The 139,682-nt window shown below is 45.5% G+C and overlaps 1 long non-coding RNA gene across 1 annotated transcript; it reads right to left on the reverse strand.

The window, feature by feature from the left end:
* Positions 1-23,733: 23,733 nt before the first annotated feature.
* LOC142496394 (uncharacterized) lies at positions 23,734-76,223 on the reverse strand. The gene is made up of 3 exons (XR_012801968.1): positions 76,029-76,223; positions 25,689-25,765; positions 23,734-24,318 (listed from the first exon to the last, which is right to left on the reverse strand). It is a non-coding gene; the product is annotated as an uncharacterized LOC142496394 (long non-coding RNA).
* Positions 76,224-139,682: the final 63,459 nt, after the last annotated feature.

Below are 139,682 nucleotides of genomic sequence, written 5' to 3' on the forward strand. Positions count from 1 at the left end.
CACATACACACACTCCCCCCCACATACACACACTCCCCCCCCACATACACACACTCCCCCCCCCACATACACATACTCCCCCCCCACATACACACACTCTCCCACTCCCCACATACACACACTCCCCCACCCCTCACATACACACACTCCCTCACCCCCCACATACACACACTCCCCCACCCCCCACATACACACACTCCCCCCCTACATACACACACTCCCCCCCACATACACACACTCCCCCCCACATACACTCCCCCCCCACATACACTCCCCCCCACATACACACACTCCCCCACCCCCCACATACACACACTCCCCCACCCCCCACATACACACACTCCCCCCACATACACCCCCCCACATACACACACTCCACCCCCACATACACACACTCCCCCACCCCCCACATACACACACTCCCCCCCCCACATACACACACTCCCCCCCCACATACACACACTCTCCCACTCCCCACATACACACACTCCACCACCCCTCACATACACACACTCCCCCACCCCCCACATACACACACTCCCCCCCCACATACACACACTCCCCCCCACATACACACACTCCCCCCCCACATACACACACTCCCCCACCCCAACATACACACACTTCCCCCCCACATACACACACTCCCCCCCCACATACACACACTCCCCCCCCACATACACACACTCCCCCCCCACATACACACACTCCCCCCCACATACACACACTCCCCCCCCCCACATACACACACTCCCCCCCCCCACATACACACACTCCCCCCCCACATACACACACTCCCCCCCCGACATACACACACTCCCCCCCACATACACACACTCCCCCCCCCCACATACACACACTCCCCCCCACATACACACACTCCCCCCCACATACACACACTCCCCCCCCACATACACACACTCCCCCCCCCACATACACACACTCCCCACCCACATACACACACTCTCCCACCCCCCACATACACATAGTCCCCCACCCCCGACATACACACACTCCCCCACCCCCCACATACACACACTCCCCCTCACATACACACACTCCCCCCCCCACATACACACACACCCCCCCACATACACACACTCCCCCACCCCCCACATACACACACTCAACCCCACATACACACACTCCCCCCCCCACATACACACACTCCCCCCCCACATACACACACTCCCCCCCCACAAACACACCCTCCCCCCCCACATACACACTCTTCCCCCCCACATACACACACTCCCCCCCCCACATACACACACTCCTACCCCCACACACACACTCCCCCCCCACATACACACACTCCCCCCCCACATACACACACTCCCCCCCCCACACACACACTCCCCCCCACACCCCACACAAAGTGGAGAACAGCGACGGACGGACAGATGGATGGGGGGGGCGGGGGACAGAAGGAAGGCCTGCTTTTTGAGCCTCGCGATCACGCACCACCACTCCTTCCCCCCCACATACACACATTCCCCCCCCCACATACACACACTCCCCCCCCACATACACACACTCCCCCACCCCCACATACACACACTCCCCCACCCCCCACATACACACACTCCCCCCCCACATACACCCCCCCCCCCACATACACACACTCCCCCACCCCCCACATACACACACTCCCCCACCCCCCACATACACACACTCCCCCCCCACATACACACACTCCCCCCCCACATACATACACTCTCCCCCACATACACACACTCCCCCCCACATACACACACTCCCCCCACATACACATACTCCCCCCCCACATACACACACTCCCCCCCACATACACACACTCCCCCCCCACATACACACACTCCCCCCCCACGTACACACACTCCCCCACCCCCACATACACACACTCCCCCACCCCCACATACACACACTCCCCCCCCACATACACACACTCCCCCCCCACACACACACTCCCCCCCCACACATACTCCCCCCCCACATACACACACTCCCCCCCCCCACATACACCCCCCCACACACACACACTCCCCCCACACCCCACACAAAGTGGAGAACAGCGACAGACGGACGGATGGATGGGGGGGGGGGGACAGAAGAAAGGCCTGCTTTTTGAGCCTCGCGATCGCGCACCACCACTCCCCCCCACATACACACACTCCCCCCCACATACACACACTCTCCCACTCCCCACATACACACACTCCCCCACCCCTCACATACACACACTCCCCCACCCCCCACATACACACACTCCCCCCCCACATACACACCCCCCCCCCACATACACACACTCCCCCCCCACATACACACACTCCCCCACCCCAACATACACACCCCCCCCCCACATACACACACTCCCCCCCCACATACACACACTCCCCCACCCCAACATACACACACTTCCCCCCCACATACACACTCCCCCCCACATACACACACTCCCCCCCACATACACACACTCCCCCCCACATACACACACTCCCCCCCCACATACACACACTCCCCCCCCCACATACACACACTCCCCCCCCACATACACACACTCCCCCCCCACATACACACACTCCTCCCCCACATACACACTCCCCCACCCCCCACATACACTCCCCCACCCCCCACATACACACACTCCCCCCCCACATACACACACTCCCCACCCACATACACACACTCTCCCACCCCCCACATACACACAGTCCCCCACCCCCCACATACACACACTCCCCCCCCACATACACACACACACCCCCACATACACACTCCCCCACCCCCCACATACACACACTCCACCCCACATACACACACTCCCCCCCCACAAACACACACTCCCCCCCCGACAAACAGACCCTCCCCCCCACATACACACTCTTCCCCCCCACATACACACACTCCCCCCCCCACATACACACACTCCCACCCCCCCACACACACTCCCCCCCACATACACACACTCCCCCCCCACATACACACACTCCCCCCCCCCACACACACACTCCCCCCCACACCCCACACAAAGTGGAGAACAGCGACGGACGGACAGATGGATGGGGGGGGGGCGGGGGACAGAAGGAAGGCCTGCTTTTTGAGCCTCGCGATCACGCACCACCACTTCTTCCCCTCACATACACACATTCCCCTCCCCACATACACACACTCCCCCCCCACATACACACACTCCCCCACCCCCACATACACACACTCCCCCAGCCCCCACATACACACACTCCCCCCCCCACATACACACACTCCCCCACCCCCCATATACACACTCCCCCCCCCACATACACACACTCCCCCCCCCACATACACACACTCCCCCCCCACATACACACACTCCCCCACCCCCCACATACACACACTCCCCCACCCCCCACATACACACACTCCCCCCCCACATACACACACTCCCCCCCACATACATACACTCTCCCCCACATACACACACTCCCCCCCACATACACACACTCCCCCCACATACACACACTCCCCCCCCACATACACACACTCCCCCCCACATACACACACTCCCCCCCCACATACACACACTCCCCCCCCCCACGTACACACACTCCCCACCCCCACATACACACTCTCCCACCCCCACATACACACACTCCCCCCCCACATACACACACTCCCCACCACACACACACTCCCCCCCACACATACTCCCCCCCACATACACACACTCCCCCCCCCCACATACACACACACCCCCCCACACACACACACTCCCCCCCACACCCCACACAAAGTGGAGAACTGCGTCGGACGGACGGATGGATGGGGGGGGGGACAGAAGAAAGGCCTGCTTTTTGAGACTCGCGATCGCGCACCACCACTCCCCCCCACATACACACACTCCCCCCCACATACACACACTCCCCCCCCACATACACACACTCCCCCACCCCCCACATACACACACTCCCCCCCCACATACACACACTCCCACCCCCCACAAACACACACTCCCCCCCACATACACACACTCCCCCCCCAAATACACACACTCCCCCCCCACATACACACACTCCCCCCCCACATACACACACCCCCCCCACATACACACACTCCCCCACCCCCCACATACACACACTCCCCCACCCACCACATACACACACTCCCCCACCCCAACATACACACACTCCCCCCCACATACACTCACTCCCCCCCCACATACACACACTCCCCCCCACATACACACACTCCCCCCCACATACACACACTCCCCCCCCACATACACACACTCCCCCCCCCACATACACACACTCCCCCCCCACATACACACACTCCCCCCTGACATACACACACTCCCCCCCCCACATACACACACTCCCCCCCCCACATATACACACTCCCCCCCCACATACACACACTCCCCCCCCCACATACACACACTCCCCCCCCCCCACATACACACATTCCCCCACCCCCCACATACACTCCCCCACCCCCCACATACACACACTCCCCCCCCACATACACACACTCCCCCCCACATACACACACTCTCCCACCCCCCACATACACACACTCCCCCACCCCCCACATACACACACTCCCCCACCCCACACATACACACACACCCCCTCACATACACACACTCCCCCCCTCCACATACACACCCCCCCCACATACACACACTCCCCCACCCCCCACATACACACACTCCCCCACCCCCCACATACACACACTCCCCCACCCCAACATACACACACTCCCCCCCACATACACACACTCCCCCCCCACATACACACACTCCCCCCCCACATACACACACTCCCCCCCACATACACACACTCCCCCCCACATACACACATTCCCCCCCCACATACACACACTCCCCCCCCCACATACACACACTCCCCCCTGACATACACACACTCCCCCCCCAACATACACACACTCCCCCCCCCCACATACACACACTCCCCCCCCACATACACACACTCCCCCCCACATACACACACTCCCCCACCCACATACACACACTCCCCCACCCCCCACATACACACACTCCCCCCCACATACACACACTCCCCCCCACATACACACACTCCCCCCCACATACACACACTCCCCCCCACATACAAACACTCCCCCACCCCCCACATACACTCCCCCACCCCCCACATACACACACTCCCCCCCCACATACACCCACTCCCCCCCACATACACACACTCTCCCACCCCCCACATACACACACTCCCCCACCCCCCACATACACACACTCCCCCACCCCCCACATACACACACACCCCCTCACATACACACACTCCCCCCCCCACATACACACACTCCCCCACCCCCCACATACACACACTCCCCCCCACATACACACACTCCCCCCCACATACACACACTCCCCCCCACATACACACACTCCCCCCCACATACACACACTCCCCCCCCACATACACACACTCCCCCACCCCCCACATACACACACTCCCCCCCCACATACACACACTCCCCCCCCACATACACTCCCCCACCCCCCACATACACTCCCCCACCCCCCACATACACACACTCCCCCCCACATACACACACTCTCCCACCCCCCACATACACACACTCCCCCACCCCCCACATACACACACTCCCCCACCCCCCACATACACACACACCCCCTCACATACACACACTCCCCCCCCACATACACACACTCCCCCACCCCCCACATACACACACTCCCCCCCACATACACACACTCCCCCCCACATACACACACTCCCCCCCACATACACACACTCCCCCCCACATACACACACTCCCCCCCACATACACACACTCCCCCCCCCACATACACACACTCCCCCCCCCACATACACACTCTTCCCCCCCCACATACACACACTCCCCCCCCACATACACACACTCCCACCCCCACACACACACTCCCCCCCCACATACACACACTCCCCCCCCACATACACACACTCCCCCCCCACACACTCCCCCCCACACCCCACACAAAGTGGAGAACAGCGACGGATGGACAGATGGATGGGGGGGGGGCGGGGGACAGAAGGATGGCCTGCTTTTTGAGCCTCGCGATCACGCACCACTACTCCTTCCCCCCCACATACACACATTCCCCCCCCACATACACACACTCCCCCACCCCCACATATACACACTCCCCCACCCCCCACATACACACACTCCCCCAGCCCCCACATACACACACTCCCCCCCCCACATACACACACTCCCCCACCCCCATATACACACTCCCCCCCCCCACATACACACACTCCCCCCCAACATACACACACTCCCCCACCCCCCACATACACACACTCCCCCACCCCCCACATACACACACTCCCCCCCCACATACACACACTCCCCCCCCACATACATACACTCCCCCCCACATACACACACTCCCCCCCACATACACACACTCCCCCCCACATACACACACTCCCCCCCCCACATACACACACTCCCCCCCCACATACACACTCTTCCCCCCCCACATACACACACTCCCCCCCCACATACACACACTCCCACCCCCACACACACACTCCCCCCCCACATACACACACTCCCCCCCCACATACACACACTCCCCCCCCACATACACACACTCCCCCCCCCACACACTCCCCCCCACACCCCACACAAAGTGGAGAACAGCGACGGATGGACAGATGGATGGGGGGGGGGGGCGGGGGACAGAAGGATGGCCTGCTTTTTGAGCCTCGCGATCACGCACCACTACTCCTTCCCCCCCACATACACACATTCCCCCCCCACATACACACACTCCCCCACCCCCACATATACACACTCCCCCACCCCCCACATACACACACTCCCCCAGCCCCCACATACACACACTCCCCCCCCCACATACACACACTCCCCCACCCCCATATACACACTCCCCCCCCCACATACACACACTCCCCCCCAACATACACACACTCCCCCACCCCCCACATACACACACTCCCCCACCCCCCACATACACACACTCCCCCCCCCCACATACACACACTCCCCCCCCACATACATACACTCCCCCCCACATACACACACTCCCCCCCACATACACACACTCCCCCCACATACACACACTCCCCCCCCCACATACACACACTCCCCCCCCACATACACACACTCCCCCCCCCACGTACACACACTCCCCCACCCCCACATACACACACTCCCCCACCCCCACATACACACACTCCCCACCCCCACATACACACACTCCCCCCCCACACACATACTCCCCCCCCACACACAATCCCCCCCCACATACACACACTCCCCCCCCACATACACACACCCCCCCCACACACACACACTCCCCCCCACACCCCCCACAAAGTGGAGAACAGCGACGGACGGACGGATGGATGGGGGGGGGACAGAAGAAAGGCCTGCTTTTTGAGCCTCGCGATCGCGCACCACCACTCCCCCCCCACATACACACACTCCCCCCCCACATACACACACTCCCCCCCCACATACACACACTCCCCCCCCACATACACACACTCCCCCCCCCACATACACACACTCCCCCCCCACATACACACACTCCCCCCCACATACACACACTCCCCCCCACATACACACACTCCCCCCCACATACACACACTCCCCCCCCACATACACACACCCCCCCACATACACACACTCCCCCACCCCCCACATACACACACTCCCCCACCCCCACATACACACACTCCACCACCCCCCACATACACACACTCCCCCACCCCCACATACACACACTCCCCCCCACATACACACACTCCCCCCACACATACACACACTCCCCCCCCACATACACACACTCCCCCACCCCCCACATACACCCCCCCCACATACACACACTCCCCCCCACATACACACACTCCCCCCCACATACACACACTCCCCCCCCACATACACACACTCCCCCCCCCACATACACACACTCCCCCCCACATACACACACTCCCCCCCCACATACACACACTCCCCCCCACATACACACACTCCCCCACCCCCACATACACACACTCCCCCACCCCCACATACACACACTCCCCCACCCCCACATACACACACTCCCCCACCCCACATACACCCCCCCACATACACACATTCCCCCCCACATACACACACTCCCCCCCACATACACACACTCCCCCCCCCACATACACACTCCCCCACCTCCCACATACACACACTCCCCCCCACATACACACACTCCCCCCCACATACACACACTCCCCCCCACATACACACACTCACCCACCCCCCACATACACACCCCCCTCCACATACACACACTCCCCCCCACATACAGACACTCCCCCCCACATACACACACTCCCCCCCCACATACACACACTCCCCCCCCCACATACACACACTCCCCCCCCACATACACACACTCCCCCACCCCCACATACACACACTCCCCCACCCCCACATACACACACTCCCCCACCCCCACATACACACACTCCCCCACCCCCACATACACACACTCCCCCACCCCCACATACACACACTCCCCCACCCCACATACACACACTCCCCCCCCACATACACACACTCCCCCCCCACATACACACACTCCCCCCCACATACACACAGTCCCCCACCCCCACATACACACACTCCCCCCCACATACACACACTCCCCCCCACATACACACACTCACCCACCCCCCACATACACACCCCCCTCCACATACACACACTCCCCCCCACATACACACACTCCCCCCCACATACACACACTCCCCCCCCCACATACACACACTCCCCCCCCCACATACACACACTCCCCCCCCACATACACACACTCCCCCCCCACATACACACACTACCCCACCCCCACATACACACACTCCCCCACCCCCACATACACACACTCCCCCCCCCACATACACACACTCCCCCCCACACACACTCCGCCCCCCCACACACACTCCCCCCCCACACACACTCCCCCCCCACACACACTCCCCCCCCCACACACACACTCCCCCCCACACCCCACACAAAGTGGAGAACAGCGACGGACGGACGGATGGATGGATGGGGGGGGGGGGCGGGGGACAGAAGAAAGGCCTGCTTTTTGAGCCTCGCGATCGCGCACCACCACTGCCCGCCCCCACGCCCATCTTCCGCAACATGCGGACCGGGGGCAAAGGGAGCACCAAGGGTGCAAGGGGGAGGCGCAGAAAGGGGGTGAGCGGCAAGGGGGGTGAGCGCCAAAGGGGGTGAGTGGCAAGGGGGGTCAGCGCCAAAGGGGGTCAGTGGCAAGGGGGGTCAGCGGCAAGGGGGTTCAGAGCCAAAGGGGGTCAGCGGCAAGGGGGGTCAGCGGCAAGGGGGGTCAGCGCCAAAGGGGGGTTCCGGCAAGGAGGGTCAGCAGCAAGGGGGGTCAGCAGCAAGGGGGGTGAGCACCTCTACCCCGGGTCCTTGTGGCTGCCCGCCCGGCAGGGGGACATCGCGCAGCAGGCAGAGGAGCGGGAAGGCAGAGACACCCTCACCGTGTGCTCTGCACAAAGCGGAAGCCCCACCCCCAGCTTCCTCTGACCTGCCTGCGACCAATCCCCTGCATCCCGGCCGGCATTCTAAGTCCCGCCTCCTTCATTCAAACCCATGCGGCCCTTCATCCAATCACCTGGCAGCATTCACTCACACAGAGAATACTTACCAGCTGCCGGATCCTCTTCAGCGCCGCCGTAACTGGGACACATTGGGTGGGCCGCACAGATACTCGGTGTGGGCCGCATGTGGCCCGCGGGCCGCGAGTTTGACATGCCTGCATTTCACTAATACTTTTATTTTTCTTCCTCAGAATAGAAACTTTGTCATTAGGCTGAGAACGGCAAATGTGAGAAACAAGGTGATTCTGGCGCAACAGCCAAAAGTGGGTCCCAAACAAGTAATGTTAAAAATATTCCTTTATTGATCCATCTAAAAAAAGTGGAGGCACTCACCCTCCTACGCGTTTCGTGTTACAAAAACACTTTATCAAGGAGTCCTTGATAAAGTGTTTTTGTAACACGAAACGCGTAGGAGGGTGAGTGCCTCCACTTTTTTAGATGGATCAATAAAGGAATATTTTTAACACTACTTGTTTGGGACCCACTTTTGGCTGTTGCGCCAGTATCACCTTGTTTCTCAGATTTACCTCTCTACTCCAGGCTGCACGCTTTCCTGGACTTCAGGATTAAGAGATTTCTGTGAGTACTTTCTTATTCATGATTGTTCAATGTGAGTCCAGGGACCATCCCAATGAGGGTTTGATGTTTTTTTTTAGCCTTACACCTTACCCTTTAGGCTAATATTGGCCCACCTGAGGACCTTACTACTTTCAAGCAGTTTATCCATATCCCTATCCAGTCCTGTTTTATGCATACATATTGAAGGGATTCAGTGCTGAAGCGCCTTTGTCACTTTGAAATGAGAATGGCAAATGGAGGGATTTCGATGGATAATATTGCTTTTTGTAACGATGCTTGCACACTGCTGAATCTGAATCGGTGCCATTTTTATTGATTAGGATAGAATAACTGAGCTTTTTTACATACTTTTTTACATACTGTAATGTATAATGAACCCCAAAAATAATAAGTATGCATTTATTCTGTACATGTATTACAGTACAGTATGTGTGTTCTACTGTAATAATAAAACAAATACCGATAATGCGTTTTAATACTGTTTTGATGTACTGTAATGCGCATGCCTACAGTATACTGTACAGTACTGTACGATATGCCTCATGGAACTGTATACAGTAGTACACAACATTTTTACAGGTGGGTGCAGTAAGTAAAAAAACATTAATGGTGTCCAGTAAGTACAAACATACAGGTATATTTAAAAAAAGCAGCAATTTTTTTTATTGGTGGGTGCAGTAAGTAAAAAAACATTAATGGTGTCCAAGTACAGTAAAAACATTGACAGTATCAATACAATGTAGAACAATCAACATTATTTTTGTTGGTGGAGTACTGTAAGTAAAAAAACATTTCCGTGTACTGTAATTAAAAACATATTAGAATACAATTTAAAACAATGAACAAGTCAGAAATAAATCAACATTTTAACAGACGACCAATCACGAAGCGAATTCGATCCCCAGCAGATTGTCCTTCCAGGGCCGATACCTTGTATGCTGCGAAATGCCATTAATGGAGTCTCGCACGATTTTCATTAAAGGATCGGTAATTGTAAAATAGCGCCACAATTCCTCCACAATAGTCTTTCTTAAATTTTCAGGAAGAGCCTTTTTGTCGCGATTCCCTTCGTAGTTTACATTGTGGGCCCACCCGCACTACACCGGGTAGGACACGTGGTGCTTCAAAGGTTTTCTTTATTAGCCTTAGCCTTTTGCTTTGGCCTTGGCTTGGAAACGGCTGCCGCCTTTCGCTTTTTCTGCATGACAGGCAGGGCAGAGGCGAGTGTGTTCCTGCGTCCGTAGAATCCATGGAAGCTGATGGCACAATGCAGTATCTGGACAAGGGCAAGTTCAGATACAGATCATCGAGTGGGAGGCTATGCAATGTGTGTCACCTTTTATGCATGGCGACGAGGTGCAGGTGTTAAAAGTGGGCGTACTCTAATATGAGTCATTAAAGTATAAATACACCATCCATTTTGTGGATTCACTGCACATTGAATACACATCGACTAAACATCGAATATATTCTTGTGCTTGTATTTCTTTCTAAACGCAGCGATGTCTGTTAAAAAGATTTCTAAGGATCTCAGCATGAGAATAAAGGAGATGTACTCGAGATGACAACGAATTGCGGCTATTCAACGCTGGCTAAGTACTTCTGGCCTCGTTGTACCAGCAGCAATCGTGAGCTATCATGCCCACGGTAAGACCAAAAAAGTCAAGAAGACACCAATGGTAACTACCGCGTAAGTACTGTACTACTAAAGTAATTGTCACTCACTTCATTATTACTCATTATAGGCTAAAGCAGTAAAATTCAGAGCATTATTGAAAACCCTGCTCTCTGATTGGTTAAAATTCCGGGCATTATCCAATCAGTAATGCCCGGAATTTAAGCAGCAGAATATGTAGTTTTCAATGTGTTTATTTCCAGCCAATGAGCTTTCAGAACAGCTGAGACAGGGCAGGGGATTCATCTGATCGAAGTAACAGCCCTGAGACAGGGCAGGGGATTGGTCAGGACGTATCAGCCACGGGTTGACTCCTCCCCCTCCCGAGCTGACTGAGATTTTCTGAGCAGATTCAGTTGATTTTTGGGGGGGGGGGGGGGAGTGGATATCTGTAAAGCAAATAAGTAAGTGGCTGTCTGCAGTTTCTTTGTGGCTGCAGTTTGTGTGTCAGTAGATGTGTGTGTGTGCTGTGCTGTTGTATATCTGTGTATAGGTGCTGTGTGTGTGTGTGTGTGTGTCAGTGTCAGCAGCAGTGTTTATGTGTGTAGCAGCAGTGTGTGTGTGTGTGTGTGTGTGTGTGTGTGTGTGTAGAGGTGCTGTGTTGTGTGTAGAGGTGCAGTGTTGTGTGTATGTTGTGTGTGTATGTTGTGTGTGTATGTTGTGTGTGTGTGTATGTTGTGTGTGTAGAGGTGCAGTGTTGTGTGTGTGGGGTGTGTGAAGAGGTGCTGTGTTGTGCTGTGTTGTGTGTAGAGGTGGGGGAGGGGGAGTGCAAAGCTTAGTAAGTGGCTGCATTTTTTATTGTGGCTGCAGTGTGGGTTTGTGTGTGTGTGTGCTGTGCTGTTGTATGTGTAGCAGCAGTTTGTGTGTGTGTAGAGCTGATGTGTGTGTGTATAGAGCTCCAGTGTGTGTGTGTGTGTGTGTGTGTGTGTGTGTGTGTGTGTGTGTGTGTGTCAGCAGCAGTGTTTATGGGTGTAGCATGTGTGTAGCAGCAGTTTGTGTGTGAAGAGCTGCTTTGTTGTTTGTGTGTGTGTGTGTGTGTGTGTGTGTGTGTGTGTGTGTGTGTGTGTGTGTGTGTGTGTAGAGCTGCTGTGTTGTGTGTGTGTAGAGCTGCTGTGTTGTGTGTGTGTGTAGAGCTGCTGTGTTGTGTGTGTGTAGAGCTGCTGTGTTGTGTGTGTAGAGCTGCTGTGTTGTGTGTGTAGAGGTGCTGTGTTGTGTGTGTATATGTGCTGTGTTGTGAGTGTAGAGGAGGTGCTGTGTTGTGTGTCTAGAGCTCCAGTGTGTGTGTGTGTGTAGAGGTGCTGTGTTGTGTGTGGTGTGCTGTTGTGGGTGTGTGTGTAGCAGCAGTTTGTGTGTGTGATTGTGTGTGTGTGTGTGTGTACACACAGAGGGGGCGGCAGTGTTTGATATAGATATCTGCAGTATATAGAGATGGTTTCATGTATTCACCATTTTATTTTAATAAAAAAATCTATTTAACTATACAAGTTTCTATTATTTATGAAAAAAGTCTACATTTAGCCTATAATAGTAATAACCCCTCAGAACAGGGCATTACTGGCCAATAATGCCCTGGCTGGGTTAAAGTATTGTATTGTATGTCTTTATTTATACTGTATAGCGCCATTAATGTACATAGCTCTTCACAGTAGTAATACATGTGGTAATCAAATAAATAACAGATAATATAAATAACAGATCATGGGAATAAGTGCTTTAGACATAAAAGTAACATTAAAGCTGCAGTTCAGTCTTTTTTTTTTTTACTTCAATAGTTTTATGTGGGCAATCTCTAATTACCTAAAGAACTGTATAGCTGCCAGTCAATTCGTTCTCCATGTATTGATAGGCGAAATTTGGTGACATAATTAGTGAAGGGATCTGTTTATATTCTGCTTGTCTATCAGTGGAAGCTCATGAATATTCATGAGCAATCCTGCACTGACATGTGCTAGAGGGAGGGCAGGGCTGACAAAGGGGTGTGCCAGGGCTTGTGACAGGACATGAAGGGGCAGTGCCTTAGCAAATGGCTGTTAAAATACATAACAAGAAAGTTGGTCTTTAAAAGTTTTTTTAAAAACAGAAAATGCTAAAAGTATTTTTTCTTACTACAGAACTGATTTATTAAAAAAAAAACACACATGCAGGATATTGACTGAACTGCAGCTTTAAGGAGGGGGAGTCCCTGCCCCGAGGAGCTTACAGTCTAATTGGTAGGTAGGTAGAACGTACAGAGACAGTAGGAGGGAGTTCTAGTAAGTGCGTCTGCAGGGGGCCAAACTTATGTATCATGTGTTCAGAATATCCACAGTGCTATTCATATGCTTCTTTAAACAAGTTTGTCTTAAGGTGGGTCTTAAAGGTGGATAGAGAGGGTGCTAGTCGGGTACTGAGGGGAAGGGCATTCCAGAGGTGTGGGGCAGTCAGTGAAAAAGGTTTAAGGTGGGAGAGGGCTTTAGATACAAAGGGGGTAGAAAGAAGACATCCTTGAGAAGAACGCAAGAGTCTGGATGGTACATAACGAGAAATTAGGGCTGAGATGTAAGGAGGGGCAGAAGAGTGTAAAGCTTTAAAATTGAGGAGAAGAATGGAGTGTGAGATGAGGGATTTGATCAGAAGCCAGGAGAGGGATTTCATGAGGGGAGATGCGGAGACAGATCTAGGAAAGAGTAGAGTGATTCTGGCAGCAGCATTTAGGATAGATTGTAGGGGAGACAGGTGAGAGGCAGGAAGGCCGGACAGCAGGAGGTTACAGTAATCAAGACGGGAGAGAATGAGGGCCTGAGTCAGAGTTTTAGCAGTCGAGCAACAGAGGAAAGGGCGTATCTTTGTTATATTGCGGAGGAAAAAGCGACAAGTTTTAGAAATGTTTTGAATGTGAGGGGCGAATGTGAGAGAGGAGTCGAGTGTGACCCCTAGGCAGCGTGCTTGGGCTACTGGGTGAATGATTGTCGTTCCAACAGTAATGTGGAAGGAGGTAGTAGGGCCAGGTTTGGGAGGAAGTATGAGGAGCTCTGTTTTAGCCATGTTGAGTTTAAGGCGTCGGAGGGCCATCCAGGATGATATAGCAGAGAGACATTCAGAAACTTTGGTTTGTATAGCAGGTGTAAGGTCAGGTGTTGAAAAGTATATTTGTGTGTCGTCGGCATAAAGGTGATAATTAAACCCAAAAGATGTTATTAGGTCACCTAGAGAGAGTGTGTACAGAGAAAAGAGAAGAGGTCCCAGGACAGAGCCCTGGGGTACCCCCACAGAGAGATCAATAGAGGAGGAGGTGTTAGCAGAAGTGACACTGAAAGTATGATGGGAGAGGTAAGAAGAGATCCAGGATAGAGCTTTGTTCCGAATTCCAAGAGTATGAAGAATGTGGAGGAGAAGAGGGTGGTCCACGGTGTCAAATGCTGTAGAGAGGTCGAGTAATATGAGCAGAGTGTGATGACCTCTGTCTTTGGCAGCATGGAGTTCGTCAGTTATTTTAGTGAGGGCTGTTTCCGTGGAGTGAGCAGTGCGGAAGCCAGATTGTAGAGGGTCTAGGAGAGAATAGGTGTTGAGAAAATGGAGCAAGCGAGAGAATACAAGACGTTCAAGGAGTTTTGAGGCAAAAGGCAGGAGGGAGACAGGTCGATAGTTAGAAAGACAGGTAAGGTCAAGCTTGCTGTTTTTGAGTAATGGTATGACTGTTGCATGTTTGAAGGAGGATGGAAAGGTTTCAGAGCAGAGGGAGGAGTTGAAAATGTGTGTGAGCATAGGGATTATAGTAGGAGCAAGAGGTTTTAGGAGATGGGAGGGAATGAGGGCAAGTGGTAGAGGGAGAAGAGGCGATCAACAGCGACACATCCCCCTCTGAGACAGTGGAAAAAGAGTCAAGGAAGGCAGGAGGAGAGTTAGGAAGAGGTGTAGGATGGGAGGAAGAAACAGAGGGGATGTTCTGCCGTATGGATTCCACATTTTCCTTAAAATAGTCAGCAAAGTCCTGAGCGGAGATGGAGGAAGGAGAGGCAGCTGAGGGTGGTTTGAGTAGAGTATCAAAGACAGAGAACAGTTGGCGTGGGTTAGACTTGTGCATGTTGATTAGTGAAGAAAAGTAGGCTTGTTTAGCTTGCGAGAGGGCAGAGTTGAAACAGGATAGCATACATTTGTAGTGAAGGAAGTCTGCGAGAGTGTGAGACTTCCTCCAGAGGCGTTCAGAGGAACGAGTGGAGGAACGCAGCATGCGCGTGTGGGAATTTAGCCAGGGTCTAGGGTTAGAAGGGCGAGTGCGGCAGAGAGAAAGCGGGGCATGTAGATCAAGAGACGAGGACAAGACAGAGTTGTAGTTCCTGACCAGGTTGTCAGGGTCTGTAGCAGAGCTGAGAGAGGAGAGGGAGGAGTGTAAAGTGGACTCAAAGTCAGGTAAGTGAATAGAGCGCAGGTTTCTGCAGAACCGGGGGGTAGATGGAGGTGGAGAAGCGAGATAGGGAGAATGAGATGATATGATGGTCAGAGAGAGGGAAATGGAGAAATTGGAGAGAGAGAAGTTTTTAGTGAAAACCAGGTCTAAGTAGTGGCCATCCTTGTGGGTGCTGGCTGCAGTCCACTGTTGAAGGCCAAAAGAAGACGTTAGAGAAAGAAAGCGGGAAGCCCAGGGGAGAGAGGGGTCATCAATGTGGCAATTGAAGTCCCCAAGGAGAAGAACAGGGGAGTCTGAGGAGAGAAAGAAAGAGAGCCAGGATTCAAAGTGAGAGAGAAAGGCAGAAGGTGGATGAGTAGAGGTAGGTGGGCGATAGATGACCGCCACATGGACAGGGAGAGAAGATCTGGACAGTGTGAGCCTCAAAGGAGGGAAAAGCAAGAGAAGGAGGAATAGGAAGGGTGCGGTAACGGCAGAGGGGGGAGAGCAGGAGCCCCACGCCTCCACCCCTGCCATCAGTGCGCGGAGTGTGGGAGAAGGAAAGGCCACCATAGGAGAGGGCAGCTTCCAGAGCAGTGTCAGACTGGTGAGCCAGGTCTCAGTTATAGCAAATAGGAGTAGAGAGAGAAAAAAGTAATGTACAGAGAGGAACTTGTTAGAAAGGGAGCGAGCATTCCAAAGGGCACAGGAGAAAGGGAGAGAGGAGGGAGGGTGGAAGGGGATGGGTATGAGGTTGGAGGGGTTGACACCAGAAGGAGTAGAGGTTGCAATTGCAGGCGAGGACGAGCGCATGTAGGAATAAGGCAGGGACCAGGATTGGGAGAGATATCCCCAGAAGCAAGGAGGAGGAGCATGGATAGAAAGAGGATGTGTGAGGATGATTTGTAGGGGTGTTTTTTAGTGCAGGGGAAATAGCTGTGTGGTGTGAGAGGACGCAGGTAAGAAAGGAGTTCATGTGAACTTAGAAGTGGGGAAGGAAGGAGAGATGGAGATATATGAATAGAGTTAGAGACATAATGAGGCTGGTAAAAAGAAGTGCATAATTTGAGAAGAAGTGAAGTCACAGCAAATATAAATGGTAAAGGCAGCATCATAGCAGTAATGATGCAGTCTGGTATAGATGATTTCCTCCTTTCCAGTGTAGTTCAAATGCAGGAATCAGGGCCAGTTGGGGTGTTCACTTCTTTTGAACTTCCTTTTAAACTTCAGTTGTTCAGTAGAGTTGTTCAGTAGTCCTCCCACTTATAATGTGCCACTTGGATATATGCTGCAGGCAGACTAGCTGTTCTGACACAGTTTATATGGGCCTAAAAATTCACCTGACAGTATGGTTCTGTCTGCTTAATTAGCACATCTGAGGCACATTCAAACAGATGGTTTTCTACACAGGGTGTTCCCTGCCTAGGTGTCAAATCTTAATTCAATTAACAGTTGATGCAGACATGATTCAGATATGGGAGATTACCTAAGATTGTTTCAGTTTGCTTCGCCTTGGGCCTTCAACTCTTCCAGCCAGGGCATTATTGGCTTAATTATGACTCATGCACTCACAACCCCCCATTTCAGTACACAGTTTACACACACACACACACACACACACACACACACACACACACACACACACACACACACACACACACACACACACACACACACACACACACACACACACACACACACACACACACACACACACACACACACACACACACACTACCGTTAATATTATATATGTTATATATATATGTTATATACTGTATATATCTGTTATCCTGTATATATATACCTGTATATAGTACAATATTGTTATCACTGTATATTTATATAACTCTATTCTATACAGTATCTATTATTATTGTAATCGCTGTATATTTATACAGGCCATACTGTAGGCCTGAGCATAAATGATGTACTGTACCTGTACTTGTGGCCTACTGTAACGTATTGTTGTTTTTCCTTTAAACTGTAGGGAGACAACTGTTCTGGTTGACCGAATAAGTGAGGAGAATGATGAGAAGAGTGCCTTAAGGGTCAAAGACACTCTGCAGAAAAATCACAATCTAACCATATCAGAGACCAGCATTAAGAAGATGAGACGCTGGAAATATGGACGTGTGAGGTTAGTACTGGCCAGTACAGAAGGTGAAAAGTATGGTTTAATAAACTGTACTGTACCTAAAAAAGTATTCCTTGTCATTACAGTATAGAGCGTACCCTATGATAAGGGACGTCAACAAGATAAAGAGAGTGGTCCAGACACAGGCATGGATCGACAGTGGCGAAACATTTCAGGATTGCATCTTTACTGAAGAGTCTACTGTAACTCTGGAGAGATTTGCCACCTTTGCATTCCACAAAAAAGGACATATATCTATGAAGCCGCGTCCAAAACAGCCAGTGAAGATGCATGTGTGGGGTGCCATCTCTAGACGTGGACCAAGATGCATCGTTATCTTTGATGGTACAGTATAATAATGCACACAGTCACATGCTGTAGCCTTAAGCACTGTACTGTACTACTGTAGTGTGCATTATTTTGAGCACTTTTCTTTTCTTGTTACAGGAATCATGAATAAAGCTTTTTTCCATATAGTGCCTGAGATTGTGGAATACATCACACGTAAAATCCCAGATGGTCACCGTTTCTACCAGGACAACGATCTGAAGCACACCGCGTCAACTGCGCATATCCTTGCCTGCAGTATCAACTGGGTGAAGACGCAAGCGGAGTAAGTACGGTTACTGTGTCTCATTTTTTCCCACTGTTTACTGTGTATCTCTTTAACTAATTCTCCTTTTTTCCCCCTCCAATGACAGATCGCCAGACTTCAATCCTATCGAAATGGTCTGGCATCAGCTGAAGGACCATATCCGAAAAGTGGTGAAACCCTCAAAAAAGGATGAGTTGGCGAATGGCATAATGAGTTTTTGGAACGATGTGCTCACCGTGGAACGATGTAATAAATATATCAACCATATTGCGACTGTGTTGCCCATTGTGATAGAGCGTAATGGGCAAGCATCAGGAAGGTAGCATGGTACAGTACTGTACTGTAGTATGGTAAGTACAGGCACACCAAGTACAGCATTATACAGGTAAGTACAGTATGGCACAGATTGTTTTACAGTATACAGCATGCACTTTACTGCACTAATTTTTAATTTTCAGAGAGAGCTGCACTACCAATCTTGTTACAAAGTATTTTACAGTACAGTAGTTCCAGTATACAGTAGTTTGACAGTAGTAACTGCATACCGTTGTCCAATATGGAGTAGTTATACAGTACACAATGCAATTATATGCACTTAACTGCACTAATTTTAAATTTTTAGAGAGAGCAGCACTACCAATCTTGTTACAAAGTATTTTACAATATAGTAGTTCCAGTATACAGTAGTTTGACAGTAGTAACTGCATACAGTAGTCCAATATGGAGTAGTTATACAGTACACAATGCAATTATATGCACTTAACTGCACTAATTTTTTCTTTCCTTTTCAGAGACAGCTGGCTGCACTACAAAAGGACGGGTGGGGGGAGGGGGGTATCATGTGTAAATTGTGTGAACTGTGTGTATAGTGTATCTACAGTCATGATTTACACAAAAAAAACCCTCTCCCAATGAACTACAGAATGCAATGTGGCCATGACGAACAAGAGAAAGACTAAAAATTTGTATTACTGTTTTCATTATTATAAATGTACATTATTCATGATTATTTGTATTTTTCATTCTTCCATGATTATGCACCGGCCCTAAAATTTCAACTGACAGAAGAACTACAGTACACTACTGCACACTACTGTACGTGTACAAAGAAGATAAACACTGAAAATGATTATTTGTATTTTTTATTCCTGATAAAATAAAATAAATATTTAATTACATTCATGATAATCATAATCATTGAAACAGCCACCCCCCCCCAAGAATATTTTTGAAATCTCATTTTTTTTCTTTGAACTTTAAATTCACTGTGAATGTGTGTGTGTGTGTGTGTGGGGGGGGGGGGGGGGGGATTCTTCAAGAAGGCTTACATTTTTATTCATTGGTTACATTTTTATTCATTGGCTAATCAGATTAACATATTAAATTCGAGAAGGGTTTATCAGAAGTGCGCATGCGTTACCGTAAACAAAGCCTCAAAGGGTTGGGGGGGTGGAGGGGGTGGATGGATGAGTCATCATAATGGATTAGCATAATGGATTAGCCAAGCATTTGAAAATAAATGTGAAGTTATACACGCATGCGCATTAATAATCACCTAGGTCCCTTCCCAAAGAGGATTACACGCAGGCGCAGAGATGTGACACCAGGCTAGACTCGGGACGATTAAAAGCACAAAGCCAAGCATTTGCAAATGAATGGTTTGCGAGAGGTGTCGATAAGAAGTTGAAATCCTTGAGCCTTGTGTATGTCTGCGGGGGGGGGGGGGGAGGGGGTAAAGCTGCATGAAGGATTAGCTGTACTGTAGTTCAAAGACATATTTTGAACAGGTCATCATAATTTTTTGATCCCCACACCCTCAAATCAATAAAAATCACATAAAGCATGTGAATTACCAGTGTCGCATTAAAAAGCTACAGTACCGATAGAATATCAGAATAACAAGAATTTTTATGCAGGCACACGTCTGGAAACTAAACAAAAACAACAAAAGAAATATTTTTTTTTCTAGACTTGAATGTGAAGTTATACACGCATGCGCATTAATCATCAACTAGGTCCCTTCCCAAAGAGGATTACACGCAGGCGCTGAAATGTGACACCAGGCTCTGTGCGTTATACACGCAGGAATGTGATGACAGGTTCGGGATGATTGAAGCCAGAAAGCCATCTCGCTGGGAGAGGTGTCCAGTACTGTAGATAAGAAGTTGAAATAGTACTTTAGCCTTGTGTGTGTGCGGGGGTGAGAGGGAGAGCGTTGTATGCGCCGAAATGTGATTCTGTAACACCCCTATGCGTTTCAACAATGTTCAAATAAGACATACAGTACTGAACGGTTCACGCATAATATAAAGAGTATGAAAACAAGTAAAAGTACTTATTACAAAATACTGTAATACAGTACATACAGTACTGTATAGAAATGTGATAATTTTATATTCGAAGAAGACGCGACGCTATATTTTTGTAATACTGTATACTGTAAATATTCCATTTTACAAATACTGCGCGCACACACACACACAGACATAATGCATTAGACATCCATTAGACTTATTAGACTTTTAAGACAACAGCTCGCGAACGCCCACCTGTGTTTTTAGACGGTATTGCAGTATAGCAGACAGCGCTAAAAATCCGAGTGCTAACATACCGGAAAGCGCTCCGGAAAAAAAGAAAATATACTGCATCTGGCCGCGATTATCAGAGCGCCGCGGATCCGGCCACATTAGGATAAAGGCGGCCGCAGCTGTATCTTGCTTAACAAACTCCTGTGCTTTGGAATATGGAAGCATGCTTTAAACTTGTTTAATTCCTACCTGTCAGGTAGATCCCAACATGTGTCCATCTAAGGCTCTAACTCCAACCCCTTTTATATCACCTGTGTTGTCCTGCCAGGCTCTGTTCTGGGGCCCCTACTCTTCTCAGTGTTCATCAATGATCTTCCTACACCTTGTAAGGGAGCTTCAATACACATGTGTGCAGATGACACAATCTTAGTTGCACACAGCCCTAGCCTCTCCGACCTTGAACACATCCTTCAATCTGACTATTTGAGAATTGAAAATTGGATTTCCCAAAACAAACTGTTTTTAAACACTGACAAGACTGTAACCATGGTATTTGGGATCAATGCTAAATTTCTAAAGCTTCCAATGACTGAGCTCCAGATCAGAACCAACGCTAAAACCACCCTAACTCCTGTTACTAGTTTTAAATACTTGGGCATATGGTTTGACTCCCATTTAATATTCGGGATGCACATTGATACCCTGACATCCAAAACATATACCAAACTAGGTGTACTTGACAGGAACAAATCATCCCTATGTCTGCTTGTCAGAAAGCGTATCGCACAGAAGATGCTAATGCCAATTAGCAACAATGGGGAAATAGTATATGGCTCAGCACCCCAAACCCACCTTAGCAAACTTGACACATTCTACAATTCAATATGCCGTTTTGTTCTCCAATGCAACTACAGTACAACACACACCACTGCGAAATGTTCAACGAACTAGACTGGTCATCACTTGAGTCTAGGTGCAAAGTTCATCTTTCCCGTCTTACCTTCAAATACTTTCTGGGCAAGCTACTCATCTATCTGAAAAATCTCCTCACTCCTACCACATGCAGCACTTATCATCTGAGATCTGACTGCAAAAGACTGTTCATCGTCCCAAGGTTCAGCAAAGCATCCGGTCGCTCCTCTTCTCACTGTGCACCCCACAACTGGAACAACTAAAGCGGTCTCACATTTTAATCTGGTCTGTAACTGTTACATACACCTATAATATATAATCTCTAACTGTGCATGCAATGTCTTCTATATAATGTATACCCTGTTCACTTATGTCAACAAGAAAGATAAACACAAAAGCGCACCAAGATGAGAGATGTATAATGTATTACCAATAAATGAAAATAGTAAACACATGAATAAAATCTTTAATAATCCCCGATCGTAACGATGACTGCAGTGGTGGGGCGTCACATAAGGTATGCAGGGGCAATCACAGTCCTGGGAGATCTGTCCCGCGCGCTGGGGCCTGAAGAAGTTTACTTTGGTAGACGAAACGCGTCGCGACTATTGTGGCTGGCTGTTATGTAAGCTACTGCTAGTACTTACTCAAGTGTATCGTTTGTGATCGTTTCCGATCGTTTTCTAACGTGACCAAAACGGACAGGCATCCTAAGGACACCAGCAGAGGGCTTCGATTCCTGCGCATGCGCGCTACGCTTCTCACCACGCTCACACACGTGGATGATAGGAAGCACAACGGAGACAGCCCCAGCGCGCGGGACAGATCTCCTAGGACTGTGATTGCCCCTGCATACCTTATGTGACGCCCCACCACTGCAGTCATCGTTACGATCGGGGATTATTAAAGATTTTATTCATGTAAGTGTTTACTATTTTCATTTATTGGTAATACATTATACATCTCTCATCTTGGTGCGCTTTTGTGTTTATCTTTCTTGTTGACATTTGGTATCGCAGTCGGAGCCTTCTGGTGGAATCCACTTTTGGAGGTGGGGGAAGACACCTCAAAACACGAGAGCAGCAAAAGAACAGAGAGGAATCAACATTCCAGGTTTAAAGAGCCAGAGCGCGGACTGAACTTTTTCACTCCTGTTCACTTATGTAACTGTATTTGTAACGATGTATTATTTATCATCTTAACTCTATGCCCAGGACATATGTGAAAACGAGAGAACTCTCAATGTATTACTTCCTGGTAAAACATTTTATAAATAAATAAAATAACATATTTTACCCCCTAAGGCTCTTAATATTACCACTCTTTTACATTATAATTTACCTGATTTCCAATGGCCATTGTCAAAGGTTGGGGTTTATTGTTTTTTCTGTCACTTACTTTTTTTCTTTTTTTAAATGTATGTTTGCTTGTTCCCTTGCTATGTATTGTACACAAATTATTGTTGATAGCGTAAATTTAGAGTTATAAAGGTGTTGGACTCACATAGTGGCAACATTTTTGTTATCAGTCTAATTGGTTTTCTTAAAAAGGTTAAAACCCCTTAGCATAGGATGTTCACCTATGTGTTTTCTGTGTATAGATGTGCACAGAAGAGGTTTCTATTTTCTTCGGGTCTGTGTAATTTCAATTGTATGTGTAATCGTTCTATTCCTTTATCTCTTTGGCTATTAATCGCAGCATACAGATTTAGTAAGCCATACTGTCTTTGGTGCTGCCAAAGCCGCGATGATGCGGCCACACATGTCACTGTACCAAAGAATTAACGCTGCAGGGGGTCCCATTCAGAAGCAGGGATCCACCACAGCTCCATCGCCGCAGACTTTTGCTTGTTTTTCCATGGCGCCAGGGACAATAAGTATTGCTACATCTGTAGTTAGATTACAGAAAACAAAAGAAAAAATGTCTGGATCAACAACTTTATCTGTGGAGCCAAAAGCAGTCTTATCACTAAAGAGATTAGGTAAGGAACGTAAAAACTTGTCAAAACATTTGTTCTTATGGAAACATTAAAAAAGGTTGAAACAATTATTTAAAAAATGGTTATAATTGTCTGACTATTTTTTTTTAAGTAAAACTTCATTCGGGGCAGAGCCATCACAAAAAATCCAATAGGGAAAAAACCTGAAAATTGTCACCAAAAAAATAACGGAAGTGACTGACTGCACATGTGCAGAATTGTATTCTGCGCATGTGCAGCAGCAGTAGCATCACACACACACACGCACGCACGCACGCACGCACACACACACACACACACACACACACACGATATGTGCAAACTTCACTGTATTTTATCAATCAAATTGTACTTTCATGTTTATGATATTTATGGCATGAAACACTTTTGAGTGTGTCAAAACACACAGAAGTTTCACTTAGAACGCGTGTGCTTGGCACAAGCCTCCTTTTTTTAAAAGTGTTTCAATCACTTGTATTTAACTTATTAAACATGTCACAACCCCTTTAAAACATATTTACACAAGAGAAACCTTTGCACTACATGCTATAAGGTAAAATGTAAGAGCTACCCTAATAATTTCATGCTCGGCTCCCCAATATCTCAATTGTTTGCATGTTTGTGGAAATTTGCTGTTAGCAACCTTGTTGAATGTGCTCGTGTTGATGAACAGGAAGTGGCTTTACGCAGGTATAACACAGGTACCAAAACTCTGACAGCAGAGAACAAACCACATCTGAGTCAGGCAAAATATAACACGAGCACAATACCATGTTAATTAACAGATGAAATACATTATATTGAGGGCATACAGTGCAGTGAAAACATAGCAAAAGTAGAGTTTTGTGGGATATAGCCTCCCCTCAACATGTATCAGAGCACGATAACAAAGACACAAACATGGCAACAGCTATAAAAGTGACTGCTGGCATATTTTAAGGTACTGCAACAGTGTGTGTATTGATGCACAACACTTTGTAAATTAACTGTCTACATTAAAGCAACATAAACAGCTGTATGGTGCTCTATCTATAGATAAGAAGGCTTGTATAAGAAAGTTGATTTGGTACTATGACAAGTATCCAAAGTATTATCCATGGGTATCAGCAATGTACAACCAATAACTCAATGAAACACCACTAGTCCACTATATTTCGAATAGCTGGTAGAGATTCCACATGCACTGTATTAAGAATCCTCACATATTTGTGTCCAGACATATATGCATCGAAGTGGGCCAGAAATACATGGTGTAAAATGGAAGAGAGTAATGAACTCACATGTATATGGTCTTCTGACTGATTATGCTCCAAAAGGGTGTGCCTCCGTTTTCCACAGCATACACTTCAATCGGTTTCTGGAAAATAGAGCACTACTTACAGTACATCAGGTTACAAAAATCAATTGCAAGAGAGTGTGTCCTATAAAAATAAGAATTTAATGGATCATCAGCAGCAATTTACATAGCTGGTCCCAGCCCCCTGCTACTGGATCCGGGTCATTTCCGAGTTGCTTGAAAAGGACCAGGTACATTGTAATTTCCGGGTACCCGGAATCATTATCTAAAATAAAAACAAGAGCAGCAAAATCGTTGCTTTTAGGATGGATTGAGTGTATAATACACAGATGGTTACCACACAGCAAGACCAGGATACTGGGACGGAAACCAATCCTTCAGGTAAGTAGTTCCAGATGGTGTCAGGACGTCATCCCTCCGCATCAAGCAGATGGCACAGTGCACTATCAATCCAGCTTGGGGTACACGTCTCATCAGGGGGAACACTTCTCCAGGATGAAGGGTATTCGGTATCCCAATTGCAGGGCAAACGTGCCTCACAGAGGTACAACCGTCCCGCCCACACGTAGTGAAAAGTCTATTGCGCGTGCGTGATGTGTAGTTTCAATCTCAAGGCTAAGAAACTCAGCAGGGAGCAAATTGTACTGCCACATAGAGCACCATGCGCAGAGTCTCAGCTGATTGTAATCGCGCCTCCGCAATACAGAGCTGAGCAGATTCGCTGACAGATGACACACAACAGCAGTGTGTAAGTACAATGGAACAGATAAATCGGACTAATAGTAATAAAATACTAATCCTACGCGTTTCGTAGCGAACAGGCTACTTCTTCAGGGATAATTCAGCACTGGTCAACAGATGCACTATATACCTACCCCGCTCCCCGTATTGGCTGGCTAATTAAGCACACACAACCAATCGGGTTAGAAGTGGCGGCAATCATGTCAGCTGTAGACTAATGCTGATGGCAAACACATTTAAACACAATCGGTTAAAATACAATTTATTAAAACACAAATATGAGACCTAAAATAGTCCTACAATAAAAGAAACAGAAATTAGTACAGATATCAACTCATATTGAATCTATCTGGTAATGAGAAGTTCATATTTTTAAACAGCAAACAGAGAGATTGAGGGGAGTGACAAACAGACTGGATTAGTATAGAGTCCACACATCTATATCTTCATTTAACCCTTTTGGAGACATAGTGTCCAATTTATGAATCCAAAATGTCTCCTGTGTTGAAAGGGTCTTAACTCTATCGCCCCCCTCCTATTACATGGGACATGTTGGATACCTTTAAATGAAGATGGATCCTTGTTATGGTACATCAAGAAGTGACGAGATACACTATGCTTTTCAAAACCACTCCTGATGTTCCTGATGTGTTCCTGAATGCGTATCTTCAGAGTACGCTTGGTTCTGCCAATGCAACCCGCAAGCACATTCGTGTAGGTATACAATAAAGACAGATGTACATAATATGAAGTCTTCAATGATGAAGATTTACTTAGATGTTTTAGAAATTACTTTTTTTTTTATCTGGATGAAGGAATTTGCAAACAGAACATTTGCCACAGGCATGATTACCTGAAGACTTAACACATAACCAACCTTTATTTCCTATATTACACTGTTCTTTACCAATATCACTAGGGACCCGCATATTTTTAAGATTTTTGGCTCTCCTATAGATAAACCTAGGTGTTTTAACAAGGTGAGTAAACAGAACAGAATCATTACACAGGATGTTCCAATGCTTAATAATGATATTCTCAATACTTTTTTTGAACTTTTTGTAATTGCTAATAAAAGCAATTTTATCATCAGTTTCAATTACTTCTTTCTTATTTTTTTGAATAAACATGTTGTCCCTATCCATAAGTCTCACTCTTGCAAGCTCCTTTTTAAGACCATCCATAGGATAGCCTCTTTCGATGAATCTAAGCAGAAGCTTGTTGGCCTATTGGTCAAAAACCTCAATATTACTACAGTTTCTCCTTAGTCTAGTAAATTGGCCACCTGGGATATTACGAATCCAGGAGTTCTTATGATTACTTATAGCCATCAGGAGATTGTTCATGTCTACTCCTTTGAAAAATGTCTCAGTATTCACAGCACCATCTTTTAAGATAATCAGTTTGAGATCTAGAAATTCCACTGACAATGGATCGGTGGTATGTGTGAAATTCAGATTGTAATTATTTTGATTAAAAAAAGACATGAATTGGTTAATGGACTCAAGGTCACCATCCCACACACACAAGATATCATCTATGTAGCGCCGCCAAACTATAATATTCTTACTGAATGGATTATTGGCCCAAATATACTGGCTTTCCCAATCTCCCACATACAGTACAGGTTTGCGAAACTGGGGGCAAAACTTGTCCCCATCGCTGTTACGTTCTGTTCTTGTTCTGTTCTTTTATTCTGTTCTTGATGTACCATAACAAGGATCCATCCTCATTAACATTTAAAGGTTTCCAACATGTCCCATGTAATAGGAGGAGGGGTGATAGAGTTAAGACCCTTTCAACACAGGAGACACTTTGGATTCATAAATTGGACACTATTCGGGGTATGCACTAAGCGGTGAGCTTTTGCACTGGCGTGAAAAAAATTATCATGTCCGCTAAAAAGTTAAGCCGGAGGCATGATTCACTAAGGAGTTCAGCGCATTCGGGATCGGACGTGCTCCAATCTGCCAGATCGTGCGTGCTTTCCCCCCCCCCCCCTGCTATCGTGCTTAAAGTTCAAGTACGATAGCTGATAGAAAAAAAAGCCTCCTGTAACATTTGCATGGAGATTCTGCATCTCCATGCACGGCTGGTACAGGCGATCGTGCATTAACAATTTACATTTTAATAATAGTGTACATGAGCAGGGGGTCTCCGGAGCTGAACCGCATTGGTTTCAGGTCTGGGAACCCCCTACTTCATGAGATACAGGCTCCGTTACGGGGCGCCGGTATCTCCTGCACATTTAAAGCTTCCGCGTCACGTGACCGGGACATTTCAATTCTGCAGGGGATACCGGTACCCCATAACGGGGTCTGTATCTCCTGAAGTAGGGGGTCCCCGAGGCTGAAACCAATGCAGTTCATCTCTGGAAACCCCCTGCTCATCTACACTACTGTCAAAACACACACAACAATAAACAATAATTAATTACCGTAGCGGATAGCCGCTATGGTAATGAAGCTGCATTAATGTACATTTTAAAATAGTGTGTGGGAGCAGGGGGTCCCCCGAGCTGAACCGCATTGATTTCTGGCTCAGAGACCCCCTGCTTCCAGAGCTACAGTGATTGAAGAGTAGAGCAAAGGAGCACAGCTGCCAGAAATAATCCTGAAGAAACAAATATCACGGGCAAACTTCAAAGATAAAACTGAAGGTGTTTAATGAATAAGCTCACAGGGAAATGAATATAGCCAACGCACCAACGCGTTTCATCCCGTGGGACTTTATCAAACACCTTGATAAAGTCCCACGGGATGAAACGCGTTGGTGCGTTGGCTATGTTCATTTCCCTGTTAGCTTATTCATTAAACACCTTCAGTTTTATCTTTGGAGTTTGCCCGTGATATTTGTTTCTTCAGGATTATTTCTGGCAGCTGTGCTCCTTTGCTCTACTCTTCAATCATTGTTCCTACACATCAGGACTGCACGCAGTGGAACTACTACTCATCATTGGATTACTGGACTTCAAGATACCCCCAAGGGCAGGTAATGGGCAATAGCCCTGATATTACTACCTCTGACCCTGTATTGGGGAAGCTTATATTTTGAGAGGGGTGTGCATTTTGACCATATCTGCAGTAGTCTGGCAGACTGACCGCTAGGTCTTTGTTTTGCCCCCCCTTAAATGCATAATACCTATATGACCTTATTGATGTCATAGTGTTCCGATCTCCAGTTATTTCTTCTACATCATGACGATTCATCAACAGTGTACACACATTTATTGAGCATCATTCTACACACAACTTTCCCGAGTTACAGGCCCTGGTATGGGGCATCAGATGCCAGTGTCGCTGCCAACTTTATAGCGTCCAAGACGCGACGTGGACGCTGTAAAGATGGCGGCGACACTGGTACCAATGCCCCATACCGGGGCCTGTAACTCAGGAAGCAGGGGGTCTCTGAGCCAAAAATCAATGCGGTTCAGCTCAGGAGACCCCCTGTTCCCCCACACTATTAATAAAAATACATTAAAACAGCTTCATTACCTTAGCGGATAGCCGCTAAGGAAATGAAGGGGTTAAGGCATGTCATGTTTATTGGGGACAATTGCCCCCAATAATCATTGCAATATACAACACACATCACCCCCCCCTCCCGCCCCCTAACACCTACAATACAGTAATGGGCAAAATTACTATTATCCACATATGGATAATAATTTATTTGCCCATTTACAAGACATGAATCACAATAAATACAGTAAATACATACTGTATTACACTTACCTTTTCCATGCACCCATGATGAAGGCCGTTTTCATCCTCATCCTGCCCATGTCCCCTCCGGGGCTGCAAAATATACACAAGAATAAAAATAGCCAATATAATGTCCCCTAACCCCTTAATTACCTTAGCGGTTAATAACCGCAATAGTAATTAAGGGGTTAAACCGCCCTCCCCATCACTCACTCGGGAGGCCTAAGCACCCTCCCCCACTACTCCCACCCATGAGGCCTAACCACCCTCCCCCACTACCCACATGGAGGCCTACCCACCCTGGCTTGGGGACAATACCCACTTCCCCCACCCCCGCTACAAACAATAAACATCACTATATTTATTTAACAATACATAATCCACCCCCTGTGCCCCCCCATAAATACATGATTTATTCTTTTACACACAGGGTTAATACCCAAGACCCACAGGAGTCACCGGTGGTCCTGGTGGGTGTCCGCAGGCCCCACAGTGTCCCAAAGGGGGGTGCCCACAGGGTCTGGAGGCCTGTGGGTGGTCCCCAGCAGGCGCCGTTGTCCTCCTGATGGTCTCCGCGGGTCACTGTGGGCCCCAAATGGGGTCTCCATGGGTGGGCCCGCGGGTGTCTGGCGGGCCCTGGGTCAGGCCCACAGGTGTCTGAGGGTCCTCAAGTGGTTCCCACAGGGGTCTGGGGGCTCTCATGTGGTCCCTACGGGTCAGATGTGGGACCCCCGGTTCTTCCCCGCAGATGTCCCCCGTGGGTCCGCAGCCTGGTACCCGTGGGCGTCTGGGGAGTCCTCAGGTGGTCTCCAGAGGTCCCTGCAAACCTAAGTAACCAACCCTGTATGTAAAAAAAATAAACCTGTCCAATACATTTAAATAAATATATACCCCCCCCACCCCCCAAACACATACAGTACAGTAATGTGCAAAATAACTATTATCCTGATATGGATAATAATTTTTTTGCCCATTATTAAACGCATACAACAACATCAATAACGTAAATAAATAGAGTTCTATTTACACCCTGGCAATGTTATGGCGACCGGTCATCAAACGGCCTCCGTTGGCAAAAAAAATCATTGCAAATACTTTCAAATGCCCGTTAACCCCTTAATCACCATAGCGGATAATAACCGCAACAGTAGTTAAGGGGTTAACCCACCCTGGCCTGATACCAACCCTTCACCCATTCATTTATACAGTGGGTATAATATATATATATATATATACTGTTGCGGCAGCTTTTATTCTAACAAATCACCAGTTTGTCCCTGGCTGGTTCCTGGAATGCGACGCTGTTCACCTGGCACATGCCGCGTTCACCTTGCATTCCCAGCCGCGGGTCATGCCCGGCTGATGCGTTTATTGATAATAGTTCGGATTTTAATAGGCTGCAATGCTTCGCGTGTCCACCAGATGGCAGAAATTCATGAATTGTAATGCGCCGAATCAGTAATGTGTCGGCTTGCAGGTGTTTCGTTTAAAAAAGATACTGTACCACAGTGTGCTATTGTAACTTGGCCTTGGCCTTGAGACTGAAGGAAGAGTTGCAAAAATGTATCAATTTAGGCTTTTCATATTAAAGAAAGACAAAGACCAGTTTCAGTTTGTGTTACACTATTCTGCAGAGACCCACCATGAGTGTTCAAGTGCAGCCCGCTTTCCAAAAACCTGACAGAAGTTACGCGTATTTGATATGGGCCACGATTAATGCAACAGATGATAAGATGGCAACAGTTGCTCAAATGTATCAGTATTTTATCGAAAACTATGACTTTTACAAATTTTCGCCAACCCCTCATACGTGGAAGCGTGCAGTAAGGAAAAGGTTATGTAGCGACCCGTTTTCACCGTATTGATCCCCAATTTGTTGGAGGGTATTGGTGTGTGTCACCGGATTTTTCTGTATCTATGATCATGGAGGTGGCGAAAGGCGAAGGGTCATGTTAAAACTAACTAAGAAGTGACAGTCGCTGCCAAGCAATGCACCAGCACCAGCACCGGCTTCCAATGACGGTCCCACTGTCAATGACAACCCTGAGCCTGAGTCGGATTTGGCGTGCAGTTTTGATGAAGCTTGCATGTACCTAAGCGATTTCCAGCCTCACCAGCTGACTACAGGTGGACTAGTCCCGCTGCAAACTGTCGACGTGGATGATGAAGAAAGCTGGACTGGCAGCGGACCGGCGCCGGCGCCAGCTGAATGGGAAGTTATATGGTGAGTACTGTCTTGTTGCCGTATTATTTTGGTGGGGCTGGCTGGGTACTTCTTTAGGGGGCTGACCATTACTGTACATTAAAACTTTTCTTTTTGTTTTTCCTCAGAAAAGAAAACGGCTAATGGGGGGATTTCGATGGATAATATTGTACTGTATGCTGATGTTTTCCGGCCGTACAGTATACTGTGTAATAAACCCGAATAAATAAAACTATGCATTTATTCTACATGTTCAGTATCGTGTCATTATGTGTCTTCTACAGTATACTATACAGTGCCTAACATCTATGGGCAAAAATAATTTTATTTCTAGGTGCCCTAGAACAGAAGTTCCCACGCCAATTGACCTAGTTCCAACCCTTAGAGGCCTGTTGTTTGAACGGTAATGCTTTGGAAAATCCCCTCTCGAATTTGAAATGTAAATCTGATGTGCACAGCACTGTGAGAATTGAGAGTACACTGATACTGTATTTCATCAGGGTGTGAAAATATTTGTCAGTCACTATGGTTTACAGTCACATGTTTTAAATACAATACAGTACATTCTTTAATATCTTTAAAGTAAAAATATATAAATACTGTATATAAGTATAATGTAACATAATCCGTTCTGTGGGTCTGAGCGGGTTGAAATTTGCCTGGTCCTCATGCTGGAGGACCCTTGCCATAGTGGCAAGATATCAGCCTTCCAAGACCCCCGGAACCGGAGATACCAAAAGACAGTTTAAAAGCACATTACCAAAGTGGCTTTTTTTCTGCCATGCAAGTCAATGGCAGAAACCTAAATTTTAACATCACCCTGACTCCGTTCTGTTGCCACGAGAGGGTCGCAATTTGCCATGCAATCCTGCCGCAACTAGGACTACATGGTGACCGAATCTGAGCCCTCTAGGTCGAACAGAACCGGAGTTGTGGGTTCCAGGTTTCTGCTCATTCTGACTTAGCCGTTTCAAAGCTTTCTCCGCCATTACGCTCAATGGTAGGACCCTCCTCGCCGGCGTGACCCTTTCTCGTCGCCATTACTGCTCGGACCCTGTTGGGGTCAAGTGAGGGGGTTCCTAACATCTAGGGGCAAAATGAATTTTATTTCTAGGTGCCCTTGAACAGAAGCTCCCACGCCAATTGATCTAGTTCCCACGCCAATTGCCGTAGTTCCCACGCCAATTGCCGTAGTTCCCACGCCAATTGCCCTAGTTCCTACGCCAATTGCGCGACCAGGCAGTAAAAAAACAGTGCAGCAAGCATTTGTTACTCTGTATTTTGTTATACAGTACTATCAAAGGAGCAAATGGAAACAATGTACAGTAAGACAATTTAACATGTTCTTTTATTGGTGGAGTCAGTACAAAAACATTTATTTACAAATACAGTACAATGTTGAAGCATTTTAAGTAACATCTCCTTTATTAAAGAAACCCAGTACTGTATACAGTACAGTACAGTGGGATGGTGCGCAACACTGTCAGTCAGACCTGCACCAGTTCAGTCCTAGAGGGCAGCAAACAGGGCAGGTTTTCAGGGCAACATTGAAAACCGTGCCTGTTTGTGGCCCTCAGGGACGGGAGTTGTGCATGTCCTGTGAAAAAAAACACACAACAACATCTCCTTTGTTTAAGTACAGCAGGTACTGTAGGGCAAAACATGTACAGTACAATACAGTTCAGCACAACAGTATGGTCTCACTGAAAGTCCTCCACATTGTCCATCCATGGCCGATTCCTTGCATGGCGCAAAACGCCATTAATGCAGTCTCGAACGCCTTTTATTACAGGATCTGTAACTGCATAAAAGCGCCGCATTTCTTCCACAATGTTTTTCCTTAAATTGACAGGAAGGGCCTTTTTAACGCGATTTCCTTCGTAGTTCACTTTGAACACCCACTCGCAGTACAACGTGTAGGGAACATGGTGCTTAAAAATGATCAAGGCATACTTGTGGGGTACACCAGCACTCATCACCCTATACTTCTCCCTGAGCCCCGGTGGCAGATCGCACAGGGTGATGTCGGGCACTGTTTCGATGCCAGCGGGTGTAGGTCTTTTGGGAGCGGGTGTGCTTGTGGCGACAGGCGATGGTAGGTTGTCTGGGAGGAAGCTTTCCTCCGGTCGTGGTCGCCGTGTTGTCTCCTGGCGTGGTCTTGACGGGGTTGTCATGTCCTCCTCAATGGCATACATGTACACTACAACTTCTGGTGGAGGGGGGGCGCTTGGTGATGGAAGGGGGTCGAAGGTCCCATTCATCACATCCATGTGACCCCCCTTCTCCGGCGTCGGGGAAACAGGGGCATTAGCACCGAGCAAATAATGTATGCCCGCAGTGTCAGCCTCTATCTTCTCCATCCGTCGATCCATCCGTTGCTCCATTTGTAGCATCCGTTGCTCCACATTTAACATGATCTCCAGAAGCAGATCTATCTTTGCTAGCACAATAGAATTCCCGGGGAGATCCACACTTATCCCATTCAGCATCCGGTCCAACGAGCTGCTTCTTGTGCATGGCGTCTGGACATCTGGGGGGATGGGTGCAACGCAGGATGAGATGGGGGTTCCATGGACAGAAGCAGCATCGATGGAGAGTGGAGGAGGTGACCTGTGGATACCCGGTAGAGGAGAAGCGGCAGCGTCGTCGAAGAGGGATGGAGAAGGTGACCTTTGGATTTCCGGGCGAGAAGCAGAGTCGTCTAAGAGCAAAGGAGAAAGTGACCCGTGGATTTCAGAGGCGGCAGTGTCGTCAGATGGAACCGGAGAAGATGGGGGTGGAGAAGACAGGATAAAGATTTCCGGGACAGCTACAGCAGAGTCGTCGAAGCATATGGGAGGAAGTGGTCTGCGGATTCGATTGGTTGGCTGCCATTCGTTTTGTGTTGAGAGTACATCACCGTATATCTTCTTCACATACTGAGGCTTACGTCTAAGAAAACCCTTAACCTTTGGGGTCAGCAGGTTTTCTTTATTGGCCTTAGCCTGTCGCTTTGCCCTTGGCGTGGAAACGGCAACCGCCTTTCGCTTTTTCAGCATGACAGGCACGGCAGAGGTGAGTGGGTTCTTGCGTCCATAGAAACGGGGATGCTCCATGGAAGCAGGTGGCACAATGCAGTACAGTATCTGGACAAGGGCAAGTTCAGATAAAGATCATGGAGTGGTGGGCTATGCAAAGTGTGTGATCTTTTATGCATGGTGGCCAGGTACAGGTGTTGAAAGTGGGCGTACTCTAATGTGAGTCATTACCATATAAATACACCATCCATTTTGTGTATTGCCTGCACATAGAATACACATCGACTAAACATCGAATACACATTCTTGTGTTTATATTTCTTTCTACTCGCAGAAATGCCTGTTAAAAAGATTTCAAAGGATCTCAGCATGCGAATTAAGGACATGTATACGAGCGGACACCGAATTGCTGCTATCCAGCGCTAGTTAGCTACTTCTGACCTCGTTGTGCCATTAACCACCGTGTGATATCATGCATACGGAAAAAACAGAGATCGGAAAAAGGCACCAAGGGTAACTAACGCGTAAGTATATTAACAGTATAAAACTTAACAAAAAAAAATATAGAAACCTGTACTGTGCATCTACAGTACAGTTCTGTATCAACTGTAATACTGTTGTTATTTCTGTTGATTTATATTACAACATACTGTACAGTAGTTTGTCTATTTATATTTATAGTACAGCAGTATACATTTTTTGTATATTTCAATTAATCTTACAACGGTATATACTGTATAGGATGTACTGTATATTTATATTACAACAGTATATTTATTTTGTATATTTATATTTATAGTACAACAGTACAGTTTATATATTTTGTCTATTTATATTTAATGTATATTACAACATTACATTTATATACTGGTACATTTTATATTGCTGCATATTAATAAAACAATATAATTTCTTTACATTGTAGGGAGACAACTGTTATGGTGGACAAAATAAGTGAGGAGATTGATGAGAGGAGTGCATTAAGGGTTAAAAACACTCTGCAGGAAAAGCACAATCTGACTGTATCCGAGACCAGCATAAAGAAGATGAGACGCAGCATTGGATGGAAATATGGACGTGTGAGGTTAGTACTGGACAGTACAGGAGGTAAAAGTGTTGTTTCGCAAACTGTACTGCACTGTGCCGCAAATTTTTTTTATTCCTTGTCATTACAGAGTGTACTCCATGATACGGGACGCAAACAAAATCAAAAGAGTGCTCCAGGCCCAGGCATGGATCGACAGCGGGGAGACTTTCCAGGATTGCATCTTCACTGATGAGTCTATTATGTCGCTTGAGAGATTTGCAAGATTTGCGTTCCACAAAAAAGGCCGCATATCTTTGAAGCCGCGGCCAAAACACCCCGTGAAGCTGCATGTGTGGGGTGCCATCTCTAGGCGTGGACCGGGATGCATTGTCATCTTTGAAGGTAAAATGTATCAAATATAATTTCGCCTAATGCACTGTACTTGACTAGTGTTGCCTTACCGTATGCACTATACTGTACTATTGTGCAGTTTTTTGAGCACTTTTCTTTTCTTGCTATAGGAATCATGAATAAAGCTTTCTTCCAAGACAACATTGTGCCCGATATAGTGCAATACATCACACACGACTTCCCCAATGGTCACCGCTTCTACCAGGACAACGATCCCAAGCACACCGCGTCAACGGCGCATATCCTTGAGCGCGGCATCAACTGGGTGAAGACGCCAGCGGAGTAAGTGCAGTAGACCGTGTCCCATTTTTGTTCCCCACTGTTTTTAGCTCTTAAACCAATTGTCCTTTCTTTCCAATGACAGGTCGCCAGACTTCAATCCGTTTTTGGAACGATGTACTCACCGTGGAACGCTGCAATAAATATATAGACCATATTGCTACTGTGTTGCCCATTGTCATCGCGCGTAATGGGCAAGCATCAGGAAAGTAGTACTGTGCTGTAGTATTGTAAGTACAGTATGTTACAGGTAAGTATGGCACAGATTTTTTCTTTCCAGATAGTAAGAGTATACAGTAGTTAGTTTTTTCTTTACAGAGAGAGCAGCACCAGCCATCAGGTTACAGTACATAGAATTTAACAGTAGTCAGAGTATACAGTAGTTCCAGTACAGTATACAGTAGACTAGTTTGACAGTACAACAGTAACTGCCTACTAACTGCTCCATTTTTTTCTTTCCAGAGAAAGCTGCACCAGCCACCTACTGCTGCGGCACAGTTTATTCGAGCATTTGCCCGTTCTGTGCCGCAGCAGTAGCCTGGCGCGCGCCCGAGTGTGACGGGCGCGCGCCGAAGCAGCGGAAGAGCGCCCTCCGATCCGGGCGCTCTCCCTCCCGCTGCCGGGTCCGCCGGGTCCCCCGGAACCCCCTGCCGCCGTCCCGCAGATCGCGGGACACCAGGGCTCCCTCGGGGAGCCCTGGACGCGCGTGCAGGGGGCGCAGGCTCCCGAAGACGCGTGACCACGCGTCTATGACGCGCGGCACGCCGAGGGACGGCCACTAGCAAGCCGGGAAATCTCCCGGCTTGCGGATCTGGCCGCACTGCGATAAAGTGTGTCGCCAGTGTACAGTAGTTCTGCCATAATACAGTACAGTACACACATACAGTACAGTACAGTAACTGCACTAATTTTTGGTTTTCTTGTCGTTCCAGGAAAAAGGGTGGCCTAGGTGGGAGATGGGGCGTTGTGTCCAGTCAAATCGGCTTGTACAGTGAAATGTACAGTATATAAACAGCAGGAATGATGTACACAAAACCTCTCCTCTCTCAATGAACTACTGTACTGCAGACAGAATGAGGAAAAGATAAAGACTAAAGAAAATATAATTTTACTATACAGTACTGTATATAGTATATACAGTATATTACAGTACATTACAGTACTGTACTGTATATAGTATTAAATAACATTCTTATAAATGTGCATTACTCATGTTTCCCCATGTTTTACAAAGGTTTTCCAAATGGTTATCCAATTTCAAGTTGCCAAAAGAACTTAATAAAGACTGCATTATGTATTATTCCTGATTATTTTTATATTTGTATTTTTTGGTTCCTGATAAAATAAAATAAATATTTATTCACTTTCATGCGAATCATAATCATTGACAGCCACCCCTACAGACCCACAAAACGGATTATGTTACATTATACTTAACTACAGTATTTATATATTTTTATTTTAAAGATATTAAAGAATGTACTGTATTGTATTTAAAACATGTGACTGTAAACCATAGTGACTGACAAATATTTTCACACCCTGATGAAATACAGTATCAGTGTACTCTCAATTCTCACAGTGCTGTGCACATCAGATTTACATTTCAAATTCGAGAGGGGATTTTCCAAAGCATTACCGTTCAAACAACAGGCCTCTAAGGGTTGGGGGAGGGGGATGGGTATCAATGGCGCTAAACACAATAGAATGGTAAATAAATTAAATATACAACCAGATGGGATGGAGGGATGATCTCAGCCGGCGTGAATCAAACATGAAATAAGAAAAAGAAATACAAAGTGTGATACTGTTAAGACACTAGAACAACAAACAAACAAACAAACAAAAAATGGCAATGTTGCTGAACCACACACTAGACTAAAAAAAATGAATTTAATACATAATAAAAACATACAGTACAATTAAGCACAAATAGGCAAAGTTATAGGACCCAATCGATATCTAGCCGAATTGCCCGCTTACCGAAGCCAAGATGTTAAACCGCAGTGGATATTTTAGAGAGTATCCCCTCTCACAGTGGCTGGCATAGCTCCCAGATCGATTTCCGGTATTCGCCGCGTGTTGAAGTTTGGTAATGGAGGACGCGTTCATCCACGCTGTAGCAGGGGCAGGAAAACACTGTCTGTAGGTTAGGCAGTACGGGCATGCGCAGAGGCGCCCGACACAGTGTAGATGGTGCCTCCAACTCCCCTGCTTCTCGCGGTCGCGTGTGCTCCAAAGGCGGCAAATTCAAAAGATACTTCTGAGCCACAGAGCCGCATGGCAGGGCTGGCAATGGGTAACGGCAGCTGATCGCAACGCAGGGATATCGGGGACCACCCAACACGTTTCGGAAGCTGCTGCCTTCTTCCTCAGGGGTAAATTGAATAAAGAAGTCCCTGTGTGTCCGTTTATTTATAGGAGAAATTTAAAGGTACATGTACCATAATAAAGTCCCGGTCATGCGCAGTAATGCAAATTCAATACTGCAGCATATATCAGCAACATCACGGAAAATGCATAAAAACAATTGGTTAGCAGACAAATAGTTAAACACATTTGCACAAATAAGAACACATAAAAACATATAATCCAAGATCATTATAATGATTCAAATCATCAATATTGATATTAATATTAAAGATATTAAAGATAGACAGCATGCAATATATGATGTCAAGTGAACATTGACACTAGCCCAATTGATGGTCAGTGGTGGATATAGGTGTTGGAGACAACATGTATTGAATGAGATACACTGTCTGGGTAATGGATAATAATAAACTGCATTAATGTTGCAAATAAACCTACAATAACTACATATAAGTGACTTACCTAGTGTCTTATTGATATTTAATTAAAAAGATATCAAAAATGACCAAAAAATATGATAACTTAGTATCTTAACATATAAACCAATATGTGTCAAGAAACATACGTGATTAATCATTAATAATTAGTGTATACATAAGGTGACTATTAGGTGTGGTAAATGATTAAATTTAATTTAAATAAATTCATATATATAGTGAAAATATACATACTGGGAACGTGTAACTTTATATTATATTTAATAAAGTGTAATAATGTTTATTTGTCCAACAAAAATGGTTTAAGGTCAAAATCAACATTGAGGCCTTGTGGAGCCAAAGTACAGAGTTCGTAAATCCAAAAGGATTCACGTCTCCCTATTTGCATTGTGATGTTTCCTCCACGCCAATTTGGTGTAATTGCTTCTATGGCAGTACATTTCAGACCTACGGGGCTTCTACCATGCACCTGGAGAAAATGATTCGAAACGCTGTGGGTAATTAAACCTTTTTTAATATTGTAAATATGTTCATAAAGGCGACGTTTGATGGGCCTAGTTGTCATACCCACATACTGCAGACCGCAAGGACACTCAAGGAGATAGATCACATTTATACTATTACAATGAATTAACTGTTTGATGTTGTATATTTTTGTTGTAATTGTGGATTTAAACGTAACATTTCTAGTGCTGAATTTGCAGGCTGTACAAGAAATACAAGGGAAATACCCATTTATTGTTTTATTAGTATGAATCTTTTGACGAGTTAAAGGACAACTAGGAGCTAATTTTTGGCCAATATTCCGAGCTTTAGTGAATATTATCTTAGGATTTAGGGGTAAAAGATCTACCAGATCCCTATCCTTTCTCAGAATCGGCCAATATTTACATAAAGTTTGTTTGATGGCTGGAGCCATCTGATTGTATTGGGTAATAAACGGTATGTTTATACAAGAACTGTCTTTATTTCTTTGTTTATATTGAAGAAGAGTACTTCTATCAATTTGATCTACTTCAAATATAGCTCGATCTAGGTCATTGGAAGAATATTTTCTATTGATGAATTTGTCTTTTAAATCTTGTGCCTGCTGATGGAAAGTTTCAGTAGTTGAATTGTTATGCTTCAATCTAGTAAATTGACCTTTAGGAATGTTGTTGATCCATGTAGGGTTGTGATGACTGTTGGCATGCAAATAATTGTTTGCATGGACCTTCTTAAAAAATGTTTTTGTATGTAATTTATTATCCATAACATAAATAACCAAATCCAAAAATTCAATAGATGTATTGCTAGAATTAAAAGTGAATTTTAAATTAAAAGGATTGTCGTTCATATAAAGCTGAAAAAGTTCTAATTGATGGGTGGAACCTGACCAAATAAAATGATATCGTCTATGTAGCGCCGCCAGAGTACCATTACCATTACTCTTGTCTGACTAGGGGTCATAGGTGTATCCAGGCTGCTACACTTTTTATATTAATTCATTCAATTTCATCCGATCCGGAAATCGATCTGGGAGCTATGCCAGCCACTGTGAGAGGGGATACTCTCTAAAATATCCACTGCGGTTTAACATCTTGGCTTCGGTAAGCGGGCAATTCGGCTAGATATCGATTGGGTCCTATAACTTTGCCTATTTGTGCTTAATTGTACTGTATGTTTTTATTATGTATTAAATTCATTTTTTTTAGTCTAGTGTGTGGTTCAGCAACATTGCCATTTTTTGTTTGTTTGTTTGTTGTTCTAGTGTCTTAACAGTATCACACTATGTATTTCTTTTTCTTATTTCATGTTTGATTCACGCCGGCTGAGATCATCCCTCCATCCCATCTGGTTGTATATTTAATTTATTTACCATTCTATTGTGTTTAGCGCCATTGATACCTATCCAGTACCATTACTCTTGTCTGACTAGGGGTCATAGGTGTATCCAGGCTGCTACACTTTTTATATTAATTCATTCAATTTCATTATTTTTAGAGCATATGTTTTGATATATATTAGTGTTAGCGCTACCTATTGTTTTTTATTGTGTATCCTTCCCCCTGTAAAGGTTAGCAGCTTTTTTTAGAGCAATATATCTCAGCTATTTGCCATGCGGGCAAATAGACATATAGATATTAATAAAATATTTTCAGATGATCCATCACCTATTGAAGTGGATAATCCCCAGAGTAATATGCTTGAACTAGTAGACAAACTAGAAAAATTACTTATAAGTGAGACTAAGCAACTCTGGGATGCAATCACTCTGGAAAAACATGTCGAACAAAAACGAATCCCACGTGGCTTGAGAAGTTTTGTCCCAATTACAACTGATTTCCAGAGTGATTCCTTCACTCTTGAATGGAATTGCATTCTAGATAATTGCTCCTTTGAGCTCATGCGTCTCTTGATCTCTAGACGTAAAACATCACTTCAGAGATTAGACACTGAGATTAATGAGATGAAGGAGCAATTTGAATCCTTTAAAAATAATGGTGAATTACCGATGTTAGAATCCAAGATCAAATCTAGGACAGCATGCAAAAAGAGGTGATTAGTGTTAAACAACAAAAATTCCAACGAGATAAAATTGACTATCAAAGTGGTCAGTATAGAAATTGGAAGAAGAAAAAAACATCACGGGTTAATGACAAATACAAAAGTAAGAAAGAAAATATGCCTGGTAATTTTTCTCACAAAATACCTAGTAATTATAAGAAAATAATCCCCAACATTAAAGAGAGAATACAAGATCCTGCCCCATCCACTGCACCAAAACCCAAAAGAGGCGACACACAACCAAAAATGCATCGCTCCAGCAGTAGTGCGTTTATAGAACCTTCCACACCTGCGCCATACAGTATCCATCTGGAAAAGGAAATTGATAGCATTTTTGAGAAATATCATCATAATAATAAGTATCAGCCTCTAGTGGATTTTGAGCAGGAACAACGTGTTGTGGATGGGGAAAAAGATAACAAGCAAACATTCTCTTTTTTAGATTGGAGGAAAACCAAAGAGCAGCAACAGGCACGAGAAGCAATAAGAGATCTCCTGGGGAGAGAAGGGACTTCAAGAGACAGAAAGAGAAAAAATACACTAGAGGAAAAAGAGGAGGTAGAAAGAGGAGGAAAAATCATGAAGCATTAAAATGTGATCATACTAATATTTTCAATATTAGCAAACACCCCATTACAGCTAAAGAAAGATCATTGTTATCTAAGGGTCTTTCTTTTGCTCCTGTCTCAGGTCCAAATAGCTTCAAACTATATGTAGACATGCAAAGATATGTAAGGAAACTGTGTCTTAAAAATATTTTAACAAAGACGCAGTTTCAAGACTGAATCCAAATTCTAATTTACCTATCAGTTCAGCACCTGTCATAGGTTCAAAATTTAAAAATCCTTCCACTTTTTTTCCCAGATTCGTCGGCGGCCCCTTTGTTAACACATTTGCAAAGATGGTTTCCGACGATTTGGAAATTCAAAGTCGTCAATTTAAGATCAAACGAGACAACCTTTCTATTGAGGAAAAGGGAATTCTGCGTGCACTTGGAGAAAATTATTCCATCGTTATTAAATCTGCTGATAAGGGAGGGGGGTTGGTAATTATGGACAAAGATTTCTATATTCAGGAATCTTTGCGCATCCTTGGAGACAGGTCCACTTACCAACCCCTCTCCTCAAATCCCACGGAAACATACCAACAACAATTATTGACATTTCTAAGTACAGGGCTTGATCATCAGATCCTAACAAAACAAGAGTTTGAGTTTTTATACAATCCACACCCCATCATTCCAATTTTCTATATAATACCGAAAATTCACAAAAATCTACAACATCCACCAGGTCGCCCTATAATATCTGGCATCCAATCACTCACTTCCCACTTGTCCCAATATATAGATCATCATCTTCAACCTTACGTTAACCAGCTTCCATCATATCTCAGGGACACTACCCACATACTGCAGACCTTCAACGACACTCAATGGCAGTCACATTACCATCTGGTAACAGCAGATGTTACCTCACTCTATACTGTTATTGACCATGGTCAGGGTTGTGACGCTGTTGGCCGTTTCCTGGACTCAGATCCTTCAGTTACAGATTCATTCAAAACATTTTTAATTTCTAGTATTCAATTTATACTAACACATAATTTTTTTAATTTTAATAATTCCTATTATTTGCAGGTATGTGGCACCACTATGGGTCCCAGGTTTGCCCCTAGTTATGCCAACTTATTCATGGGCAACTGGGAAAATCAATATATCTGGTCCGGTTGTCCCTTTGGAGCAAGCCTGGTACTCTGGCGGCGCTACATAGACGATATCATTTTTATTTGGTCAGGTTCCACCCATCAATTAGAACTTTTTCAGCTTTATATGAACGACAATCCTTTTAATTTAAAATTCACTTTTAATTCTAGCAATACATCTATTGAATTTTTGGATTTGGTTATTTATGTTATGGATAATAAATTACATACAAAAACATTTTTTAAGAAGGTCCAGGCAAACAATTATTTGCATGCCAACAGTCATCACAACCCTACATGGATCAACAACATTCCTAAAGGTCAATTTACTAGATTGAAGCGTAACAATTCAACTACTGAAACTTTCCATCAGCAGGCACACGATTTAAAAGACAAATTCATCAATAGAAAATATTCTTCCAATGACCTAGATCGAGCTATATTTGAAGTAGATCAAATTGATAGAAGTACTCTTCTTCAATATAAACAAAGAAATAAAGACAGTTCTTCTATAAACATACCGTTTATTACCCAATACAATCAGATGGCTCCAGCCATCAAACAAACTTTATGTAAATATTGGCCGATTCTGAGAAAGGATAGGGATCTGGTAGATCTTTTACCCCTAAATCCTAAGATAATATTCACTAAAGCTCGGAATATTGGCCAAAAATTAGCTCCTAGTTGTCCTTTAACTCGTCAAAAGATTCATACTAATAAAACAATAAATGGGTATTTCCCTTGTATTTCTTGTACAGCCTGCAAATTCAGCACTAGAAATGTTACGTTTAAATCCACAATTACAACAAAAATATACAACATCAAACAGTTAATTCAATTTAATAGTATAAATGTGATCTATCTCCTTGAGTGTCCTTGCGGTCTGCAGTATGTGGGTATGACAACTAGGCCCATCAAACGCCGCCTTTATGAACATATTTACAATATTAAAAAAGGTTTAATTACCCACAGCGTTTCGAATCATTTTCTCCAGGTGCATGATAGAAGCCCCGTAGGTCTGAAATGTACTGCCATAGAAGCTATTACACCAAATTGGCGTGGAGGAAACATCACAATGCAATTAGGGAGACGTGAATCCTTTTGGATTTACGAACTCTGTACTTTGGCTCCACAAGGCCTCAATGTTGATTTTGACCTTAAACCATTTTTGTTGGACAAATAAACATTATTACACTTTATTAAATATAATATAAAGTTACACGTTCACAGTATGTATATTTTCACTATATATATGAATTTATTTAAATTAAATTTAATCATTTACCACACCTAATAGTCACCTTATGTATACACTAATTATTAATGATTAATCACGTATGTTTCTTGACACATATTGGTTTACTGTATATGTTAAGATACTAAGTTATCATATTGTTTGGTCATTTTTGATATCTTTTTAATTAAATATCAATAAGACACTAGGTAAGTCACTTATATGTAGTTATTGTAGGTTTATTTGCAACATTAATGCAGTTTATTATTATCCATTACCCAGACAGTGTATCTCATTCAATACATGTTGTCTCCAACACCTATATCCACCACTGACCATCAATTGGGCTAGTGTCAATGTTCACTTGACATCATATATTGCATGCTGTCTATCTTTAATATCTTTAATATTAATATCAATATTGATGATTTGAATCATTATAATGATCTTGGATTATATGTTTTTATGTGTTCTTATTTGTGCAAATGTGTTTAACTATTTGTCTGCTAACCAATTGTTTTTATGCATTTTCCGTGATGTTGCTGATATATGCTGCAGTATTGAATTTGCATTACTGCGCATGACCGGGACTTTATTATGGTACATGTACCTTTAAATTTCTCCTATAAATAAACGGACACACAGGGACTTCTTTATTCAATTTACCCCTGAGGAAGGAGGCAGCAGCTTCCGAAACGCGTTGGGTGGTCCCCGATATCCCTGCGTTGCCATCAGCTGCCGTTACCCATTGCCAGTCCTGCCGTGCGGCTCTGTGACTCAGAAGCATCTTTTGAATTTGCCGCCTTTGGAGCACACGCGACCGCGAGAAGCAGGGGAGTTGGAGGCACCATCTACACTGTGTCGGGCGCCTCTGCGCATGCCCGTACTGCCTAACCTACAGACAGTGTTTTCCTGCCCCTGCTACAGCGTGGATGAACGCGTCCTCCATTACCAAACTTCAACACGCGGCGAATACCGGAAATCGATCTGGGAGCTATGCCAGCCACTGTGAGAGGGGATACTCTCTAAAATATCCACTGCGGTTTAACATCTTGGCTTCGGTAAGCGGGCAATTCGGCTAGATATCGATTGGGTCCTATAACTTTGCCTATTTGTGCTTAATTGTACTGTATGTTTTTATTATGTATTAAATTCATTTTTTTTAGTCTAGTGTGTGGTTCAGCAACATTGCCATTTTTTGTTTGTTTGTTTGTTGTTCTAGTGTCTTAACAGTATCATACTATGTATTTCTTTTTCTTATTTCATGTTTGATTCACGCCGGCTGAGATCATCCCTCCATCCCATCTGGTTGTATATTTAATTTATTTACCATTCTATTGTGTTTAGCGCCATTGATACCTATCCAGTACCATTACTCTTGTCTGACTAGGGGTCAGAGGTGTATCCAGGCTGCTACACTTTTTATATTAATTCATTCAATTTCATTATTTTTAGAGCATATGTTTTGATATATATTAGTGTTAGCGCTACCTATTGTTTTTTATTGTGGGAGGGGGATGGTGTGATTAGACGCAGGCGTACTGAGTGTTTGTAGCTCGGCTATGGGCGGATTAAGAACACAATGGCAATATGCAGAAGGTTAACGACCCAGTGGAGAGAGGGGGTTGGTAGGATAGGGTGACTCAGCCGATTGACGCTTGGCTAGGGAGGGATTTAAAACTCTGGAGGTGTGTGGCTGAAATAGTTAACAGCACTGTAATTTCAAAATGCAGTTCATCATTATAATTTGATGAATAAACCCCCAAAGACACCCCCCAAATACAGTACATAAAAAGCAAGTCACTTTAACTCCCTTTGCCCCATGCACCAAAAATGTTTTGTGGCAGAAGAATTTAATAAAGGCTGCAGTATGTATTATTGTGTGTTGATGGTTAGAATTGCTGTGCACTTTAAATGTTACAACATTGTACAGTATTTGTAAATAAATGTTTTTGTACTGACCCCACCAACAAAAGAACATGTTGAATTGCCTCACATTGTTTCCATTTGCTCCTTTGCCAGTGTAACAAATGTAGAGGCTTGCTGCACTGTTTTTTTACTGCCTGGTCACGCAATTGGCGTAGGAACTAGGTCAATTGGCGTGGGAACTAGGTCAATTGGCGTGGGAACTTCTGTTCTATGGCACCTAGAAATAAAATTAATTTTGCCCCTAGATGTTAGGAACCCCCTCACTTGACCCCAACAGGGTCTGAGCAGTAATGGCGGCGAGAAAGGGTCACGCCGGCAAGGAGGGTCCTACCATTGAGCGTAATGGCGGAGAAAGCTTTGAAACGGCTAAGTCAGAATGAGCAGAAACCTGGAACCCACAACTCCGGTTCTGTTCGACCTAGAGGGCTCAGATTCGGTCCCCATGTAGTCCTAGTTGCGGCAGGATTGCATGGCAAATTGCGACCCTCTCGTGGCAACAGAACGGAGTCAGGGTGATGTTAAAGTTCAGGTTTCTGCCATTGACTTGCATGGCAGAAAAAAAGCCACTTTGGTAATGTGCTTTTAAACTGTCTTTTGGTACCTCCAGTTCCGGTGGTTGTGCAAGGCTGATATTTTGCCACTATGGCAAGGGTCCTCCCGCATGAGGACCAGGCAAATTTCAACCCGCTCAGACCCACAGAACGGGTTATTTTACATTATATTCGCGCAATTGGCGTGGGAACTACTTAGGGCCGCGGTCAAGTTCACGGGCAATTGGCGTGGGAACTTCTGTTCTGGGGCACCTAGAAATAAAATTATTTTTGCCCATAGATGTTAGGCACTGTATTCCACTGTACAGTATACTGTAGAAAACACATAATGACACGATACTGAACATGTAGAATAAATGCATAGTTTTATTTATTCGGGTTTATTACACAGTATACTGTACGGCCGGAAAACATCAGCATACAGTACAATATTATCCATCGAAATCCCCCCATTAGCCGTTTTCTTTTCTGAGGAAAAACAAAAAGAAAAGTTTTAATGTAGAGTAATGGTCAGCCCCCTAAAGAAGTACCCAGCCAGCCCAACAAAATAATACAGCAACAAGACAGTACTCACCATAGAATTAAAATTCATTTTCCCCCAGATGTTAGGAACCCCCTCACTTCACCCCAACAGGGTCCGAGCATGTACAGTACAGTACTGTACTTTAAAATAAATTAAATATGCAATTTTACTATTACTGCGCGCGCACGCACAGACTGTGTACTGTAGGTTGAACCGCGAAGGTATTAGACTTCAAAGACAACAGTTCGCAAACGCCCCCAATGCGTTTTTACACGGCATTGCAGTATTGCAGCCAGCGGGAATAAAATGCTTAAATCACAGCCGCTAAAATAACGCAATACACCCCGGGAGAAAACGACACAAAACCGCACATCACCGGGATATTCTGAAATTCGCGGAGTTAGCCAAGTTAGAATAAAGTTGGTCGCCACTGTATATATATATATATATATATATATATATATATATAGATAGATAGATACACACAACACCAATATACAAATTAATGGTTAAGGATTACACAAACATGCAGAAATAAAATTGAAATCTCAATCTGAAAAACAGCTCATTGCATCAGAAAATTAAACCAGCACATGCAAAATACATTATATCTCATCTCCCAACAAACCAGAAAATAAATATACTGTATACCAAATGTCAAACAAACAATTGCATTGTAGTGTGTTCATGATGCAATTAATCTGTGCATCATGTAACACTATGCAAAATCAATGTTCAAAATAAAATAAACAACATACAATGCCATCCACAAAATAAAATACAAAATAAGCAAGTAAACATAAATAAATGTACCATCAATTAATCAATTAAAAAAATCAATTACAATACAATCCAAATCAATTACACAATTGATGTTGTGGATGGCATTGTATGTTGTTAATTGTTTATTTCATTTTGAACATCATCATTCATCCATCATTTTTACGTATTTGTTAATAATGTTTTTTAATTACATATAATTTAATTGAATTATTACTTTTTGTCTAGTATAGACAAATTCCTCCTGTGATGGAGAAAGATGGTCTGTATGTTATGGCCATATCTTGTGGGGCCTATGTGGTTATTTTTAATATGTATTATCTAGTCTTCCCGGTCAACATCTGTCCAATGGGTACTATCTATACAAGTCCGATGGATAGACTTGTTGTTATCTCCTAGGGCAGCCATCCCTTAACACAATTTACAGTATTTTGTTGGGATAATTTTTCTTTAATTTTCCCTATTTTTGATTGTTGGGTTATTATTCACGTGTGGACTCACACATATAATCACTATAATTGTATATTTTAGTGGTTTAACCACCACATATGTTAATAGGTTGAGCGCTTAGTATATGCACGTCTAGTTATATATCACCTTATCAGTAAAAGATACGGATGAAGTTCGATGGAACTCTATTTTCGCTTTTTTTAAACGTTGCCTTTTTTACTTTTATACAGTCCGTCAGTATTACCAGCTTCACACGTTTAAAACTTTGCCAAGCTAATATTTTTGATCAATTCAATTACTGCACATGTCATAGCCTGTACTAACATTTCACAACGAGATTTTTTTTCCTTTTACAGTATTCCACTTCCTAGTTAATGGAAAACACTACTGTACAGTATGTTACTGTTTTCTTTAATCAATGATGTTGCATTTGCAGTATACAGTAATTAATTCGGGTATGAAACCCCAAAAATAAATATTAATAACTAAAGAAATATACAAAGTGCTGCATTGTGATTTCTCAAGAATAACTTCACTGACAATGTTAATTTCAAGTCCGAAAAAAGGGGGGGAAAAGGCATATCTTTTTTTTTTTTTCTATATTTCTCGACAAGGGCTTAATAAATGAGTAATTTTAAGAAAACATAATGTGATGCATTTTTTAAATATTTGATCAATTTTTACATTCATAAAATCACTTCCTTTTTATTTCTTTAGGAGGTGGCATACACTTTTTTTTAAGGAGGGGAATACTATTCAAAACCTTAAAATTTGAATAGGCTTTTCATACGTTTATGGAAATGTCACACACACAGAAACATGTTCAAGGGATTTTTAACTTGTATTACATTTTAAAACAGTTCAAAAGATTTTCATTCTACTGTAAACACAGCTTTTGCCAAAGACGGCTAAACTTAATTGCACCTTTCCCCACGCCTTCACCCTCCCAAAGCCAAGGAAAAAGCATTGGATGTGTTCTCCACACCTCCCCCTGCCTGGCCACGGGACGTGTGTTAAAAAAACAAAAGACACATTATCTTTGAGAGACAAAAACAACAGCGCAAAACGCTAATAGTGAAGTATCTCAACAACAATTTAATAAAAATAAGGGTAAATATTCTGCGTACATAAAAACAGGAGAACAAGCGCATTGAGTGTGTATAACACGAGGTTACCAAACATCAAAGACAGGTATGGATCCCTCTGGTAAGTGGTCCCGGGTGGTCTCCAGATGATGTCTTAACCCCTCCGAGTGCTGGCAAATAGCACAATCATTCCAACTCTGGGTACACGTCTCGTCAGGAACAACTCCCCGCTGTTGATGGTAATTAGGTTGCCGGATATGGAGCTGGTAACACCCTCTCAAATGCAGCAAACACACTGTGTGTATGGTGAATGATGATGTCTGTGATTCACGCAGGTCACGTGATAGTAGTCCATAAAAATTCAAAGGATGGATACCAATAGATGATTAACCCTCGAGAACACACTCTGAGTGTTAGGTGACTGATAGTACTGTCTCTCCTCTAAGCGACCGCTCCTCCGCGGTACTTCATAAAGAGGGCGTGACTGACAGGTGTGTGCACCAGACCAGTGTCTCGAGATAATGGAAATAGCTTAACAAGCTAAAAAATGTACAGCTATATTAAAAACACAATTTCTACGCGTCACATTACACTGGCGACACACTTTATTCGAGCTCGGCTAGTCCCACGAATACGGGTATACCCGGGTGTATTGAGGTTTGTGACTGTTTTCTGCCCGAGTGCATTGAGTTATTTTCCGGCAGGGATTGAAGCATTTTATTCCCGTTGGCTGCAATACTGCACAGTACATATATATATACTGCATTACAATTCATGAATTTATGCCATCTGGTAGACACGCGAAGCATTGCAGCCTATTAAATCCTAATCATTATCATTTAACAGATCAGCCGCCCATCAGCCAGGCATGAACCCAGGCTGGGAAGGCAAATGCAACGGGGCTTGTCAGAGGTGAGGAGCGGCGCATTCCAGGTATCTGCCAGGTACATACTGGGTATTTGCTCGAATAAAGTGTGTCGGTGCAGTTATCTTTGAGCCTTTGATTCTTGGATGAAAAAATTCGTTGCCGTTTTCACATGCATGCCCAGGGGTGATGAGTTGTGCATTGTGATTTTGCCACTGCCAATGTTAATTGCAAGTCAGAAAAAAAAGGCACATTATCTTTGAGCTTTTGATTCTTGGCTGGGAAATGTCTTTGCCATTTTAATACGCATACGGAGGGGTGATAAGTCCGGCATTGTGAATTCTCAAGAATGACTTCACTGCTAATGTTAATTTCAAGTCAGAAAAAAGGCGTATCTCTTTTTTTCCTTTATTTCTCGACAAGGGCTTAATAAATTAGTGATTTTAAGAAAACATAATGTGAGGCATTTTTAAAATATTTTAAATATTTTTACATTTATAAAATCATTTACTTTTTATTTCTGTAGGAGGTGGCATACACTTTTTTTAAGGAAGGGGAATACTATTCAAAACCTTCAAATTTGGGTAGGCTTGGTCTACTTTTCATACTGTTTATGGAAATATCACACACAAACTTGTTCTCAAGGGAGTTTTAACTTTTAATACATTTTAAAACAATCCAAATGATTTTCATTCTACTTTATTCACAGCATTAGCCAAAGACGGCTTAACTTCATTGCACCTTTCCACATCCCCTCACCCTCCCAAAGCCAAGGAAAACGTCATTCTACAGTACAATATAGTACTTGATCTCCACACCTCCCCCGGCCATAGGGTTTAGCTAAGTCACCTAACTCGGTGTAAACAAGCCTGGATTTCTTTTGCCATTGAGACAGGGAGGCTTAGGGCAAACTATTTACTGTTATTATGCACACAGTACAATAAGCTTGGACTTTCCCCACCTTCCTGTAGTGCTTCATCGCCTGTGAAAGAAAACAAAATGGCTGCAGGATTAGGGAATTGAAGGCCTTGACTGTGTAACACTATTGACAGGCACACAAAATGAATAAACTATAACTATCCATACCTGTACACTAGAATTGTTTATTAGAAATAATAGGTACAAATGCAGCGAGTATCCGAACGCTTGCCTTTGAAAATCTGGGGCAATCTCCCAGTAATGCTGCAACATTTCTGTGACATTTCTGCAAGCAGACTAATGGCCCATCGGATAACATAGCGGGGGTCACTGGCAGTCTCATTCAGTTTGAATGGGACTGCCAGGGACCCCCGCTGTGTTAATCCGATGGGCCATTAGTCTGTCTGCAGAAATGTCACAGAAATGTTGCAGCATTACTGGGGTATTGACCCAGATTTTCCCATGCAAGTGTTCGGATACTCGTGGCTGCATCAGTAATATACACGTCTAATGCAAATACTGCACGTACTGTATATAATACTGTAGAAAGTGGAGAGTAAGCGCAGATGTTAATATAAGGCTAACATTGAAACAGGTTATTGTCAATAACATACTTACCTGTACTATACTTACGGTACCTGTACTTACCTTATCTTAACTTATACTTATCTGTCTCCGCGTCTCCCTCCTGAAATCCCTCTCCTGGCTTCTGATCAAATCCCACATCTCACACTCAATTCTCCACCTCACTTTTAAAGCTTTACACTCTTCAGCCCCTCCTTACATCTCAGCCCTAATTTCTCGCTATGCACCATCCCGACTCTTGTGTTCTTCTCAAGGATGTCTTCCTTCTACCCCCTTTGTATCTAAAGCACTCTCCCACCTTAAACCTTTCTCACTGACTGCCCCGCACCTCTGGAATGCCCTCCCCCTCAATACCCGACTAGAATCCTCTCTATCCACCTTTAAGACCCACCTTAAGAAACATTTGCTTAAAGAAGCATATAAATAGCACTGTGGATAATCCTGGACACATGATAAATAAAGCTTGGCCCCCTGCAGACGCACTGACTAGAATTCCCTCCTACTGTCTCTATACATTCCCCTACCTACCAATTAGATTGTAAGCTCCTCGGAGCAGGGACTCCTCTTCCTTAATGTTACTCTTATGTCTGAAGCACTTATTCCCATGACCTGTTATTTATATTATTTGTTATTTATATGATTACAACATGTATTACTACTGTGAAGCGCTATGTATATTTATGGCGCTATATAAATAAAGACATACAATACCTTACTACAGTACAGTACCTTACTGCATGCTGCTGGCCTGCCCATTACGCTCTAAAAGTACGAGCAAAACGCTGCTAATATGGTCAATATAATTGTTGCATTAGCTTACAGTGCTTTTTGCTAAACCAAGGCCCGAAGTAACTAACCAGCGTTGGATCTGTAAAATTCTATGTCCTTTCTTGTACATATCCTGTATTCTCATGCTGAGATCCTTTGAAATCCTTTTCCTCTGCATCGCTGCTTTACAAAATAAATCAAGCACAGATGAATGTATATTCGATGTGTATTCAATGTATATTTAATGTGCATTGAATCAACAGAAGTGATGGTGTATTTCTAATCTAATGGACCTCGCTAGACAGGTTAAGTTTACAGTACGCCCACTTTTAACACCTGCAGCTCATGTCCATGCATGCCAAAAAATTCAAATAGGGACACAGTGCATAAAAGGTGATACAATTTGCATAGCCTCCCACACGCTGACCTCTATCTGAATGAGCTCTTGTACAGATACTATATTGTGCATTTTTCCATCTGCATCCCTGGATCAACCCTGATTCTACGGATGCAAGAACCTGCTTTCTTCTGCTGTGCTGACCACGAGAAAGCGAAAGTCGGAAGCTGTTTCCAAGTCAAAGCCAAAGGTGCCTAAAGAAAAGGTTCCGAACGCTCCCAAGGCAAAGAAGCCTGGCCATTTGTACGTGAAGAAGAAAATGGCCAAAATCAGCCATGATCAAGTTCATTGGCCGAGCCCCAGAAGTTTCCCTGCACCCACCGAAGCCGAATTTGATGTCCCGGACTTTTCACTGCCATCAACCAGCAATGCTGATGTTCATCCTGAAGTCCCCTGCTCACTTCTGCCAGCACCCAGGGTCACGGTGGACCAGAACTTATCAACACTTTTAATATTTTTGGGATTCTCGATTGAACACGACAAGGAGGCAAAATAAATTGTCATTTATTTCCTTGATAGACAAACACACGACAGTTTCAGAATACACTTAAAACAACACTTACTGGGATAGGGAAATGAAATAAAATGTCCTTTGCAAGAAAGCGCAAGAAATGCAGTCTCTGATTTAAAGTCCTTTTGGTTAGATCGCAAGTTGACGATCTAATATCTCCGCCAAATGAGGAAAGTTCGTAATAGTTCGTAAGACTTCATTCGGGAGTCACCAGGGCTAACGAATTCCGGAGTTTGGGGTGAATCCTTGGTTGCGATGTTATTAACCCCTTGCGTCCTGGAACTGCTACCGCTGTACTCGAACAGAATCTTGTGCAAAGTTTGGTTACGTCATGAATCACACTGGGGATAGCTCGGTGGGCAGTTTTATAGGGTTCACAGATCTATCTATAACATGCATGCCCAATCCCCTCGTTGGGAACATTTACTCCACCAATCTCCGATTTGCCCGTAGTTTGCAAAACAGGCAAAAAAGGCTTTCCGGTTTGCCCCGCGCATGTGTCAACTTGACACCCATGCGACTTAGCATACCTGGGGTACACCCCTTATCTGGCGACCCCGAGTCTGGGGTTTGGCTTTAAGGTGTGAATTGCTCATGCTGAGCACCGGGGTGTCACGATTGTGCTCGCCACAAACCGGGACCGGACCGCAGGGCTGAGGCTGGGTTATGAAATCACAGACCTTAGACCACACAGACTGGTCTGGAGTGCGCAGTTCATAGTCAAACAGGCCGGGTTCAGGAATGGAGATAACAGCATAGACGTTGGACGAGCCATAGTCGGGGTAGGAGATATCCGTGTAGTCGTAGTTCAAGCTGGGAGTCGGCAACAGGAAATCAAGCTGGTCCTTTTGCTTCAGCGCAATCGCTGCAGGTCGGGAACGAGGTTTGCAGGAGTGGCGTCCATGACCCATGGCGCCGGTCTTGGAGAGGGAAGACTGACCGCAATGGACACACTGCCAGGCAGCACTGGTAACCCTGTGTACAGCGCAAAAGAAAGCAGGTCTCTAAGAACCAGGAACTCAGCGTAGCAGCAGCAGGCCTGGAGGAAACTGGATGAGTACAACAAACTGGAACAAAAACAGAGAGATACGTAACGAGAGAACAAGCCAGGGCTTGTGGCAGAAACACAAGTAACATCCCATAAGGATCTATGCTCGGCAGAGATGGATTGTGGGAATGCAGTAAAGGCCAGCGGGCCAAGCCCGGGAGGAGGGTATGAGGGCACTGCTCCAATGACTGAGCCCAAGGTGGGACTGCAGTCATAGAATGCACAGCTGCTTTAGATACCAGGGGGGGGTGTTCCAGGACTGCACAGGTATGCAAGACAAGGTTAGCAGTAAACTGAGGTGTGGATTCCTTACACGGGGTCTGGCAACATCCCGGCCAGTTTCACACTTTGGATCTCTGAGGCTTTTCATCCCTGCATTTCACCTACTCATGCAGCGGCCGTCGTTATTCGAACACTTCACGCATCATGTAGATCGGAATCCCGATTTGAAACCGCGGGATGAATTCCAACCTTCCCGCACTAAGATACGAGCACGGCGAGTGCAGAAAAATGAATTTTAGTGTTCTGGCTTTTAAAAACATGAAATTGACACAGTAGCACAATACTGTACACATTACAATTCCTCCATTTTATTGCAAACGAAGAAACAGAATCCATGAAATTCAAACAAAACATTCGCGATAAGCGCGGGTGCCTGGGGCGATTGGCCGCGTTCATGCTGAGTGGGGAACAGCAGAGTACTCAAAATCGGTGCCGTGATGTGTTCGAATAACGACCACTGCATCAGTACTTCTCACGTCAATTGACCGACTTCCCACGGCAATAGACTTGCTGCCTTTCAAGTTATGCGAGTTAACAAGGTACGGATACATTTTATCGGAAAACCACTTAAAATCTAACTGCAAGCCACTTATTCAATTGAACTTGCGGTTACGGGGTCGAGTGCTTGAAAATGGATACCTATACTTCAAACAGACCTCCCATTCTCAGCAACGCTTCTTCAATCAGCGCTGGCTTCAGCGCTCACCACGCCATCTTCTGCCTGAAAAACCTTATAGCACACTTTGTATGTAATTCTATTACTGCAGGCAGGGAATTGCCTGCAAACTGGGGTTAAGAAGGCTGGGACAGGGGCAAATACATCAGTGTCATGCATATACTTTTAACCCCTTCACTCCCAATGTGAGTTGGGGTTAATCAGCCTGGTATAATACCTTTATTAAGGCCTGATTAACCCCATTCTCGCCACACCCAGCCAAGCCGATGTTCATCCGGAAGTCCCTGCTCACCTATGCCAGCACCCAGCCACGCCGATGTCCATCTGGATGACACCAGCACTCCTTGCACAAGATCCAGTTCTGTTGTCTGCATGCTGGATGTTTTTATTTGTATCGAAATGACTGACCACTCCATAGAGCAATACAGGGGCAGAATGTAGGCCAAGATTGATCGTCTTTTAGAGCGCATGGAGAATATGGATAGGTGCATGGGTATTCGTCTGGATAAGATTGAGAGGAACATCGCGGGGCTCTATTCTTTGCTTGGAGTCCCTGCCCCTGTATGTCCGACACAGGAGCAGGAGGGTGACTCTGTGGTGCCTTATTCTTCCATGGAGGAACTGCATACCTCCCATGCACCCACTCAATCCCTCGATTTGACCTTCACGCTTCAAGGATACACACATACCCTTCTGTTGGAGGCGATGACAACCCCAGTAAGGCCACAACAGGAGGAAAGCATACTCCCAGACCATCTACTGCTGCCAGAAGCACACCCGCTTCAGCACCGAGGATTGTACTGGTCCCAGACATCATTCTGTGAGACCTGCACCTGAGCGTCCGTGAGAAATACAAGATCTGATGTGGTGGTCTACCTCAGAAATATGCCCAGTTCATCTTTAAACACCACGTCAGTTTGGAGATGTAAAGCGAGTGGACCAAAAATTAAATTATGAAGACAATAATCACAAGATGGTCTTTCTGCAAATTTAAGAAGAACAATTATGGAAGTGAAGCGTTATTTTAATTTTAAGTTAACTTTGAAAACCATTAGAGACAGCATCAAAGCCCTTAGGGCTCTTCTCTGGAAGTCCTGAGACCTGTTTGACAACTACTAGTTACACATTTATTTCAAAATCATAGATGTGCCGCCAATGTTTTTAATCTAAAAAAAAAGACAGTTGGTTGTTTAAAATTATTTAATTCTTATTTTCTTTTTTGCATGTCTGGAGCTGGGCAAAGAGAACGCGCAGGAAAAAACCCTCATTGGTGCAGGAAACTCTCCTGGCAATACTGCCAGGCAAGACACAGTGCTCCAATCCATGCATGCCACGTCCCTTCTCCCCAAACCCTTAAAACCTAATGTAAATCTCTAGTCCTAATGTAAAGTGCTATAAACAAAGTCATGCAAGCTTAGTCTCCCCCCCCCCCCCAAAAAAAGCAGAAGATACAGTTCTGAATAATTATGGTCTGTACTGGTGTCATGGTCCTTTTAGCTCCTTTTAGCCTTTTAACTGAGGATACACAGAATTTATTTTCCCACTAGAATGTAACATTGTTGTGGCAATACTAACTTGAAAGTCTGACACTTAGTATACTGTACCAGCACTAACACACACTGGTTGAATAAGTCCTCTTTGAGTAGCCAATTACAATTAATCATTGACTCTTGGCGTACAGTAGTTCATTCTTAAAACTTGATAGAAGATGTAGGCGTTTTTTAACCATAATGTACCGTGCAATTGATAATATAGAATATGGTCTCTTTCTTTACAGACTCAGATATCCAAGAAGCACCAGCCATTGCGAAGAAGGAAAAGACAAGCTTGTACATTTTGAAGAAGAGGCGACGTTGTATTGTTCTATTATTATTTTCCCCTTTATTATCCTGTCCAAATTAAAATGTTCATTCTTTAAATATACTTTGTGTGTTCATGTTTTTACTGTCTATACACTTACAGTAGTACTATACCTAAAGTTCTAAAGGCATTTAAATATATAGAAATGTAATTGATACTGTATACTGTACAGAAGACCGTATGTACAAAATACAGTATAAAGCTAGAAAATAAAAGTGTTTGTTACTATTTAGATACACTAACAGCAGTAGTACTGTACTACTGTCTAGCAGATACTTTATCTAGTGACTCCGTGAAATGCACTGTATCTTACTGTACAGTAATTTAATTATGAACATCAGGACATGCATGCGCAGAAATGTGATGACATGCATATGTATTTCCAATTTGCCATACACTCATGCTCAGAAATGTGATAACACGCATATGCGTTTCAACAAGGTTCCAATTTAAGAAACACTCATTCGCGGAAAACATATTTTACATTCGACAGAAGAGGCGACATTTTATTTTTGTATTTTTGGCTAAGGTGCCTCAGAAAGGACTTATTTCCCATGTATACTGTATGACCTCATAATGTTAATCTTCAAATTACAATTACACACACTTGAAGTACTGTATGGCAATAAATGACAGGTTGAATTGCAATTAGATTTTTAAGACAGCTGCCGATCGCCCACTTCAGTTTCTCGACAGCATTACAGACAACGCTTGTCACAGGAGACCAGGCAATTTACACCTTTTATACCGGGATCATATAATTGAGCAAAACAAGAAGGTAAAATAAATTGTAATTTATTCCAGGAAAACACAATACACACAATGGATCACAATATGCAATAGAAAACACGCTTATTGGGGATCTGGGCTAACAAACTAAACTTTCCTAGTCCAAATGGCTACAGAATGAAGTCTGCATGAGCCCTTTCCAATGACCGGGAGGTACTCACAAAAGTCCTGGAACTCAATTTGGCATGCAATTCCAGCCGCGACCGCTACGTTCCGTTTTCAAAACTTGGCCACTGAAAAGCGGGACTTAGAACATTTCTCGCCTTGAAATCTCTGAAGCCGGCTCACGTCTATTTCTCTCAGAGCTTCATTTGGGATCTTGAATTTGCCGCTGGTGGTTTGGTGCTTAGAATCTGAGGTCCCGATTTGCTGCTAGGTTTTTTATAGGTTTTGGAGTCCCATTCACAAAACACTACAGCCAATCAATGTGTGGGAAATTCTCTGCCAGCCTATCATCGATTTGCCGGTATTCTGAAGCTGGGCGGGCACCGATTTAAATTCTGCTAAGGGGCATGCGCCAACCTGGCACCTCTGCCTCTTAGCACACTGAGCCCTCCGCTGTGCAAGGCTCCTCAAAGTCTGAGGCTGAGAAAATGGTGGCCAGATAGCCTTTTGTTATACCAGGATGTCTGAGCAGACACAGAGGCACCACGCATGGTGGCCAGCTGGTCTCTCGGAACCCGGGACTTGGAAATGTCACAGTTCATATACAGGTTACAAGCATATATACCTATTAAATACAATCCTTTAATAAAATATACCTTTACACTGTATCTTGTGCTAAAAATGTCTACTGTAAGTCCCCCTTTCTGGTGTCAGGGATAGAATAAGGAGATTTTCCCTCTACTCTTACTAGCCTTATCCCTGCCACACTGTAGAAACCTGACTTTACTTTCGGCACACAAATAGAACCCTCATAGCTTTACTGTATCACATAGCTGGAGCACCCCCGCCACCCCTATACCCGAGTCGGGGTGACTTGTGCACGAACTTGGCATCCTCCTTATACTAGGGACCCCGGTACTGTTCTGGTGATACCTTGATCCCCCATGTCTTTTTACCTTTCTTGTCTGGGCTGAAGCAGGGACTCCTGGCGGTGAGTCGCAAGAATGTTTCCAGGGTAGGATTTTGACCGGAGCACTATGCTTCAATGTATCCAAGAATCGAACCTGATTCCCGGGTACATCTTTTGGGTATCCCGTAACTCGGGGACCCCGCTACATAGCCACAATCTGAAAAGACTTTCTCCGCAAAACCCACCCTGAAATTCCTAGCCTAGCAATCTCTGCTTGCTGGCACTCCTGGAAAGGCAAAAACACAAACATTCTTTATTGTTGCATAATTTACACAGTCACAGTAATGCATGTGCAACAGACAAGTCCAAGAGCTGACACTCTAGGACCCCAAAACACGGATCAGGGGGAACCAAGTGGGTTAATCTTTATTATTGAGCCTGGTTACCCCCTCACCGTCACAAGGCTAAAATGCTATTTTCTGCACTCGATCAAAAGACTAGTAATTTCGCGTCTTAACGTGAGAATATTTCAAGAAATCACGCACCATGACCCAGTAAGCAAAAGGATACAACACGTGAAATGTTCGAATTACGGCCGTTGCATCTGTATTCCCAGTATTTGCTGAAACCACATACAGTACTGAGATGCTGCCCTATTTTTTTGCTACCATACATTTTGCAAAGTAAGTGGGTGCTATCACATTCAGGGTCTTCCATTAATCTCACAGGTCAGTGCCCTAACCACAAAGCCGCTTCTTGTTCCACTGTGCATGGGAATTTGTCTCATGACGAAAAGCTTTTTTCTGTGGAGTTTTGCAATGGGGTGTTGCCATGTGTATGCTTTGAAGGTGCTATTTTCATAAAGATATTTATGTTAGTCACCTTTCAATAAGTTTTTTTATGCTCTGTGCGTTAACTCTTACATTTCTTGTGCTGTACAAGCACAGATACATCTGCTTGTATTACATTTTTGGGGGACATGAAATGTCTTTTACAGTCTCCATAAGATATAAGAATTGAGTTGCTTGATGATTTCATATATAACCTGATTTCTAAAAAGAAATTAAAATCAGTAGTCAACGTGGGATGTACGGATTACTACTTTTTAATTTACAATTCCAGAACACCACTTCTTTTTAATGACAGATTAATAGTTCCACTTAATATTTTTAGATAAATTAATTTATTTTAGGAAGCCTCTTTCCCTTTTTTAAGCATAACATTTGTAGTCAGGAACAGAACTGCAAATCTTTAAACCAGTGCAACCATTGATTAAAATGAAATGAAAACAGGTGTCTAAATATTTTTAGAAGTGCTTTGCTTTTCTATATCTCTCTCAGGAGACTGTACTTTTAAAGATAGCGCTATTAGTGCCTGAGATATCACAGTTTTGCATTTACATTTAGGGTATTTGTGATGGCAAGATGCTTGTAATGGATTGGGGAATCTTGCACTGTACGAACTGTTCCAATTTACTGCACAAATTGAGAAGCTGGCAGGGTGCATGTAGTTAAATTAGGAAGCTGTCACTGGGTTCTTTGTCACAATGAAAGGTTAAGTGGAGCAGATGTTTGTGAGCATAGGAAAATCATGTACTCCTCCGGCCTATGCTTTACTTCTATTGTAAGTCAAAGGTAATAATTTACGGACCTCTTTGGTCTCCATTTTCACAGTTAGGAAATTAATCTCCTTGCAGTCTTTAGGCCAAGCAATTGTTAGTTAATGCATTGGAAGCAAATGGTTAATTAAAAAGGTGTTCATGAAATAATTCAGAGCTTCAAGTATGAAGGTAAAGGCACAATATGTTGATGCTCACGTGAGGCCCTTTACATGTTATTTGTAATACCTACATTTGAACTTCTGTGCCAACGGTCCAGACCCAGCATCTGGGTGTTTGAAGTGCAGAGACTGCGGTTTCCAAAACAGGTGCAAGAGAATGTGAATATATATTTAAATGTATATTTTAGGTCAAACAGAAACCACTGTGAAAACTGTGTGCCTGGTCTTAAGTGCCATCGTGTTATTGATGAATTCTTTGTTCAAGCCTTTACTCTAGTAAGCAGCTATAATAACAACAAAACACAGACCTGTCATTTAGAGTTAGTCTTTGGAGGTAATATTTGTTTCAGCAGACTGCCGGGCATATACTGTATATCAAAATGTGCTCCAAAACACACTGCAAAATGTTAGTATAATGAAGGTACAATCGTGGCACACCAATGCTTAAAGATATAAATAATAAAAAGTTTTCCTCTTTGATGCTCACCCTCTGTTGACCCCGGCGTCTCAAGGCTGGATCCACATAAATGTAGTAGAAATTAGAGATAGAGGGAGCACACGGGAGACTTTAATGGAGTTCAAAAAACTTCTGCTGTATTTAGTACATCAGAGCAATAAAAAAGCAGTAACGTTTCAGGACAATCCTATGTATGGTCTGAGAAAGGGACAGGATGGTCCTGAAATGTTACTGCTTTGTTATTGCTCTGATGTACTAAATACAGCAGAAGTTTTTTGAACTCCATTTAAAGTCTCCTGCGTGCTCACTCTATCTCTAATTTCTACTACACTGCAAAATGTTGCAATTGCGTAAATTTTCACCAGTGGCATACTGTATGTATGAATCTTGTTAATCTTGCGTTTTACACTTGCGCACACACATTCCCAGTTAGCTCAAACTCCTACACCCACCACATCAAGAATATATATTTATGCCAAAATGAATGCTACTAGGTGTAACTTTTGATACATCTCATTATAATATTTAATTATATTAATTCATAATAATCTCCTTCCCTAATTTGGAGCAAATTACCTTGATACACTGACGTAGTCATGTGTAGTTAGAATGATGCAAATTAGACACCTGTTTTTGGAGCAATTATTCAATTTGCCACACTTGACACAATGAAGTCTCACTGATAAAAGTACACCATTTTATGGTCTAGCACAGCGGTGCGCAAACTGGGGAGCACAAGATTTTCTGGGTGGGGCACGGGAGTTATAGAGGTCCCGCACTCTCCGCCAAGGCACCTAAATTAAATGCCGGGGGACAGCGCAAGGCTTCTATAACACACTTACCTTACCTTCCAGTGACACGTCGTCATGGTAACCCGTCATTTGAAGCCGAGCAGGAAGGGAGGGGGCGCGGGGTGGGCACGAACCGCAGAGGAGAGCAGGCAGGGGTGTGCACGGGGGAAAGTTTGCGCACCCCTTGTCTTGCACTCTTAAATCTTAATGATCTGTGTCATTGGAGGTTGATATTTAAAATCTAGATGCAATAATGTCGGAACTCCAAAATCAAATGCGCTTGACAAAATAAAGTGTGCTAGGCCTACTGCTAAATTATTAGAATTATTCTGTTTGACTAGTCTCACAACAGCATCCGGGAAGCATGTTGGAGGACAAGAGTGTTAATATATTGTTGTACATTAATTGAACAAAGGAAAAAGCAAGAAAATTTAGCAAGCACCGAGAAAATTTTTACAGTACTTGCAATAAACTTTCCTCAATATGCCATTGTTTTGTTTCTGTTTACATTGCAGTCACCCGGTGCCCGGCGTTGAGTTGTGGCATCAAGGGGCCGTCTTGTTGCATGTGAGTGTAGATTACTCTGATGCCTTGGCAGTGATTCTATTGGTTTTGCTAGAAGGAATGTGAGAGGATCTATTTCAATTTTGGTCTCCATTAGACGTCTAGTAAATCAAGAACTTTAGTCCAGAGTCTGAACAACTTTAGCATGTCCACCAAATTTGAGCCATGTCGTCTATATCTAAACCGTTCCTCCAACATAGATCTGGCACCCCTTGATAAATTTGGCTTAGATTCTTTGGGATAGGTACCACCTGAATAGGATCTTAAATCCATTTTCTCAAGTTTTGGTACATATGAAGGATCTATATACTCCATCCAATATGTTACACCAATCGTCATTGGTATTTGAATTTGGAAATCCTGCTCCCATCCAATCATATAATTTTTTGCAAGGGAATCTCCTTCTGGGACTAGTTGATTCAAGGTCGAGATGAGACCCTTTTGATATACTCTGCACCTGCAGATGTTCTCAAAATGTGAGCAGTTAGGGAAATCTTGAGTGTGAATCTTTTAGTGCGTATAATGTCTGATCTTTAAGTACTGGAAGAATTATGTATGGGGAATCTCGTATTTAGTATATACAGTAGATCTGCATATTCCATCAGTTTCCCATTACATAGTAGGTCTCCAATATCCTTAATACCTAATACGGTATCTCAAAATGTTTCCTCTCCATGCCCAGTTGGAATTCTGAGTTTCCAATGATCAGGGACATTTTAGATGGTATTGAGTGGAGGGGGTATTTAGCATGTGCTTGCCTTCAGATTGTAACTGTGAACAGGATGTTGGGGATGTGGTTTTAAACCTTAAATGTTGCTCTTTTGTCAAACACAGTCTTGCAGTTAGTTCCAGATTGTAGCCTTTTGATTTCTACCCATCTATACTGATTGGTGTTAGTATACCAACTAGTTATTTGTCAGCTACATAACATTTCTGTAGGTTTGGGACTGTTAGGCTGACTTTAGGCCTAGTAAAATTAATCTCGCTAGCCGTGGCCTTTTGGTTTGCCAACTAAAATGTAAAATCTATTTTGTATGTTCCTAATCACCTTGTAGGGGATCTGGATTGGAAGAGTTTGAAATGATATAGAAGTTTGAAGAGAATATTCATTTTAGTTATCTCATGTAGAGAGTCATGGGTAGTTATATTTGAATAAGGAATGATATGTTCTGGTTAGTACCCAAGTATTTGAGGGATGTCTTCTTCTCCCAATATTTAAAATTACGTTGAATGAGTTTCACTTCGTGGTGTGGCAGCATTTGGTTTAGTGCTTGTGACTTATCAAAGTTCACTTTGTAGACCGACAGTTCTATGATGTTAATAATTTTCCTTGTGTTATTGGACCCTTGCCTATTCTTTATAAATCCTACTTGATCATGTTGGATTAGACAAGGGAGTATGAAATGTATTCTAGTAGCTTGAATTTTACTATACAGTTTCATGTCTGAGTTCAGTAGTGCTGCTGGTCTATAGCTCTCACATCTAAGGGGATCTTTTCCCTCTTTGTGGGTCACCACTATAATAGCTCTTGCCATAGTCTGAGGAATCTCTTTCCCTTCCCTGAAAGAGTTAAACAACTTGAGTATATGTGGGGTCAATTGGTTAATATATTTTGTAGTAGTATAAATTGGGTAGGCCATCTGGCCCTGGGGCTTTTGATCATTTAAGATTTGTAATCACTTCCCTCATTTCTGTGTTCAATTTTTTAGCATTTAGCACAACCAATTAAGGGTCTAATATCTTTTTACTGGGTGCTTGTTTATGAGATTGTTCCAATTGCTTCCATTAAGTCCTTCATTGCCCGTGTTTTTGCCCTCTTTCTGTTTGTTTCTGTATCAATTGATATACAGGTCCCTCTTATAAAACTTTTGTGGACTTCTAATAATACTGAATATGAGTCTACACTGCCCTCATTTATCTCAAAATATTCTTTAAGGGATTCTGCAATCTTCTTATCTACCTCTATGTGATTGAACATGGATTAGTTAAGTCTCCATGCAGGTTTCCTAGAGGAAAGTAAAGGGGTCCTTTGTTGTATAGTTATAGGTGCGTTGTCAGACCATGTGATTGGTCACATATCTGCTGAATACACAGTGTGTATTATTTTGGGGATGATATAAAAGTTTTCCAGTCTCAAGTATGTGTTATGTGCTGATTAGTAGACGGTATAGTCCCTCTGGGAGCCGGGTCAGTATTTGCAAAGGATCAGTCAGCGGGAAGTCTACTATCATACAGTAGATCTGAATTTGCAGCTTTGTTTTTAGTGTTTGGGTGTTTTGTATATTCGTCATTGTGACATAGTCCAAAGATATTAGGCAGCTTTCTGCCTGGTTTTAGGTCAGAAAGTGCAGGAATAGTGCAAAATTATCCATTCCACAGCTTCACATTTACTCAGGCTGGTGGATGGAAAATCCAGACCACAGATTACAATGGGTCTAGTTCTCCCTCACCTGCTCTCCTAATCACTAGAACAGGTATTTAGAGCAGAGAGAGTTGCTTTTCAGTCTCTTTTCTTAGAGCAGGGAGGGTATCGCTGCTCCCCTGCATCCAGTTCGGGGAGGACGCCCCCTTCAAGTATCGCAGTACCAGAGGATTTGCCTGGACACTTGGGACCGAGTTCCCACCACGAACAGATAAGACAAACAAATGTTTATTGCTGTATCTAAAAGACTGTATGCTGTATCTAGTGACCCTAAATGAGAGGGCATTGTTTGAAGCTGGGGAACCAGGTTAGTTGGCCCAGCAAAAGTTAGAGAGGCTGATTCTGCTATGTAGTTAGATCCCTGAATGGGATAGGATTTCTTTATATGATTTATTTTTGGTTTCTTAAAGTGACAGTGTGTGAAATATTATAACATATTGAGTAAACCGCTGAAGGTTCATGTCTGAGTGCCTCCTACCTACACCTGTTAAAGCTGCAGTCCCTTACTGGGATGAAAATAAAGCAGGCAGAAGCCAGAGTTAAACAACGTAATGCTTTGAATGAGCCGGTTATTCGTATAATTAACCCTAGAAGACTGTGTCGGGAAGATCCCAGACAGACGTCAGTGCTGCAAAAGGGGGCGTTTGTCACAGTCATATTTGACTTGTCTAACTCCGGGTTAAAGGTCAAGTTGAAAACTCCCCCCACAATGAGGGGTAGTCGGCTAAAACCCTCAATTCCTCTATAATTTCCTTTAAAAAATCAATTTGATGGTCCTTTGGGGCATAGATGTTGATCAAGGCAACATTGGTTCCTGGCAGTGTTCCCTGCACTAATAGGAATCTGCCTTCCTTACCTTTTTAACTTTTTTTTCCTGAAAAGGAAAGAATTGCTTAATTAGGATAGCTACTCCTCTCTACTTGCTGTTACATGAAGAAAAGTATGCCTTAGGGCAGGGTTCAGCAAACTGGGGTGTGTGTGATTTTCTGGGGGGGGGAGAGGGAGGCACCACCATTACAGAGGCCACGCACTTCCCCGCACATAAGCACTAATTTGAGCTCTTACAATTGTGTCATTTTACAATACTAGTATTGTTGAAAATTTTATATATATATATATATATATATATATATATATATATATATATATATATATATATATATATATATATACAGAGTAGTGAACAATGTAAGTCATATGGTGCAGATTCATCAAGCCTCAATGTTGGGTATCGCAACCAATAAGGTGTTAACTGCCATTAAAATCAGAGCTTGATGAAGCGGTTCAGCTCAGGAGACTCCCTACTCCCGCACACTATTTAAAAAAAAGACATTAAAGCTACTTCATTACCTTAGCGGCAATCCACTAAGGCAATGAAGGGGTTAAGGCACAATAGCATGTTTATTGGGGACAATTGCCCCCAATAAACATTGCAATATACAACACACACACACCCTGTGCCCCCAACAACCCCTATATCCCCTAACATACATAACATATCTTATTTTTTTTGATGCACAAGAATTATACTACAGGCCGGCGGTGGCCCTTGGGTGGTCCCTGCAGGTGTCCGGGGGTCCCCGCTTGCCTGCAGTACCAATCACATGCCCCCCCCCAAAAATACATAAATACTTTTAAATAAATACACCCCCCCCCCCACACACCCTAACACATACAGTACAGTAATGGTCAAAATTACTATTATCCACATATGGATAATAGTGCATTTGTCCATTTAAAATACAATAAGCAGCATAAATAAAGTAAATACATCTTGCACTCACCCCTGCCAGGCACCCACGATGAAGGCCATCCTCATCCTTATCCCGTCCATGTTCTCCGTTGCTAAAACCAATACAGAACAATAAATGTGACAATCTAATGTCCCCTAACCCCTTAATCACCTTTAGAGGTTAAAAACCACTAAAGTAATTAAGTGGTTAACCCACCCTCCCCCACTACCCCTCCCCCACTACCCTCCCGGGAGGCCTAACCACCCTCCCCCACTACCCACCCGGAATGCCTAACCACCCTCATCCACTACCCACCCGTGAAGTCTAAACACCCACCCATGGGGACAGTACACCTTCACCCACCCGGCTACCCACAATTAAAACAATACATAGAATAGCCCCACTACAGTATTCCCACAATAAACATTACCATATTCAATAAACAATACATAACCCACCCATCCCCTGTGCCCACCCATAAAAACGTGATTTATTATTTTACATACAGGCTTAATACCCCAGGTCGACGGGTGTCTGCAGCCCCCATAGTGCACCCCGGGGGGTACCCATGGGTGTCTGGGGGCCTCCGGGTGGACCCCGCTCGGCACGTGTGGTTCCAGGTGGTCCCCGCGGGTCACTTATATTAATAAAAAACATACAGTAACATAGCTAAATAAAACACAGCACATCTCATAATAAAACACACCACATAGCAAAATAAAACACATCTCAAAATCAAATACAGCACATCTCAAAATCAAATACAACACATAGCCAATTAAATATATAATAAATGCCAATCAAACAATTGAATGGCACAGTGGGCACATGATGCAAATAATCTGGGATCATTTAACAATATGCCAGTCAATGCTCAAACTAAAAGAAACAATTACAAACAAGAGCCAATGTCATTCAAACAAACAATCAAGAAATAAACAGAAATAAATTAACAACAATCAATGAATCCAATCGAAAATAAATTACACAATTTACAATTTAAACACCAAAACCAAACCATAAGCGACTTGAAAAAATTTAAGTAAATAAGGCACCTGGCCCGATGGCATACATCCAAGAGTTCTCAAGGAGTTAAGCTCAGTAATAGCCAAACCATTATATTTAATATTCAAGGACTCAATTTCCACAGGCTCAGTACCACAAGATTGGCGTAAAGCAGATGTGGTGCCTATATTTAAAAAGAGGGCTAGATCACAACCGGGAAATTACAGACCTGTAAGCCTGACTTCAATAGTAGGGAAACTACTTGAAGGTTTAATACGGGATAATATTCAGGAATACCTACACTGGCGACACACTTTATTCGAGCTCGGCTAGTCCCACGAATTCGGGTATACCCGGGTGTATTGAGGTTTGTGACTGTTTTCTGCCCGAGTGCATTAAGGTATTTTCCAGGCAGGGATTGAAGCATTTTATTCCCGCTGGCTGCAATACTGCACAGTACTGCTGCGGCCGAGTTTATTCGAGCATTTGCCCGTTCTCGGCCGCAGCAGTAACCTGGCGCGCGCCGGAGGGTGCCGGGCGCGCGCCGAAGCAGCGGAGGAGCGCCCTCCGATCGGGGCTTTCTCCCTCCCGCTGTCGGGTCCGCCGGGTCCCCCGGAACCCCCTGCCGCCGTCCCCCACATCGCGGGACACCAGGGCTCCCTCGGGGAGCCCTGGACGCGCGTGCAGGGGGTGCAGGCACCTGATGACGCGTGACCGCGCATTGGTGATGCGCGGCACGCTGAGGGAGTGCGGCTAGCACACCGGGGCATCCCCCGGCTTGCGGTGCTAGCCGTGCTTCAATTAAACGTGTCGCCAGTGTATATATATATATATACTGCATTACAATTCATGAATTTATGCCATCTGGTAGACACGCGAAGCATTGCAGCCTATTAAATCCTAATCATTATCATTTAACAGATCAGCCGCCCGTCAGCCAGGCATGAACCCAGGCTGGGAAGGCAAACGCAACGGGGCTTGTCAGAGGTGAGGAGCGGCGCATTCCAGGTATCTGCCAGGTACATACTGGGTATTTGCTCGAATAAAGTGTGTCGGTGCAGTAATGGAAAACAAAATTATTAGTAATAGTCAGCATGGATTTATGAAGGATAGCTTGCCAAACTAACCTTATTTGTTTCTTTGAGGAGGTAAGTAGGAATTTAGACCAGGGTAATGCAGTTGATGTGGTCTACTTAGATTTTACAAAGGCTTTTGATACGGTTTCACACAAGAGGTTGGTGTACAAAATAAAGAAAATTGGTCTCAGTAATAATATATGCACCTGGATTGAAAACTGGTTAAAGGACAGACAACAGAGGGTTGTCATAAATGGAAATTTTTCAGGTTGGGCTAAAGTCGTGAGTGGAGTACAGTACCTCAGTGATCGGTACTGGGACCCCTGCTTTTTAACTTGTTTATTAATGACCTTGAGGTTGGGATCGAGAGCAAAGTCTCCATCTTTGCTGAAGATATTAAATTGTGTAAGGTAATAGAATCAGAGCAGGATGTAATTTCTCTTCAGAAGGACTTGGAGAGACTGGAAACGTGGGCAGGTAAATGGCAGATGAGGTTTAATACAGATAAATGTTAGGTTATGCATTTGGGATGCAGGAATAAAAAGGCGACTTACAAATTACATGGAGATATATTGGGGGAATCCTTGATGGAGAAGGATTTAGGAGTGCTTGTAGACAGGAGGTTTAGCAATAGTGCCCAATGTCATGCAGTACTGCTGTGGCCCCTCCTATCCTCCGACTTACCCGGAAAAATGCGGGCATGTTCTCCATTTCTCACGGCGTTTTCCGCGTGGTGGCCGCATCATCAGACAAGCGCTAATGGTGCTTATCATTGAAAGCACCCGCGGCGTGGGAAAACTGCCGAAAAAACGCTGCGCGTCGCCGCGTTTTTAAAAATCTCGCAGTGGCGGCCGCAAGAGGATAAAGGCGGCCGCCACAGTAGCTGCAAAGGCAAACAAGATCTTATCTTGCATCAAACGGGCAATGGATGGTAGGGAAGTAAATATAATTATGCCCCTTTACAAAGCATTAGTAAGACCACATCTTTAATATGGAGTACAATTTTGGGCACCAATCCTAAGAAAAGACATTATGGAACTAGAGAGTGCAGAGAAGAGAGACCAGATTAATAAAGGGGTTGGACAATCTAACTTATGAGGAGAGGCTAGCTAAATTAGATTTATTTACATTAGAAAACAGGCGTCTAAGAGGGGATATGATAACTATATACAAATATATTCGAGGACAATACAAGGAATTTTCAAAAGAACTATTCATCCCACGGGCATTACAAAGGACTCGGGGTATGGCTTAAGGTTGGAGGAAAGGAGATTTCACCAGCAACAAAGGAAAGGGTTCTTTACAGTAAGGGCAGTTAAAATGTGGAATTCATTACCCATGGAGACTGTGATGGCAGATACAATAGATTTATTCAAAAAAAAGGTTGGACATCTTTTTAGATGGGAAAGGTATACAGGGATATACCAAATAAGTATACATGGGAAGGATGTTGACCCAGGGATTAATCCAATTGCCAATTCTTGGAGTCAGCAAGGAATTATTTTTTCCCCTTAATGGGGTTTTTTGTTTGCCTTCCTCTTGATCAATAAGTAAATATTCCCCCAATATATCTCCATTTAATTTGTAAGTCGCCTTTTTATTCTTGCATCCCAAATGCATAACCTTACATTTATCTGTATTAAACCTCATCTGCCTGCCTACGTTTCCAGTCTCTCCAAGTCCTTCTGAAGAGAAATTACATCCTGCTGATTCTATTACCTTACACAATTTAGTATCATCAGCAAAGATGGAGACTTTGCTCTCGATCCCAACCTCAAGGTCATTAATAAACAACTTAAAAAGCAAGGGTCCCAGTACCGATTCCTGAGGTACTCCACTCATGACTTTAGCCCAACCTGAAAAAGTTCCATTTATGACAACCCTCTGTTGTCTGTCCTTTAACCAGTTTTCAATCCAGGAGGAACCTCAACATACCCTATTTTATTACACAACAATCTAGACAAGCTGATTTAATCAGAAACATCATTTATAAGCATTGGGATACTCTAAAATTGGACGTGGATCTTGAAAATATTGTTAATGATGGACCGAAAATTGTGTTCAAAAAGGCCAAGTCATTGGCGGGCTTCTTGTCACCTAGTCTATTTCACTCACATCATCAGAAACACATTTCGTATATATACCAAAAGGTTTCTTTAAGTGTGGCCATTGTGTGATCTGCCAATATGCAGTTCCTATCACTCACATTAAATCCATTAAACCTAAAAGAAACATTAAAATGAGCACATTTATTAATTGTAATTCTAGCTATATTGTCTATATATTAAACTGTGGTTGTGGCAGACACTATATTGGTCGCACCATTAGACATTTAAAATTAAGAATTATGGAACACGTCAGGGCCATAAAAAAAAACACTATTTTACATCCGGTTTCTAGACATTTTACACAGTGCCCAAAGGGCGGTATCAGGAATTTCTCCTTTTCGGCTGTTGAGCATGTTCCACCTCCAATACGGGGGTGACAGATTGAACATGCTCAACAAACGTGAGATGTTCTGGATTTTTAGTATGGATTCCTTACACCCGGCTGGTATCAATCAAGATTGGGAACTTATCCATTTTTTATAATATGGACAGTACGAATTTAGTTTCATCTTTATATATATGGTCATGTTTGACTAATATGATAATTATTGATTTATGTCATGTTTTTCCTTATATGGTAGCATTATGATTGATTCCGGCTACAATATGTAGTTTCCACATAAACATGTTTCATTATTTTATCTGATTCATTTGACTAGGTCATTTCGCCCTCATTTATCACATATTTCTCCAACATATTATTCTTTCTAGTTACGATTTTTTTTTGTGTGTGAATCTATCACTTTGGGCCATTGAATAGATATTATTTATTGTATTATATTTAGATGCTTGTTTAGATATAAATATCAGTTTATATCTCTGATATCTATAATTATATGTTCTAATTTATTATAGCTTTATTTAATCTTGTTATGTTATTCTATATATTTTATTTTTTTCATAATTATCTGTTATATGTTTCAGGTGGTATTCACCATTATAAGTATTTAAATTTAATTTACAGGTTACTGTAAACATTTTGAATATAATTGATGTTTTCAATCTGTTTTCCATGGATATCATTTGATCCGTTCTATGATTTTATTTATATTATTTAATGTTGTTTTTCTTTTTTTTTTGTTTTAATTAATTTTTTTATATACTTTGTTATTGTACAATTTCTTCGTTATTGTGATGTTTGTTTATGCTTAGGTTACAAAGTATCAGCCTTACGTTTGTTTTTATATTATGCTTGTGACTCCCTTACTTTGCGTTCCAATGCGGAGGTATTTTTGCCCTTCTGGGCTTCCGTAGCTCAATATCCGGTCTCCTACCAGCTGATCTCATTGATAGAGTTTTGGCGCAAAACTACATCCGCATTGAGACTGCTATTTAGGGGAGCTACTCCGGAACATAGGTTACCCTTTGATAAAGCGCCACACAGGTGTGAAACGCGTTAGGGGAGCCTTTTTTTCTTTCTTTTTTCCCCTTTTTTAGCTTTGGCTATTATGCATACTTAATAAAGCATTTTTATTTTTTCACAACTACCTCCAGCCCTATTTTTTGCAGTGCGCGATCATCTTTTTTCATGTTCCAGTTTTCAATCCAGGTGCATATATTATTACTGAGTCCAATTTCCTTTATTTTGTACACCAACCTCTTGTGTGAAACTGTATCAAAAGCCTTTGCAAAATCTAAGTAGAACACATCAACTGCATTACCCTGGTCTAAATTCCTACTTACCTCCTCAAAGAAACAAATAAGGTTTGTTTGGCAAGATCTATCCTGCATAAATCCATGCTGACTATTACTAATAATTTTGTTTTCCATTAGGTATTCCTGAATATTATCCCGTATTAAACCTTCAAGTAGTTTCCCTACTATTGAAGTCAGGCTTACAGGTCTGTAATTTGACGATTGTGATCTAGCTCCCTTTTTAAATATAGTACCACATCTGCTTTACACCAATCTTGTGGTACTGAGCCTGTGGAAATGGAATCCTTGAATATTAAATATAATGGTTTGGCTATTACTAAGCTTAACTCCTTGAACTCTTGGATGTATGCCATCGGGGCCAGGTGCCTTATTTACTTTAATTTTTTCAAGTCGCTTATGAACTTCTTCCTCAGTTAACCAATTGTTCATTAATATGGAGGTTGTGGCTTCCCCTGCGGCACTACTATTGAACTTGATTCTTCCCTGGTAAACACAGAGGCAAATAATTTGTTTAATACCTCAGCTTTTTCCTTATCTCCAATAATCTGCCTACCCATCTCACACAGAAAAGGGTCCTATATTTTCTTTTCTCATTTTTTTGTTATTAAGCTACTTAAAGAACTTTTTAGGGTTGACCTTACTTTCTATTGCAATCCTTTTTTCATTATCCATTTTTGCTAATTTGATTGCCCTTTTGCAATTTTTGTTACATTCGTTATAATTCTGATACGATGTCTCCGTCCCTTCTGACTTAAAGAATCTAAACGCCTTCCTCTTCTTGTCCATTTCCTCCCCTACCTCTTTATTTAGCCACATTGGTTTTGACTTATTTCTTTTATACTTATTACCCAAGGGTATACACTATAAGTGTGCTTTTCTAACAATGTTTTAAAGACTGCCCATTTATCTTCTACATTTTTCCCTGCAAAAACATCATCCCATTGTATTACTACTAGATTAGACCTCAGTTTATTAAAATCTGCCTTACTGAGGCGCATGCGTGAGATCTAGGGGAATGGATGCTTGATCCGTGAGCTCCGTAACCCACGGCCTCTATTCCGTATCAAAAGCACGCCAATATAAGCAGAACAACACCGGAAAATTAATTAACACGCTGAGGACACTCAAATGAGACCAAAAGCGGGGCGCTCTTCAAAGGGGTTACCCAGCTACTTTAATAAAGCTACACTATAGCTTTACACAATAAAGCTGGCACGCTCAGGGAGAGCGGAGGCACCAGCCCCTTTGGAGGGAACGGAGTCAGAGGAGGACGAGATGCCGTTATCTCAGATAAGAGAGAGATAAAGAGACAGTCATGAGAAGTGATCTAAGGGAAGTATGCAATGAAATAAAAGATTGCTTTCGGAAAGAAATAGCAGATCTGAGGAAGGACATTAATAGCATCGGGGACAGGACAGATGAATTAGAGAAGAGGCTGGACACAACGGTCAAAGCAGTGCGCAAAAATGAAAAAATAACAGCACATTTAAAAACACTGATAAATGACATCGCAGACAAACAAGAAGACGCCAAAAATAGAGACCGGCGCAACAACATAAGAGTGAGAGGTGTCCCAGAAGAGATAACAGACCCGGAGGAGTTTATCTCAAAATGGCTGACAAGCCTGTTCCCGGACAAACCCGATGCAGACCTGCACATGGATAGATGTCACCGAGCACTCAGATCCAGACCTCAAGCTGGTGACCCCCCGCGGGATATAATTGTAAGGCTGCACTTCTACAAAATAAAAGAAGCCATTTGCCACATATCCAGAGCTGCAGGGACAATTGAATTTGAAAGCATCAAGATGTTAATCTTTCAGGACCTTGCTCCATCTACCCTGCTAAAAGGAGGAACCTTATACCAATCACTAAAATGCTCCGTGATAATGGTATAAGATACCGTTGGATTTTCCCCCTTTGGCCTGCAGGTGCTCAAAAACGGTGCTGCCATCACTCTAAGAAGCCCAGGAGACAAGGAGCCATTCCTGAAGAAACTGGGCCTTAGGGGCGATTCTACTGACCTGGAGGCAGAAGAGACGTCCTCCACGGATCCAGCCTGGAGCAGAGTGATGAGCTCGACGCGTAAGCAGCCAGAGAAATCCCTTAATTGATCCCAATTCAGAATCAATTAAGGCTTAAAAGGGCACTACCACAGTTGTGTTAGTTTGTTCACGAGTGCAATCATTAAAGTTTGTTTGATTCACACAGTTCACAGTTCACAGTTGCAGACAGAGACGGCGACCATCTTGGATTCCCCACATCTTCACCTGCAGTGCAGCAGACGAGATGCAGGCAAGTGTGCTCTGCAAATAGCCCACAAAACACAGCCGGTAAAGAAGAGGCGGTCGACTGACAGGGCTGGGTCGCCCCTCCCCTTTATTCCTGAATGGCCCTACCAAATATTAATAAAGATTGAATAGGAAACACGGAGGAGACTCTAGGTCTGCGGAGGGGCTTAATAGAAGCTGTTTAATGGGTACATTACATGTGCAACCAACACTCTGAGGGGGAGGGCTACAAGATCCCATAGAGGGGCATACGAGAGGTCAGACTTTTAATTATATCTAGTGGGACCGGAGCAGTTTAAAGTCCTGAGTATAACAAGATGGATCTAAAGACTGTGGCCCCCTACAGAGTATGCAGAGGACCTGGAACAACAACAGGGCACCAGATGGTCCTCGGAAGGGAAGGGGCGGGCAGGGAGCTGGGACACAGAAATAACAAGGGATATGCCCAGAAGGTTGAGGGGACCAGCTTTTCCTAAAACGTTATTGAAAACTGTGTTGCACCGTTTGACACATTATGTTTTCGTTCCTCCCTCTGTTTGGAGGCGTCCTAAGGTGGCATTGAGTTAAGGGGAATATCTGTTAGTTAAGGATTAGACTGTGTGGCTGTTAATAATGGTTAAATATAAGTTGAAAGTTCACGGATGTTGCAGGCTATCAAATGTAATAGGTGTTAAAACAGTACTCTTCTACATAAGGAAGCATGCCAGCACGTGTCTTTTGTCTCTCCCTAGCTCCCCTGCACGCTTTTAGTGCCCCTAATCTACCCGGCTATAAAGGGTAGGAGTAAATATGCAGGCGCCATACCACATATGAACAAATTGCAAGGAAAAAGAGAGTGCATGGGATGGATATAGATGTATGTGGGCAAGTATAATAGAGTGGTGTCAATTTGATCACAATAGGATAAATGGGGTGGGGAGGGTGTAGGGGTGGGGGACAGATAGCATGGATTATAAACAGTACTGAGAAGAGTAAAGAGAAACATATTAATATAAGCTTTACGCTATATTGGGATATGCTTGCATACAGTCCGGTGTGTTGTTATATGTTAATTTGGTGTGTTTATGAGATATAAAATAAGCCACGCCGTGGGGTGGGAGTATCTCACCCATGGTCCTCGCCATGCGACCATCAAGGATTGACCTGGAGTTAACCAGGCCAATCGATAAAGACCTCGGGGACGCTGGGGGCCGAGTACGTACAGCCAGTAGGACACACGGCAGTGGAGTCCTGCTATCCAGAAAATCCCCAGAGGCAAGAGATTCGAAGTGGTCTAAGGCCTCAAGAGAATCTCCCAAGTTATTTCTTTCCCACCCGTTTTCCCTTCCCTTTACCCCTTCCCAAGGTCGGTCGAGGAGTCCATCAAAACCAGGAGAACCAAAAAAACAAAACCAACTGCTATCTGCAAGGACAGTTGTAAGGTAAATGTTGAAGCTATACACATCTTACACTCCACTATGGATTTATGTGATTATCCATCCAATTTCCTATGGGGCTGACACTACTATCTCACAATGTGAAGGGACTGAACTGTCCAAGGAAAGAAGATTGGCGTTTACAGATTACCAGAGGCGACATGCCGACGTAGTGTTATTGCAGGAAACGCACTTCAGCACTAGCAGTTCCCCCAAATTTTTAGATAAACACTTCAGACAATACTATACAGCATCATCCGCCAAGAAAAAGAAAGGTGTGGCGATCATCTTTAACAACAGATGCCCATTTAAGTTAGAATCCACGGTCAAAGACAAGGAGGGTAGATATCTGCTCATACAGGGCACAATAAATGGACAACCACTTACACTAGCGTCAATTTACGCTCCATGTGATCGCGACCCCTCCTTTTTCACAATGGCTATTAGCAAATTGCACAGAATAGCGAAGGGTCCATTAATTGTAGCAGGGGACTTTAATACAGTCCTCAATCCAAAAATTGATAAATTAGGCCGTCCGCGAAAATTTGACAGAGAGGCCCCCACCATACTAAAAGTGGCCCTGAAGACAACAGCTTAATAGATATATGGAGGGAACTACACTCATTCGACAGGGATTATACATTCTATTCACATCCACACTCTTCATACAGTAGAATCGACTACTTCTTTGTATCGAGCATGCGGGAATCCACGATATTTCGTGGTCGGATCGTGCACCCAATTAAGCCTAGAAAAACCAGGAGCAAACTGGAAACTAAATGAGTCCTTATTAAGAGTCCCAGAACTGGCCCAAAAGATAGCAGAGGAAATAGACCAATACTTCAAATTAAATATAGGGTCAGTAACTTCCCACTCCTCGTTATGGGAGGCGCACAAAGCAACTTTAAGAGGAGTATTGATCAATCTTGCAGCTAGAAGGAAAAGGGAAAGGGAGGCTAAAATAGTACAGCTGCAGGCCAACTGGAAAAGCATAAACGAGATCACAATCCAAAGGTCCTCATGACAATCAAAGATATTAAAATTGAACTAAACCTCCTGTTAACCTCCCAGGCCGATAACTCACTGAATTGGTCAAAGAGGAATTTTTTTGACAAAGCAAACAAGCCAGATACTTTGCTAGCAAATAAATTGAGAAACAAATTGCCAAATTATAGTATTCAAGTGATACGACGAAAATCAGGAGCCATCTCCGCAAACCCCAAAACAATTGTAGAGGAATTTAAACTATATTATGAGAATTTATATAACGGAGAGAAAGTGGCACAAACCCATAGTACTAAAAGAGCTCTGAAGAATTTTCTAACGGGCTCAAACCTAGCAAAATTGGGTACAACCCCGCAGCCAAGGTGGTACACCAGGGCTTCCCTTCAGATCCCTTCAAGATCAAAAGTGGGACAAGGCAAGGCTGTCCCCTCTCGCCCCTCTTATTTGCCCTGTGTATGGAGCCGCTAGCGGCTCAGATCCGTGACCATAAGGATATTACAGGCCTGGAGTATGGGAACCAAACACATAAATTAGCCCTTTATGCAGATGATGTCCTCCTGGTGTTGTCCAGACACTTAACGTCGCTTCCCAATCTCTTTGAGTTGTTGGGTCAATTTAATAAAATCTCAGGGTTCAAGATCAACCAATCTAAATCAGAAGCCCTAAACATAAATGTACCAAAACCATTAGAAAAACTTATCTCCATTAATTTCAACTTCAATTGGCAGAATAAAGCGATTAAGTACCTGGGAATACATATTACCAAGGATTATAATTCGGTGTATCGGGCAAACTACCCCAGGTTAATCAGGACCCTACGGGAGGATATAGGTCGCTGGTCAAAATTTAACATATCTTGGATTGGTAAAATCAATAGCGTGAAGATGAATTTACTACCGCAAATCCTATATCTATTTCAAGCACTCCCGGTGCCACTCAGATTGAACGAGATCCTCAGCCTTCAATCTTCAATCTCCAAATTTATTTGGGGGGGTAGAAAAGCGAAACTGAATAAACAAACACTCCAGAGACAATCTGCGGAAGGGGGGCTAGCGGTACCTTGCTTGTTATCATACTACAAAGCGGCACAATTATACAAAATCTCTCAATGGCACACAAACCCGGATTTGAGACGGTGGGTAGCATTAGAGAGCGCTGCTTGCTCTCCATTGGAGCTAGGCAACTTAATTTGGAGCCCAAACATAGCTAGGAAAGCTATACCATCACAGCTATCCTCAATGACCAATTCATTATCAATCTGGGAGGCAACCAAATTTAAATGTAATCTAACTACCAAAAACACCCTGATGATCCCACTCTGGGATAATCCATCTTTTGCTCCTGGCTTAGATAGAGCGAACTTTGCAATTTGGAAACGACAAGCTATACTACGACTTGGAGATCTGGAAGGTAATAACAAAATTATGTAATTTGCACAAATTAACTCAGACAAAAATATCCCACAATCGGAATTGTATAGCTACCTTCAGATCAGAGCTTTCTATAATAAATTTAACCCTCACCCTACATTGACATCATTCGAAAGGCTCTGTCTTAGTGAGACGTCAACAAAAGGACTCACATCGCAAATGTATTGAGAGGTAGTCGGTTCTGCTGTCAAGGTAACAAGCAAATTAAGCTATATGTTAAATTGGGAAAAAGATATAGGTGAGAGCCCAGACATGGACGAATGGTCACAGATGGTGACAGCAGCCTCCAAAAGTTCGATTTGCGTAACATTAAAGGAGAACACATATAAGACCCTGATGAGATGGTATCACACCCCACTAACATTATCGAAATTTATTCTAGGACGCTCCCCTTTGTGCCCGCGACAATGTGGGGAGTCAGCAGATTTGTTACACATGCTGTGGTCTTGTCCTCACTTTGTTTCAATATGGACCAAAATTAAAGATTGGCTACAGAGGATATTGGGCCTCGAAATTCCAATGGATCCCTGGCTCTTTCTATTGAACAGAGCAATACCAGGACTAGCAAAAGTTGAACTCAAACTAATTTCCCACTTCGCAACGGCAGTGAGGAGCACGATCGCAGCATCCTGGAACCAGAATGTAATTCCTACCAATCCCAAAATTCGGAATAAAATTTGGTACCTATGTCAGATGGAAAAACTGACGAACCTTATTAATGACTCAGGCGAAAATTTTCTAAAAGTATGGACACCCTGGTTAGCCCAGACAGACATCCCGGGGGTAGAGATAACCACAATAATGCTTTAATAATTGCAGATGCATTCTCCTGTGATGATATCTTTGGTCGAACGGCTGTCAGTCACTATCAGGTAGAGTAGTTGGAGAGGTATATAATCGAACACACAACCCTGATTCAGGGAGCTAAAACCTAGGCAACATAGGTTCGAGTGGATACTCGGCCATCCTCCCCTCCCACCCACCCACCCTCCCTTCCCCTGCCACCCACCCTCCCTTCCCCTGCCTACCCACCCTCCCTTGCCTACCCACCCTCCCTTCCCCTGCCTACCCATCCTCCCTTCCCCTGCCGACCCATTCCCTTTCCCACCGACCCAGTTAGGTTTAAATAATGTTCATACACTGTACTCAGTTATCATATGGATGGAATGTAAAAAACTCACGATCCTGTAATGAATATCTGTTGTACTTTCTCTGAGCGTTGAAAACCAATAAAATACAAGTTATAAAAAAAAAATCTGCCTTACTAAAGTTTAAGGTCTTTGTTGAACCCAAGAAATCTATTTTTTGATAATTTATGTCAAATGCGACCATGTTATGATCACTGTTACCCAAATGTTCCAGGACTTGAATATTTTTTATTACTTCTACATTGTTTGATATGACCAAATCCAGTATTGCCCCTCTCCAGGTTGGTTCCTCAATAATTTGGGTCATATAATTGTCTTTAAGCATCCCCAAAAACCTGTTTCCCTTTGTTGTAACGCTAATCTCATTGCCCCAGTCTATGTCTGGATAATTAAAATCCCCCATTATGCAAACATGACCCAGTTTTGATGCCTTTTCCATTTGCAAAAGTATTTTAGCTTCCTCAATCTCACAGATATTTGGTGGTTTATAGCATATTCCCACAAACATTTTCTTAATACTTTTACCTCAACTGCTAATTTCTATCCACAAAGTCTCTACATTTTCATCATTCCCTTCATAAACATCATCCCTTATAATAGGTTTTAGATCCGGTTTAACATATAAACATACTCCACCTCCCCTTCTATTTGTTCGATCCTTCCGAAAAAGGGAATAACCCTCTAAATTAACTGTCCAGTCATGAGTTTCATCCCACCATGTTTCAGTAATGCCTATGATATCATACTGCTTCCTTGCAACTATTAATTCAAGCTCCCCCATTTTATCTGTCAGGCTTCTTGCATTAGAAAGCATGCATTTAAGTTTTTTTTCAGCCTGTACTATTATCGTATCTGCTCCTTCCTTTCTGCGCCCACTTGGTTTAGTCCTTAGAAGTTTTCTAGTATTATCTGTATTTACTATGGGTGTCTCACTGCTTTTCAAACTCGCACTTGCTCCTATTCTACCTCCATACCACCTTGTAGCCTCCTCTATTCCATTTAGTTCATTATCTGTTTCATTCCCCTCCCCCCTCCATCCTTGTTTAAAATCTCCGCCAACCTTTTTAGCATTCTCCCCCCCTAGCACAGAAGATCCCTCTTCATTGAGGTGCAATCCGTCCCTAGAATATAGATGGCACCTCTCAAAAAAGGAGTCCCAGTGCTCTAAAAACCCAAACCCCTCCTTCCTGCAACTCTTTCTTAGCCATGCATTAACCTCCCTGATCTCTGCCTGTCTCCCTGCGGTAGCGCATGGCACTGGTAGTATTTCAGAAAATACTACCTTGGAGGTCCTTGCCTTAAGCTTTTGGCCTAGATCCCTGTAATCATTTTTTAGGACCCTCCATCTTTCTCTAACTTTGTCATTGGTGCCAACGTGTACCAAGACCACCGGGTCAATCCCAGCCCCCCCCCCCCTCCCCAACAATCTGTCTACCCGATCTGCAATGTACCGAACCCGAGCACCCGGGAGACAACAAACTGTTCGGTTCATGCGATCACGGCAACAGATTGCCCTATCTACCTTCCTAATAATGGAGTCTCCTACCACCACAATCTTTCTTTGTATCTGAGCATCCTGAGTCGCCACTGTGCTGGAGGAACTATACCCCTGGCTGCTAGAGGAATTAGTCTCCCCCAGCCTTGCCATTTCTGCCCCGACATTCCCAATATCTTCACACAACACGGCAAATCTATTGGGATGTGTCAGCTCAGAAACGACCTTCCTCTCCCTATTGCCCCTGCTTCCCCTTCTAACTGTCACCCAGCTACCTACCTGCTCCTCACTAATGGCAACCAAGCTACCTACCTGCTCCTCACTAACAGCGCCACCATCTGCACCACTATTCGAAGCAAGGACCTGCTCAGTGAGCTCTAATTCCCTTTCAAGATTGCCAATGTCCCTCAATATTGCAAGTTGCCTCTTCAGATCAGCAATCTCTGATTCTAAAGAGATCACCCGCTCACACCTCTCACAGCGGTATGCTCCTTGGAACAGCTGCTCCAAGTGCACATACATGTGGCAAGATGTGCATTGAGTGGCATTTTCAATCCTGCTCATTCTAGCAACTATGAAGTTTAGAAGTACTAACAGTAAACTGTACTTCAATAAACTATACCTTGTTTAACCGCTTCCTTGTTCAAACTGCTTCTGGTTCTAACTGCACACACTTTAAACAACCAGCACTTCAAATCGACCACACGGATATATATATATATATATATATATATATATATATATATATATATATATATATATATATATATATATTATGTGACATAGTCCAAAGATGTTAGGCAGCTTTCTGCCCCATTTTAGAGCAGAAAGTGCAGGAATAGCTAAAAATGATCCGTTCCACAGCTTCCCATTAACTCAGGCAGCTGGATGGAAAATCCAGACCACAGATTACAATGGCTCTAGTTCTCCCTCACCTGCTCTTCTAATCACATGCACAGGTATTTAGAGCAGAGAGGTTTTGCATTTGAGTCTCTCTCCTTAGAGCCTGGAGGCTGGGGGTATCGCTGCTCCCCTGTTTCCAGTTTCGGCACCATATGTGACAAACGCCCCTCTTTTGTAGTGCTGACGTCTGTCTGGGTTCTTCCCGACACAGTCTTCTAGGGTTATTTAATACCAAAACAGGATCATGCAAAGTATTAAGCTGCTTAACTCAGGCTTCTGCCTGCTTTATTTTCATCCAAGTAAGGTACTGCAGCTTTAACATGTGTAGGTTAGAGGTACTCAGATACTTTCATTCAGCAGTTCACTCATTTCATTGTTACAGTATTTCCCACACTGTTATTTCAAGTAAAAAGAAACCAAATTATATAAACAAAATCCTATCCCTTTCAGGGATCTAACTACACATAGAATCAGTCTCTCTAACAGCTGCTGGCCAACTAACCTGGTTCCCCAGCTTAAAACAATGCTCTCTCATTTAGGGTCACTTAGATACAGCACAGTCTTTTAGCAACAGCAGTAAACATTTGTTTGGTCTTATCTGTTCGTGGTGGGAACTCGGTCCCGTGTCCAGGCAAATCCTCTGGTACTGTGATACTTGGAGGGGCCGTCAACCCCGAAACTGGAAACAGGGGAGCAGCGATACCCCCAGCCTCCAGGCTCTAAGGAGAGACACTCAAATGCAAAACCTCTCTGCTCTAAATACCTGTGCATGTGATTAGAAGAGCAGGTGAGGGAGAACTAGAGCCATTGTAATCTGTGGTCTGGATTTTCCATCCAGCTGCCTGAGTTAATGGGAAGCTGTGGAACGGATCATTTTTAGCTATTCCTGCACTTTCTGCTCTAAAATGGGGCAGAAAGCTGCCTAACATCTTTGGACTATGTCACATATCCCCCTCCCCAGCTCACACCTACTGGGGTGAGCGGCCATGGACCTCACTGGGGTGAGCGTCCTACCTGAAATACTTGAGCTAACTGCTCAGTACAACATTAAGTATTTACATGACACGAATATGAACTTCATTATAAATTTACCAACCGAAAAGGGCATTTTTGTTTTTTTTTCCCATATTGTAAGCTACCAATATTTTTTCTCTTATACTACAGCCTTGTAATCTTAAGGGCCATCAACCCTGTATATTAATTTGTAGTTTAGCTACATTTTCAACACAGAGAACCAATATAACATTGTAATATTGACAAAATGCTTATTTGCATAGTTAAGTGTCCGTGACATAGTCCACACGTGTAATAAAAAAAATAAATCGGTCAGTTCCCCCAAACATTTTTTTTTTTTTTTTTTTTTTTTGACTTCCAGTCTATTGCATCCTTTGACTTTATTTCATAGCCCGCTGCAACCTGCAAATGACTGGACTGTTTCTTTAGCTTCTGATGAGACCCTTGGACCAGATTCTCCTTGGCTCCACAGTGTGGTCCAGATTGGTGAGATATGGAACTATTCAGGCGCCGTGTTAACCTTCGTTGTTTTTTCTTTTCAATCTTTGATTTCCCTTTTGTGGCCATTACCAGGCCTTTGGGTTTTGGAGACCTAGTTGCCTCTGTACAAACGTAGTCCATATTAACCATGTCATCAGGATCTGTCAACAAGTTTGTTTTTTCAGGAACTGCCACCCACTTGGCTAAAACATCTTCTGTGTTGTCCTGGGTGTGTCCACTAGTTTGATAATCTTCTGGACAACGTAAATGAAATTGAGGATCTGGATTTTTGAATTCCAGATCAGGGAGAATATTCTCAGGAGGGTGCCTATCTGTTTCTGGAATAACAGCAGCACAATCAAAGTCAATTCTTTCTCCTTCCTCTTTGTCATCAGTGAGGGCATTGAGTTTACTTTCCCTGGTCTCCTTTTGTGACCGTGTCTCTTTTAGCCTTGGAATCTCTTTCTCCAACTTCATCTTTATAGCAAATCGTAATATTGCAACAGCATTGAAGATACACGTATAGGAACGTACAGCTTGCTTGGTTAGGAGGTAGGATTGATAGCCCGACTGAACCACTTTAGCCGCTTCTCCCATGTCCGTCATCTGTTTCAGAGCGAGGTTTAACTCTGTTTCATTTTCTCTATTCTTGACCTGCAGCTGCAGGTGCTCCTTCCGGGTCTTGTCCAGCTCCAGCTGCAGCCGGGCCCCCTCATTTGCCGTGTGGTCCAGCTGCTTGTAGATATCGGCCATCTCGCTTTTATAGCGCAGTGTCAGGCAAACCACCTGACGGACGGACACCTCCTCTCTCTTGGCGCACTGTATCTCGCGCTCAGCCATCTGCTTCTGCAGCTCTTCAACCTGATCGTGCCAGACCTCCCTCAGGGTCTTCACCTCTTTCTGGTGCTTGCTCTGGGTTTGCATCAGCGCCTCCATTTTTTGGAGCTCTGCAGTTTGTGTCGCCTGGATCGCCGCTGATTCTGTATTCTGCAGTGCTTCCTGCATTTCTAACTTTCCCTGGATCAATTGCTTCTCCACTTTTTCTGCTTGGTGAAGCTTCTCATCACCTTCACTGATCTGGTCAGTCAAGTCTGAATTTTTCTGTGTCAGACTTACATTCTCTCTTTTTACAGTCTCTAAATTACTCAGGGTATTCTCATAGGTTTTCTTCAATGTACACAGCTCTGTGCTGCGAGCGTAGACCTCATGGCGTGAGAGTTCCAGCTCTGCTTTAAGCGCGCTAGCCTCTTGCCGAGAAACCCCCAACTCTGTGATGAAGTTTTGCACATCTTTCTGGGACATCTCATAGCATAGTTTCCAGTCAGTTCTTGTTTTCTTTGATTCGCTTGGCTCTCTGCCTATGATGGTAGCAGTAGCCTTTGTCATCTCTAGGCGTGTCGTCATTCCTGGGACGATTGCGCCAGGCCCTATGGGCTGTTGCTCATCTCGGCGCCTTTCTGACGCATGTCCTGACAGTGCAGGTTCAAGTGGCTCGGTCACTTCCCCTGTGACTTGAGGAACAGTTTTCTTTCTTTTTGCTTTATTAGCTCCAGAGATATCAGTGGTCCTGGGCACACACTCACTGTTATCAGCTTCCACATCTTGCTTGCACTCACAGGGCGTTGCTTGCTTTTGCAGCTGTTTGTCTTTGAAAATTTTGGGGCACACATCTTCCATGTGACCTACTTCACGACAGGCCCAGCATACTAAATTCATCTGTGGGTACGGCTCTCCTCCAGGGTCGTGATCATAGTATGGCCTGAAGGGACACTGTTTTGTATGGTTACGTACATTACACAACAAACATTTCACGTCGGCCATTTTAGAAACCCGGCAGGGACAATTTGCTAGCTGCAATTTCACTTACTTCAGCAGCTTACATACAGCACTTGCTAGCTGCAAATTCACTCACTTCAGCAAAAGGCATAAGCTTTACAAACAGCACTTGCTAGATGCAAAAAAATTTTTTTTCTCTTCAGCAAAACATTTTGGTTTTCTGTTTGGGTTCAGGGTGCTATTGCATCCACACTTCGCACATTCTCTGTGTATGCTAGAAGCACAACTGATATACACAGCGGGACAGACTTCACTCATAGCATCTGTACTTTAGTTCAGCTGGGCGGCCATTTTAACCCCCCGCATTTATTTGCAAACCCACAGACTTTTTAGTGTCTGCCCGCATTCTCCACCATATGTGACAAACGCCCCTCTTTTGTAGTGCTGACGTCTGTCTGGGTTCTTCCCGACACAGTCTTCTAGGGTTATTTAATACCAAAACAGGATCATGCAAAGTATTAAGCTGCTTAACTCAGGCTTCTGCCTGCTTTATTTTCATCCAAGTAAGGTACTGCAGCTTTAACATGTGTAGGTTAGAGGTACTCAGATACTTTCATTCAGCAGTTCACTCATTTCATTGTTACAGTACTGTATTTCCCACACTGTTATTTCAAGTAAAAAGAAACCAAATTATATAAACAAAATCCTATCCCTTTCAGGGATCTAACTACACATAGAATCAGTCTCTCTAACAGCTGCTGGCCAACTAACCTGGTTCCCCAGCTTAAAACAATGCTCTCTCATTTAGGGTCACTTAGATACAGCACAGTCTTTTAGCAACAGCAGTAAACATTTGTTTGGTCTTATCTGTTCGTGGTGGGAACTCGGTCCCGTGTCCAGGCAAATCCTCTGGTACTGTGATACTTGGAGGGGCCGTCAACCCCGAAACTGGAAACAGGGGAGCAGCGATACCCCCAGCCTCCAGGCTCTAAGGAGAGAGACTCAAATGCAAAACCTCTCTGCTCTAAATACCTGTGCATGTGATTAGAAGAGCAGGTGAGGGAGAACTAGAGCCATTGTAATCTGTGGTCTGGATTTTCCATCCAGCTGCCTGAGTTAATGGGAAGCTGTGGAACGGATCATTTTTAGCTATTCCTGCACTTTCTGCTCTAAAATGGGGCAGAAAGCTGCCTAACATCTTTGGACTATGTCACAATATATATATATATATATATATATATATATATATATATATATACACTTGTATTTTAGGAATTTTTCTTCTGTATTCATTTTTTATATTACGTGTTCGCTTATAATATTTATTTTTGGGACCCGAGGCACAATTAGGTAAAATAATGTCAAAAATAGGTGGTCCCCACTTGACATCTTGTGTCTTTTCTACAGGGTCACTCTTTGCTATTTGTTTTGTTTATACTGTAAATTAGACTTGCTTATCTTTATTACTGTCATCAGCAGTAGGACACAAAGTGACAGAAATAGATGGCTAGGATGTGCAACTCTCACCCTCCTGTGGTTGATTCTATGCTACGAATCTGCTATATTATAGATTGCCATCGATGAGCCTTCATAGAGCCTCACAATACTATATCACTGAGCTTTAGACCTCCTTGATGTTCCCTTATTCTTTGTCTTTACATACAGATTCACAGTCTTGTCTCATCATTTTACACTTTACCCAGAAGCAGCAAACATAAGGGTAAACTTTAAAGAATCACATTTTCAGACACAGTACAGTGCACAGAATTTCTGTTTTTCACTTTGGCTGCATACCAGGTTTTGTAGATAGGGTGTTTATAGCAGTGATGTTATCATTCTGTTCCCTCATTGTGGGCGTATAGGTTCTGCGGTTTCTGATCTTGCTTGCCTGTGCTTTCAAGTGCTGCATACAGTTTTTGCAAAACTGCTTCTCCTTATCTACCAGTACCTAGAAAGATACTGTCTCCCCTTAACCCCTTTTCTGCCAGAGACGCTTATCCATTTTAAAGTACTTTACATTCATCTTCAAATAGATGTTGGGCAAATGAAGCTAAGGGACTTTTTCTGAAAGCTATTATAGCATCGACCAGATGCTGTCACACGGAAAGCCACATTGGCTTTAATTGGACTTTCTGTGACATAGCACCAGATCAGAGCTATCGAACTTTATTGAGTGAACCCTTAAGGCCCTTATCCCATATTCTGTGATGCTGCTTTGCTGCACTAGATTTGAGATTTTAGTCCAATTCATTTGAAAGAAGCAGAATTCTTCTCCAGCACTGGGACGCTATTTCACAGAATATTGAATAACTCTACCAAGTTTGCAAACCCTTGTCTTCTTTAACTATTACCAGTTGATTACATTCATATATCGAGAAAGCTCTGAGAAATTATATAGTGTTTACGTAATTATTTATTATGGCATTTGTATGTAGTACATATTACTAAGCTCTTTATCAGACGTTTTGCCTTTGAAAAGTTTCTAATAAATAACTTAACACTAGGCGCTTTAAAGTTAAAGAGGACACATTTGAATACATTGCATAAGTGAAATAATCATTTATAATGTGATAGTTATCTTCAAAGAACAGGCATTGGAAAGTAGGCTCCAACAGGTTGTCAATCTTTACTGAACTTCACGGCTGGTATTGCAAGCCGAAAAGAGTACCAGGAAACTTGCTACTATCTCCCGGTCAAGGGAATTTAGCATCTCCGCAGTGGGTACAGCGGTGGCGTAAGGGATTTCATGCAAATTTGAGTTCCAGGACAAGTCCCGGTCAACCTAAAGACTTTATGTTATGTACCAATTAACCTAGGAAAGTCCAGTTTTGTAGCCCAGACCCCCATTAAATGTGTTGTCTTCTGTATTTTGTAATCCACTGTGTGCACATCTGTTTCTATGGAATAAATGACAATTTGTTTTACTATCTTGTTTTGCTCAGTGAATGTTCCCAGTAAAAAGGTGTAAATACCTGGTCTCCTGTGATAGTGATATTAAGGATGTTGACAAAAAAGGTTACTCGACACGTTTTGCACAATGAAGTCGATTTGTCAAAGAGCATACTCTTTCACAAAGCGCCTTGATTAAACGAAACGCATCATAGTAACCTATTTTGTCAACATCCTTGATGTCACCCAGCCCAATAAATTGTTTTTAACCAATTTTTGATGTGCTGAGCCCTATTATTCATAGTTACATAGTGTAACAGGGGACTTATCCCTGTTCACAAATGTGCCTCTAATCCAGCAGTGTGGTGGTTAACTGCTGGTAGACAATTAACCAACACCACCTGGCTGCTTACAGGTGTCAGAAAAAGCCTGCCTCTGAGACAGGAAGAGAGATTCTTCCTGAGCTCACACGTGAGCTGAACCAGGAAACAGATAGAGCAGAGGATCCTGAGTCTCACAGGTGAGACTGACCGAGGGAACACAGAGATGTCTGGAGCTTGCAAGATACAACCCAGCTGAGAAATAAGACTTCAAAACCCGGATGCTGATATATCTGGATAAAAGGCAGCAACCCAGCAAACAGATAAGACTTTTCTTATTGGACTGTTAGCTGTATCTGTATATATAAATATATCTTTATGACTTGTGCTGAGGAATAGCTTGGGTAGCCACCCAGTTAAATAGGGCTGGAATATAAGTATACATATACACCAAAGTGGAGCAGGTTTTGTTTGGCTCACTATTTTTCATATGTTTTGCTGTGTTTAAAGCGACAGGCACAATAAAGCCTTATTTTAATTTCACCTTAAAACAGTCTCCCATTGCGTACCTCTGCACATGTCCTCTTACACATAGTTACATAGTAGATGAGGTTGAAAAAAGATGTACGTCCATCAAGTTCAACCTATGCTAAATTTAGACAACAGATACTTTATCCTATATCTATACTTACTTATTGATCTATTGCTGCTGTGCATCACTCCTTCCCGGCTTCCGGGATCATCCTTTGGACAACTGTATGCTGGAAGCCCGCTCCAGAGCCAAGACATTTCTTCATTCAGTGAGTACCTACCCACACAAGGGTTATTTGTGTTTCAATATACTTGGATTTTGGATTTAGACACTACTGTAGATCAAAATGTTCCTCTAGGGGTTTTTACCTACACTGGCGACACACTTTATTCGAGCTCGGCTAGTCCCACGAATTCGGGTATACCCGGGTGTATTGAGGTTTGTGACTGTTTTCTGCCCGAGTGCATTGAGGTATTTTCCAGGCAGGGATTGAAGCATTTTATTCCCGCTGGCTGCAATACTGCACAGTATATATATATATACTGCATTACAATTCATGAATTTATGCCATCTGGTAGACACGCGAAGCATTGCAGCCTATTAAATCCTAATCATTATCATTTAACAGATCAGCCGCCCGTCAGCCAGGCATGAACCCAGGCTGGGAAGGCAAACGCAACGGGGCTTGTCAGAGGTGAGGAGCGGCGCATTCCAGGTATCTGCCAGGTACATACTGGGTATTTGCTCGAATAAAGTGTGTCGGTGCAGTACCGCTGCAACTGCCGATTGTTGACTGCTTGCCTTGAGAATTCTGCACTAAACCCATCCAATGCTGCGAGATTTCTGCAGCACGCTGTGAGATTTCTGCAGCCAGACTAATGGCCCATCAGATTAACACAGCAGAGGTCCCTGCATTTCAATGGGATTCGCGCTGTGTGAATCCTACCAGGCTGCGAGTCCCATTCAAATGCAGGGACCCCCGCTGTATTAATCCGATTACAGCCTTCTGTGGACCATCTCATGAGTTACTGCGAGATGGTCACAGATTTTCCTTGGCAAAACCGGCAGTTGCATCTGTACCAGTGGGGAGGAAAACATGTCAGACTGGTTTTACAGGCACAGTCTGTCCTTATCATCCACACATCCCCACCTGCATTAGGATCCCCCAACACGTGAGCTAATACATGCTATATATATTTACTGCAAGATCACTTGCATATTAATACCAATAAACTACCCTACTAGTATCAGTGTGTATCATCAAGTCATTTTGTCTCGATTCTAAACTGACATTACATCTCTATGAATCTACTCTGTAGCACGGTGCTTGAACTTTGTTCTGTAAAGTAAAGTGATTATTTTATAATAAAGTGAACTTCAGTGTAAAATAGAAATAAAACAGATAATTTCAAACATAAAATGTGTGGTATTCTCTTTTTCTTTACATACTATAGCTTTCCTCTTCCTAGGTTTTCATAGAGATAGAGAGAGAAGAACAAATGGACACAACCAGGAAGTGAACGCCGGGCAAGAGAGCCGACGTCCTCCTGGGATGCGAGCCGGGGGGTAAGGATATCAAATACCGGGGACCGCCGAGGACCACCCCAAATGACCCCTGTACACGGTCCTTAAAGAATTTTATCTCCTGGAAGAAGAACCGGATCAGTGAGTGAAGACACTGACTGGCACTGAGTTTGAAGAATGTGAACCTGGTTCAATACCCGGTGTCAGATCCTTGTGACCTTGGGCAAGTCACTTTACCTCCCTGTGCCTCAGGCACCAAAAACATAGATTGTAAGCTCTACGGGGCAGGGACTGTGTCTGCAAAAAGGTCTCTGTAAAGCGCTACGTAAAACTAGCAGTGCTAGCCAAGAACACACAATTATGATAATTATTACAAATGTGAGTGTACCCGTCAAGGTTTTTACACTGAGAGAAATACAATTTGTACTATCTACATCATTGGGTCTTCTCTCTTTCTCTATGAAAACCCTTGGAGAGGAAAGCTTTTGTATGTGAAAGAAAGAGAACACCACACCTTTTATGGTTGAAATTATCTGTTTTTATTCTATTTTACATTGAAGTTCACTTTATTATAAAATATTCACTTTATCTTATTTGTTCACATTTTTTTTTTAAATACACGTTGCACTTAATAGTTTGCACTCTTCCCAATATTTTTTTCTTGATTTGACTTTTATGAACTAAGAGGTAGTTCTAATTTGGGGATTTTGAGCTGCTAACTACACACACATCACTACAGTATTTAATATCAGAGCGCCGGGTTATTTTTCGCTTTCAATGACTCACCAGTTGCCAGCAGCCGTTGCTTGCATGCTACATTGTTGCTGTGACCATAAAGCCTCTTAGTTTACTCAGTCTATGTCAGCATATCATGTTAGTTTGACATACACGTCCTTGCTTGCCCTGAATTATTCACCCATTGTTCTACAGGCTCTGGCCTTGACCTGCCTGGTATTTTTAAAAGTGGGCTTCCTTTGTGTTATTGTATGTGCTGAAGAAGTAACTAGCAACCTGTTTCCTGTTGGGAGAGGGATGCACAGGTTTGAATTGCTGTCCCCTGAATCCTGGTTTCCTCTGCTTCCTGTTGACGGCGGTTGGAAAGCTAGGTGCCTCTGGTGACTTATCAGACACACAACCAGTTAGTGGGGATTTTGCAGCCATATCATTTCCCCAAATTATTATTTCACATAACAGTTTATCCATAACTAGACGGGCTACGACACATTTTAGTAATTGTTTTTAGTGTAATATGGCGTGCCTGTGATTAATTATTAGTGGATAAAAAAATTCCAGAGGAACTGATGTTAACAATTTGTACTTCCATGTGAGAGCCTAATTCTCTGGAAGTAAGCTTGTAATAGGCTTCTGTGGAATTCACCAAAACCTGACAGACTAAATATACAGATTTGAATAGATTAGATTTGACTGCAAGTTGATGCCTTGTATTTATTGGTTCCCTAATCAATAGAAATTATACTCTACCACATCTTCTGTCCCTCAGTTATGTGTCTTTTATGTGCACTGACTTTGACAATTGTTTGACTATCCAAAAGTAATTGTTGTTCACAGTGCAAAAATGCAATAATATTTTCTAATTTACACACAGGTGTCTAAACTTATGACAATTATACCCTTACTCCTTGGCGTGTCCCCTTATTGTCAGATTTCCTGAAGCTGATCCTGCACTGTAGATATATAAATATTAGTCTAGTCCACCTGAATACATAGTTTCCCAAGCCTTTTTAACTGATATCTTCAATAAGTAAACTGCAGCACTAACATTCCTGGCAAAGTTCATGTTTTGACCGGAACTCCATGCTTTCCAAGACCCCTTACCAAGCCTGGCAGGCATTCAGGACCTTTGGCAAGAGTGCTTTCTCCCTATATTAGGTCATCCCAGTCTGAGTATGACAGAAGCAATAGCTTCCTTTCCAGCCATGCTTTTGCTAGGCCAGAGATCAGACCTGTAGTAAGCCATTTTCCATCCCGTCTTCTGCTTCCTGCTATTGTGTGTAACCCAGCCTCAGTTACTGTACAGCTGGTGACAAGAGTAAGTAACAGAAGGCACGACTAGTCCTAAGGTCATGGCTTATTGCTGTCAACTGAACCAGATCTGCCGAAGCCTATGACAAGGTGATGGCACACTGCATCTGATGACTGTCATTGTTTCCTGCTGTGTACTTGCAGAAATGACATCCCCAGCTAAAATGTGTCTAATCAGTTTGCGTAAATGACAAGTCAGTGCACATGGAGAGTGTGTGCTACAAAGCACTTTGCATTCCCCCTGGGGTCAACAGGAGTTTCCAGGTGGTCCTGTTTTTGTTCCCTAAAAATAAAAGGCTGCTATAACCATAACTGTCATGGAAACAGGAGTGGCTTACTTCCTTTAATAACACAACATATGTTATACTGGGGAACAATAGAATATGCCTCAAATAGCAGGGCAGCTGTGTGCAAGCGAATACATTTCTGAATTTGACATCTAAGATAGTTCCCCTATAGTATCCACATTTTAAAACATGACAATAACGCTGTTATTGCTGGAATAGTTAAGGCATATCAGTTCATGTTTTGAGCTTGACTATACATGTTAGTATGTTCAATTGCTACTTAATTCATTACAAGTCCATGAGATATATATGTCATAAAGCTTAAAAAGTACATTTTGACACAGCACACAGTTATTTTTCTTGCGTCTGCATCAAGTATAAGAAATGTGTTAATCAGGTGGCTGATGCTAGACAAAGTGATACTGGAAATGTGACGCTTGAAAAAGTGAGACAATTACAGCACTAGACACAGAATTTGCCATTTCCCTTTATAATTTGTGTGTGGAATACCTCCTGCCTTACTTCTTCTATAACCACCTTAGAAATTCAAACAAAGTTCAGACAAATTTACATGGTTCAAAATAGGAGGAAATATCTTAATATATTACAGTCGAACTTAAAACAGCAAAACATGTGAAATCATGTTTTCTTAAAATAAATCTAGTATTTTTTTATTTATATTATTCAACTCGTAATGCAATTTTCCATGTGTTTTAAAGCATCCTTTGATTTCTATAGCACGTTTTAGCTCACCTCCCAAGACGTGCAATATCTTTGCAATACTTTCCTGTTTGCTGCAACTTATTGCCAATGTTCCCAGCAGTTTGAGTAGCAAACTGTAATAATAGATAATGTTACCTTAGTAATATAAGGATACACTGTAGCTTCTGAGTTACACTGACCCAAGCAGCCATTATGTTAGTCTCAAAATCAGGATTTTTACAGATTTAAACAGGAACACCAAACGATTGCCAGCTTAGGTAAGAATGTAGAATTATACATTATCACAGGCTTTATACAGTATATACAAATAAGAAAAAACAAAAACATGGGGGAATGTAGTATTGCTTCTTTTTAACATCATGTTAAGCCTCAATACATATCTTCAAAGGCCAATAAGTCATTAAGACATTAAAAGTCATGGTTTCTCCATTAAAGAGCATTGCATTTACTCTAACTACCATTAGTGATAATGAGATGTAAAAAGAAATATATTTTTATATATATATATGTATATATATATATATATATATATATAACAGACAAATGACTGCGCCTATAAATGGGTATATAAATTGAACATATAGGTATACGTATAAATGAGTAAACCTATATTACCCTTGTAGGTAATAATTAGTGATACGTATTACCAATATAAATATAAATGATGATATACCAAAGAACTAAATAGTATTAAACATATGTATATTACAAAAAATGTGTGTATGCCAATATGATGTCAGTGTATATACAGTAATGACCAAGTAAGTATGGCTATATAATGTGTATGTGACCTAAATAGTGTATACTGGGGATATACAAATGAATACAAGAAAAATAAACAATGTAAAAATTCATGAACCATATATGGATAAAATCAAAAAAAGGTGAATGGATCAGTAGTATGATGACACTCTAATCAGGATACTGGCTGCTTTCCACATGGAACCAACGAATTCCCAGCAGATCTGTACAAAAACAAAAAAGAAAGCGCTCGATCCTAGTGCAATAAGTCTAAAAAATAACATTTAATATCCCATAAAAATCAAACAAATTCGAACTCACAAACAGAAATAAAATAGCATTGTATGAGATATACTCATGCACCAACAGGAACTCAGCTACGCTGCTCACACGTTGTCTCCACTGCATGCAGTTGCAAGGCTCCTCTGGGTCTCCATCCGGCAGGAACTCAGGGAGCAACACAAACACTCTTAGTGTCCTCCAGAAACAAGTCCACTGTGTAATGGGTTCCGGGCAGGGCTGTGTATGGTGTGTAAGGTAGCCGAGAGTGTCTATGAGTCCAGGATGCTAATGATATAGTATACCACAGTAACAACGCGACATACTGTCACGCCTGTATGCCCGCAGAACTGGCAAGACCCCAGTACTGAGGTGGGAATGGTATTACACCACACACCCACAGCAGTGGGAGCAAGCCCGGAGTGTGGTATAGCGTTGCTGGGCCTGTAGAAAGAGTGGTTAGCGATACTTGCAACGTCTTTAGGAGTATGCGTAGGAATAGTCGTGTCCGTGTGCCAATGTTCAAGGGATCCAGAGTGTAGAGTTGTCGGGGTGTAAAGCCAGGTTCTAGGGTTCCAGAGAGCAGCGTGGTCGCGAGTGTAGCAAGGCTCAAAAGGGTACAGAGAGCAGAGTAGTCCAGAACAAGCAGGGGTCAAAGCCAGGGAAATCCAAAGGTAAACACAGGAGCAGGATACAGCAGGGACACAGAGGGAGCACAGCATAGGTCAGCACACAGGGAAACAGGAACTATGCAGAGCGAGGAAGAAGTGGACAGACAGGGATTATAAAGGAAGGTGCACCAATGGAAGAAAGGGGAGGAGCAGAGAAAGAAGTGGGAGACAACAGAGATAGGTCAGGGAAAGAGAGGAGGAGACAGAAGGGGCAGTCGGGAGTGACCAGTAGGGATTGGGAGGAGGAGTCAGGATCGTGGCAGAGCAGAGAAGTGGAGCGTGTGCGCGCGCCCTCTGTAAGTTGAGTGAGATGGCCCGCAGGGACCGGGAGGAGGAAGTAGCGGGCGGACAGAGCCCAGAGGAGGAGCGTGTGCGCGCGCCCTGCGTGAGCGGAGGGGGCACGCGCACAGGCCGCGTCACCAGGCGCTCGGAGCGCCGCACCGCGGGAACCCCGCTGGAGGGGGCAGAGGAGCGGATGGGACCGCCAGGGAAGGTGAGGTATTGGCCGTGGGCATAGCGGGTGTCTGGGAGCAGGGAGTGTCACTGCAGGAGGTTGGGGACCGCGCGGGTGCACGAGGTCTGCGGAGCATGCGCTGAGGAAGTGGGAGAGAGGTAGAAGGAATGGGACAGGAGTGGGAAAGGGTAGAAGGATTAACAGGAGACGGGACAGGGGCACGGAAAGAAGGGGAAGGAATCCCCTGAATCGTCACACATACACACAGGTGTTTGTCACTTTTTTTACCCACCATAAATTAACTAAGTATATATATATATATATATAGTGTTCGACAAATCATCAAAAAATCTACTCGCCGAACAAAAAATCTACTCGCTTTAAAAATAATAAATAAATAAATTCCTAGTAAGAACAACATTCATTTTTGACATTAGTTTAGTTATTGTATTACATTATACTACAATTAGTCCTTGTTACGTGTGTGTGTAAATGTTCCTGAACCCCATAACTAGTGCCTGGACGCCCCCGCGTCACAATATCTAATGCAGCAATCCCGCCTGGGATTTTACCTGATCCGCAGTCCCTCAATGTCCAGGTAACCTCATTCCCGCAATGTTATACATTGGAGGGAAGGTGTTCCCTACCTGTCTTCTGGTCTAGGGGGGATTCCGATGTCTTCCGTGTGAAGCTCGAGAGTTAGATCTGGAAGAAAGCAGTATAGGTTATTTCGGTGTAGGTACAGGGCAGTTAAGATATATAGGGTAAATAAGAGATCCAGAGTGTGAGAGAGTGTGGGTGAGAGAGAGAGAGAGAGACACACACACAGAGAGACACACACACAGAGAGAGAGAGAGACACACACAGAGTGAGAGACACACACAGAGAGAATACAGAGAGAGAGAGACAGAGAGAGAGAGAGAGAGAGAGAGACAGAGAGAGAGAGACACAGAGAGAGAGAGAGACACAGAGAGAGAGACACACAGAGAGAGAGAGACAGAGACAGAGAGAGAGAGAGAGACACGCAGAGACACACACACACACACACACACACACACACACACACAGAGAGAAAGAGGCACAGAGAGAGAGAATGAGAGACACAGAGAGAGATAGAACACACACACAGAGAGAATGAGAGACAAAGGCAGAGAGAGAGTGACAGAGAGAGTGCGACAGAGAGAGGATGAGGGCGACAGGGAAAGGGTGAGGGTGACAGGGAAAGGGTGAGGGTGACAGGGAAAGGGTGAGGGCGACAGGGAAAGGGTACAGGTGAGGGTGACGGAGAGGGTGAAAGTGACAGGGAGAGGGTGAGAGCGACAGGGAAAGGGTGAGGGTGACACAGGGAGAGGGTGAGGGTGACACAGGGAGAGGGAGAGGGTGACACAGGGAGAGTCAGAGGGTGACACAGGGAGAGGGTGAAAGGGAGAGGGCGACAAGAAAAGGGTGAGGGTGACACAGGAAGAGGGTGAGGGTGACACAGGAAGAGGGTGAGGGTGACACAGGGAGAGGGTGAGGGTGACACAGGGAGAGGGTGAGGGTGACACAGTGAGAGGGAGAGGGTGAAATAGGGAGAGGGTGACACGGGGAGGGTGACACAGGGAGAGGGAGAGATGGTGACACACTCACAGACACACACACTCACTCACAGACACACACACTCACTCACATACACACACACTCACACACAGATACTCACACACTCAGACACACACACTCACAGACACACTCACAGACACACACACACACACACTCACAGACACACACTCACAGACACACACACTCAGACACACACTCACAGACACACTCACAGACAGACACACTCACCCACAGACACACACTCACCCACAGACACACACACTCACACACGCACACACTCACACACTCACAGACACACACACACATTCACAGACACACACCCTCACAGACACACACACACACACACACACACACACACACACACACACACACACAGTCACTCAGTCTGTCACTCACACACACACACTCACCCGCAAGTCAGGGGGTCGCACATGGCAGCAGTGGGGCCTCCGCATGGCAGTGGACCCTCCACACGGCAGGAGAACCTCTGCAAGGCAGGGGGGGTCGCACATGGCAGCGGGGGCCTCCGCACGGCAGCAGGGCCCTCCACACGGCAGGAGGGCCTCTGCAAGGGGCCGCCCCCCCCTCCAGAGGCGGACACTGCCGCAGCACCCCCCCCAAAGCGGACGCCGATGCCGCAGCACGCCCCCCCCGAAGCGGCCGACGCCGCAGCACGCCCCCCGAAGCGGACGCCACAGCACGCCCCCCCCCGAATCGGCCAACGCCGCAGCACGCTCCCCCCCACCCCCCGAAGCGGAAGCGGACCCCTTTCAGAGGCGGACACCCCGGGCAGCAAGCGGGGATCGGGGCAGAGGGGGGAGGAGATAGGGGCAGGAGGGGGAGGAGATCAGGGGCAGGAGGGGGGGAAGATCGGGGGAAGGGAATAACCCAGAGCTGCCTGCCGGCCCTCTTACCCGCGTTAACCCAATCAGGGAGGGGGTTTATTTATTTATTTAAAAAATTTGGCGCAAGCAGGGGAATTCATAGAGCCGCCGCACGGCTCGCCAGCGGCCTAAATCCACTTGCCACGGGCATGTGGTTATAATTATTTGTCTAACACACACACATATATATATATTTATTTGGAAAGCTATAGTCTGTATTTGTTATGTGGTAATCTCGGCTGAGTGACGTCATCGCTGCAGTCTCGCGGTACCAGAGGAGGAACCAGGGAGCTCAGGAAGGCAGCTGCAGACGGAGGAAGCTTGCCACGAAGGATTTCTGCGTCCCACGTGGGGAGGAAGCAGACCACAACTCCAGGCAGCAGGACGGAGAGGATTTTATATCCTATATGCTTAAAAATTCTGCTACTTTGTAAGTAGCTATCTGCTTTTGCGCAGTAACAAATACAAAAACGTACTTCACCATATTTTGTTTCTTTTCCACTCTTTATTTCAGAGAACTTCATCAAGGATTCTAAGACTATCCCCAGTCTATTAATGCCCATATTTTAATTGTTTAGTCAACAATTTGCGCCTGTGTTTTCCCCTTTTTCACTCATATATATATATTTATATATATTTATATATTTAGAAAGCTATTTGTTATGTGTAAAGTAGTAATTTCAGTCAAAGCTTTCAGGCTCAGTCCCTTTTTTTGGGGGGGGCACTTAAATTCCTATCCCCTATTTATGATATATATATATATATATATATATATATATATATATATATAAAATCCAATGGTTAGTGCTATCTGCGGTGAATCTGATTGGTCCTCAGCCTCTGGCCAATCAGATTGGTGGGTCTGACGTCACCCAACTGCCACTCTCTTCCCCCTCGGCACCACACACACACACAGGCACCTCTGTCCTCTTCCCCCCCATATCACACTCACCTCCCTCCACTCCCCGGCGCTCCACTCACCTCCCTCCACTCCCCGGCGCTCCACTCACCTCCCTCCACTCCCTGGCGCTCCACTCACCTCCCTTCACTCACCTCCCCCACTCCCCGGCGCTCCACTCACCTCCCTCCACTCCCCGGTGCTCCACTCACCTCCCTCCACTCCCTGGTGCTCCACTCCCTGCGCTCCACTCACCTCCCTCCACTCACCTCCCCCACTCCCCGGCGCTCCACTCACCTCCCTCCACTCCCCGGTGCTCAACTCACCTCCCTCCACTCCCCGGCGCTCCACTCCCCGGTGCTCCTCTCACCTCCCTCCACTCACCTCCCCCACTCCCCGGCGCTCAACTCACCTCCCTCCACTCCCCGGCGCTCCACTCCCCGGTGCTCCACTCACCTCCCTCCACTCACCTCCCTCCACAAACCTCCCTCCACTCACCTCCCTCCACTCCCCGGCGCTCCACTCACCTCCCTCCACTCACCTCCCTCCCTGGCGGGGGGACAGGCAGTAGGCAGACAGCCTGCAGCTGCCACGCGGCGCCTAAGATGGCGGCGCCCGGAAGGAACCCCTTCCTCCCTCGCAGAGTAACTAAGATGGCGGCGGCCGGAAGGTGAGTTGACGTGTGTGTGTGTGTGTCACTGTGTGTGTGTGTGTGTGTGTGTGTGACACTGTGTGTGTGTGTGTGTGTGTGTGTGTGTGTGTGTGTGTGTGTGTGTGTGTGACACTGTGTGTGTGTGTGTGTGTGTGTGTGTGTGTATGTGTGTGGGACACTGTGTGTGTGTGTGGGACACTGTGTGTGTGTGTGACACTGTGTGTGTGTGACACTGTGTATGTGTGTGTGTGGGGGGGGACAGTGTGTGTGTGTGTGTGTGTGTGTGTGTGTGTGTGTGTGTGTGTGTGTGTGTGTGTGTGTGTGTGTGTGTGTGTGTGTGTGTGTGTGTGACACTGTGTGTGTGTGTGTGTGTGTGTGTGTGTGTGGGGGGGGGGGGGACACTGTGTGTGTGTGGGGGACACTGTGTGTGTGTGTGGGGGGGACGACACTGTGTGTGTGACACTGTGTGTGTGTGTGTGGGGGGACACTGTGTGTGTGTGTGTGTGTGTGTGTGTGTGTGTGTGTGTGTGTGTGTGTGTGTGTGTGTGTGTGTGTGTGTGTGTGTGTGTGTGTGACACTCTGTGTGTGTGTCTGACACTGTGTATGGGGGGGGCAGGAGCGTAGAGAGAGGGGGGAGCGGAGAAACATACAGGGGGAGTGGAAAGGAGGGACATGGAAATTTTAAGCAATCCACCACCCCTCCTGTCCACTGTCCCCCACTCCTGTCCACTGTCCCCTTCCTGTCCACTGTCCCCACCTCTCCTGTCCACTGCCCCCTCTCTCCTGTCCACTGCCCCCCCTCCCACTGTCTCCCCCTCATGTACACTGTCCCCCCCTCCTGTCCACTGTCACCCCCTCCTGTCCACTGTCCCCTCCCCTTCCTGTCCACTGTCCCCCCTCCTGTCCACTGTCACCCCTCCTTTCCACTGTCACCCCCCTCCTGTCCACTGTACCCCCTCCTGTCCACTGCCCCCCCTCCTGTCCACTGTCCCCCCCTCCTGTCCACTGTCCCCCTTCCTCCAGTCCACTGTCCCCGTCCCTCTCCTGTCCACTGTCCCGTCCCCCTCCTGTCCACTGTCCCATCCCCCTCCTGTCCACTGTCCCCTCCTGTCCACTGCCCCCGTGCCTCCTGTCCACTATCCCCGTCTCCTCCTGTCCACTGTCCCCGTCCCCTCCTGTCCACTCTCCTGTCCACTGTTGTCCCATCCCCTCCTGTCCACTGTCGTCCTGTCCCGTCCTGTCCACTGTCCTGTCCCCCTCCTGTCCACTGTCCCGTCCCCCTCCTGTCCACTGTCCTGTCCCCCTCCTGTCCACTGTCCCGTCCCCCTCCTGTCCACTGTCCCGTCCCCCTCCTGTCCACTGTCCCGTCCCCCTCCTGTCCACTGTCCCGTCCCCCTCCTGTCCACTGTCCCCTCCTGTTCACTGTCCTGTTCCTCCTGTCCACTGTCCCATCCCTCCTGTCCACTGTCCCCGTCTCCTCCTGTCCACTGTCCCCGTCTCCTCCTGTCCACTGTCCCCTCCTGTCCACTCTCCTGTCCACTGTCGTCCTGTCCACTGTCGTCCTGTCCCCCTCCTGTCCACTGTCATCCCCCTCCTGTCCACTGTCCCATCCCCCTCCTGTCCACTGTCCTGTCCCCCCCTGTCCACCGTCCCATCCCCCCTGTCCACCGTCCTGTCCCCCTCCTGTCCACCGTCCCGTCCCCCTCCTGTCCACTGTCCACATCCCTCCTGTCCACTGTCCCCGTCCCTCCTGTCCACTGTCCCCGTCCCTCCTGTCCACTGTCCCCATCCCCTCCTGTCCACTGTCCCTTCCTGTCCACTGTCCCCGTCCCCTCCTGTCCACTGTTCCCGTCCCCTCCTGTCTACTGCCCCGTCCCCTCCTTTCCACTGTCCATGTCCCCTCCTTTCCACTGTCCCCGTCCCCTCCTGTCCCCGTCCCCTCTTGTCCTCTGTCCCCGTCCCCTCCTGTCCACTGTCCCCATCCCCTCCTGTCCACTGTCCCCATCCCCTCCTGTCCACTGTCCCCGTCCCCTCCTGTCCACTGTCCCCGTCCCCTCCTGTCCACTGTCCCCATCCCCTCCTGTCCACTGTCCCCTCCTGTCCACTGTCCCTGTACCCTCCTGTCCACTGTCCCTGTCCTCTCCTGTCCACTGCCCCATCCCCTCCTCCTGTCCAAGTTCCCGTCCCCCTCCTGTCCACTGTCCCGTCCCCCCCTGTCCACCATCCCATCCACCCTGTCCACCGTCCCATCCCCCTCCTGTCCACCGTCCCATCCCTCTCCTGTCCACCGTCCCCGTCCCTCCTGTCCACTGTCCCTGTCCCTCCTGTCCACTGTCCCCGTCCCTCCTGTCCACTGTCCTCGTCCCTCCTGTCCACTGTCCACTGTCCTCGTCCCTCCTGTCCACTTTCCCCGTTCGTCCTGTCCACTGTCTCCGTCCCCTCCTGTCCACTGTCCCCTCCTGTCCACTGTCCCCATCCCCTCCTGTCCACTGTCCCCGTCCCCTCCTGTCCACTGGCCCCGTCGCTCCTGTCCACTGTCCCGTCCCCTCCTGTCCACTGTCCCCCCCTGTCCACCGTCCCATCCCCCTCCTGTCCACCGTCCCATCCCCCTCCTGTCCACCGTCCCCGTCCCTCCTGTCCACTGTCCCTGTCCCTCCTGTCCACTGTCCCCATCCCTCCTGTCCACTGTCCTCGTCCCTCCTGTCCACTTTCCCCGTTCGTCCTGTCCACTGTCCCCGTCCCCTCCTGTCCACTGTCCCCTCCTGTCCACTGTCCCCATCCCCTCCTGTCCATTGTCCCCGTCCTCTCCTGTCCACTGTACCCGTCCCCTCCTGTCCACTGTCCCGTCCCCTCCTGTCCACTGTCCCGTCCCCTCCTGTCCACTGTCCATGTCCCCTCCTGTCCACTGTCCCCATCCCCTCCTGTCCACTGTCCCCATCCCCTCCTGTCCACTGTCACCTCCTGTCCACTGTCCCTGTCCCCTCCTGTCCACTGTCCCCGTCCCCTCCTGTCCACTGCCCCGTCCCCTCCTCCTGTCCACTGCCCCCCCCTCCTGTCCAATGTCCCGTCCCCCTCCTGTCCACTGTCCCGTCCCCCCCTGTCCACCGTCCCATCCCCCCTGTCCACCATCCCATCCCCCTCCTGTCCACCGTCCCATCCCCCTCCTGTCCACTGTCCCCATCCCCTCCTGTCCATTGTCCCCGTCCTCTCCTGTCCACTGTCCCCATCCCCTCCTGTCCACTGTCCCGTCCCCTCCTGTCCACTGTCCACGTCCCCTCCTGTCCACTGTCCCCATCCCCTCCTGTCCACTGTCCCCATCCCCTCCTGTCCACTGTCACCTCCTGTCCACTGTCCCTGTCCCCTCCTGTCCACTGTCCCCGTCCCCTCCTGTCCACTGCCCCATCCCCTCCTCCTGTCCACTGCCCCCCCCTCCTGTCCAATGTCCCGTCCCCCTCCTGTCCACTGTCCCGTCCCCCCCTGTCCACCGTCCCATCCCCCCTGTCCACAATCCCATCCCCCTCCTGTCCACCGTCCCGTCCCCCTCCTGTCCACTGTCCCTGTCCCTCCTGTCCACTGTCCTCGTCCCTCCTGTCCACTTTCCCCGTTCCTCCTGTCCACTGTCCCCGTCCCCTCCTGTCCTCTGTCCCTGTCCCCTCCTGTCCACTGTCCCATCCCCTCCTGTCCACTGTCCCGTCCCCTCCTGTCCACTGTCCCGTCCCCTCCTGTCCACTCTCCCGTCCCCTCCTGTCCACTGTCCCCATCCCCTCCTGTCCCCGTCCCCTCCTGTCCACTGTCCCTGTCCCCTCGTGTCCACTGTCCCCGTCCCCTCCTGTCCACTGTCCCCATCCCCTCCTGACCACTGTCCCCGTCCCCTCCTGTCCACTGTCCCCATCCCCTCCTGTCCACTGTCCCCGTCCACTTCTGTCCACATCCCCTCCTGTCCACTGTCCCCGTCCCCTCCTGTCCACTGCCCCGTCCCCTCCTCCTGTCCACTGTCCCCCCCTCCTCCTGTCCACTGTCCCCCCCTCCTCCTGTCCACTGTCCCCCCCCTCCTCCTGTCAACTGCCCCCCCTCCTCCTGTCCACTGTGTCCCCCTCCTGTCCACTGTGTCCCCCTCCTGTCCACTGTCCCCCCATCCCCTCCCATCCCCTTTCCCCCCCCTCCCCTCCCATCCCCTTTCCCCCCCTCCCCTCCCCCTCCCCTCCCATCCCCTTTCCCCCCCCCTCCCCTCCCCCTTTCCCCCTCCTCCCCTCCCCCTCCCCTCCCCCTTTCCCCCTCCTCCCCTCTCCCTTTCCCCCCCTCCCCTCCCCCCTTTCCACCCCTCCCCTCCTTCCCCCCCCTCCTCTCCTTCCCCCCCCTCCTCTCCTTTCCCCCCCCCTTTTCCTAGCAGGAAATTTAACTCATGGGCAACGCCGGGTCTCTCAGCTAGTATATATATATATATATATATATATATATATATATATATATATATATATATATATATATATATATATATATATATATGTATGTGTGAATTGCCTGTATATATGTATATACTTTATTTAATAAATACCATGACTTTTATTTATTCCATGTTTTGTGATAAATCAGAAGGTGAAAGAGAACTTGAGCTTATAATACAAATGGTGCTTTATACTCTGGAGAGTTATTTTGCTTTGTTTTTTTTATTATTCTCTTTTTTTACATGCCTCAACTAAAAGCAGTGGCAATGAAAAGAGAAGTGAGAGTTTCATAGGGACAAAAAAATGAGAAGCAAACATCTCATAGGCAAATTTGGATATCGTATACTTGTTATGGGTGGGGGAGCTGGAGTTTTTTCTGACTGAAATTATATGAAAATAGTAAACATGCTTGTCAATAATTTAGCTATAGATATATAGGAGGTATGGTAGAACACTCAAATGTTTTATCATCTAATAATTTGGATTTTAAATGTGTAAACTGTATTCGTCCTGAGACTCCACTTCATTTGCCAAATAAATTTAAATTATATCATTAGTACATATAGATCTAATAATAATAATAGCATGTTTTTGTATAGCGCTGCTAGTTATACATAGCGCTTTACAGAGACATTTTGCAGGCACAGGTCCCTGCCCCGTGGAGCTTTCAATCTTTGTTTTTTGTTGCCTGAGGCACAGGGAGATAAAGTGACTTGCCCAAGGTCACGACACCAGGAATTGAACCAGGCTCCCCTGATCAAAACTCTCAGTGCCAGTCAGTGTCTTTTACTCACTGAGCCACTCCCTCTCTAATAGTAAACTTTAACTCTTTGGTGTAGTTGACTCTTTAACTGGAGAATGCTCCTTACCCTTAGCATATAGTCACAGATATGCATTGTTTTTCAATGGATTTAATAATTTTTTTGGAAGTTTAAATGTGTTAAAATTACCACAATTTAGACACACTAGGCCAGTTTAGAAAGCTTTCTAGTTATGTGTAAATATTTAGGCAGTTTTTAAGGCGTGCACACAACCTTTGAAAATGTTGACCATTTACACCCCCATACAATTGACATAAAAAAAGGAAATGCTTGTACAGTATGCACAGAGACAGTATTTTGAGGGTGATTCAATATTTATCATGTGTCCACCATGAGAATGTCTGACATGAAGACATCACAAAGCGATATCAACCAAAATACAAAGAGAAGACAAGCGCATGACTCAGAAATAGAGGACAGTACAGAAATAGAGGACTCATAATAAAACTTTGCATCAATGCAAGACTCAGAGACAGAGCAAGTCTCAGGCACTTACTGAAGAGAAGGGGACATTAAGGCACATTATAGGCTAAAGCAGTAAAATTCCGGGCATTATTGAAAACACTGCTCTCTGATTGGATAATGCCTGGAATTTTAACCAATCAGTAATGCCCGGAATTTTAGCAGCTTGCAATGTGTAGTTTTCAATGTGTATATTTCCAGCCAATCAGCTTTAAGAACAGCTGAGACAGGGCAGGGGATTGGTCTGTCTGAAGTAATAGCTCTGAGACAGGGCAGGGGATTGGTCAGGACGTATCAGCCACGGGTTGACTCCTCCCCCTCCCGAGCTGACTGAGATTTTCTGAGCAGATTCAGTTGAATTGGGAGGGGGGGGGGGGGGGCTGTGCTGCAGCAGAGTTTGTGTGTGTAGAGCTGCTGTGTTGTGTGAGTGTAGATCTGCTGTGTTGTGTTGAGCTGCTGTGTGTGTGTGCAGAGGTGCTGTGTTGTGTTGTGTGTGAGGGGGCGGCAGTGTGTGGATATAGATAGCTGCAGTGTAAGCGTATATAGAGGTGGTTTCATGTATTTACTATTTAATTTTAATAACAAAATCTATATAACTATAGAAAAGTGTCTATTATTTATGAAAAAAGTCTACATTTAGCCTATAATAGTAATAATCCCCTCAGAACAGGGCATTACTGGCCAATAATGCCCTGGCTGGGTTAAAGTCCCTCGACTTGCCTCGGGCCTTCAACTCTTCCAGCCAGGGCATTATTGGCCAGTTCTTCTGGGATTATTACTTAAATAAACGGATAAAGCAGGAATTGACTTCATCGAACTTTTTCTGGAGTGTCCTGAACCAGGGGCTTCCAGCATAGGATTGAGATTGTTAAATATCGAGAAACCGATCGTGAAATAATAATATGAACCCCTTCAGCACTGAATGGTTTAACCCTTTCCATGACAGGGAGGAGGAAGTAGAATAGAACAGCTCCGTTCGTGGCCGGGTTTAAAGATTAAAAAAAAATATGTCTTTTAACAGCCCGATCTAGGCAATGGACCCACGAAGCACCCGAAGAAGCCTCGCGCTAAAAGTAAATGTGCGCAAAAGGAAAGGACCCCAAGGCATAAGAGGCAGGTCTTTTCTCCAGAGCTACAAAGATGGCAGAGAGCAGCACGCATGGAGATGACCCAGAGACCCCACTACTCCCAGAAGTGATTGGAGACTCGTTGATCACTACAGAAATACAGGTAATTTATGAGAACATTAACATTCTCTTCCAAAGTGAACTACAGACAACACTGTCACGGGAGACCAGGCCATTTACACCTTTTTACCAGGATCATGCATTGAGCAAAACAAGTTAATGAAATAAATTGTAAATTGATTCACAGGAAAAGGCAAACACACAATGTGTAGGCCTTGCGCGAGCCCACAAACTAGACCAGACCCCGGTACTGAGGTGGGAAGGACAGTGCCATGCACCCACAGCAGTGGGGTGTGCCTAGAAGGTGAATTGTTCACGTTGCCGGGTCTGGGTAGGAGAGAGAGGGTTAATCCAATATACTTGCCGGGGTCCTGGGTTATAGAGAGGTGCGTAGTTAAAGTCCGTAAGCCAAAGGTCTGGAGTGGAGAAGACAGCGTAGTAGGAGTCCGTAAACCTGGGTCATGGAGTGTAGAGTTAGATTTATTAGAGGCAAGCCGGGTTCGGTACACGAAGGGTCAAACTGTGGAGAGACTAGGACAAGGCAAGGCAAGGCTAGACACAGCAGAGGATCTGCACAAGGCTACACTTAGTTATGCTCAGCAATGCATCTGAGCACTGGCAGGATATTTATGCATCAGGAAGCCAATGGCAAAGGAGGGGGAGCGGGGGTGCGGCCCCGGCGGAGGCCGGGATAGGTGCAGGAAGACAAGGGGCTCATTAAGACTTGACGCGCAGCTGGGGTTCGTTGCGCGTCGTCACACATGCGTGCCACGCACGGAGGAGGCGCAGCGCGTCCGTGGGGGCAGAGCCAAGTTCCGTGAGGAGTTGTAAAAGGAGCGAGTGCGCGTGGGCTCTGTAATGGAAGCGGGGTTGCGTGCACCAGTGGGAAGGTGAGTGGAGGCAGCGACAGCTGTGGTACTTTGGGACGTGTTCCCCGATTCTTCACACAATGTTACACAAACTGTAGCAAAAAGACACACTTGCTTGGGAATTGGGTAACAACCTAGACTCTCTTAGATGCAGGGAACTGTTGGGGAACAGTTGCAAAAACAGGACAAACAAAAATATTCCAGGCAGCTTTCACTGAAGCAGCCCTTTTCTTGCTGGAGACTTGCAACTGGAAACTTAGAATATGAGAATTTTAGAGGATTGGAGAACTATGAAAGACCTTGGAGAACCCTTGAGAACACACTATGTAATGGGCGCAAGGGGTTATAATACCTCTGACTTTCATTCAAAAAATACTATAGCCCAATCCGAAGCGTGAGCAATTTCTCCGCCGCCAATCAGAGACAAGATGGTAGACACAATAGGGTTACCTGGAAATCAGAATGAACCAAGGGGCATGGGTAATTTGGCACCTCTGGCCCTGGTTCCCTCAATGCCACCCACGGTGACAGGCTCCTGCCAGTCTGGTGGGATCAATGGAAATGCAAAGAGTGTCCATTGATCTCAGGATGTGGAAACTTGAATCCTTCCCTCCTGTCCAAATCATCTTGACACCTTGGTCATCCTCTGGGGCTTTCATCTCTAGATGTCCTGCCAGACCTCCTTGGTAGCACAGTGGCCTGTCAGAGCATTGGTTCTGAAAGTCCCAACTCATTTCTGTGCACAAACTGATATGTTTTAAAACACACTGTTTCATAAAATATACACTTTAAAAATATCCTAAGTCTTTTGGTTATGGGAAATAGAATGAGAAGCTGCACATTATTTCTTACTAGCCATATTCCCCACACTCTATCCAATAAACTTAGGACTGGACTTTTAAAAGTCCCCTCACAACCTTGTAGATCATTGGAGTATGCCCAGAACCGCTATACCGGTTCTGGGTGACCTGGGCATTTACTGGGTATCCCCATAAACCTGGAAAGGTAAAAACACAAAAATTCTTTATTGTCGCAGTTGGGTCCAAGAGCTGACACTCCTGAACCCCAAAACATGGATCAGAGGTAACCAAATGGGCTTAACCTTTATTAGTGAGCCTGGCTACCTCTTCACCATCACAAGCACTGAAATAAATTGACAGGAAGGTGAAGTCCTTGGGTCAGCGTACAGACACCACTTAAGATATAATGGATGAGCTCATGACTAGAGTGTTAGCTCTTGAACAGAGCCTCGGAAAATCAAACCAAACAATTGCCAACCTACAGGAGAGAGACAAAGACATGGACAACAGACACTGCAGATATAATGCTCAAATCAAAGGTATCCCTGAGCAGGTAGACAATATTAACTCTTACCTCCATTGTCTATTTAATTAACTACTTCCTGGCATGAACCCAGAGCTTTTCCACTTAGTCAGAACCACAAGTCACTCAGAATAAGACATAAAGATTTATTAAAGCCCAGATATGTAGTCCTCAAATGTCACTATTTTAAAACTAAAAAATGGGCGATGAGGGCAGCAAGAGACAGCAACAATTTGGACTTTGAGGGGTCCACCCTACAGACAGCAAAAAAACAATCATATCCACCCAGAGAGAGAAAAAGAAGAGGTATTTCATTATGATGAGAAACCATCTACCTCTGAGAGACAAGCCAGGGGAAATAGGGAAAGCCCAAATACAACCCTGAGAAGGACACAGATTAACAACTCCCCTAAAGAGAAAGATAGAAAGCCCACAAAGAGAGTAAAAAGAGGAGGAGTACACACCGCCAAAAAAAACCCATTATAGGTACCATCCATCTGGAATCTTTATTCTAAGTAATGTAATTTTGACATCTGAACAAACAAATGTATTACAGACAGGATTGGCCTTTGAGCCAACAAGCAATATTAACACTTTCAACACTTATATATGTAGCGCTTTTACCCACACCCTAAGTGATATTGGGGTGGATATGCATTCTCCAGCTACTTCTATGTGTGTTGGGCTGTGACCTGTTGGTGAACAAGAGTGCACAGTGCTCCGCGATGGTGTGGGGAGGGCAGAACAGGGGTGCAAGTTACCTTTTATTCCTCATGGGTGCAGCGCCTCCAGTCAGCACAGATTCTCTGCAGGAGCAGGGGTTGAGCCATGCGGACACCTTGATCTTCCTTTACAGCAGCAGTCAGTAATCACACTGTTTCTGATACAACTGGCTTTATTGCAGGCAGATGACAATAGTACAACAAGCACAGAATTATTCCTTTTCTCTCTTTTCTCCCATGCTGGTGAGAGCCCTGACTCAGGCATTTGGCCCCTTTCAGGCCTAGTACACTTTCCTCCCATCCCCTGGTGGGATGAAGGAAGAGGCTCCTCACTCCACAAGTGGAGGAGAAAGACCAGGATCATACTCCAGACATAACGCTTTTACTTCTAGAACTTCTCAACTGAATTTAGGAGAGTGTCAGAATTTATAACCTGAGATTGTGGGTTGGAACCCTGCCCCTTTATCAGAACAGGTTGAATACTGATTGGTTCATCCAAAAGCAGTGATCACCAATCAGTATCCACCTGCTCCTAACAGGACTGACACTGGAAGGGTCCAGGAAAAAAATAGTAGCGGCCGGGAGGCTATGCTATATATAGGTATCAGTAAGTTCGCTTGAAATTTGACTTTGAAGAAATATTTTATGAAGCAAAATGTCCCATATGAGGTTACAAATAAAAACGGTACAACGTGTGAAAGATATACACACACGTCATCTCGAAAAAATGTAATTATCTATCAGAGCTATCTCAAAGGAGGACATATAGATAGATACCTTTACCAAATTGTTTCAAGAAAATATTGAGAGATTGGATAAGTGTAAGAGATCAGGAGTTAAAAATAACCTAACTAAAAAGGAATTGGAAGCATTGCAAGAATTGACTAAAAGAGAGGATATTGTGATAAGATCAGCTGATAAGGGGGAGGGGTTATTATACTCAATGGAAGGGACTATGACATAGAGTCCATTAGATTATTGGGGGATTCAGAGACATATACTATGTTAGATAGTAACCCTACAGATATATTCCAAAAAGATCTATTGGTTTTGTTGAATAGGGGTTACAAAGATGAAATCTTAAATAAATCCGAATGGGAGTATTTAAATGTCGAATCACCACGAATCCCCATTTTCTACTATTTGCCAAAATTGCATAAGGATCCAACCCACCCCCCTGGTCGCCCAATAGTGTCAGTGATGAAGTCTCTCACTGCAAACTTTCAGGGTATATTGACCAATCTTTGAAAAAACGGTTACTAAATTAAAACCTTATGTCAAGGACACCATTCAACTGTTGAATATCCTGAAGGATTTGGTATGGAGAGATAGTTATACTCTAGTCATATGCGACGTGTGTTCGCTTAATACTGTGATTTATCATGCACAGGGTGCACTGCGGTCCAAGATAATTCAACCAAATATGGAGAATTAGATCCAATAAAGGTGAGATTTATGGTTGACTATATAAGACATATCCTGAGCCATAACTATTTTTGGTACAATGACCAATACTTCCTACAAATTGAGGAACGGCAATGGGTACCAGGTTTGCACCGAACTATGCTAATATCTTCATGGGCATGTGGGAGGACCAATTTATTTAGTATTTCGGCGCAAACCTGGTATCCTGGCACGTTATATTGATGACATACTTCTGATCTAGGAAGGAAGCACAGACCTTCTTAAAGTCTTTCTAGCATGCTTAAATGACAATCCATATAATTTTAAATTTACTTACAAATTCAGTAAAATCGAGATTTCATTTTTGGATCTTTTATATGTGCAGGGGGGGCAGTTAGAGACAAAAACGTTTGTCAAAAAAGTAGACTGTAATAATTTTTTATTAGGAGATAGCGCTCACTTGGATAAATGGGTCAATAACATCCCAACAGGCCAATTACAAAGATTGAGACGCAATTGAAAACAAGAAAAAGTCTTTAAAAAACAGGCACATGAATTAATGGAGAAATTCCTTGGAAAAAACTATAAAAAAGAGTTATTTGAGGAAGCTTACAGTAAGGTATCAAAAATGAAGTGTACAGATTTGCTCCAATATAAAGCAAAAGAGGACACAGGTTGAAAGGGGCGAAGAGGGAAAATTATCAGTACAATTTGTAACCAGGTATAACAGCTCTACTGCACAGATTCAAAAAATATTTCACAAGCACTGGGGTATCCTACATTAGGACCCAATCCTCCAACAGATCTTACCGTCAAAGCCGGAGATAATATTTACGAAAGCTCCCAATCTGAAGCAGAGATTAGCTCTGAGTTGTTTAAAATGAGGAGAGGTGACTGTGACAAAGGGATATTTTAAATGGCAAAGCTGTAAGGGGTGTAAATTACACCCAAATTCACAAAAAAGCTTCCGATCTGTTCAGTCAGAAATTACACGAGAGAGTAACGAGATAGAAGACTTGATAGACTGTAACTCCAGTTGTGTGATTTACATGTTACAATGTCATGTAATAAACAATATATTGGAAGAACCACATGGAAATTAAAAAATATAAGTGGCAGAACACATTAGGAACATAGAGAAAGGCTTTATGCAATACAGTTTCTCTAAACATTTTAAAGATTGCCATGCCCAAGACCCAAAGGGCTTAAAGTTCTTTGGGATAGAACAAATTAGACCAAATTGGAGGGGTGGCAATGAAGTGATTAAAATCTCCAGACATGAAACTTACTGGATATATGTTTTAAAGACACTTGTACCACAAGGCTTTAACATTGATATTGACCTAGAGTAATTTCTCAGAGACTAAAAACCTTTCAGTGTGTTCTGAACAAATCCATTTACTATATTGATGTACATTCTCAATGTTTCATATAGCTGTATTACTGTACCATTAGTCAATGTTGAAACTCTTAATTATAAACTGAATGTATTTGAATATACAATATAGTTTATCATGATGCTATGGTTGTTAATTGTGTAAAATATATATGAGTTAAAAACCCTATATCTTCACATTAGTTCTCTCCATTTTGGGAATTTGTTTGTATAGACTCATAGAGAATAGCGTTTTAGTGAATTAAGTGTTATATACAAATGTATTAACATCAATGAACAAAATATATATATAAGGTTATATTATACATAAAGTATGATAAATATCAATACAGAATGAGGATTCTTTATTATAGGGATCAAATTACATTGTTTGCAAAATGTCACAAATTCATAGTTGCAGTAAAAATTGTAAACCATTTAAATTGGTATTTATTCTGGAGGCCAGGGTCATGTGTAGGATGATTAGCCCAGATAGGTTCAACTCAGCCCCCTTTCCAAATCACTCCAAGTCCTCTAATATTTCCTTCACTTTATTGGAAAAGCAGCAGTAAATACAGACACTTGTGGATGGTGTGTTGTAGTGATTTGTAGTTAGAAGCAGGTGAAAAGGATAAGGCCTTGTCACTAGAGCAATTACAGGAGGGGTACTCACTCAGCCAGTGTTGGAGGTGGAAAAGTAAGTCCCAGTGTATGCTGGGTAGCAAGATAGCCTGGGAACTATATAACCCCAGGGAGGGACAGGTACACGAATATCACCCCTGATGAAGCCATAGCGGTGAAACGCGTAGGGCATGTTGGTCTAGTGTACAGGAGTGAGAAGACTGATATCCATATCATATGCGGTGACTGGCATCCACAGCGCTGACGGCGGAGCAGAGTAGAGATCTCGCGAGAACTGGGACCCGATCACATGATGCGGAAGCAACTGCGGGTGTATGGAGATGCCAGTATTGTACAGCAGTGAGTGTGAGATACTCAGTGTAAACAGTCTCAACTGCCTTGTTGTAACTCATAGAGTGTGAGGTTTTTTTTTTACTTATCATGGTATCTTAACCATTTTTCATTTAAACAGTATTATACTATATTGTGTCCCTTACCTTGCTTTAAATGCACTGGTTTAATCCTTGTGACGGAGGTTGCTGTTACGCCGGTGCTGCCCGCAGACCAGACGCGTCTCCTGAGCTGAAGGGGGAAGTGGTAATACACGCACCCGCAGCAAAGGGAGCGTGTCCGGAATGTGGTATAAAGTGTTGCCAGGCCAGGTGTAGTAATGTAGACAATACTTGCCGGTACGGGTTGTAGAGATAGAGTGAAGAATGCCTTGCCGAGGTGAGGGAGTGGAGAGTGGAGATAGGTTGTAGTCCAAGCCGTGTTCAAGGGGTTACCAGAGTGAGCGTTGTCCAAGGAGTGCCGAGTTCGAGAGCCAGAGGAGGTAGTTGTACGAGCCGTGTCAGAACCTGTGAAAACACTAAGAGAATCCAGAAATACTTCCATAAGAGACTGTGTCGAGCAAAGACTGAGAGCAGAGAGGATAAAGCAGGGAGGTCCAATCAGGAATGGAGGCGGGACAGGAAGAGCTACAGGGAGACACTGCAGATTGGTGCAGCCATAACAAGCCAGGTGAGTCTTGTTGGTAAACTGAGTATGCCCGTGCGGCATGCGGGGGCGGAGCCTGAAGTCCGGGGGACAGGAAGAAGAGTATGCAGAGTGAGCGCGCTCCGTAATGCGTGTACGCGCGTGGACCGCGCCAGAGGAGGGTGCATGTGTGTGTGTGTGGGAGGGCGTGGGCGCACCCGGCGCTGAGCAGAGTAATCACCGAGGGGAGTGATCTCGCGACAGCGGCAGGGGCGAGGAGCCGCGGAGGACGGTAAGGCAGGATTGTGTTGTGTGTCCAGGGGCTAGAGGGAGAGAGTGCTCTGTGTGGGGAGCGCAGAGAATGCCGATTCCTGACAGGACCCCCCTCTTCAGGAACGGCCTCAGGACTGTCCATGAAAGGTTTCTCTGGAAACTTTTTCCTGAAGGATTTAAGAAGGGCCGGGGCATGAATGTCCTTTAAAGGTACCCAGGATCTCTCTTCAGGGCCAAAGCCCTTCCACTGCACCAAGAACTGGAGCTGGCCCCATGATAAGCGAGAATCCAAAAGAGAGTGAACTTCGTATTCCTCGTTATTTTGTACAGTAATAGGGTCCGGTTTACAAGTCTGTTATTTTTTGCCCCAGCCCTTTGCTCTTTTTTGGCAGTGCTCTACCTTCTTATTTACTTACCTTGCACTACCTATTGGTATAGCAGCACGCACCGGTACATGCAATTGCAGAGCAGCTGTTCCATCCTGAGGATTTCCTCCAGAGCTGCTGAGTGGATCCGGTTTTCAGCCAGTGTGCGGTCGGCACTCCAGTCCCTTACCTGTACACCGGGAGCAGATCACAGCTGATGGAGACGACCATTGCGGAGGAGTGGATCTCCCTCCGTCTTCCCATCAGCCACCACCCACTCCACAGCATTGGGCAGTAACACCGCGGGAGAATCCATTGGCACCCGGTAAGGCGGCGGGAGGCTTTGCTTGCAGGTCTCTACTACCATCAGCTTGTCCTTCTATACTGGGTAGCCGTCCCGCATGTCCGAGTGAGGAGGGTTTACCCCCTCTGTTTGGGGGGAGTGTACCATCGGATCGGCTTGAGGGCACACCGGCGAAGTACAGGTGAGGTGGGAGCTGCATTGGCCTCACACATACCATTTGCCATTACTCATGGGACACTCATTGCTTTATTTTTTCATGCTTACCGATTTGTAATGGTATTTCATTACGTTTTATGACATAAGATTTTGCAATATTTGTAGCATCAGCTTGGGGGTTTCCCCCTTTCTTCTCCTGATCCGGAAAGAAGTGACTGGTGATGAATGGTTTTAAGAGGGACACATGAAAGATATTGGGAATTTTCATACTGTGTGGTAGTTGGAGCCGGAATGCCACCAGATTGATTTGTTCACAAATAGGGAAGGGACCCAGGAACTTAGGTGCCAATTTTGGAGATGGTACCTTGAGGTGGATATTCTTAGAGGAGAGCCATACCAAATCCCCTGGCTTGTAACTGGGCGCCGAACGACGACGACGATCGGCCTGTAGTTTCGATCTGCGGGAGGAGTTGAGAAGGGTAGACTGAATCCTGGACCATGCGGTTTGGAGGGAAGAAATGCATTCATCTACGGCTGGTACTCCTGAAGGGATGTTGCAGATGGGTAGACAGGGAGGGTGGAAACCATAATTTATAAAGAAGGGCGACTCCCGGGTGGTTTCGTTTTTGGCAGAATTGACGACGTACTCTGCCCAAGGAAGGAGTTGAGCCCAATCATCCTGGGAATCGGATATGAAACATCTCAGGTACTTCTCCAGGGATTGATTGATTCTCTCCGTTTGTCCATTGAACTGTGGATGATAGGCAGAAGAGAAAGAAGAAGAGATGCCCAATCTCTTGGCGAAAGTTCTCCAACATTTGGATACAAATTGAGAACCTCTGTCAGAAACAATGGACGAAGGAATCTCATGAATCCGGAAAATCTGCTCCGTAAAGATATCAGCAAGGGCGGGGGAGGTGGGTAATCCCTTAAGTGGAATAAAATGGGACATCTTTGAGAACCTGTCCATGACCACTAAGATAGTGTTCATTCCTCTGGACCTGGGCAACTCCACGATGAAGTCCATCGAAATGTGGGACCAGGGGTGGTCGGGAACTGGAAGAGGTAACAGAAAACCCTGAGGCTTTTGACGGAGAGTCTTGCTTTGAGCGCACGTGGGGCAGGCGCGGGTAAACTCCAGAATATCTTGAGACATCCTTGGCCACCAGAAATTCCGACGAATTACAGTAGATCAGTAGTCTTTTTAAAACCTGGATGACCTGGGAACTTTCGGTGACGTCAGCTGGCATGGTAGCTTGAGGGAAGAGCTCCCGAGACTCCCTGCCTAAAAGCACCTAATATAAGCACAAAAAAACAACAAAATAAACACCTTTTCGGGGACTCGTCTAGGTAAAAGCCTGGAGATGGCAAACAAGCAAAAAAGAACAGGGAACCAGGACATCGCCTAGTTGTGCGAGTCAGTTCCTAAATCAGCAAGCCGAGGAGCTGAATTCCTGACTCCCGAAGATGGCGCCGAAGAGAGCTCTCAGAGGACTGAGGCAAACACATGCGGTGCCGGGGAAGGTTTAGGGGACAGAGGAGAATCGGTTGAAGCAACAAAAACATACCTTGAGAACTTATTTGATCAATTCTCAATAAAGATAAGACACAACAGCTATCACGGGGGTCAAAAAGGAAATCAAAGAACTTGCAGAGCGCATAGATAAAGTGGAAACAAAACTAGAAGAAGTGTCCCTCTCTCAAACAGCTGCTGAAGAAGAGATATGTCACCTGGGGTATGAAATCAACTCCCTGAAGGATGCGATCGAGGATCAAGAAAACAGAGATCGCCGCCAAAATATTAGGATCCGCAACATTCCTGAAGAAATAAAAAATGAAAACCTTAAAACTTACCTGAAAGATTTGTTCTCCTCCCTGATCCCAGATCTTGAACCCAGAGACCTAGAAATGGATCGAGCCCACAGAGCGCTAGGTCCCCGTTCCGAGGATCCTAGAAGGAGGAGAGATGTCATCGTAATGATGCACTCATACTCCATAAAAGAAAAACTGATGTATGAGTGCAGAGAGAGAGGAGAAATCAACTTTCAGAACAAAGCCCTCCAAGTCTTCAATGACCTCTCCAGAACAACCTTAGAGAGAAGACGCAACATGAAACCCCTTATCAGAATCCTAAACAACCAAAATATCCGCTACAGATGGGGTTTCCCATTTAAATTGATCGTCCAAAGGAACGGCAGGTTCAGATCAATCACAAGACCAGAAGACGCCCCTGCATTTCTAAAAGCTCTGGGACTCCCGGGGCTGGATCACCAGAGAGAGGGGGAGGAGGAGCCGAGTTCCCGCCATACAGCGCCCCAACACAGAGCCTCCCAGAGAGCGCCCAGAGCTGCGGACGCGTAGCAGCTCCTGAAGAAAGTTTAAATGCCGGCGCTCCCCAGCTGCTTCATTTGGTCTGGCCTGGTCTGTTCCCGGTGATTCCAGAAGGGTGAATGCTGTGAGAGACACCTGGCCCCCACCTCCACAGCCCAGGGCCGGCTGTTCCTGAGGGCCTCACGAGAGCTTTCCCCGGGATCGGCTCTTCGTCTCCCACCCCGACTAGAGGAGAAAAATTCCTCCCGATGGCGCCACCCCTGCCTTGCACTGAATACCACAGGCTCCTCTAGCACCTTTCCCGTCCTACCTTCTTGCCGTCGCAGCTCGGGGGGCCGCTCTGTTGAGGGGGGGCACCCATCTCCCGCTGCCCGCACCTCTCCTTTGCACTGAGTTCGGCTCCAGGGTGCTCACCCGTCCATGCCCCCGGCCCTTATGATCTCCCCTGTGCCTGCCTCTCTGACCCCCCCCCCCCCCTCCCCTCTGTCCCGTTCGCTACCTCGCCCGTCGGGGCCCCAGGCCTCTCCCCGAGTCTAGGGAGGGGATCCGGGGTGGTGATGCCATCTGTGCGGGTGCTGGCTATGTGACGCCTCCGAGGGGTGGGGGGGCATGCCTGAGAGGGAGTTCTTACCCCTTTCTCCGGTCGGGGAGGGTGCCGGGGACGAGCCGGGAGCACTGGACACCTTCTCCAGGGAGGCGGCTAAGAGAGCTGACCCTGTGGCCACCCGAGCAAGTCGCTGCATCCCCAAAGCTTCATGGAATGAGGGCGACAATATAACCAGCAGCGGTAACTCCAGCAACGATCCTCAGCTAACAGGTCTGTTATACACCTGCCTTCTCCCTGAGTGTTCAAAATCCCAGAGCGTGAACCCGGTGCTTGCTTCGGTCCCAGCCCCCTCCCTCCAGCCCTCTTGACTTTTACCCCATACTAGAGGAGAACAGAACTCCTTGCATAGACAAGTGGTGTTGGGATGCGGGTGGGGGTTGTTGGGATGTGGGTGGGGGCTGTTGGGGGGGTTACAATAAGCTTTTGGAGTATGGTCCTGCACTTCAGACTGGTGGAAAAAAAAAAAAGAAAAGTTCCCACGGCCGAAAAAAAACCCCAGAGAACCTGTTTGCACAAACAGAAGCCCCCCATCTCTTGCTCCCCCCTCCCTTGCTCCCCCCCTCCCTTTCTCCACCCCTCCCTTGCTCCACCCCTCCCTTGCTCCCCCTCCCCTCCCTTACTCCCCTCCCTCCCCTCCCTTGTTCCCCCTCCCTCCCCTCCCTTGTTCCCCCTCCCTTGTTCCCCCTCCCTCCCCTCCCTTGTTCCCCCTCCCTCCCCTCCCTTGCTCCCCCTCCCTCCCTTCCCTTGCTCCCCCTCCCCTCCCTTGCTCCCCCTCCCCCCTCCCTTGCTCCCCCTCCCCCCTCCTTTGCTCCCCCTCCCCCCTTCTTTGCTCCCCCTCCCTTGCTCCCCCTCCCCCTTCCCTTGCTCCCCCTCCCCCCTCCCTTGCTCCCCCTCCCCCCTCCCTTGCTCCCCCTCCCCCCTCCCTTGCTCCCCCTCCCTTGCTCCCCCTCCCTTGCTCCCCTCCCCCCTCCCTTGCTCCCCTCCCCCCTCCCTTGCTCCCCCTCCCCCCTCCCTTGTTCTCCCTCCCTCCCTCCCTTGCTCCCCCTCCCCCCTCCCTTGCTCCCCCTCCCTCCCTTGCTCCCCCTCCCTCCCTTGCTCCCCCTCCCTCCCTTGCTCCCCCTCCCTCCCTTGCTCCCCCCTCCTTTGCTCCCCCCTTCCCTCGCTCCCCCTTCCTTGCTCCTCCCCTCCCTTGCTCCGCCCCTCCCTCGCTCCCCCCTCCCATCCCTTGCTCCCCCCCTTCCTTCTTCCTCCCCCACCCCCTCCCTAAAATTACTCAGCTGAATATTGATCCTCCAGAAGTAAAGCTAAAGGCATAAATGTACATGCTGCAGCTTAACATAAGAGTAAATAAGTTCCTTTCCCCCCTTATCCTCCTCCCCTTCCCCCCTCTCTACTCCCTCTCCCCCGGCAAACAACTACTGTATAGAGGTTGGGACTCTGTTAAAATGCAAATGTCATTGGTGTACATGCTATAAAAATGTAAAGACGAAAACGCAATAAAGATGTAAACCCTCCCCTTATCCCCCCCTCCTCCATCTCCCCCTCCTCCATCCCCTCCCCCCACCCCCCAAGATCACTCAGCGAAATACTGATCCTCCAGAAGCAAAGCTAAAGGTATCAAGGTAGCCGTTGAAGCCCAACAACAGGGTAAACAAGATCCCCCCCTTTCCCCCCCGTCCCCCCCTCCCCCCTTCCCCCCCTCCCCACTTTCCCCCTTCCCCCCCTTACCCCCCTCTCACCCGCCAAACCACTATAGAGGTTGGAACTCGAGGTTGGGAAATGAGGACCTAAGTCTAGAAGCGCAAAATCCCATGGGAATATATAGATATGAACATGAAAATGTCAATGGAGAATATGTTATATAAATGTAAAGATGAAAATGCAACAAAGATGTACACCCTCCCCTCATCTCCCCTCCTCTGTCACCTCCCCCCACCATCCTCTCCCCCCTCCCCCTTTTCCCTTCCCCCCTCCCCCTCCCTTCTGCTCCCCCCCACCCCCCCTTTCCCCCCCCTTCCCCCCCCCTCTCTTCCTCCCCCCTGCCTCCCCCCTGCCTCCCCCCCTTCCCCTCCTCCCCTAATGTGAAAGTGTTATAAAGCAATTAATACGTATATGCCTAATCTGATTATGTCCAAAAAGGGGTTAAAGGAAAAGAGCACAAAGAATTTCCCCCCACCCTCAAACTACTCGAACAATGCAAGTACAAGCCCCACAGCACACTTAAGAACAGTGAAAGTTTCCCCACCACTAAACTGTTACAAGTGGTTTAACTCCTACCGCAGGGAGGGTCTCGGGCCATTTCTCTATTCGCTGACAATGTTTTCTGACCCTCGCTGACCCCCACACTTCCCTCCCCAAGCTTCAAAGGCTACAATTTGGGTCAGTCTCTGACTATAAAGTGAACATGGACAAGTCAGAAGCCTTAAATATATCCCTCCCAGCCCAGACGTGGAAACTCATTCAAGCTAACTATAAATAAAAGTGGAGTTCCACCTACATTAAATATCTTGGGGTTAAAATCTCCAACTCCAACAATACCCTCTTCCAATATAACTACCCCCACTATTCCATCAGATTAAAAAAGACCTGGGAGCATGGAAAAAACACCAAATTTCATGGTTCGGGAGAATGGTTTCAGTAAAAATGAATGTTCTCCCAAGGCTATTGTATAATTTCCAAACCCTCCCAATTGCGGTGCCACAAGCGGCGCTAAAAAACATTCAATCACTACTCCTCCAATTCATTTGGAATGATAAAAAGCCCAGGGTCCCAAGATCAGTGATGCTCTCGTCAAGAGCAAGAGGAGGTGTGGGGGTTCCTGACATAATCAGGTATTATCTCTCAGCACAACTGAAGCAGGCTGTAGTTTGGAATTGCGACCCGACCTCAGCTTGTTGGCTCGAAATAGAGTCACATAACGCACGCACCCACTCCCTCCAAGTGGCATTATGGACCACAGGCGGCAGCGGGGCTGGACCACAGAGGTTCGACCTAGGAGCAATGAGATGCATGTGGGACGTCTGGCTTCAAAGCAAAGGGAAGTATGGTCTGTTAGCTTCCCCTTCCCAGCTCACTGCAATCTTTGGGAACCCCAATTTCCCACCAGGGTGTTCCACAAGACAATTTGACCAATTCCAGAGTCACAATATTAGGATTGTTGCCGATCTGCTGCAGAAGGAGGAGATCTTAACTTATCAGGCGCTAAAGGATAAATTCTTGATCCAGGGTCTACCTGTTCAAGTATTTACAAGTATTATCATTATCCTCAACCTCTAAGTTCCGCCCACTAACTAGATTCGAATCCTTATGCACTAAAAACACCTACCAAAGAGGTCTGATCTCCGAGATATATAAAGGACTGGAGCCGACATCTAGCCCACCGAATCACCGTTACATGCAAAAATGGTCGGAGGAATTGGGCCTCCTAGTAGAGCTGGAAGACTGGGAGGAGATTTGGGAGCAAGCCGCTAAAACATCAATTTGCACAACAATAAAAGAAAATATCTATAAAATTATATTCCAGTGGTACCTGACCCCAGCTAGGCTGAGCCAGGTCTACCCCGGCACACTGGTCCTGTGCTGGCGGGGATGTGGTCAAAAGGGGGACATGAAGATGTGGTTTGTAGGTGGTCACTGCAAATTGGAACTCAGCCAAGGGATGAATAAAATCAGCTTTATTAAACTTGAATGCTGCACATCACAGAGAACACCTCTGACGCGTTTCGTTCCGTGGTGGAACTTTATCAAAGAGGGGGACATGGCCCACATTTGGTGGTCATGTCCGGAGATTCAGAGGTACTGGACCATGATCCAGACGCTTATCTACGAGTTCACGGGGCTCCCCTTCCCCTGGATCCTCTGACCCTGATGCTGAGCAAACCCATTGAGGACCTCCCTCCCCCAATGTCTAGGCTGATTACGGCCATGCTGACAGCGGCCAGATGTTCTATAGTGGCCATCTGGAAACAGATTAAGGCTCCCTCGAGAACTACAGTAATTAGAAGAATAAATGAGGTCATGACTATGGAGAAGCTGACGGCTATGCTCCAAAAGAAGATGCCTCAGTTTTGGAACACTTGGGACCCCTGGTTAGAGAGATAAAGCCCAAAAAGGCTGACCTTCTGAACCTTTAGTACCCCCCTGACTCCAGGAGAGAAGATCAAGGAAGCCTCTGGGCGAACCCCCTACCCCCCCACCCCACCTATCCATCCATCTCCCTCCCCCCACTTGTTTGTCTCCTTCCCTCCCCCCCTACTTTTTCCCCCCCTCTTTCTCTCTCCCCATATAGAAAACGGGAAAATGTTATTGGTCACTATATGATTGTATTGAGTTGAAATGTTATGGGCTCATGACATTTCTGTATGTACATTAATATGTGAACGTTACAAAATTGTAATTGTTACAAAAAAAACCTGGATGACCTGCAGATTTAGAGGAGTGACCCCAAGACAGGACCTAAGGAACAAATTTGGAAGGTACAAAGAGTTTGTTGTCGGTACGACCAAGTCCTTGGGAATGCGTCTCTGGGAGTGCAAAATCTTGTCAAGATTCTTGAAAGAAGACGTGGCGAGAATCCTCTCCTGTGGAAGGATGGTCTCCAAAGGTTCCTCTGGTCTCTCGTCAGAAGAATGTATTCGGGAGAGTGCGTCTGCCTTTACGTTTTTGGTCCCGGGGATATAGGAAAGGTGAAAATCGAATCGAGGGAAAAAAAGAGCCCAATGAGCTTGTCGTGGACCAAGGCGTCAAGCCTTTTCTATGTAAAGAAGGTTCTTGTGGTCCGTGAGAATAGTAAACGGCTCTTTCGACCCCTCCAGCAGGTGTCTCCACTCTTGAAGAGCAATCTTCACGGCCAGAAGTTCCCTGTTACCCACGTCATAGTTCCTCTCGGCGGATGAGAATTTCTTGGAAAAATATGCACAGGGATGTAACTTATCTTGAGGCGTGGGTCTCTGAGAAAGAACGGCTCCAGCGCCGCAATCAGAAGCGTCGACCTCCAGGACGAAGGGAAGTTCAATGTTGGGATGACGGAGTATAGGTGCGGATATAAAGGCTTCCTTGAGTGTCTCGAAGGCGGAGAGGGCCTCGGATGACCAAGCAGAAGGATCAGCTCCTTTTTTGGTGAGCGCAGTGAGAGGTGCCACAATGGAAGAAAAAATACTTATAAACTTACGATAGTAATTAGCGAACCCTAAAAAACGTTGTATGGCCTTGACAGAATTGGGTCTTGGCCATTCAGTAACTGCTTGAAGTTTACCGGAATCCATCATAAAATACTCATCCGAAATGATGTACCCTAGGAACGGAGTAGAGGTCTGATGAAAGGTGCACTTCTCCAGCTTGGCGTACAAATGGTGTTCACGGAGACGGGAAAGGATGTAGGAGGTGTGACGTATATGGTCCTGGAGATCTTTAGAAAAAATCAGGATATCATCCAAGTATACTATTACAAAAATATTGAGTACCTTACGAAAGACGTGATTGATGAAATCCTGGAAGACAGCGGGAGCAATACATAAGCCGAAAGGCATTACAAGATACTCATAGTGTCCGCTACGCGTGTTGAAGGCCGTCTTCCATTCATCCCCCTTCCTGATGCGCACCAGGTTATAGGCGCCACGTAGATCCAACTTGGAAAAAATCTTGGCCCCCTTTAATTTATCGAACAGTTCGGTAATAAGGGGAAGAGGGTAACGATTTTTAATAGTTATGCAGTTCAAACCCCTGTAATCGATGCAGGGCCTCAACGAGCCGTCATTTTTCTTGACGAAGAAAAACCCAGCCCCTGCTGGGGTATTGGAGTGACGAATAAAGCCTGAAAAAATGCCCTGAACTTGGTAATGAATCCCGCTTTTGGCTTCACTTTTTATCGGCCAAGCAAAACTTTTCCAAGCGGGCGCAAAAATGCGCTGCTTAGTGCATAGCCCCCTACATGTTCATTCTATTTGCAATGGACAAACAAGTAAACTAATGTGTGTGCAATGTTTACTTCAAATTTTTTAAAAACATATGGTATTGAAAAAAGAAAATAGCATACCATACACTGGTTTTTCTTATTGCTGTGTTATATGTGATCTATTATCAAGGGATGAAAAGTTCAGTCCGCGCTCTGGCTCTTTAAACTTGGAGTGTTGGTCCCTCTCAGTTCTCTTGCTGCTTCTGTGTTTATGAGGTGTCTCCCCCACCTCCAAATGTGGTCTCCACCGGAATCCCCGATGGTGATACCAATATCAGCAAAACAAGAAAAAACACAAAAGCGCACCAAGATGAGAGATAGATATTGTATTAGCAACAAATAATAAAATTAGTAACTTACATATAAAATTTCTTTAATAATCCCCGATTCTGGTGTCTATCACAGGAGTAGGGCATCACATAGGAAGTATGAAGGGTAATCTCAGTTCTGAGAGATCAGACCCGCGCGCTGGGGCTGTCTCTGTTCACTCTCCTGTCCTCCACGTGTGGTAGCGTGGTGCAGAGTGTAGCACACATGTGCAGGAACCGGGGCCTTCAATAGGTGTCCTTAGGATGCCTGTCCGTTTTTGATAGCATAGAAACGATCGGAAATAAGCAGGAACGGTACACTTGAGTGTGTACTGGTGGTGGGTAGTAAAACCGCCAGCCACAACAGTCGCGACACGTGGAGGACAGGAGAGTGAACAGAGACAGCCCCAGCGCGCGGGTCTGATCTCTCAGAACTGAGATTACCCTTCATACTTCCTATGTGATGCCCTACTCCTGTGATAGACACCAGAATCGGGGATTATTAAAGAAATTTTATATGTAAGTTACTAATTTTATTATTTGTTGCTAATACAATATCTATCTCTCATCTTGGTGCGCTTTTGTGTTTTTTCTTGTTTTGCTATTATCAAGGGATGTTTATTAGGGGTTAAGGTGAAAAATATACTTTTTTCTCCTAGTCCAACTAATAAGGTTAAACAATGGTTCTTTATTTCTGTGTAGTATACATGTATTATTCATTATGATAAATATATGGTCTTGTATACTTACACAGGAATTATAGTTGACAGTCAGGTTTTTGGGATTTCATTACCTCAGGAATTTTTATTTTATGTTGTATATATTTTTTCTGATATTGCTTGTTTGTTTATTGTTCTTATATATTTACTGCCCTTATCACCGTAAGGGTTGATTACAAAATTATCATCTTATTTACCTGAATTTAGTGTCCGTTATCATTGCAATCTGTTGGGGGTATTTATATACTGCTTCATTCACACACTACAATTGACATTTTGTCATAAAAACTAACTATGTGATGTGGAATAATAATATTTTATAAGATCCTAAAGGTATCGCAATTAAGAAATGTTTTAAATGGTCAACAATGTTCTCCTTCACTTACTTCAAACACCTGCTTGGGCGAGAAAAAACTACGTACAATTTCTCTTTTGTATTTTGACCTTCAGAATTACGTCACATTGTTTAAAAGTAACAATTTTGTAGCTAAAGCAACAGGTTTTCACACATTCATCTTAAACTCAGATCTCCAAGGTATTCGACATGGTAGGGGCATCTTCAATGCAGAGACGTCCATTTGAATCATATCGATATATGATATTTCAACCTAACGAATTTCAGGACGATAAGAGAGCTACAGTTCGAGAAATGTATGCTATATCATTCAGAAATAACCACCCATACCCCGGGTGGCATTTAGTGCCTCGCTAGAGATACCCCACAGAACTGAAACTCCACAATCACCATCTAATCCCACCCCGAGGAAGGACTATCACAGTCACCTATCAACAGGCGGCTCTGGCTTGGGTGTAACTCTACCCCAACTAGTTGACGATCTAACAATGTCCTCTCAGGCTCAGAATTATGAAAGCTCAAGCACCTCTTCTCCCTGGAAAGCACCCCGGAGGAAGATGCACAGCGAGGCTATAAGTTAATACCAGAAGTATGAGAATGGACTTCCGAGATCCCTTACAGAATTGACGTATTTGTCCAAAATATCTCTCCATACCCCATGGCTTTCGATCAAGGACAAAAACTGGTCCTTATATACCCCAGCACCCCAGTGGAGACAATGCCTCAGGTGAATGCAGCTGCAGTGTCCGAGCCGCCAGCCGAGCTGACCTTCAACTTCCGAGACTTGACCCTACTGGCCAAGTGGAGAGACCGGTAAATGGCCAAATTGGAAGAACACTGGGCTGTGTTTTCCACGAACGAGATGGATATGGGTTGCCCAGTACACCATCAGGCTGAGTGACACTACACCCTTTCGAGAACGTTCTTGTCGCATTGCCTCTCGGGATGTGGACGATGTAAGAGATGTCTTGCAAGAGATGGAAACAGCAGGGATTGTGACCGAATCTCCTCACCTACAAGTCCCTACGCCTCACCCATCGTGGTTGTGAGAAAGAAGAATGGATCGGTAATATTGTGTGTCGACTACCGGACACTGAACAACCGTACCGTACCCGATCAATACACTCTTCCTCGCACCGAAGAGATTCTCAACGCACTAACTGGGAGCCAGTGGTTCAGTGTTCTGGACTGGCGATCTGGATACTACCAGGTACAGATGAGTAAAGAAGACCAGGAGAATACTGCCTTCGTCTGCCCTCTGGGCTTCTACCAGTTCACGAGCATGAACCAAGGCATCTGCAGAACTCCAGCAACATTCCAACGCCTAATGGAGAAAACCATTGGAGACATGAATCCTCAGGAATGCTTGGTTTACCTGGACGATATTATTGTCTTCGGTAAGACCCTGGAAGAACATGAAGAATGGCTGCTTAAAGTGCTGGACCATCTGGGGCGAGAGGACCTGAAACTGTCACTCGACAGATGCCGATTCTGTCGCACCTCGATGAACTATGTGGGATACATTGTGTTTGCCGATGGAATCGCCACTGATCCGGCCAAAGTCGAGGCTGCGGTGAATTGGCCGTGACCTGAGAATGTCATGGAATTACGCTCTTTCCTCGGCTTCTGTGGCTACTATCGTCGCATTGTGGAAGGGTATTCAAGTAAGGCCAAACCTCCAAATAACCTCCTCAAGATATACCCCAAAGACATCGGGTGAAAGGCCACCTCTGCTAGACAGCCGTTTGGTGACAAATGAACGATTAAATACGAATGGGCCTGAAGAGGAGTTTAACCAAGTCACCTGTTCTTGCTTATGCCGATCGGAACAGCCCTATGTCCTCCATGTAGACGCTAGTCTTAACGGTTTAGTAGGTGCCGTCTTGCACCAGAAGCACCCGGAGGGTCTCCGACCAGTAGCCTACATCAGCCGCAGTTTGACTCCCAGCGAGCAAAATTACCCGGTTACAAGTTGGAGTTCCTTGCCCTCAAGTGGGCCATCGTGGACAAACTCCATGATTATTTGTATGGCGTATCTTTCGAAGTGAGGACGGATAACAATCCCCTCACCTATATACTAACATCTGCCAAATTAGATGCTACATCTCGGTGTGGAAAAGACTTTCGGACTCGTCAGAAACCGTTTCTTCTGGCCAAAAATGCGTGAGTCAGTGTAACGACACTGTCGATGGTGCTCCAGGTGTATTCAATGCAAGACGCTGCCTACCGGAGCCGCACCAATGGCTCAACTGAAGAGTTCGGACCCCATGGACGAATTTCCTGTGCATCGAGCCTGATGCCCGAGGTATCTGTAACGTGATGGTCATCATGGACCATTACACACGATATGCACAAGCGTTCCCAACCAAAGACCAGAAGGCCATCACGGTAGCGAAGATACTATGGGAAAATTACTTTGTGCATTATGGTCTGCCCAATCCCCTTCATTCCGACCAAGGCCGGGATTTCGAAAGCAAACTGATTCGGGAGCTACTCAAAATCCTGAAGATCACCAAGTCTCGGACAACTCTGTATCATCCAGAGGGGGACGCTCTGCCGGAGCGATTCAATAGGACGTTGCTGGACATGCTTGGCACACTAAAAGGCACTCAGAAGACAGGGTGGAGCCAACATGTGGAATTTCTAGTACATGTGTTCAACTGTACTCGACACAAGTCCACGAGATTCTCCCCATACTTTCTTATGTTCGGACGAGAAGCAAGGCTGCCAGTGGATGTACATCTGCGAGTGTCCACAGACGGGATAGACAATGCAACGCACTTCAAATATGTACAAAGGCTTCAGGAAAACCTGCAACAGGCTTAACAGCAAGCTAAGAAGTCCGCTGCCCAACTCGCCAACAACAAGAGGCGCTATGACCACAAGATCTGTCACCGGGAAATACGTCCTGGCGATGCAGTGCTTCTCCGCAACCTAGGGATTCCAGGGAAGCACAAACCGACTGACCTTTGGCGTGACGGTCGAATCACTATTGCCGGGCCTCCAGGTCTACCGGATAAAAGACATGGATGGCCGGGTCACGGTCTGGCACTGTAATTACCTTCTCCCTATTCCACAAGTGGAAGACGATGAGCCCGAAATACCGGCTACACTACTGGCGGTGAGCCGGAAACAAGTGGAGGCTGCCAAAGACACCAACCATAAGTCCACCAAAGACCACACCGATGGGGAAGAAACGAGACCGTAGAGGATCCTATGGAGGGACTGTAAGAGATGTCTGCCGAGGTATGCAATGGAGACCATTTTTAAGGTGAAATAAAAATAAGGCCTTGTTGCGCCTGTCCCTTTTAACACAGCAAAACATATGAAAATAACAATAGCCTATCCCTGTTTAAGGGCTAACTTACTTTTCCAGTCCCTTTCTCCAGAGCTGGAGGGATAATCCCATTACCACCCTATTTCCCAAAGTCTCAAGAGATACCTTAAAGCAGGTGTCCCTCCATGTCAGTCTCTGGTAGGTTCCTGGCTCCCCTGTGTCCAGGAATATAGGTCTTTGGGTGTCTTGATCTCAGCAGAGCCTTTCAGCTCAAGACCTCTTTCCTCTTGTCAGCGTCCTTGTGTACTGAGGAAAATCTCCTCGGTTTCTGGGAAACTGGCTTTTTCACAGAGCTGTGATTAGGCAGGTGGAGTGGTTGATAGCAGGTGTGCAATCAACCAGCACACTGCTGGATTAGAGGCAAGCCTGTTAACAGGGATAAGACCCTGTTACAGGGACCCTCTCAGAGGGGACCCCAAATTCATGGAGCACCTCCCGAAGGAGCTACGGATAAAGGGCCCGACCACCAACACCTACCAGGGTGGCTGCAATGAGTCAACCTCTCGATCCTAGAAGCCCATGTTTCGTGCCCCAGAGAGACTATTCAGAGATATTTATACCCTCAATGGGAGCGGCTGAGCTTCAGGACTTTTTTTATTACTCCCCAGAGGTTGTGGAAGAACTTCTCCGACGGAGCCAAAGAATTAGACATCCTCCAAATAGGATGACCTACGATTCAATTGGGGCACCCCATTATGAGGCTCAGCAGTGGGCTTGTAGCAAAGTGAAATCCGATATAGTAATGTTTACGGAAATGTACAACCTCATGAAGAGTTGATTGTGTAAATAGTATAGTGTGTGTTAAGATTGTACAGAGTGCAATGCATTTTTATATATTGTGACGGTGGGGCATGTCCGGCCTTCATTAATAAAGGTGGAGCCCAGCTGGCTGCCCCTGAAACCGTATGGCAAGGGCTGAGAGTGTCAGCTCTTGGGTGTAATATTGTACCTTACTGTGTTGCCCTGTGACACTGTCCCCCTAGGGTTATAGGATAGGAACTGTGTGTGTGTGTTGGGTTAACTATGTAAAGGCCAGTGGGCTAGATAATACATGCTGGAAAATAAAATTACCCTTTTTTTCCTAGTTCATGTTCCCTTAGCCCGAGAACTGTGAAATTTCTTGTGTGTCAGTTTTAGGGGTGATATTTGGGTAGAAATGCAATTATTTTGTTTACAGGAGTTTGGGGACCAAAGTTGCCGGTAGTCGTTTAATTCTCCCTAGCGAGCATTCATGATTTGCCGGTACGCAGGGTGAATTACACCGGGGCTTCCCTGTGTCCCCCAGACTCCTGGATTTCGAGCCCAAATATTTCCAAGTTATTTATCTTATAAGTATGAGGTACCCCAAAATATATTCTGTAATACAGTGTACTTTATATTGTGTTTTGTGTTTAATATAAGGCTCTATACAGACAGCCTGGGCATGTGTTTAAGATGCTAGCTCATTTGCATAGCGTCCATAGCTCAAGGAGGTAATTAGCATTTCAAAGCAACACCCGTTAGGTTGGTGCACATGGCCAAGGGGAGGGGATTACAGGATATCTGCCTTAGTTTCCTCCAGACATATAGGAGCCATGACAGCAGAGGGTCTGGGACTAGCTAAAAACAGCCCTGTATGTCAAAACTCATAAGCACGTTTTCCATTGGCAAGTTTTAAATTTATCACTCCTATCAGTGAATGCGTAATCTCAATCCCTGCTGTAATTGGTTTTTACACTCCTCAATGATTTAGATATGAATAAAGCCTATATAAGAGCATGCAGTAAAGCAGCTCTCTCCCTTTTTTTTGCGTGCCTGTTTCCCTGATGTGAAGACACGCTCCTGTTTGGCCTCTCACCTGTGCTTCTGAGTGAAAGAGCTATTCACACAGAGAAGCATGGGGGAGGAAAGACCTAGCGAGCAGGTTGGATTTCTGTCCAGGAGCCCAGAACCAGGGTCCGATCAAGGTAAGCCTTTGCTGAAGCAGGCGCCTTGCAACTAGGAAAGGGCTAGATTTCATTCCCCCAGACCCCTGTAAGTGTGTATATTCTCTGTATCTTGTATTTCTGTGTGTTTCTGAGGTCTTATACAAATAAACTGCCTGTTTTGCTTTGTGACTGATCCCTTAAATATAAAGGTGTATTTGGCCTGGTCTACCGTGACATATATTATATAATTTTATATGTTTTATAACTTTGTATATGTGTGATATGTTTTGTTATACGTTCCCTAAGCGGGAACGTTTAGGTTTTCACCAGGGAGAGGATACGGCCAGGTCTCCCTCTTACCTTCAGGCTGCAGACGACATGTTGACAGGCAACCAATAGAGCTGCTAAAATCTCCTGAGGGAGATTGGAACGTTAGTTGAGCTGACAGTTAGACAGTTAGGACTGTTAGGGCAGTTAGGAGTTGGAGGCTGAACACTGAAGGGGTAGGGTGTGAGTGTGCAGGTGCCTGTGGCATCTGCACTAGGCCAGAGACCCCTGCTAGGCCCCAGCTAAGCCCATCTCCCCTCAGTTTGTGGCTGCTACAGGGACAGGTCCATAGATAGGGATACTGCCCCTGTAGCTTGTAGTGAGGGACACAGCCAGGACACAGCGGTATCCTGGCCCTTGGTGGTCTAGGACCAGATCATCCCATGTAAGAGACTATCCTTGAGGTGGACACCCCATGCGGGGACCACCCCACGTGGAGGTGGAAGTGCCAGAGTCGCGGATCATCGTTGGGTCCGTGTACCCCACCACAGGATGCAGCACGCCCGGGTGTGGACGCACCCGGCAGGTACCCCACGCACAACTGCACCAACACACACTATAGTGGCAGCGCTGACCACATATAAGGGAGAAAAGTGGGCCAGATGAGTACTTGCCACGCAGCTAGAGAGCTGTGCACGGCGTCACATGTGTGCGTTGCGTGCGAGAGTAGCGTGGTGCATCCGAGGGGGCAGACCTAAGCTCCGTAGTACTCTAGAAGAGCTGCACGTGTGTGCACGCTTTGTAAGCAGAGCGGGGGTGCGCGCACATGCTGGTGCCAGAGTGGAAGTCTGTGTGATGACAGGTAAGGAGGGAACACGTCGCAAAGGACGTGTTCCCCGATTCCTTAAAGTACCCCCCCTTGAGGATCGGCCTCAGGACGATTCTCATAAGGCTTGTGCGGGAACCTGGCGTGGAACCGCTTTAACAAGCCGGGAGCATGAATCTGACGAAGAGGTATCCATGAGCGTTCCTCCGGTCCAAAGCCTTTCCAGTTTACGAGGAATTGGACACCTCCTAGAATCGATAATGGGTGGAATTTCGAATTCTTCTTGACCCTGTATGATGCAAATAAGGAAAAGTGGCAGAGCACAACCAGAAAAGTCCAAAAAATTAGGAGGGAGGTGCTCTATCCATAAAATGATTTAATGGTCATGGTTTAGAAAAAAGGCAAGGCATTACCCTACCAACATATTTCATGCTACACAGAGCACTTTATCAAGGCATACATATCCTATCATCACCAACATATTTATAAGAGTAAAATAAATTAGCTTACCAATCATACACTGTAGCTGGGATCCTCCCCACATCATACTGATGATAATCAGTTGTGGAGGCTGGTGCGCGCACCACGAGTGCAAACGCTGCCCCTTACACGCAATCCTGGGCTGGCATAGCGCAAGAGCCAAAGCTACATGCGCTTGCGCAGTGTCAGCTATTGGCAAAAGCCACCATGGAAGACGTGGAGCGTGTCTGGCTGAGCAGCTTCTACAGTAGATACTGAACAATTGGTGGACAGCTATGTCTCATTGGAAGTAGAGCGGGGGCGTGCCGCGCATGCGCGTGTCCCAGATACACCCCAACCAAAATAGCAGTGTGCGCGCACTCCCCATGCATGCAATATCCCCAACCCCTCCCCGTTGTGGTGCACTGATGAGGGAAAGTGCAAGAGTCCAGGGAGGATGCAGCTTTCTGTAAGCTGTCTTGCAACTGTTGTACGTACTTGAAGTGCGTCCTATTTGATACCCCATCGGTAAATATCCTCAGGCGTATATCCACTGGTAGCCGAGCTTCTCGTCCGAACATCAGAAAGTAGGGAGTGAACCCGGTGGATTCATGACGAATGCAGTTGTAGGAATGCACCAAGGATTCCACATGTTTACTCCACTCGCTCTTCTGAGAGCCTGCTAGGGTGCCGAGCATGTCGAGGAGAGTTCAGTTGAATCTTTCCAGCAGAGCGTCTCCCTCCGGATGATAGGGAGTCGTTTGGGGCTTGGTGATATTTACCAGTTTATGCATTTCCACGATGAGATTACTTTCAAAGTCCCAGCCTTGGTCGCAGTGCAGCCAATTGGGCAATCCATAATAAACAAAGTACTTTTCCCATAATACTTTGGCTACGGTAACGGCCCTCTGATCTTTGGTTGGAAAAGCTTGTGCGTACCGAGTATAGTGGTCCGTAATTACTAATACATTGCCTATGCCTCGGGCATCGGGATTAAGAAAGTCCATGCATACGAGTTCCATGGGCCCGGAGCTTTTTAAGTGCGCCATTGGAGCGGCTCTGATGGGTAGTGTCTTCCGTTGAATGCACCTGGAGCTTCGCCGGCAGTGCTGTTCCACTAACTCTCTCATGCATAGCCAGAAGAACCGGTCTCTTATCAACTCAAAAGTTTTATCCACTCCCAGGTGACCATGCTCATCATGTAATGCATGAAGGACCATAGATTGCAGGTTCCGGGGTAGAACCAGCTGTCTCCTATCTGGGTGATTATGGTACTGCACAATTGTCAAGTAGACAATTGTCAAGTTCGAATTTGTCCACTTCTCTCATTAGAATGGCCACCGTTTCCTTGGGAGCACGTTTTACTAATTCTGGCTTATCCTGTTGAATCGCTTGATGGATGATACCGGCCACAGAGTCCCGTATTAGGTATTGTACCAGGTCCTTCCACGCGACGACCTTGTCGGGAGTGATATTCATTCCCTCTGGATAGGTGGCCGGAATAGCCTTAGATTGGCATCCCAAGGAATCCGCTACCCTCAGCTCTGAGAACGCCACCCTATCTTCCATGATAGCAGCCGTTGAACACACAGCGTGTAGCCCTGGTCCAGGGATTTCTTCCCAGATGTTGTCGTCTGGGAGGGTATTCAGTCCCGGTCGTCAGGACAGAGCATCGGCACCGATATTCAGGTGCCCTGGTTTGTACTTTAGTGTGAACTGGTAATTTGAGAGAGCAGCCAGCCATCGGTGGCCCGTGGCATCCAATTTGGCGGACGTCAGTATATACGTTAATGGATTGGTATCTGTCCATACTTCGAAAGTAACACCATATAAGTAATTGTGGAGTTTGTCCACAATTGCCCACTTGAGAGCTAGAAATTATAATTTGTGTACTGGATAGTTTTGTTCACTAGGGGTCAAGCTGCAGCTGACATAGGCCTTTGGTCGGAGTCCAGCTGGATACTTCTGATGCAAGACGGCCCCCAGTCTGTTGAAACTTGCGTCCACATGCAGAATGTAAGGCCTCTCAGGGTCGGCATATGCCTGGACAGGTGCCTTGGTTAGGTTCCGTTTCAACCCGATAAACGCCGTCTCACAGGCGGTAGTCCACTTGTCGCCAAAGGGTGCTTGAGCGGATGCGGCTTTAAGACCAGTGTCTTCTGGATATTTCTTAAGAAGGTTGTTGAGGACCTTGGCCTTGCTGGAATACCCTTCCAGAAACCGACGATAATATCCACAGAACCCCAGGAAGGAGCGTTCTGATCGGGGCCAGTTCACCACAGCTTCAATTTTGGCCGGATCGGTGGCGATTCCATCCGCAGATGTTATGTGGCCCACGAAGGTCACTGAAGTGCGACAGAAACGACATTTATCCAAGGATAGCTTCAATCCTTCTTGACCCAGTACTTTTAGTAGCCGTTCCTCATGTTCTTCCAGGGTTTTACCGAACACGATGATGTCGTCCAGGTACTCTAGACATTCCCTAGGATTCATATCCCCAATTGTCTTTTCCATCAACCGTTGGAACGTGGCCGGGGCACCACATATGCCTTGGGGCATACGCGTGAATTAGTAGAATCCAAGGGTTCAAACAAAGGCCATTTTCTCCTGGTCCTTGGCACTCACTGGCACTTGATAGTACCATGACCTCAGGTCCAGTACGCTGAACCAGTGGTTCCCGGATAGCGCATTTAGGAGTTCTTCAGTCCGGTGAAGAGTGTACTGGTTGGGTACCGTGCGATTGTTCAATGTCCGATAATCCACACATAACCGGACCGACCCATTTTTCTTCCGCACCACCAAAATCGGCGCTATCATCACTCGTCGTCAGTGGACGGGGAGGTGGCTTCAGCAGCTTGTGTAGTGCACATCATGGACGTAGAAGGAAACATCCTGGCCAGTGCCTTCTTCTTCTGAAGGCATTGCGGCGAGATGTGACACTTCTTGCCACAGCAGAAGCAGGACATAGCACTCAGGTCGGTCTTGGTCCTATAGGTAGGGGACACTCTTCACGAGGTGTGAGAGTTAGTGTCAGATTCTTCACCATAGGGGTCTTCCTCCGCTTGGGGAGTCTCTTTTGCCACCTTCGGCCGAGAGTTCCTTTCTAGCCTCCTTCAAGGAGGCCGTATCTTTCTTTGTTGGTGTCGAGTCCCGACCTATCTGGGGAGAGCAAACCATTAAAATTGTTTCTTGAGCTTGCACTCTATTAATTAAATCTTCGAACGAAAGTGGCTGTCCTGGAGCGAGGCCACCACTAATTCGAATCATTACTGGATGCAAGGACAAGAGTACCCGTAGGAGCTGAGTGGTTCTAAGGCCGTTGGCTTTGGACTTTCACACCACCCTCTCCTTCACCAAGGTCCATAAGGACAACAGGATCTGTTGGAGGAATTCAGATACTTCCTCGGCTTGGGCAAAGGCATGAAATTTCGCCATCAAGGAGAAGACATCAACTGGAGTACCGTAGACTTTGGTGAGGTCGTGTAGTATTGCTCGATAATCCGCCTCAGGGTGGTCATCCTGGTAGAACTGTACCATGTGAGTGGCCGGAGGCTGCAGGCACTCGATGATCCTCTGTCTTTTCACGGCGTCAGAGCAGGTCCACTCCAGGAGTACTTGTTCCGCGTGATCCTTCCATTCTGGACAAGCAGCTACTTGATTTACGCAGGGAATGGATAGTCTGGACAGAACTATCTACTTTTGGAATCATAGCAGGTGATGGTGGAGGGGAGTCAGCCCAATGGTGGGTCTGGCCTACAGCACCAGGGGTGAAAGGTGACCCGGGGAAAAGTCACCTCAGTTTCTATAGAAGCTTGCCAGGTTGGGGCCAGCGATCTCCCAGTTCCCGGCGTGAGGACGGAATGGGGTTCAGTTCCGAGTAATGTACACTACCGACACACTTTATTGCTCATCGGCCAGATCCGCAAGCCGGGAGATTTCCCGGCTTGCTAGTGGCCGCCCCTCGGTGTGCCGCGCGTCACTGACGCGCTGTCACGCGTCATCGGGAGCCTGCGCCCCCTGCACGCGCGTCCAGGGCTCCCCGAGGGAGCCCTGGTGTCCCGCGATCGCGGGACGGCGGCAGGGGGTTCCAGGGGACCCGGCGGACCCGGCAGCGGTAGGGAGAGCACCCCGATCGGAGGGCGCTCTTCCGCTGCTTCGGCGCTCGCCCGTCACCCTCCGGCGCGCGCCAGGATACTGCTGCGGCCAAGAACGGGCAAATGCTCGAATAAACTTGGCCGCAGCAGTACGCAGCTGAGGTTTGCGGCATGGTCATGGCCTGGGAATTCAGGGTAAACCAAGGTGCAACCTTCACTTGAGGCCTCAGGTAAGTATAGTACTTGAGGGACAGTCTCTGAGCATATTTCATGCTCGGTGGCCAGGAGTATTGAACTCCAACAGAAATCCTCATCATACCTCCAGTCTAGGAGCAGCGCTGTGGACAGGGCCGGGAAGTCTCTTATTTGCTCACGTATAGTGAATGCACAGACGCGCAGGTGACAATCCTCCTACTGCGACCACATATCACTGTGATATTTTGCACGCCAAGGCCCATCTTGCTTGGAGTGCTCAAACATGATGGAAAATTTGATTTTGACTGAACGCTAGGGCACCCCAGGTCTAAGATCTCAGCAGCGGCCTCCAAATGTAGCCCTCTTTTCCTCTAGTGTGAAGGTTCTACTGGTGCTGGCTTTACCTGTCAGCTCACAGGAATCTGAGCCTCCGCTACTGGGAGCCTGGGGTAACAAAGATACTGAATGGCAGTACCTCCACCTGCATGGGATCCCAATTGGATGAGATAGCCCCGAGCAGGAACTATTAATAACAATCCATAGATTATAATAACAACATTTACTGTGAGCAATAACCATAAACATATACATGCAATAGCAATACTAGAGGTTACAGCTATTACCTCGCCGTGCAGGGCTTTATCTCACCACTGTGTACCCCCCACACCATGTCCACAGTACCCAAGGTGTCCTTTGGTCACTTCACCCAATTAGTGTCCCCAAAAGATGCCCACCCCTCTAGGCGGGATCAGCGCCTTATTATACCGGTGTTGGTGCACGTTTGGCGAACGGTACTTGCCGAGTGTGTCCACACCTGGGCACGCTAACGAGTAGAAGTAGAGGATCCGCCGATCCAACGATATCCTCCGCTGGATGTGGATGCTTCCCGCTGGAGTAACTGCTGCGATGATGGTCGCTCCTTCTATTGCAGCCTGGTCCCAGACTGCAGTAATAATGCTTCAATGACACAGCTGTGGCTCTAAGCTGGCTAACCACTAAAGGAGCAGGATCCCTAACTGAAGGGCCTTCCCTACAGCAGCAACAAGCTTAGAGTGAGTTGGGGCCTAACTGGGGCCTAGGGGATTTCTGGCCTAGTGCCGAGGGTCACAGACCTCTGCACCTTTACAACCTCCCCTAGCTGCATCCCTGCTCCAATTGTCAGCAAGCCCTCAGAGCACCAACTGTAACAACTGCCTCAGCAGGGAATCCTAACACTCTATTGGCCAGGCCTAGTCACCTGACACCGCAGCAACCCCCTTCACCCAAGCTACAGCGGAGGTAAATCCAAACCAGGGAACCCAGGCCACGTAATATATACTCCCTCTCCAGACTTCCCCCTTCCACTGGTTACCCCATATTCGTAACATTACACTTAGGGTGACCAGATTTTGAAAATGAAAAACCGGGACATTTTTTTTTTTACATAACAGTTTATTTATTGTAGTACACTTATACTTATGACCATTAGTCCTTGTTACATAGTTGTGTGTGTGTGTGTTGACCTCACTAATTGAACAAAAAAAACCCAGATGTGAATGATTCTGAACCCCTTAACCAGTGTCTGA

This window comes from Ascaphus truei, chromosome 6 (assembly GCF_040206685.1).
Source record: "Ascaphus truei isolate aAscTru1 chromosome 6, aAscTru1.hap1, whole genome shotgun sequence".
NCBI lineage: Eukaryota > Metazoa > Chordata > Amphibia > Anura > Ascaphidae > Ascaphus > Ascaphus truei.